The sequence below is a fragment of the Crinia signifera genome, chromosome 5 (assembly GCF_055691185.1).
Source record: "Crinia signifera chromosome 5, ASM5569118v1, whole genome shotgun sequence".
Taxonomy (NCBI): domain Eukaryota; kingdom Metazoa; phylum Chordata; class Amphibia; order Anura; family Myobatrachidae; genus Crinia; species Crinia signifera.
Genome location: NC_139221.1, coordinates 203,129,004 through 203,273,182, shown reverse-complemented (window position 1 = coordinate 203,273,182; position 144,179 = coordinate 203,129,004). Strand labels below are relative to the sequence as shown.

The 144,179-nt window shown below is 44.5% G+C and overlaps 1 protein-coding gene and 1 long non-coding RNA gene across 4 annotated transcripts; one reads left to right on the top strand and one right to left on the bottom strand.

The window, feature by feature from the left end:
- Positions 1–53,199: 53,199 nt before the first annotated feature.
- On the bottom strand, positions 53,200–69,705 carry LOC146080792 (uncharacterized). 2 transcript variants are annotated; one of them, XR_014474980.1, is made up of 6 exons: positions 68,985–69,705; positions 65,391–65,571; positions 63,185–63,398; positions 62,076–62,283; positions 61,107–61,288; positions 53,200–55,785 (listed from the first exon to the last, which is right to left on the bottom strand). It is a non-coding gene; the product is annotated as an uncharacterized LOC146080792 (long non-coding RNA). The 2 variants fall into 2 exon arrangements; XR_014474979.1 differs by having other exon boundaries at positions 53,201–55,785; positions 65,391–65,576; positions 68,985–69,700.
- NT5C3A (5'-nucleotidase, cytosolic IIIA) lies at positions 69,312–128,366 on the top strand. Of its 2 annotated transcripts, none has more exons than XM_083188449.1 (9): positions 69,312–70,221; positions 103,951–104,049; positions 105,568–105,637; positions 105,921–105,967; positions 106,589–106,674; positions 121,463–121,552; positions 122,332–122,494; positions 126,135–126,335; positions 127,770–128,366. In XM_083188449.1, the coding sequence occupies exons 1-9, from the start codon at positions 70,084–70,086 to the stop codon at positions 127,869–127,871; spliced, it is 996 nt and encodes a 331-aa protein (XP_083044575.1). In that variant the 5' UTR covers positions 69,312–70,083; the 3' UTR covers positions 127,872–128,366. The 2 variants fall into 2 exon arrangements, with proteins under 2 accessions (XP_083044575.1, XP_083044576.1); XM_083188450.1 differs by lacking the exon at positions 69,312–70,221 and adding an exon at positions 95,510–95,570.
- The last annotated feature ends 15,813 nt before the right edge of the window (positions 128,367–144,179 follow it).

Below are 144,179 nucleotides of genomic sequence, written 5' to 3'. Positions count from 1 at the left end.
TCTTCCTCCCTGCCTCATTAGTCTACCTATCTGCCTCATGTCGTCTAGCCCACAGAACACTGTTTTTTGGGGAAAAATGAAATAAGAGATAGATACAGATTCATCAGCACCATTTCCCAGCACTTTCCCAAGTATAGTATCTCTTACTCAAGCTGCGGGCACTTGTGAGGGGATGTGTCTTTGTATCACATCCCCTTGCATGGTTGCAAGGGGATGTGGTGGCGATTCAGCAGGGCAGGCCCTCAAAGACTCGGTAAGCTCCAAGATTGCAGCTTAATGACACAACCAGAACCTGGCCCTAATATACATACATACATACACATACACACACACTATGCCATACCTTGTGCACTGGTTCCTTTCTTCTTGGACGAGCAAGAAGTATGCTTCCATCTTCTTTTCCCAATACTTGTGCAGCTTCTGTACACTCTGTATCTTCCGAATGATGGATCTTCTGCAGTAACGCAACCTTTTCTTGCAGCTCTCTTTGGTGCAGTTGAAAATCCCCTTGCACTTTGTGTGCAATTTCATCCCACGTCGTGTTCTGGAATCTTGATTGAGAATTTCTTGCCTGTGAACCAAATAAATGTGCAGAGTGATGAATTACCTGGTTAATGAGTGTGTCAGTTTCTTCTTCTGTGAAGTTTGATCCCCTGTTGCAGGAGTCTTCTCCGAAGTCAGTTTCGTGGTCTGTCTCTGATGGTTGTTGGACATCTTCAGTCTGTCTCTGCGCTGATTCTTCTTCCTGTGAAGAGAGAGAAAACCTACTTCTTTCTTCTTGGGACATTGGTGAACCCAAAGCTTCAATCTGTCTCGACGCTGATTGTTCTTCCTCTAAGGTTCTCCTTCTTTCTTCCTTGGACATTTCTAAAAGAAAACTGAATAGAGAAATCAAATATGTTATACAATCAAAAAGATACATGAAGATCTACTATTTTACTATAAGTGATAATTTGTCCTTGTGACTGTTTTATATACAAATAAAGCTTACAAGTGCTATTTCACTAATATGCTATGCCATGAATTATATATATATATATATATATATATATATATATATATATATATATATATATATATATATATATATATATATATTTATACCTATATACACAGACACACACAGCCTAGTACAGACACTACTACACCATGTAATGTATAAAAAGTTAAATTTTGTCCTATTGTCTTTCTATAAAAATCCAGATTACAAGCGAAGATAGGGATCTCTTACATACAAGCGTATTGAATACCGGCCGAATCAACTCTAAAAATTTAAATTTAAATTAAATACTGTTCATTTTTAGTTCATAAAAAACACAATTTTCGCTGTACGCTTTTTATGTTCAGCATAACTCCGCAACTACTGCAGAAATGTACACCAATCATAGTACACATATTACTTGCCCTCACAGTGTTTGTTCCCAGATTGTAACACACCACCATCACTGATGTAGCAGCACAGAGTATTACAGCATAACTCTGGAAAGACTGGAGCAATTGACACAAAGCATGGTACACATCAATTACAATCTGAACAAATACTGTAGAGGAAACACCCCGGGCACTCCTAGGGGTGGGGAAGCAGCACAGACTATATCAGGACATTCATGATATTTCAGTGATGCATAGTTGCCTACCCTCCTGCATTCTGCAGGAGACTCCCTTAAATAGCAGCAATCTCCCTCCCTGCCTCATTAGTCTACCAATCTGCCTCATGTCACCTAGCCCACAGAGCACTGTTTTTTTTGGGAAAAAAAGAATAAGAGATAGATACAGATTCATCAGCACCATTTCCCAGCACTTTCCCAAGTATAGTATCTCTTACTCCAGCTGCGGGCACCTGTGAGGGGATGTGTCTTTGTATCACATCCCCTTGCATGGTTGCAAGGGGATGTGGTGGCGATTCAGCAGGGCAGGCCCTCAAAGACTCGGTAAGCTGCAAGATCGCAGCTTAATGACACAACCAGAACCTGGCCCTAAAATACATACATACACATACACACACACTATGCCATACCTTGTGCACTGGTTCCTTTCTTCTTGGACGAGCAAGAAGTACGCTTCCATCTTCTTTTCCCAATATTTGTGCAGCTTCTGTACACTCTGTATCTTCCGAATGGTGGATCTTCTGCAGTAACGCAACCTTTTCTTGCAGCTCTCTTTGGTGCACTTGAAAATCCCCTTGCACTGTGTGTGCAGTTTCATCCCACGTTGTGTTCTGGAATCTTGATTGAGAATTTCTTGCCTGTGAACCAAATAAATGTGCAGAGTGATGAATTACCTGGTTAATGAGTGTGTCGGTTTTTTCATCTGTGAAGTTTGGTCCCCTGTTGCAGGAGTCTTCTCTGGAGTCAGCTTTGTGGTCTGTCTCTGATGGTTGTTGGACATCTTCACTCTGTCTCTGCGCTGATTCTTCTTCCTGTGAAGAGAGAGAAAACCTACTTCTTTCTTCTTGGGACATTGGTGAGCCCAAAGCTTCAATCTGTCTCGACGCTGATTGTTCTTCCTCTGAGGGTCTCCTTCTTTCTTCCTGGGACATTTCTAAAAGAAAACTGAATAGAGAAATTAAATATGTTATACAATCAAAAAGATTCATGAAGATCTACTATTTTACCATAAGTGATAATTTGTCCATGTGACTGTTTTTATATACAAATCCAGCTTACAAGTGATATTTCACTAATATGCTATGCCATGAATTATATATATATATATATATATATATATATATATATATACATATTTACACAGACACACACAGCCTAGTACAGACACTACTACACCATGTAATGTATAAAAAGTTAAATTTTGTCCTATTGTCTTTCTATAAAAATCCAGATTACAAGCGAAGATAGTGATCTTTTACATACAAGCGTATTGAATACCGGCGGAATAACTCTAAAAATTTAAATTTAAATGAATTACTGTTCATTTTTATTTCATTAAAAAACACAATTTTCGCTGTATGCTCATTTATGTTCAGCATAACTCCGCAATTATTACTGCAGATATGTACACCAATCATAGTACACATATTACTTGCCCTAACAGTGTTTGTTCCCAGATTGTAACACACCACTAGCACTGATGTAGCAGCACAGAGTATTACAGCATAACTCTGGAAAGACTGGAGCAACTGACTCAAAGCATGGTACACATCAATTACAATCTGAACAAATACTGTAGAGGAAACACCCCGGGCACTCCTAGGGGTGGGGCAGCAGCACAGACTATTTTAGGACATTTATGATATGTCAGTGATGCATAGTTGCCTACCCTCCTGCATTCTGCAGGAAACTCCCTTAAATAGCAGCAATCTCCCTCCCTGCCTCATTAGTCTACCAATCTGCCTCATGTCGCCTAGCCCACAGAACACTGTTTTTGGGGAAAAATGGAATAAGAGATAGATACAGATTCATCAGCACCATTTCCCAGCACTTTACCAAGTATAGTATCTCTTACTCCAGCTGCGGGCACTTGTGAGGGGATGTGTCTTTGTATCACATCCCCTTGCATGTTTGCAAGGGGATGTAATGGCGATTCAGCAGGGCAGGCCCTCAAAGACTCGGTTAGCTGCAAGATCGCAGCTTAATGACACAACCAGAACCTGGCCCTAATATACATACATATATACACATACACACACACTATGCCATACCTTGTGCACTGGTTCCTTTCTTCTTGGACGAGCAAGAAGTACAGATGGGTCTTGTCCCATCCTTGCTGGCGGGTCGCCAGAACGTACGCGCTGGCGACCCGCCAGCAGCCTCGCCAGCGAGGAGACTGAGACGCGCGTGCGTCTCACGCGCACGCGCGTCTCAGTCTCCGTCGCTAGCGCGACGGAAACCCTGTCCGTCTCCGCCTCAGGGAGACGGACAGGGTTAGGGGGGGTTAGGGGGGGGTGCGGGCAGGCGGCGGGGACCCCGGGTTACCGCCGGCAAGCCGGCGGGGACCCGGGGGAACGGATCGAAGCGCCGTCGGAAGGGGACGCGCGCGCCACTCGTGCGCGCGCGTCCCCTTCTCACCATCGCCATGGCGCTGGCGGGGGATGGCGGCTGGCGACGCCAGCGCCATCCCCTGCAAAGATGGGACAAGACCCATCTGTACGCTTCCATCTTCTTTTCCCAATACTTGTGCAGCTTCTTTGCACTATGTATCTTCCGAATGATGGATCTTCTGCAGTAACGCAACCTTTTCTTGCAGCTCTCTTTGGTGCACTTGAAAATCCCCTTGCACTGTGTGTGCAATTTCATCCCACGTCGTGTTCTGGAATCTTGATTGAGAATTTCTTGCCTGTGAACCAAATAAATGTGCAGAGTGATGAATTACCTGGTTAATGAGTGTGTCGGTTTCTTCATCTTTGAAGTTTGGTCCCTTGTTGCAGGAGTCTTCTCTGGAGTCAGCTTCGTGGTCTGTCTCTGATGGTTGTTGGACATCTTCACTCTGTCTCTGCGCTGATTCTTCTTCCTGTGAAGAGAGAGAAAACCTACTTCTTTCTTCTTAGGACATTGGTGAGCCCAAAGCTTCAATCTGTCTCGACGCTGATTGTTCTTCCTCTGAGGGTCTCCTTCTTTCTTCCTGGGACATTTCTAAAAGAAAACTGAATAGAGAAATTAAATATGTTATACAATCAAAAAGATTCATGAAGATCTACTATTTTACCATAAGTGATAATTTGTCCTTGTGACTGTTTTATATACAAATAAAGCTTACAAGTGATATTTCACTAATATGCTATGCCATGAATTATATATATATATATATATATACATATTTACACAGACACACACAGCCTAGTACAGACACTACTACACCATGTAATGTATAAAAAGTGAAATTTTGTCCTATTGTCTTTCTATAAAAATCCAGATTACAAGCGAAGATAGTGATCTTTTACATACAGGCGTATTGAATACCAACCAAATCAACTCTAAAAATTAAAATTTAAATGAATTACTGTTCATTTTTTTTCATAAAAAAACACAATTTTTGCTGTACGCTCATTTATGTTCCAGCATAACTTCGCAATTACTGCAGAAATGTACACCAATCATAGTACACATATTACTTGCCCCCACAGTGTTTGTTCCCAGATTGTAACACACCACTAGCACTGATTTAGCAGCACAGAGTATTACAGCATAACTCTGGAAAGACTGGAGCAATTGACTCAAAGCATGGTACACATCAATTACAATCTGAACAAATACTGTAGAGGAAACACCCCGGGCACTCCTATGGGTGGGGCAGCAGTACAGACTATATCAGGACATTCATGATATGTCAGTGATGCATAGTTGCCTACCCTCCTGCATTCTGCAGGAGACTCCCTTAAATAGCAGCAATCTTCCTCCCTGCCTCATTAGTCTACCAATCTGCCTCATGTCGTCTAGCCCACAGAACACTGTTTTTTGGGGAAAAATGAAATAAGAGATAGATACAGATTCATCAGCACCATTTCCCAGCACTTTCCCAAGTATAGTATCTCTTACTCAAGCTGCGGGCACTTGTGAGGGGATGTGTCTTTGTATCACATCCCCTTGCATGGTTGCAAGGGGATGTGGTGGCGATTCAGCAGGGCAGGCCCTCAAAGACTCGGTAAGCTCCAAGATCGCAGCTTAATGACACAACCAGAACCTGGCCCTAATATACATACATACATACACACACACACTATGCCATACCTTGTGCACTGGTTCCTTTCTTCTTGGACGAGCAAGAAGTACGCTTCCATCTTCTTTTCCCAATACTTGTGCAGCTTCTGTACACTCTGTATCTTCCGAATGATGGATCTTCTGCAGTAACGCAACCTTTTCTTGCAGCTCTCTTTGGTGCACTTGAAAATCCCCTTGCACTGTGTGTGCAATTTCATCCCACGTCGTGTTCTGGAATCTTGATTGAGAATTTCTTGCCTGTGAACCAAATAAATGTGCAGAGTGATGAATTACCTGGTTAATGAGTGTGTCAGTTTCTTCTTCTGTGAAGTTTGGTCCCCTGTTGCAGGAGTCTTCTCTGGAGTCAGCTTTGTGGTCTGTCTCTGATGGTTGTTGGACATCTTCAGTCTGTCTCTGCGCTGATTCTTCTTCCTGTGAAGAGAGAGAAAACCTACTTCTTTCTTCTTGGGACATTGGTGAACCCAAAGCTTCAATCTGTCTCAACGCTGATTGTTTTTCCTCTGAGGTTCTCCTTCTTTCTTCCTTGGACATTTCTAAAAGAAAACTGAATAGAGAAATCAAATATGTTATACAATCAAAAAGATACATGAAGATCTACTATTTTACTATAAGTGATAATTTGTCCTTGTGACTGTTTTATATACAAATAAAGCTTACAAGTGATATTTCACTAATATGCTATGCCATGAAATATATATATATATATATATATATATATATATACATACATATATACACAGACACACACAGCCTAGTACAAACACTACTACACCATGTAATGTATAAAAAGTGAAATTTTGTCCTATTGTCTTTCTATAAAAATCCAGATTACAAGCGAAGATAGTGATCTCTTACATACAAGCGTATTGAATACCGGCCGAATCATCTAAAAATTTAAATTTAAATTAATTACTGTTCATTTTTATTTCATAAAAAACACAATTTTCGCTGTACGCTCATTTATGTTCAGCATAACTCCGCAATTACTGCAGAAATGTACACCAATCATAGTACACATATTACTTGCCCTCACAGTGTTTGTTCCCAGATTGTAACACACCACTAGCACTGATGTAGCAGCACAGAGTATTACAGCATAACTCTGGAAAGACTGGAGCAATTGACTCAAAGCATGGTACACATCAATTACAATCTGAACAAATACTGTAGAGGAAACACCCCAGGCACTCCTAGGGGTGGGGCAGCAGCACAGACTATATCAGGACATTCATGATATGTCAGTGATGCATAGTTGCCTACCCTCCTGCATTCTACAGGAGACTCCCTTAAATAGCAGCAATCTCCCTCCCTGCCTCATTAGTCTACCAATCTGCCTCATGTCACCTAGCCCACAGAGCACTGTTTTTTTGGGAAAAATGGAATAAGAGATAGATACACAGATTCATCAGCACCATTTCCCAGCACTTTACCAAGTATAGTATCTCTACTCCAGCTGTGGGCACTTGTGAGGGGATGTGTCTTTGTATCACATCCCCTTGCATGGTTGCAAGGGGATGTGGTGGCGATTCAGCAGGGCAGGACCTCAAAGACTCGGTAAGCTGCAAGATCGCAGCTTAATGACACAACCAGAACCTGGCCCTAATATAATACATACATACACATACACACACACTATGCCATACCTTGTGCACTGGTTCCTTTCTTCTTGGACGAGCAAGAAGTACGCTTCCATCTTCTTTTCCCAATACTTGTGCAGCTTCTGTACACTCTGTATCTTCCGATTGATGGATCTTCTGCAGTAACGCAACCTTTTCTTGCAGCTCTCTTTGGTGCACTTGAAAATCCCCTTGCACTGTGTGTGCAATTTCATCCCATGTCATGTTCTGGAATCTTGATTGAGAATTTCTTGCCTGTGAACCAAATAAATGTGCAGAGTGATGAATTACCTGGTTAATGAGTGTGTCGGTTTCTTCATCTGTGAAGTTTGGTCCCCTGTTGCAGGAGTCTTCTCCGGAGTCAGCTTCGTGGTCTGTCTCTGATGGTTGTTGGACATCTTCAGTCTGTCTCTGCGCTGATTCTTCTTCCTGTGAAGAGAGAGAAAACCTACTTCTTTCTTCTTGGGACATTGGTGAACCCAAAGCTTCAACCTGTCTCGACGCTGATTGTTCTTCCTCTGAGGGTCTCCTTTTTTCTTCCTGGGACATTTCTAAAAGAGAACTGCATAGAGAAATCAAATATGTAATACAATCAAAAAGATTCATAAAGATATACTATTTTACTATAAGTGATAATTTGTCCTTGTGACTGTTTTTATATACAAATCCAGTTTACAAGTGATATTTCACTAATATGCTATGCCATATATTATATATATATTATTATTATTATTATTATTATTATTATTATTATAATTTTATTTATAAGGCGCCACAAGTGTTTCGCAGCGCCGTACAAAGGAACAATACAGGGAGACAAAGCTTGGCATAACATTGAATAAATAACTAGAATACAGTACAAATAAAGAGCGCCACAGTTCAATACACATTACAGCTTGGATATAAGTAGTGAGGACTCGATCAACATACAACTAGAGGCTAGAAGCCAATGATGGAGATGAGTATGCGGACAAAGATGGTCACTGAGTGTTGGAGTATAGGAGAGCTGTGAGTGACATGTGAAGAGCAGAGGGCTTTGACAACAGGAGGGAAGAGGGCCCTACTCGGAGGATCTTACAATCTAGTAGGAAGGGGAGACTGACAGATTACAAGAGGTGCAAGCAAGTGGGTGGTGGTTAGATAGCAGGATGTAAACAGGCAAGGGGTCGGAGAACCATCTGGTTTATGCAGTGGAAGGGTATGCTTTGATGAATAGGTGAGTTTTCAGTGCCCGTTTGAAGCTTTGCAAGGTCGGGGAGAGTCTAATGGAGCGAGGGAGTGCGTTCCACTGAAGGGGTGCAGCACGGGCAAAGTCCTGTACTCTAGCATGGGAAGCAGTGATCAGGGTGGAGGAGAGATGATAGTCGTCAGCCGACCGTAGAGGGCGGGAGGGTGTATGAATGGAGATGAGGTTAGAGATATATGGAGCAATGGAATTAGAGATGGCCCTGTATGTGAGTGTGAGGTGTTTGAAGAGGATTCTGTAGGGGAATGGAAGCCAGTACAGATTTTGTTGAAGGGGAGTGGCAGAATTAGAGCGGCGGGAGAGGAAGATAAGCCTGGCTGCAGCATTGAGGACAGATTGGAGAGGAGCCAGTTGGGATTGAGCGAGGCCGGTGAGGAGAACATTGCAGTAGTCGAGCCGTGAGATGACCAATGAGTGGAAGATCAGCTTAGTTGCACTCTGTGAGAGAAAGGGCCTGATGCGAGTAATGTTGCATAACTGGAACCGGCAAGAATGGGCCAGGGCTTGGATGTGACACCCAGGCAGCGGAGTTGGGGAACAGGGGAGATGATGGTGTTGTTAACAGTGATAGAGATATTAGTAGGGGGCATAGCTCTGGGTGGGGGAAAGATAAAGAGTTCGGTTTTGACCATATTCAGCTTCAAAAATCGCTCAGACATCCAGGTGGAGATGGCAGAGAGGCAGTTGGAAACCTGAGAGAAAACAGTGGGGGATAGATCAGGGGAGGAGAGGTAGATTTGGGTCTCATCCGCATAGAGGTGATATTGGAGGCCAAAGGAGTTAATGAGTGCACCCAGAGAGGAGGTGTACAGAGAGAACAGAAGGGGGCCAAGGACGGAACCACCCCGACAGGAAGGATAGAAGGTGGTGAGGTAGAGCCAGAGGCAGAGACTGAGAAGGAATGGTTGGAGAGGTAAGAGGAAAACCAGTTGAAGACTGTGCCAGAGAGGCCAATGTTTTGGAGTGTGTGGAGGAGGAGAGGGTGATCCACAGTGTCAATAGCAGCAGATAGGTCCAAAAGGATAAGCAGGGAGAAGTGACCCTTGGATTTGGCTGACAGCAGGTCATTGGTGACTTTCACTAATGCAGTCTCAGTGGAATGAAGTGGGCGAAAGCCAGATTGAAGGGGATCAAGGATGGAGTGGTCAGACAAGTAGCTGGTAAGACGCCTGTAAACCAGCCATTCTAGTATTTTAGAGGCAAATGGGAGAAGAGAGATAGGGCGGTAGCTTGTGGGAGATAAAGGGTCCAGGTTTGGTTTTTTAAGAAAAGGTGAGACCAGAGCATGTTTGAAGGGTGAGGGAAAGATGCCAGTAGAAAGAGATAGGTTAAAGAGGTAAGCAAGGTGGGAGCAGCAAGTGGGGGAGAGGGAACTGAGGAGACGGGAGGGGAGAGGGTCCAAGGGACAAGTAGAGGGGGGAGAGGATGAGATGAGGGAGCGGACTTCCTCAGCTGTAGTAGGGCAGAAGGATGACAGAGTGGGGTAGTTGGGAGGGGAGGATGATTGGGGTGGGTGGGCAGCAGAGGAGGTATGGGAGGAGATATGATGTCGGATTATCTCGATTTTAGAGAGGAAGAAGGAGGCAAAGTCAGTGGCAGTGAGGGATGAAGGGAGGAGGGGTGGTGCAGGGCGAAGTAGAGTGTTGAAAGTTTCAAAGAGACTTCGGGGATTGGAGGAATGGGAAGAGATGAGAGATTTGAAGAAAGATTGTTTGGCAGAGGAGAGAGCAGCGCTGTTGGAGGAGAGAATAAACTTGAAATGGAGGAAGTCTGCCAGAGAGTGAGATTTCCTCCTGAGGCGTTCAGCAGAGCGTGCACATTTTTGCAAGAATCGTGTTATTTTGTTGTGCCAGGGTTGGGGTTCAGAGCGTCGGAGGGTGACAGTGTGGAGGGGGGCTACAGAGTCTAGAGCAGAGGTGAGAGAAGAGTAATAGAAAGAGGCAGCCTGGTTGGGGCAAGTCATGGTTGAAAGAGGAAAGAGGAAAGTCTCCAGGGAAGACAGGACAGTAGGGTCAAGAGACCCGAGGTTACGTCTGGTGACTGTGGGTCTGGGCAATGAGGGGAGAGGGGAGGATGAGAGGGTGAAAGAGAGCAGATTGTGGTCAGAGAGTGGGAAGGAAGAATTAGAGAAATCAGAGAGATTACAATGGTGGGTGAAGACTAGGTCAAGGGAGTGTCCAAGATTATGAGTGGGGGTGGAGGTCCATTGAGGTGGTAAGGTCAAGCAGATTAGAGGAGGCAGCATTATTGATTTCAATAGGAATGTTAAAGTCACCGAGGATGATAGAGGGGAGGTCAGAGGCAAGAAAGTGTGGAAGCCATGCAGCAAAGTTATCAAGGAAAGGGGAGCAGGGGCCAGGGGGGCGGTAGATTACAGCCACAAGGAGGTGAATAGGGTAGAAGAGGCGGATAGTGGCCCTTATTCTGATTGACGCGTACTTTACCGCATACTTTCGGATCGCGTATTTACGGCGTCTGCGCATGCGTGGAGAACGCCACGCGCATGTGCCACGCCTTGACTCCGTACCAGTTCGGCCAAATCCCGTCCAAAACTGTTCCCCGCAATCAGTCGGGAAATATGGGCGTATTATGGGCGTCATGCGGAATGACACATGGGCGTAGTTTCAAAGTGGGCAAAACGGGGCGGAAACATGGGCGGATACGGGGGAGTACACTTATGTTGGGGGGCGTACATTCGGATAGCACTCCGAATGCACGCGATCAAAAAGGGCAGAAATGTGCGGTGTCCACAAGTGTACTATTGCTTTGCGGACACCACTCGTTCATGCGGTAGGCGAACGGACCGCCTAATGACTACAAGCATTAACACCTGAACCCAATAGAATCTACTCCTTTACTCATTACTCACTAATAGGCCGCTTGTCAGTGCTTTAATTGAAACCATTGCTGCTTCAAGGAAACCTTAGTAATCCCCCACATATGCTGTACTTGTCACACACTTAAAAACTGCTAACAATGGACATGACTGAATCTTAATACTATCAATACACATGTGTATTCGACATGTACTCATGAAACCACACATTTTTGGTAAAGTAAACAAATTTATTTCTATACATGTCACAGTCAATGCCACTGTGATGCAATGACCAAAAAATACAAAATACCAAAAATAAACAACATGGCAGGAATGTCCCAAAATAAATAATAATACAAAACAAATATAATTGCACACAGATGGACTCCAGCACCTCCTATGTGCCACTGCACATGCAGCCAGTGGGAAATGAGGAGGCTGCTGGCCCTTCTACAGCAGGGCAACCTGCACCTGACCATTCTACAGCAGGGCAACCTACACCTGGCCCTTCTGCAGCAGGCCAACCTGCAGCTGGCTCATATGCACCATCAGCAGAATTGTTTGGAACACAACCGGGGACTTCACAAGATAGTACCATGGCCATCACTTCAAGTACAGCTGACAGTAATGGCAGGCAAAAGAGGGCAACAGGGGAACCAAAAAGGACATATGAAGCAAGGGCTCATCTGGTTACCCTCAGCACGTGATTGGACACAAGAAGCTGACACACACAGCACAATGGAAGATTTGGGACCACATAACGGTGGAGATTAATGCAGCCACAAGTTCATTTGCGACCACGTTTGGCCTTGGTAGGCTCCTTGGCCTGTGCAGCAGCTCTTCGGCCACGGCCAGATGCTGGGGCAGGTGGAGCAGATGATGTTGAGGGGTTGGCTGGTCTACCCCTCCTGCCAGCAGGGAGTGTTGCCGGTGGTAATGCACCAGAAACGGATGACATTAGGACCCTGTTGCTGGTAACCAGCTCCACCATAAGCTCATTATGGTGGAGGAGGAGATCATTTTGGCGGGTGGCTTGCTCGGCCAGCACCTGAGCACTTGCAGCCATGGCCTGATGTGACTCAGCCATGGCCTGCATGCTCGCAGCGATGGCCTGCTGGGTGCTGACCAAGCTCGCCAGGATCTCCTCGGTCCTACGCATCCGTTCTGATGCCAAGTCTCCCTGCTGGTTGATGTCCCCAAGCATGTTGGCCAAGGCGGCCAAATCGGCTTGGGCCGATGGCTGCTGCTGCACAGGCCTACCCCTGGGGCCAGGTGGCACGGACTCCTCCACCTCCTGAGCAGAGTCGTCACCAAGCGGTGGGGTGTCTGTGGAAAAAGATAAACACAATTAGGAGACATTCTAAGATAATTACTTGCACAAGTTTATGGCATGACCAATATTTACCTTCCAGAAAAGACGCAAACACTTCAGCTGGGGCCTCGCTATCCATCGTGCTCACCCCCCTGATCTCCTCAACTGATATACAGCTCTCGGCCATCAACTCCAGGGGGGTGAGCTCTAGCCCTGATGGCATGGGCCCGGCCCCAGATGTGTTCCCACCGCTTGGTCATCTTCCTCTTCAGGTTGGTTTTGAAGTCCTGCCACCTGCAATGTAAGTTGACATATTAATACATGTCACTCCAGATGTTAGCTGTTGCAGCCATTGCTCTGTGCTACATATTACGACATGTGATTAATGTCCAAAAGATAATATTACATGCAACTATGATATCAACCGTTACAATACACATTCACAATCACCCTACTATAACTCGCACCAAAATAACATGGCAATAATGTCTGTGTATCGTAACAACCTCACGGGCCATTTGCAAAATCCATCTAAGCATCAATTCAAACATTACTTGGCTATTACTGGGCACATGTATCACAAAACAACTTGCCTCTTCTTCACATGGTCCGTCTCACGAACTTGTGGCGCTACTTCATTAATTTCTGCCGTTATCTGTTCCCAAATCTTCCATCTGCGTGTGTGTGTCAGCTTCTCCGATGGACACTCAATCCAATCACGTGCTCGGGGAACCAGGATGGCAAGCTCCTGTGCTTCATATGCCTTATTTTTTTTTGGTGGTTCCTCTGTTGCCCTGGCTCTCCCCTTGGCACGTCCTTGGCCACGCCCCCTGTCACGTGTCGCTGCACTTGAAGTGCTGGCCATGGTACTACCTTGTGAAGTCCCCGGTTGTGTTCCAAACAATTCTGCTGATGGTGCATATGAGCCAGCTGCAGGTTGGCCTGCTGCAGAAGGGCCAGGTGTAGGTTGCCCTGCTGTAGAATGGTCAGGTGCAGGTTGCCCTGCTGTAGAAGGGCCAGCAGCCTCCTCATTACCCACTGCCTGCATGTGCAGTGGCACATAGGTGGTGCTGGAGTCCATCTGGTCAAATAGTTGCTGCAGATCTGGGTCCACCTCTGGTTGTGATCCAGACATGTTAGCAACAACATGGTCACCTTCTAATACACCTTTATATACTGTTTGTGTATCCTGTTTGGCGGACATCAGCGGCAGCTGCGTTCCGTGCGTGAGCGTACGTTGCTGTTTTTTCGCGCCGCATACGGTGGCGGAAATTCCATTGTGTAAAACCTGGCGAAAGTTCTACATGAAATACTGGTCACCAATGCTAACATTGCATAGAATCTTCTGATACACCTGTGACTATTGCACAATACACATGCTATTTGCTAGCATGACATGACATTTGATTCATGACTACTGTGGTATTGTGGCGTTTGATTGCAAGCTAAAAGTAGCCCAATCCCTTAGATAATCCAGGCCACAAGTCATGCAATACTCATCTCTACTGTTATAGACCACACATGTGAGAGGCCTATAAATAGTGACTTGCTGCTAGAATCATTTGTCTCCAGATCTGGACTTGTCAGGGTCTAAGGTAAGGTCTTCCATGCTCCTTGTAGATATGATATCCATTAACATTTATTTAATATATCCATTATATCTTCATTATTGTAGTTGATTTACATTGAGTACATTGATTTATTCTCTAATGTGTTGGGGATTTTTTCCTGTGTTGATGTATGATTTGATGTATGATTTGTTTGCAGATATATATATATATATATATATATCTATATATATGATATTTGAATTTATCAACATGTTTCAACATTTCAAGGAGCAGGCAGGCAGGCAGGCAGGCAGGCAGGGCTGGTGTATAATGCTGGTCTCAGGATACCTGCAAGTATGTGTATGTGTCTTTTAAACATAAATGTACGCATACACATAGATGCATAGAGTAAGTAATGCTAACTACAGCTATGCGTTGCTAAGCTATAGCACGCGTTGCTTGGCGGAGCGAGGCGTCATTGGATTTGCTAAGTGCATACACACTGTGTTTTATATATATCAGATTTGTTCATTGCCATACATCAGCACTACTGTTTTGAAGGCATGCGAATTTGTCACCATTTGTGTTGGCGCAGAGACGCTGTTCATGTAAAGATGAACAATAAAGTTATTAACACAAATAACTGTGATAAACCAATGCCACCACCTGATTGGTTGATAGATGCCATTGTTAACATGGCGGAGACAAGAAGGGCAGACCCCTTTTCACATGCGGAGCTGAGGGTTCTGGTCTCCGTCATGGAGACAAGGCTGGGCCGTGCGGGGCCCTTTATCAGTAACCGCCATAAGCGGAGGGCCTATGCTGCGGCAGGGCGCCGTATTTACGCCCGCACTCGGGTGCGGAGGTCCATCGGGCAGCTCGAGCGGCGGTGGTCGGACCTCCGCAGGCGCCAGCCCCAGCTGTTACAGCAAATCAGGGGCGAAATTGCTGATTGTGAGTATTTTAGCTATGAAATTTCGCACTTACAACATAGCATATATAAACAATAAAATGTGTCTCATGATAAGTGGGTGTCCATGGGTTTAAAAGTCCATAGACTGTTATGTGTGCTTCTTCCTGGTTAACATGCATTCATGTGGCTTTTATATGTAATGACATAGCATTGAGGATTCTGATGCATACAATGTGCCAGATCTAATATGTGTTACACATTGATAAATGCCAGGGTTGTAATGTTTGAACAAATTACTAACAATCACATAATAATTTAAATGTCACATTTTGGAGTCCATTAACAGTAAGGACCTACTTTCCTGCATCGTTTGCCATCATTATCACCCTTCCATGTATGTCTTGTTATGGATTAATACATGTGCCCCAATGACCCGACATTGACCATGATTTTTTTTTCTACCACACAGCACGAGCCCGAGCCCGACAGGCCCGTGAAGAGGCCGAGGCAGCCCTGGCCCAGGAGGAGGCCCAAGACCCTGAGGAGGAGGTGGCGGCAAGGGTGGAGGAGGAGGACGTGGAGGAGGAGGAAATGTTGGAGGAGCAAGTGGAGGAGATGGTGGAGGAGATGGTGGAGGAGGTGGTGGAGGAGGAGGAGGTGCCTGAGGAGGTGGTGGTGGAGGAGGTGGAAGAGGAGTTGGTGGTAGAGGAGGAGGTGTTGGTGGCGGAGGAGGAGGTGGAGGAGGAGGTGGTGGTGGTGGAGGAGGAGGTGGAGGAGGAGGTGGTGGTGGTGGAGGAGGTGGTTGTGGCGGAGGAGGTGGACGAGGTCATGGTGGCGGAGGAGCTTGCGGAGGAGGGGGCTGAGGAGGCCACGGTTGCCCCAGAGGATTCCGATTCCGAGGGGGAGGAGGCGTGCCAGGCCCCGGAGTCCCATGAGATCGGTATGTTTACATAATGCATCATTCATGAAGTAGTTGTACTGGTATTTGTTATGTAGCACTGGTGATTAAAAATTTTGTTCCAATACTATTCATATAGACCCCAAAGTGGGTAGCTACAGATACAGGTACGGGTTAGATGGGGTGTCCAAGGCATCCCTTTCATCCAGGACACCTCTCAATTACACAGGTTTGTGGGATGGGTTGGAGCTCCATTTTGACTGCCACATAACCGTTGTAGTTAAACAGGATCCTGGAGTAAAGGGATGAGTGGATCATTTGTGGATTAAATTCACCTGCTGCAAGCGTAGATTATGACCCATCAAATAGTGGAATCTATATTGTTGGTGAATGTTATTTATAAACTCTAGGATGTATGCTATAAATGGAGTATGGGCCGGCCTACCTTGGAATGGAGTCACAAGTTGCCAGTGTCCCAGGAGCCTCCTCTACCTAAACACCCCCTGTAGTTCAGATTGTTTTTTTGCCGTCACAGAATTGTAGGGTGGTTTAGACAGAATTATGATTTTGAGGATGTGTACTGTGCATTCCTGACATTTGCATAACTCCCATGCCACGAACCATCACTGAACTTAGACTGAGCAGATTGTGACAAGTTCTTATTGACGGAGGCCATGACATGCTTGTCATTGGTTAGTCATGGGTGGGTTGTGACTGAGAAGAAACACTATGACTGTTATGTCTTCTGCAGAGTAAAGGGTAGAGGGAAAAAAAGACAGTATGTAGTAAATAAGTTTGCATGTATGTATATATGTATGTGTCATATCTATTTATCTATGTGTGTCTCTATCTCTCTACATAGATATATATATATATACACATGTCACCTAGCATTTGTGCAATTTATGTAGCAGTATGTGAAATGTATGCATGAATATCATGACTAATTTTTGCCCCTTTGACATGCCCACAGATGACACCACACCGGCAGATGAGGGAGTTATTGGGGCCCTCCTGCGGGCGGAGCACCATTTGAGGCTCGTACTAGCAGATCTGCAGGACCTTCGCGATCTCCTGATATAATTTATAATTTTATATTTTGTGATTGACATGTTAATTTTGGTTTATAATAAATGTTTTATGCAAGATCACAGTTGTTGGTTTTCTTTGCACATTAAACAGTATATGTGTAGATTGTTTATAATCTTTTACACAGGGTCTAATACAAACCATTGCACTTAAATTGCTGTAAGGGTTAATGTGTGCAATGCATGTGTTAGGCATGCTTGTAAGGATATATTGGCATCTAATTGATTCCAATTCAAAATAAGCAGTTTTTTATGAGGATAGGTAATTGAATAAGTGGGTCATGTGATGTATTGCAGAAGATACATAATAGTGGGTTGTTTGGCGTAAATACTCCGCTTACGGGCGGTAGCACCGCTTGGCTCCCGTTCGGATGCGGTATTTCCGAGCATACTCTGTAATACTCTGTAATACCGTGCAGAATCGGAGTGTTTCTCCCGCACACGCATGGTTTGTATGTCGTCCGTAAACACGCCCTGTTCTTAAAGAGTGAGTCCGTCCGAATGCGGAGGACACGTGGGCGTTTCTACGGACGATGGCCGCACGCGGCAAAACACCGTGGCGTGCGGACCGCTCCGTAAGAATGCGGGAATATCCGCACCGATCAGAATAAGGGCCAGTGTGTACCTCAAAGGTGGAGAATGTAAGGGAGGGCTAAGGTGGGATGGCGCGGAAGGTGCAGTTGGGGGAGAGGAGGATGCCCACTCCTCCACCCTGGTGGCCATCAGGTCTGACCGAGTGTGTGAAGGAGAGGCCTCCATAAGAGAGGGCAGCAGGGGAGGTAGTGTCAGAGGAGGAGAGCCAGGTTTCAGTGATGGCGAGAAGGTAAAAAAAGTGGGAGATAAAGAGGTCGTGGATAGTTGGGAGCTTGTTGCAGACTGATCGAGCATTCCAGAGAGCACAGGAGAAAGGAAGGGAGGGGACAGGTGAGATAGTAATTAGGTTGTGTGGGTTGTGGGTGCGTGTGAGAGGTGTGGAAGTTGAGAGGGGGTGAGACCTGACAGCGAGGATTGGTATGGGACCATATTTCTGTGTAAAGTTGTTCAGAGTAGTGATATAGAATGAGGTTGGAGTGGCCTAGAATGAGTAGTGAGAAGGTGATATACTGGAAGCGTGGAGAGCCTACAGGAAGTATAGGTAATGTATAGTATATATATAATATATATATATATATATATATATATATATATACACACCACCTAAAACAGATAGAGGGGGCGCTTCATGGTGTATTAACGTTTATTAAAAAACGTGGAAATCACTTTATTTAAAATTTCTCCCACGGAGAAGATAATGCCCGTACCGAATATTTCATCCGGTGTGGGCTAAAATACCACAAGATTTGTCACATAATCCACTGGCTCAACAGCATGCCCAGAATGTGCAGTGTACAACTCACGATACCGGGAGGGACACACCAGCAGGCACGATCGTTCCACAACACACCGGCGCCTCAGCGTCTTAGCAGCGGGCTAGAGACCAGCAGGTTCAAGGATGCATCACACAGACCATGCCCCTTCGCGTTTCGTCAATGGACTTCGTCAGTGGGGTGGTCTGTGTGACGCCGCATCACATATTTATACCAGTATACAGGTGTAAGTCATTAGAGCTTCCCTGTTTCTCATGTATGGGGCGTTCACACCTGCAGTTATTCCGTAACCAAGAGCGGCATTAGCAGTGATGATCAGCGGTATTTAATTGACGGACTCATGTTGTTAAAAAATTTTAAACTTTTTTAAACAAACAATATAAAATCGCAATAATATTCTTTAGAATGAATGGAATAGGAGTGAGTGTTTTAAAGTGCTAGTTCACCTAAAATTAATTTTGTATTTATTAGTACCCTCCCGTCTCCGCCAGAAATAGATTGCGGCAGACTGCATAATGAACAATTTATATATTATCAGAGGGGTTATTATCGAGAATTCTTAGTAAGAATATAAGAGAATTATTAGAACAATTAAAATGATAATTATAAAAATAAATAAACGAGTACAGATTCCTTACTAACCAGAAGAGGTATATGTATATATTAGATTTTCTTAACCCCTTCCCGACATTTGACGTATATATACGTCATGGCCGGGATGTACTTCCCGACACATGACGTATATATACGTCATGGCTTTAAACTGTCACCGCGTCTATAGACGCGGTGACAGTTTGGAGATGTCTGCTGTCCCTGACAGCAGACATCCCCCCTCGCCGCCCAGGGGGGGCAGGGATGCCCCCCCCGGTCGGCGATCGCTGCGATTGGCTGTTCAAAAGTGAACAGCCAATTGCAGCGTTTTCTGTGTTACCGGCGGCTAAGCCGCTCGGTAACACAGAGATCGGTGGTGATCGGTGCTGTTAAGTACAGCACCGATCACCACCGATCGGCAGCCCACCCTTCCACCCACCCGCGGCAGCCTCTCTCCCACCCGGCAGCCTCCCTCCCACCCAGCCAGCAGCCGCAGCGCCAGCCCCCCTCCCACCCCCCCGCCAGCCGCAGCACAGCAGCAAACGTTTATAAATTATAAATTAAATGAACTAATATATATATATATATATATGTGTGTATATATATATATATATATATATATACACATATATATATATATATATGTGTGTATATATATATATATATACACACACACATATATATATATATATATATATACAGTGATCGGTGCTGTTAAGTACAGCACCGATCACCACCGATCGCCAGCCCCCCCCCCCCCCCCTCCCACCCGGCAGCCCCCCCTCCCGCCCACCCGGCTGCCGCAGCGCCAGCACCGCTCCCACCCCCCCACCAGCCGCAGCGCCAGCCCCCTCCCAAAGCTGGTGAGCAAAATGGGGTCACATGTGGGGGGGTTCCACTGTATTGGTGCTTCGGGGCTCTTGCTAATGCGACATAGCACCCACCATTCATTCCACCACCAAATATCACTCCTTCCCTTCTGAGTCCTGCCATGCACCCAAATGGTATTTTTTGGTCACATATGAGGCATTGCCGTACTCGGGAGAAATTGGGGCACAGATTTTGGGGTGCTTTGTCTCCTTCATTCCTTGCGAAAATGAAAAATTTTGAGCCAGAACTGCATTTTTGTGTAAAAAATTACATTTTTTTACACAAAAATGCAGATCTGGCTCAAAATTTTTCATTTTCGCAAGGAATGAAGGAGACAAAGCACCCCAAAATCTGTGCCCCAATTTTTCCCGAGTATGGCAATGCCTCACATGTGACCAAAAAATACCAGTTGGGTGCATGGCAGGACTCAGAAGGGAAGGAGTGATATTTTGATTTTGCAGCACAGATTCTGGTTGAATGACCCCTGAAGCACCCATACAGTGGAACCCCCCCACAAGTGACCCCATTTTGCAAACTACACCCTTCAGGGAATTCATCAGGGGGTATAGTGTACATTTCAAACCCCCAGGGGTTTCACCAATTTTGATACAACTGAGCTGTGAAAATGAAAAATTTAATTTTTTCATTTTCACAGCCCAGTTGTATCAAAATTGGTGAAACCCCTGGGGGTTTGAAATGTACACTATACCCCTAGATGAATTCCCTGAGGTGTGTAGTTTGCAAAATGGGGTCACTTGTGGGGGGGTTCCTAACTTTTAGCATCTTATGGTGCCTAGAAACCTACATGGTGCCTAAAAAATAATCTCATAAAAAAGAGGCTCCAAAATCAAGTAGGTGCTCCTTCTATTATGAAGCCTGTGGTTTGGTCAACGTGCACACTAGGGCCACATATAGGATATTTATGAAAACAAAAGAATTGGGGGAATCAATTTTTAGTCACATTTCTCTAGTAAAATGTACTGTGTTCCTTAGAAAAATGTATTAAAATTGCAAATCTGCAAAAAAAATAAATTTTGAAATTTCACCTACACTTTGTTTTAATTCCTGTGAAACACCTAAAGGGTTAACAAACTTCCAAAATGCTGTTTTGAATACTGTGAGGGTCGCAGTTTTTGAAATGGCATCATTTATGGGGGTGTCTCACATACAAGTCCCTCAAAGTCTCATCAGAACTGAACTGGTCCCTAAAAAAATCAGTGTTTGAAATTTTCTTGAAAATTTGAGAATTTGCTATTCATATTTTAAGCCTCCTAGTGTCCAAAAATTTAAAAGGAAGTTGAAATAATGATGGAAACATAAAGTAGACATATGGTCTATGTTAGTTATTAACTATTTTGAGTGGTATGATTATTTGTCTCACAAGCAGAAAATTTAACATTTTGCAAATTGCTAAATTTTCCATTTTTTTGCGACATTTTGGTATTTTTCACAAAAAAACACAGACTGTATCGACCCAAATTTACCACTAACTTGAAGTACAATGTGTCACGAGAAAACAATCTCAAAATCACTGGGATAAGTAAAAGCAAAAAAAAGTTATCCCCATTTAAGTGATACATGTCAGATTTGAAAAAAAGGGCTCTGTCAGGAAGGCAAAAACTGGCTGTGTCAGGAAGGGGTTAAAGGGACTTCACCTTCATCATCGTCTCCCATATTATGAGAAACTGGGATTCTCTTTACATATAAAACATACAATGACAGTAAATACATTGCCACGGATAGAACTCTTACTTGGGATTAGTATTAAATACACAGAGATACATTTGAGAATTGATAATTATTCTGATACATTTTGTAAGTGTTTTAGCCTCTTTGCAAACGTAACTGATGCGGCTCTTAGCAACATGTCATTAGATGTAATCAAATCTCTTCATAAACCTAACAGTTGCGGCCGTTTTTATTTGGCAGCATGTCATCAGCGATAGTGGGCTGAGCAAACATCATTTATAGGATATTTAGCCACTACAAATCAGACAGGTTTAACGGAGCTTTTTCATATATGAATTAATTACAATTATTTACAATTTTTTAGCAGCTTTCCACACACTATGGTATCGGACCACAAACATTTCCAACGATACACTAAAGCAAATCGATTGCAGGGGATACAGGAGAATTCATCGATGGTATTCACAATAATCTTAGATGTTAATTCTCTGCAATCGATTTGCTTTAGTGTATCGTTGGAAATGTTTGTGGTCCGATACCATAGTGTGTGGAAAGCTGCTAAAAAATTGTAAATAATTGTAATTAATTCATATATGAAAAAGCTCCGTTTAACCTGTCTGATTTGTAGTGGCTAAATATCCTATAAATGATGTTTGCTCAGCCCACTATCGCTGATGACATGCTGCCAAATAAAAACGGCCGCAACTGTTAGGTTTATGAAGAGATTTGATTACATCTAATGACATGTTGCTAAGAGCCGCATCAGTTACATTTGCAAAGAGGCTAAAACACTTACAAAATGTATCAGAATAATTATCAATTCTCAAATGTATCTCTGTGTATTTAATACTAATCCCAAGTAAGAGTTCTATCCGTGGCAATGTATTTACTGTCATTGTATGTTTTATATGTAAAGAGAATCCCAGTTTCTCATAATATGGGAGACGATGATGAAGGTGAAGTCCCTTTAAGAAAATCTAATATATACATATACCTCTTCTGGTTAGTAAGGAATCTGTACTCGTTTATTTATTTTTATAATTATCATTTTAATTGTTCTACTAATTCTCTTATATTCTTACTAAGAATTCTCGATAATAACCCCTCTGATAATATATAAATTGTTCATTATGCAGTCTGCCACAATCTATTTCTGGCGGAGACGGGAGGGTACTAATAAATACAAAATTAATTTTAGGTGAACTAGCACTTTAAAACACTCACTCCTATTCCATTCATTCTAAAGAATATTATTGCGATTTTATATTGTTTGTTTAAAAAAGTTTAAAAATTTTTAACAACATGAGTCCGCCAATTAAATACCGCTGGTGATCACTGCTAATGCCGCTCTTGGTTACGGAATAACTGAAGGTGTGAACGCCCCATACATGAGAAACAGGGAAGCTCTAATGACTTACACCTGTATACTGGTATAAATATGTGATGCGGCGTCACACAGACCACCCCACTGACGAAGTCCATTGACGAAACGCGTAGGGGCGTGGTCTGTGTGACGCATCCTTGAACCTGCTGGTCTCTAGCCCGCTGCTAAGACGCTGAGGCGCCGGTGTGTTGTGGAACGATCGTGCCTGCTGGTGTGTCCCTCCCGGTATCGTGAGTTGTACACTGCACATTCTGGGCATGCTGTTGAGCCAGTGGATTATGTGACAAATCTTGTGGTATTTTAGCCCACACCGGATGAAATATTGGGTACGGGCATTATCTTCTCCGTGGGAGAAATTTTAAATAAAGTGATTTCCACGTTTTTTAATAAACGTTAATACACCATGAAGCGCCCCCTCTATCTGTTTTAGGTGGTGTGTACATTGAAGGACCCGTGGGAATCAGGTCATTTGGAGGGGAGCTGCACCTACTACATTTGGATTGGTGTGGATTTTCAAAAGAACTTTATAATTCCTTGAAGGGAACGGACTTTATTAGTGTCAGCGCACCTATATATTTGCACTGTATCTGTGTTATTTTTTCCCATTTATAGGTTGCTGCAGTTAAATTTGCACTAGTGTCCGTGTTTTATATAAGTGGAAAACGTGTTTCGTAATACTGATTATCGTAGGAAAAGGAGTGAGGAGTGTGCTAGAATTTTTAATGAAGATATTAGTGACCCCATAAGGGTAGAGAATCCAATTAGAGGTAATGAGGACCTCATGATAAATTTAGAACGTCTCTTAATTAAAGAAACAAAAACATGGTGGGACATCACTGGTCTAGAGAGCTATATTAAATGTGGGAGGATTCCCAGAGGCCTCAGACTAAGTAAAAATCCCACCATGGGTCATGATAACGAGAAGTTTCTTGCTGACTGGTATAAGATACTTGACCAGTGCTCCCTAGAGCTGATGCAATTATTGGTTAATGAAAAAAGAAAAATTTTAGTTCAGGTTGAGCAGGATCTTGAAAAACTAAACGGAGATTTAAATGAATTTAAAGAGACAGAATCTTTTAAAACCAAAAAACATTATATAGACAGTAAAGTTCTCAAAATTGAGGACAAAGTAATTGAGACTAAGAAAAGCAAATTTAAAAGGGACAGAGAGGATTATCAGAATAATCAAGTCAGAACATGGCATGTAGAGCGCGGGCGTGCTAGAGAAGAACGCCGCACCTACCAAAATAATTATGGGAGGAATGATCAGTGGCAAAATCAGTCATCCCAGAGATATCAAGTGAGAGATAGGTCATCTAATAAATATAGACCAAGAGACAGATCCAATAATAACGATTGGAAGTATCCGAAAAAAACTTCCCATTATAATACTAATAAAAACTACTACCAACCAAGAGGGGTAGCGGTTAATAATCGTTATGAAAGGCTCAGGTCTACAAACACAGAGGTTTTTTTAGACCAACGAGAGAGATTAAATCTGTCTCAAAGAAACCCTCAGTTGCTAGAGGCCCCTCCCCCATCTCCCGGAGGTCGAAAACGAAGGCTCCCAGAAAGAGAGGAAAGAGAGCTTCCAAGAAGGGAGTCCAAAATGAGACACCTGCGGTAAATGATCTCGATTGAGGCATCTATAATCTCTCAAAAAGAGTGTTAAATGATAAAGAGAAAAGAGTGTTACAAAAGGGGTTATCCTTTGCTCCATCAAAAAAAGCCAACAAGTTTGACTTGTATATTGATTTAAATTTGTATGTGAGGAAACTCACATTAAAGAGACACTTTCTTAGGAAGTCCGATGCTACGTTGAGAAATTGGGATGACACCCATAGTCTAAGTAAAAATAACTCAGGGTTGAAATGTAAATCCACCTTTTACCCCCTTGAATCTAGGGGTGCACATATAGAAATGTTTTCCCAATTGGTGAAAAAAGAAATTGACCAGCTTAAAATCACAGAGGGGAGGAGAAACCTCTCACCTGCTGAGTCGAAAGCCCTGAAGGGTTTAGCTGACGACACCAGCATTGTCATTAAAAATGCTGACAGGGGGGGGGGATAGTTATAATGGACCGGGAAATGTATGTTGGGGAGGCTTATAGATTATTGAATGATCAAGATTCCTATAAAAAACTCCCTCGGGATCCTACAGAAATATTCAAAAAAGAACTTGAAACACTGTTAGGTGAAGGTTTGAGATCCAAAAGTATCAATGCAGAGTAGTACAAATATCTATTGAATGAAACCCCCAGAACGGCAACGTTCTACCATATCCCTAAAATACACAAAAATGTCACCTGCCCCCCCGGTCGACCAATTGTGAGTGGGATTGGTTCTCTTTGTTCAAGAATGTCGGAATATGTGGACAAATATATTAAAGGCTATGTTCCGAAAATTTATACATATATTCAAGATACAACTCATGTCTTACAAATACTTAATGAGATGGAGTGGCAGCCAGGGTATAAGTGGTGTACTGTGGACGTGCAGGCTTTGTACACCGCGATACCACACACTAAGGGAATAGAGGTGATTAGAGAAAAACTAAGTGATGACCCTGATTTGGAAAGCACTAAAGTAGATTTTATCTGTAAATGTTTGGAGTATGTTCTAAAATGCAATTACTTTGGCTTCCTAGAAGAATTTTTTGTACAATTATGCGGGACGGCTATGGGCAGCATTTGTGCCCCTAGCCTGGCTAATCTTTACATGAGTCATTGGGAAAAGGGTGTGCTACAGGGGCCATATAGAGATAACCTAAAACTGTTCAAGCGTTATATCGATGACGTCCTGATCGTGTGGGATGGTAGCAGCCTCGAATTTGAAAACTTCATGAGTGCCATAAATATCAATCAATATAACTTGAGCTTCACCCACACGATCAGTGAGTCAGAGATAGAGTTCCTTGATTTGGTTATCAGCACAAAAAATTTCCAAACAAGTGGGAAAATTGAAACCCATACCCATTTTAAAAAAGTGGATAGCAACAGCTACCTCGACTTTTACAGCTGCCATCTACCGAGGTGGAAGCAAAATATACCCTTTTCACAATTCACAAGGTTGCGGAGAAACTGCACCACTTTAGAAGCTTATGATGAGCAAGCTGAGGTATACATTGAGAGGTTTGGTGAAAAGGGGTATCCACATGAAATAATAGAAGATGCCAATATAAAAGCAAGGAATAAAAATAGAACAGAGCTCCTTACATATAAACAGAAAAATAGAGAAACGGATAAAATATTCTGTCCTTTCATCACGAAGTATAATAGCAATGAAAAAGACATAAATAAATTTCTAAAGAAGCATTGGCATGTTTTAAAACTGGACACCGTACTTTCTGAACATTTACCGGATCATCCAGATATTATATACAAAAGGGCTAATAATATCAAAACAATGGTGTCAAATAGTCAACTTGAAAAAATCCCTGTGAATGCTCCTCGAGCGTTGTTTGGGGGCATCCTGGGATCATTTCCCTGTGGAAGTTGTAAAATATGCCCACTAATGGAGCGAGGGGCAAAAATTTTTTATAATTCAGATTAAACTGAACATCATAAAATCAAGAGTTTGATTAATTGCAATGCTTCATTTGTTGTATATATGTTGGAATGTCCGTGTGGGCTCCAGTATATCGGAAAAACCAAAAGAACCTTAAAAATCCGAATACTGGAGCACACACGGAATATAAAAAACAAAGTCCAGAAACATAGCATCCCGCGGCACTTTGCCCAGTGCCATAATGGAGATGCTTCTCTTTTGAAGTTCAAGGCGATCGAACACATCCAAATTGATAAAAGGGGAGGGGAGAGAGAAAATAGGTTGTCCAGGAGGGAAACCTACTGGATAATAACTCTCAATACAGTTATGCCCCGAGGCCTCAATGAGAATTATGAGATAACACCCTTTATCCAGTAAGAATTAACATCTAAGATTATTGTGAATACCATCGATGAATTCTCCTGTATCCCCTGCAATCGATTTGCTTTAGTGTATCGCTGGAAATGTTTGTGGTCCGATACCATAGTGTGTGGAAAGCTGCAAAAAAATTGTAAATAATTGTAATTAATTCATATATGAAAAAGCTCCGTTTAACCTGTCTGATTTGTAGTGGCTAAATATCCTATAAATGATGTTTGCTCAGCCCACTATCGCTGATGACATGCTGCCAAATAAAAACGGCCGCAAATGTTAGGTTTATGAAGAGATTTGATTACATCTAATGAAATGTTGCTAAGAGCCGCATCAGTTACGTTTGCAAAGAGGCTAAAACACTTACAAAATGTATAAGAATAATTATCAATTCTCAAATGTATCTCTGTGTATTTAATACTAATCCCAAGTAAGAGTTCTATCCGTGGCAATGTATTTACTGTCATTGTATGTTTTATATGTAAAGAGAATCCCAGTTTCTCATAATATGGGAGACGATGATGAAGGTGAAGTCCCTTTAAGAAAATCTAATATATACATATACCTCTTCTGGTTAGTAAGGAATCTGTACTCGTTTATTTATTTTTATAATTATCATTTTAATTGTTCTAATAATTCTCTTATATTCTTACTAAGAATTCTCGATAATAACCCCTCTGATAATATATAAATTGTTCATTATGCAGTCTGCCGCAATCTATTTCTGGCGGAGACGGGAGGGTACTAATAAATACAAAATTAATTTTAGGTGAACTAGCACTTTAAAACACTCACTCCTATTTCATTCATTCTAAAGAATATTATTGCGATTTTATATTGTTTGTTTAAAAAAGTTTAACATTTTTTAACAACATGAGTCCGCCAATTAAATACCGCTGGTGATCACTGCTAATGCCGCTCTTGGTTACGGAATAACTGCAGGTGTGAACGCCCCATACATGAGAAACAGGGAAGCTCTAATGACTTACACCTGTATACTGGTATAAATATGTGATGCGGCGTCACACAGACCACCCCACTGACGAAGTCCATTGACGAAACGCGTAGGGGCGTGGTCTGTGTGACGCATCCTTGAACCTGCTGGTCTCTAGCCCGCTGCTAAGACGCTGAGGCGCCGGTGTGTTGTGGAACGATCGTGCCTGCTGGTGTGTCCCTCCCGGTATCGTGAGTTGTACACTGCACATTCTGGGCATGCTGTTGAGCCAGTGGATTATGTGACAAATCTTGTGGTATTTTAGCCCACACCGGATGAAATATTGGGTACGGGCATTATCTTCTCCGTGGGAGAAATTTTAAATAAAGTGATTTCCACATTTTTTAATAAACGTTAATACACCATGAAGCGCCCCCTCTATCTGTTTTAGGTGGTGTGTACATTGAAGGTCCCGTGGGAATCGGGTCATTTGGAGGGGAGCTGCACCTACTACATTTGGATTGGTGTGGATTTTCAAAAGAACTTTATAGTTCCTTGAAGGGAACGGACTTTATTAGTGTCAGCGCACCTATATATTTGCACTATATATATATATATATATATATATATATATACACACAGACACACACAGCCTAGTACAGACACTACTACACCATGTAATGTATAAAAGGTGAAATTTTGTCCTATTGTCTTTCTATAAAAATCCAGATTACAAGCGAAGATAGTGATCTTTTACATACAAGCGTATTGAATAACGGCCGAATCAACTCTAAAAATTATAATGTAAATGAATTATTGTTAATTTTTCTGTCATAAAAAAACACAATTTTCGCTGTACGCTCATTTATGTTCAGCATAACTCCGCAATTACTGCAGAAATGTACACCAATCATAGTACACATATTACTTGCCCCTACAGTGTTTGTTCCCAGATTGTAACACACCACTAGCACTGATGTAGCAGCACAGAGTATTACAGCATAACTCTGGAAAGACTGGAGCAATTGACTCAAAGCATGGTACACATCAATTACAATCTGAACAAACTCTGTAGAGGAAACACCCCGGGCACTCCTAGGGGTGGGGCAGCAGCACAGACTATATCAGGACATTCATGATATGTCAGTGATGCATAGTTGCCTACCCTCCTGCATTCTGCAGGAGACTCCCTTAAATAGCAGCAATCTCCCTCCCTGCCTCATTAGTCTACCAATCTGCCTCATGTCACCAAGCCCACAGAACACTGTTTTTGGGGGAAAAATGGAATAAGAGATAGATACAGATTCATCAGCACCATTTCCCAGCACTTTACCAAGTATAGTATCTCTTACTCCAGCTGCGGGCACTTGTGAGGGGATGTGTCTTTGTATCACATCCCCTTGCATGGTTGCAAGGGGATGTGGTGGCGATTCAGCAGGGCAGGCCCTCAAAGACTCGTTAAGCTGCAAGATCACAGCTTAATGACACAACCAGAACCTGGCCCTAATATACATACATAAATACACATACACACACACTATGCCATACCTTGTGCACCTGTTCCTTTCTTCTTGGACGAGCAAGAAGTACGCTTCCATCTTCTTTTCCCAATACTTGTGCTGCTTCTGTGCACTCTGTATCTTCCGATTGATGGATCTTTTGCAGTAACGCAACCTTTTCTTGCAGCTCTCTTTGGTGCACTTGAAAATCCCCTTGCACTGTGTGTGCAATTTCATCCCACGTCGTGTTCTGGAATCTTGATTGAGAATTTCTTGCCTGTGAACCAAATAAATGTGCAGAGTGATGAATTACCTGGTTAATGAGTGTGTCAGTTTCTTCATCTGTGAAGTTTGGTCCCCTGTTGCACGAGTCTTCTCCGGAGTCAGCATCGTGGTCTGTCTCTGATGGTTGTTGGACATCTTCAGTCTGTCTCTGCGCTGATTCTTCTTCCTGTGAAGAGAGAGAAAACCTACTTCTTTCTTCTTGGGACATTGGTGAACCCAAAGCTTCAATCTGTCTCGACGCTGATTGTTCTTCCTCTGAGGGTCTCCTTCTTTCTTCCTGGGACATTTCTAAAAGAAAACTGAATAGAGAAATCAAATATGTTATACAATCAAAAAGATTCATGAAGATCTACTATTTTAATATAAGTGATAATTTGTCCTTGTGACTGTTTTTATATACAAATCCAGTTTACAAGTGATATTTCACTAATATGCTATGTCATATATAATATATATATATATATATATATATATATATATATATATATATATATATATATATATAGAGCAATGTAATGTCCGGCACTCCCCGCTTTCTGGAGCTCCTGTGCCCGGGTGCCTTCCCCTGTGATGAACTCACCACCAATACAGTATAGCAATAATGGGCGTCACTCCGGGGCTTGCGTGAAAAAACTCAGTGGAAGTTTATTATTCCTTACGGTCTACGCCGTTTCGGGATAAACCCTTCATCAGGACCAAAGTATGGAACAAGTGCAAACAACAATGTGATACAAAAAAATCAACTTACATATAGGGGACCCGCCGTGTAGCATCCTCCTCCATCTGGGACTCCCGCTGACGACTTCCGGGTACTCCCGGAAGTGACCTGGCCGTCCTGGCAGCGGAGGAGGCCACACTGTGGGAAAAGCGAACAGTGCCAACAGTTTAAAATTCATGATAAAGTGCTTTGTGCTTACAGTAATAATAATAATCGTTATACAGTGCTGTTATATACGTGTAAAAAATACAAAACAACATACATTACATGTAATACAATTTAAAACGCTGCACTTTCCCTGAACCTCTTTTTATCCGCCACAAGATGTCACTGTGGCACAACATTTTCCTGTCTCATGTGTGTATAGGTATAGCTGCTGGTTACATACATAATGTTTCAGCTATCCTTTCAGCTTTAATGAGTGCGCTGAGTTATAAGGAGTCCTTGCATCCTTAATGTCTGCAAAACTCCCCTCCAATTTCATAGCAGGGAGCTTTATTGCTCCTAACTGGAATCTGTCCAATAGGATATTACATTGAGTATTCTACACAAGATACATGATTTTTATAAGAAACTACCCAAATTCATTGTTTTATTGAGGCCTCCTGGTTTGAGGGTCCCCAAGGTGTGGATCCACCTACTCTCAATTTGTAAGAGGTGTTTACCCCTATCTCCCCCTCTGGCGGATTCTGGTGCTTGATCTATTAATTGAAATCTTAAGCTGGCCACCCCATGCTTGGCCTCCAAAAAATGTCTGGCCACAGTCTGTTCGCTGTGGCCCTTTTCGATTGCCATGCGGATGGCAGTCCTGTGATTTGCCATCCGTTCTTTGATGGTACCAATCGTTTTGCCAACGTAATTTAACCCACACGGGCACATCAAAAGGTAAATAACAAATTTGGACGTACATAATAACACTGGCTTGATGTTAAAGCTTTTGCCCGTGTGGGGATGGCGAAACGTGGACCCGGAACTCATATAGCTACAGGTGACACAACCGGTACACCTGTAACAGCCCCCTTTACGTGACAGAAAATGTTTCACTTCTGTTTTTAATGTTGAGATGTCAGTTTTAACGACTCTATCCCCTATGCTCCTCCCCCTAATGAACCCTGTTTGTAGTCTGGTATTTTTTAGACTGGGTATGTGGGGGTCAGTGGCTACTAAAGGCCACAATGTTTTGGCCTGTTTGACTAATCCTGGGCTCTTGTCGGAGTAGTGTTTAACCCAGGTGAAAGTCTCATCACTCTGATTGCTTTTTTTGGGGTTACTTTTTAGAAGTTCAGCTCTTGCGATGTTAATAGCTTTTTTCTGTGCTTCTTTTAACAGTTGATAGGGGTACCCCCTTTCCAAAAACCTGTTGAACATGTTTTCCAGTTGAGCATTTCTGATGTTGTCATCACTATTGACCCTACAGACTCTTATAAATTGCGAGTAGGGCAAACTCGCTGTAGTGGCCTTTGGGTGAAAGCTCTGGAATTGCAACATCATGTTGCGATCGGTCGGCTTAGTGAAAAGGCGGGTACTGAGTTTGTTCCCTTCTTTGATTATACGGACATCTAGGAAGTCTAGCTGGGTGGGACTTATTGAATATGTCAGTTTGACTGGACTATCTGACTGGTTGTGTTGTTCAAGCATTTTAACCAGGGTCTCTTGGGGACCAGTCCAGAGAAGAATCAGGTCATCTATATATCTATAGTAAAACCTGGCAAACTGCATAAACACTGGATTCTGCAAGAAGATCTTGTTTTCTACATGGTACATGTAAGCATTCGCGTACACTGGAGCGGACGGAGAACCCATGGCACACCCTGATAATTGATTGTAATATTTCTTATCATGCATGAACATATTATGTGTCAGAGTAAACTTCAAAAGTTGTAATATGAAGCTGACATCTGGACCTGTGTAATGAGGATTGTGGGCCATGAGTTCTCCTACCGCTTGCAGCCCCTGCAGGTGGGGGATGCAGGTATAAAGGCTGGTTACATCAATACCCACCAACAATGTATTGGTGGGGATTTCACCCAGCTCCTGCAGTTTAATTAACAATGAGGTGGTGTCCTTGAGATATGTGCTGGTGTTCTGCACACAATTTTGTAGGAGCGCATCCACATATCTCGCCACCGGTTCGCACAGAGACCCCCCGGCCGAGATGATAGGTCTACCAGGAGGCCTCTGTGCGTTCTTGTGTAGCTTCGGTATGATGTAAAATACCGGGGTTATCGGGTGCAGGCGTAACAGACTCTTTTTCACATCAGGTAAAGCTAGGTTTTCTCGAATGGCATTGTCCAGAATGGCTTCTAATTCTTGCCGATGAATCGGTGTTGGATCCATGGAGAGTCTTTCATCTGTCAAGCCATCGGACAGGAGGCAGTCGCATTCCTCTTTGTAATAGGACAAGTTCATCACCACTACCGCTCCCCCTTTGTCCGCGGAGCGGATAACGATGTCCGTTCTGTCCCCCAAACTCTTCAAAGCCAGGTGCTCCTCTTTTGTGAGATTGTTGGATTTGGTGCCAGGCACCGTGTTACTGCTGTTCTCCAATACTCTGGAAAATGTTTTAAGGGACGGGTTGTTGGACAGGGGGTCAAATGTGCTAGTTGGTTTTAGTTGTTGTAACATCTTGTCTTCTAGGGAAGGAATCACTTGTGGGGTTGCATTCTTGTTTTTGTCAAAATGTTCTTTTAGGCGGAGTTTTCTCTGGAGGCGGTAATTATCGACTTTCCATTTAAAGTCGTCGTGTATGACTGTGGGCACGAAATTTAAGCCCTTGTTTAAAACAGATAGCTCTGCTGGAGTCAGTACCGCACTCGACCCCTTCTTGGCTGTCGCCTTCCTCTCCCTCTCACCTTGGCCACCTCGTCTCGATCGCTTCTGATTGTATCGGCATCCCTGGCCCTGGTGCCTACGGCTAAAGGGATCTGTGTTCGCTGTCGTCCCTGCCGTGGCTGCTGGGGTTGTTCCCCCTCGCTGGCCGAGGTGCTTGTATCACGCGAGCTGAAGGCAGGTTGATTTCTCCAGCTCCTCCGAGGTGCCCTGGTGTTGTGTTGTGGGACTGCTCCCCCTTGTAGCCATCGATACATCCGATGATTGGTGTAGTCATTACGAACCTTCACCAGTTTATCTTTCTTTTTTTTTTTTTTTTTCAAGTTCAAAAGCAGTAACAAACAATTGTAAGGTTTCGTTAGAACTTGCATACATTTTCCATTTTTCTTTTGTTTAAATTCGGTATCAACATAAGGTTACAAGTGTATAAGAGAGATCATGTAACATTAGTTTTATGTTAGAGTTTTCTTTGCTTACTAACAGTATAAAAATTCTAAAGTTTCTATGTCAGTCATGTAACAAGATAAACATTTCTCATATATATTATCTTTCCATTTATATTAATTTCAATAAACATATTTAATTATTAGTATTGTAGCGTTTTTCATTCTTCATGTGAACCACAGTAATGAATTTTTCCGAGAAAACATATGTTATTTTATGCTAAATGTGATCAAGAGTAGAAAGGAAATAAGATCAAAGGTTATAGGAGGTGGGATTAGGAAGGAAAGGAAGGAGGTGGAGGGGGGGGGGAGAGAACATGCGTGTCCTAGACAATCAGCTCCAGTTGTTATTGGATGATTGGCGGATCTTGTAGGAGTATTCTGGTTTCATACCAGAGGGTTGTGTGAAAACATTTGTGTATTTGTTGTTTAATTTCTATTTGAAGTGTATCTATATAACTTTCCCATATTTCAAAGAAACCCTTAGTTTGGGATTCTTTGTGTAAAGTTGTTTCGGTCCATTCAAGTTTCAATATTTGAAACAGTTTTTCTTCAAACATTGAGATCGAGGGAGGTGAAGTAGATATCCATTGTTGCAATATGCATTTCCTTGCCACTGAGGATACATATAGCAGCAATTTTTTACAGCCAACTGTAATTTTAGGGGTAGCTGGTAGGAATCCCAAAATGGCCCACTCTGGTGTTAATGCTAGATAATTTACTAAGTGATCCACTGCGAATTGTCTTATCAACATCCAGAATCTTTGGATTTTTGTGCATTCCCACAAGCAGTGGTATAAATTTGCGTCAGAGTGGTTACATTTTGGGCATGACGAAGAGTTAGTGAGATTTATTAAGTTGGAGCGATAAGGAGATAAGTAACCTCTGTAGAATATTTTAAAAAACATATCCTTGTAGGATGTGGCGGAAATTGTTTTGGTAGAGTATAGAAGAGTATTTAGGATAGTTTTTTCATCTAGGTTGGGGAAGTGTCCCTGCCATTTAGTGATGCCTGTTTGGAATTGGCCAGTATAGTATGGTTCTCTTAGTATCTGATAGAAATATGTTATTGCTTTTCTGGTGTAGCTTACATTCAAGAGCGCCTTGTCAAACTGGTAATCCCAGTCGGCTTCCCCCAGGAATTTTATTACCTTGTTGGCGTAGTGTTGGATTTGAAAAAAGGCTAAATTGCAGGGTGGTAAGAAATCGTGTAAGGCTTTTGCTTGTATGTATGTTAGTATTTTTTTGGTTTCTCTGTTTGCGAGTTGTCTTATAGAGCGTATCCCCTGAGAGTGCCATGATCGAAATGGTTGTGTTGTTGAGCCATGTTGAAAATTATTATTGCCTATGAAGGGAAGATGTAATGAATATTGAGTATGTAATTTATTCTTGTTGCGTATTGAATGCCATGTGGACCATGTTGACATAAGGAGGGGATTTTCCAATATTTGTGTGGATAATTCGTGTTTAGGTAAATGTAGGAGGCTCGTTAAGTTAAGGGTGGGAAGGAATTGTTGTTCCATTGTGTAGTTGGCATATTGGTCTCTTTGGTGTATCCAATCTTTTATGTATCGACATATGGCTGCTTGGTTATATAATTTAATGTTGGGAAAATTGATTCCTCCCTCCTGTCTTGTTTTCTGTAGTATCTTTAGGCTAATTCTTGGCTTTTTTTTGACCATATAAAGTTTCTAAAAAGGTTAGTAATTTTCCTTTCGTCAGATAGGGTAAGGATAATCGGGAGAACTTGAAGCGGATATAGAAGTTTTGGGAATGTAATCAGTTTGATTAAATTAGCTCTACCTAGATATGATAATTGTAAATGTTGCCAACCCTCTAGTTCCGCTTCAATCTGTGTAATGAGTGGTGTTATGTTTGCATAGTAGAGGTTGTGAATGTTTTTGGTTAATTTTATTCCTAAGTATTGTATGTGAGAAGAGGCCCACTGTAGTTCCCCAATAGGAGTGTTTGGCTTGTATGGGCGGTTGCCTAGTGCTAGAGCCTTTGACTTTGAGAGATTTATCCGGAACCCCGAAAGTAAACCATATTGATGAAGTGTGTTAAACAAGGGTTCTAGGCTTGTTTCCGGGTTGGAGATAAATATCATCAAATCATCTGCAAAAGCTTGTAATTTCAGCTCTTGGGATCCAATTTTTGCTCCTTGTAGATCTGTCCATTGTTGTAAGTGGCGTAATAGGGGGTCTAGCGCTAAGTTAAATAATAAAGGGGAAAGTGGGCAGCCCTGTCGCGTCCCCCGTTGTAGTGTTAAAGAGTTACCTAGGAGGCCATTCACTAATAGTTTGGTAGAGGGTTTACAGTATATATATTTGATTAGGTTTATGAAGGGAAGGCCAAAACCTCTGTGTTCCAAGACTCCAAAGAGGTATTTCCATAAAATTTTATCAAAAGCTTTCTCTGCGTCTAAGCTCAACAACACTGTTGAGGTATTAGTATTGTTAGACGAGGAAGCCACAACTGCTAATGCCGAGCGGATTCCCAGAACCGAATGTCGGTCTGTTGTAAACCCTAATTGGTGTGTGGTCAAGAGGTCTGGCATCATTCCCTTTAGTCTGTTTGAGAAGACTTTTGTTAGTATTTTGTAGTCTTGGTTCAATAACGCAATCGGTCTATATGAGTCCATCTGAGAAGTGTCTTTGTGTGGTTTTGGTATTAAGATTGTTATTGCTTCATTGAAAGATGGGTAAGGTATTTTATTGCTAAATATTTCTTGGTATAGTGAGGTAAGTGTTGGGATGATGTCAGTTTTTAGAATTTTGTAATAATTGGCATTTAACCCGTCGGGCCCAGGTGCTTTATTTAATTTAAGAGAGTCTATGGCTATGAGTAGTTCTTGTTCAGTGAGTTTGTCATTTAGTCTTTCAGTTTGTGCTGTCGTCAATCTAGGAAGGCCTATGTTTTCTAAGAAGTCATCTATATCTTTCGGGTTGGGGTCATTGGATTTGTATAGGTCTGTAAAGTATGATTCTAATAATTTTAAGATGTCAGGGTGGGAAGTGAGGGTTGATCCATTTTTTGGGTCATGTAATTTAGTGATGTAGCATTTTTTTTTTTTTTTTTTTTTTGCCATAAATGCCAATAGTTTTCCTGACTTGCCACCCCAACGGTAATATTGATTTCTCATGTAATCAGTTTTTAGTTTTGCTTCTCGTAGTAAAAAAGCTTCTAGTAAGCCCTTATTCTGTAAGTATATCTTTTTATTGTCCTCAGTCATGGCATTTAGGTAGTGTTGGTGTGATATGCGGAGCTTGCTTGTTAGGGAATGCAGTTGTTCTTTTTTTTCCTTGTTGCGTTTAGCTACATATGAGATTATGTGGCCACGCATGACTGCTTTTGATGTTTCCCAAAATAGGACTATGTCGTCCCAATGTTGGATATTATCGTCTGCATATAACTGCCATTGATTATTAAGATATTTTTGAAAGTCTTCGTTGTGTGTTAAATATGTTGGGAAGCGCCATATTTTTGAAGTTTTGTGTGTATTTTGTCGGTTTATGTCACAAAATATGGGGGCATGGTCAGAGATTATGATATTGTCTATATAAGTGTGGGAGATACGAGGAAAAAATGACTCTTCCAGTAGAAAATAGTCTAATCTTGTAAAGGTATCATGGACTCGTGAATGGTATGTGTATTCTCTACTGGAGCCATTTTGTAGTCTCCATGCATCTAGCAATGCATGTTGGGAACATAAAAAGGATATGCCTTCTTTATTGTTGGGAGGGGAGCTCATTGGGGTTTTGGAGTGGTCTAGTTGTGTATCATGTAATGAGTTCATATCGCCTCCTATTATTAAGTTAGGTGTGTTATGTTGCATTAACAGATTTGATATTGTCTGGTAAAATGTGAAGTTTGGGGTGTTAGGTGCGTATAGGTTAAGTAGTGTGAAGGGCTCTCCATGTATTGTGACATTTAACAATAAGTACCTGCCTTCTGGGTCTGCTATTTTGTGGGTTATCTCGTAGTCTAAGTTTCTCTTAAATACTATAGCCACACCTCGTTTTTTCTTTGTATATGAAGCAGGGACACACTCCCCAATCCAGGGGCTTTTTAAAGTTGAGTTTGAGGTTTTAAGCCAATGGGTTTCTTGTAGAAACATTATATCTGAGTTGGATCTTTTTAAGTATGTAAGAACTTTACGTCTTTTGATAGTGGTGTTTAGACCAGCCACGTTCCATGATAAGAATCTAAATGAGTTGGATGAAATTTGTGGGATTTTTAAAGGTGATGAGTGGTTTGTCGTCATCCTATACCATCCCTGGAGAAAACAGTGTGCATGTAGGTATAAACATGTATCTCACCTGCTCTGTCCCAGCCAGCAGAGCACGTGGTGGAGTTCAAGATGGCAGGTAGTCGTCGTCCGGACACGCATGTTCTAGAATTGGAGGTGGGTAAGGAAGGAGAAAAGGAGGGGGGGAAGAGGAAAAAGAAGGGTATGCATAGAAAATAGTACAACCAAATTTTAAACATTTTTAACATTAATTAGTATAGTTTAATTGAGTCACTTGTCGCAATATGCGTTCCACTGCGCTCCAGCTATCTCAGAGTGGGCTGGTAACCTATAGTACCTATAATAAGGACATTAACAAACTTTGAGGAAAATAGCAAACTGATAAACTACATATTGGGAGGAACCCAGTATGTGTACAAAGCAACTGGTTGTAAATAAAGGTGCAATACACCGGACTGGTAAATAACATGTCATTTAATACTGGAATGCATCAGGAACGATGTTCCATTGATGCCATGCATAGGGTTAGGGATAGTACGAAGGTCAGCCTGGCCGGCAGCACTATTGTTGACCCCAAATAAACATATATGTAAAAAAAACAAAAATTATATGCAAAAAACTACATAAGTGTTGTGCAAACACAAATATATAATAATAATAATCAAACTCCCATAGTGTCACTCGAACTGATTGACAGCTTGGTAGCATACCCAAACACCATAAAAAAATCATAGAAATAGTGCCTAACTTAACATAGACAAAGTATTAGAAAGAAATATTGCAAAAACAAAACTTCTATAGAAATATGACTAGGCACATATACCAAATGTTGCTAGAACCATACTTAACATCGGTTATCTGCACCATGTAAATTATGAGATCGAATGCCAATTAACAATGGGCATTCAATAATGGAAATACTCTACAGCTTAAATTGAGCTATTATCTATAGCTCCATGGTTAAATAACATCATAGCTTTATGAGTATATCTCAATACACAGATATATATACAATATAATACAAAACAAAAAGATACAAAAAACAATAAAAAATGGAAGGAACAGCCCAGAGACAACCACCCTAGCTTCAAAAAGGAAAAAAACCCAAACGGAAACAATGCAAAAATTAATCATAAAACGCAAGAAACAGGAAAAAGGGAATTGACATCATCTTTTAGACCTCAAGTCTTATCTCAAGAAGATCGAGAAGGGATTGTACTGGGATGAGTCCCCTAAGGGACAATGTATCTAGGTCGAAAATCCACCGTGAATCCACAAAACACTTATAAACCCATTAGAAACCAAAACCTCAAGGTAATCAGAACCCAAAATGTGGCCGGTGCACATCCCTAATATATATATATATATATATATATATATATATATATATATATATATATATATATATATATATATATATATATATATATATATATGTAATGTACTACACCATATACACAAAGAATGATGCATAATACCCACGGAATGAGACAAAATTCCCATTATGCCACACAATATGAGCCAAAATTCAGGGACAGAGTGACCGCAGGGACATACGGATAAAGGGTTTTATTTTGGTTCATTCTTTCTGACAAAATCCTTCTTAGATGGACAAAACCATGTGCACTGCAGGGGGGCAGATGTTACTTGTGCAGAGAGAATTAGATGTGGGTGGGGTTTTACTTCAAAGTGAGATCTATATTGCAGTGTAAAAATAAAGCAGTCAGTATTTTCCCTGCACAGAAACAAAATTACTCACCCAAATCTAATTCTCTCTGCACATGTTACATCTGCACCCCCTGCAGTGCACATGGTTTTGTCCATCTAAGAAGGATTTTGTCAGAAAGAATGAACCAAAATAAGGCCCAAAGAGAGGGAGAGTGATAGCAGAGGGAGAGTGACAGCAGGGACAGAGAGTGACAGAGAGACAGGGAGAGTGAGGGATGGCAGGGAGAGTAAGGGATGGCAGGGAGGGAGGCAGAGTGAGGGACGGCAGGGAGAGGGAGGCAGAGAGAGTCCTCCGCAGGGAGTGCGAGGGATGGCAGGGAGCGTGAGGCAGAGTGAGATTGAGGGACGGCAGGGAGAGGGAGGCAGAGTGAGGGACGGCAGAGTGAGGGACGGCAGAGTGAGGGACGGCAGAGTGAGGGACGGCAGAGTGAGGGACGACAGGGAGAGGGAGGGGGATTGAGGGACGGCAGGTAGAGGGAGGGATGACAGGGAGACTGAGGGATGACAGGGAGAGTGAGGGATGACAAGGAGAGTAAGGAATGACAGGGAGAGTGAGGGATGACAGGGAGCATGAGGCAGAGTGAGGGAGATTGAGGGATGGCAGGGAGAGTGAGGGAGATTGAAGGATGGCAGGGAGAGTGGGGAAGAGTGAGGGAAGGCAGGGAGAGTGAGGGAAGGCAGGGAGAGTGAGGGAAGGCAGGGAGAGTGAGGGACGGCAGGGAGAGTGAGGAACAGCAGGGAGAGGGGCAGCAGAGTGAGGGACGACAGGGAGAGGGAGGGGGATTGAGGGATGGCAGGAAGAGGGAGGGATGAAAGGGAGAGGGAGGGGGATTGAGGGAGGGCAGGTAGAGGGAGGGATGACAGGGAAAGTGAGGGATGACAGGGAGAGTGAGGGATGGCAGGGAGCATGAGGCAGAGTGAGGGAGATTGATGGATGGCAGGGAGAGTGAGGGAGCTTGAGGGATGGCAGGGAGAGTGGTGAAGAGTGAGGGACAACAGGGAGAGTGAGGGACGGCAGGGAGAGGGAGGCAGAGTGAGGGACAGCAGGGAGAGGGAGGCAGAGTGATGGACGGTAGGGAGAGTGAGTGATGGCAGGGAGAGGGAGGCAGAGTGGGGGACGGCAAGGAGAGGGAGGCAGAGTGAGGGATGGCAGGCAGAGTGAGGGACGGCAGGCAGAGTGAGGGATGGCAGGAAGAGTGAGGGACGGCAGGGAGAGGGAGGCAGAGAGAGTCCTCCGCAGGGAGAGCGAGGGATGACAGGGAGCGTGAGGCAGAGTGAGATTGAGGGACAGCAGGGAGAGTGAAGGATGGCAGGGAGAGGGAGGCAGAGTGAATGACGGCAGGGAGAGTGAGGGACGGCAGGGAGAGTGAGGGACAGCAGGGAGAGTGAGGGACGGCAAGGAGAGTGAGGGACGGCAGGGAGAGTGAGGGACGGCAGGGAGAGGGAGGCAAAGAGAGTCCTCCACAGGGAGCATGAGGGATGGCAGGGAGCGTGAAGCAGAGTGAGATTGAGGGACAGCAGGGAGAGTGAGGGACGGCAGGGAGAGGGAGGCAGAGTGAGGGACGGCAGGGAGAGGGAGGCAAAGTGAGGGATGGCATGGAGAGGGAGGCAAAGTGAGGGACGGCAGGGAGAGGGACGGCAGGGAGAGGGACGGCAGGGAGAGTCCTCCGCACGGAGCACGAGGGATGGCAAGGAGCGTGAAGCAGAGTGAGATTGAGGGACAGCAGGGAGAGTGAGGGACGGCAGTGAGAGTGAATGACGGCAGGGAGAGTGAGGGATGGCAGGGAGAGTGAATGACGGCAGGGAGAGTGAATGACGGCAGGGAGAGGGGCAGCAGAGTGAGGGACGAGAGGGAGGGGGATTGAGGGACGGCAGGTAGAGGGAGGGATGACAGGGAGAGTGAAGGATGACAGGGAGAGTGAGGCAGAGTGAGGGAGATTGAGGGACGGCAGGGAGAGTGAGGGAGATTGAGGGACGGCAGGGAGAGTGGGGAAGAGTGAGGGATAGCAGGGAGAGTGAGGGACGGCAGGGAGAGGGAGGCAGAGTGAGGGACGGCAAGGAGAGGGAGACAGAGTGAGGGATGGCAGGCAGAGTGAGGGACGGCGGGCAGAGTGATGGATGGCAGGCAGAGTGAGGGACGGCAGGCAGAGTGAGGGACGGCAGGCAGAGTGAGGGACGGCAGGCAGAGTGAGGGACGGCATGGAGAGTGAGGGACGGCATGGAGAGGGAGGCAGAGAGAGTCCTCCACCGTGAGAGCGAGGTATGGCAGGGAGCATGAGGCAGAGTGAGATTGAGGGACAGCAGGGAGAGTGAGGGACGGCAGGGAGAGGGAGGCAGAGTGAGGGACAGCAGGGAGAGGGAGGCAGAGTGATGTACGGTAGGGAGAGTGAGTGATGGCAGGAAGAGGGAGGCAGAGTGAGGGACGGCAAGGAGAGGGAGGCAGAGTGAGGGATGGCAGGCAGAGTGAGGGACGGCAGGCAGAGTGAGGTACGGCAGGCAGAGTGAGGTACGGCAGGCAGAGTGAGGGACAGCAGGGAGAGGGAGGCAGAGAGAGTCCTCCGCAGGGAGAGCGAGGGATGGCAGGGAGCGTGAGGCAGAGTGAGATTGAGGGACAGCAGGGAGAGTGAGGGATGGCAAGGAGAGGGAGGCAGAGTGAATGACGGCAGGGAGAGTGAGGGACGGCAGGGAGTGGGAGGCAGAGAGTCCTCCACAGGGAGCGCGAGGGATGGCAGAGAGCGTGAAGCAGAGTGAGATTGAGGGACAGCAGGGAGAGCGAGGGACGGCAGGGAGAGCGAGGGACGGCAGGGAGAGTGAGGCAAAGTGAGGGACGGCAGGGAGAGGGAGGCAGAGTGAGGGACGGCAGGGAGAGGGAGGGATGGCAGGGAGAGTGAGGGACGGCAGGGAGAGTGAAGGACGGCAGGGAGAGGGAGGCAGAGTGAGGGACGGCAGGCAGAGTGAGGGACGGCAGGCAGAGTGAGGGACAGCAGGCAGAGTGAGGGACGGCAGGCAGAGTGAGGGACAGCAGGGAGAGGGAGGCAGAGAGAGTCCTCCGCAGGGAGAGCGAGGGATGGCAGGGAGCGTGAGGCAGAGTGAGATTGAGGGACAGCAGGGAGAGTGAGGGATGGCAAGGAGAGGGAGGCAGAGTGAATGACGGCAGGGAGAGTGAGGGATGGCAGGGAGTGGGAGGCAGAGAGAGTCCTCCACAGGGAGCGCGAGGGATGGCAGGGAGCGTGAAGCAGAGTGAGATTGAGGGACAGCAGGGAGAGCGAGGGACGGCAGGGAGAGTGAGGGACGGCAGGGAGAGGGAGGCAAAGTGAGGGACGGCAGGGAGAGGGAGGCAGAGTGAGGGACGGCAGGGAGAGGGAGGGACGGCAGGGAGAGTGAGGGATGGCAGGGAGAGTGAGGGACGGCAGGGAGAGTGAGGGACGGCAGGGAGAGTGAAGGACGGCAGGGAGAGTGAGGGACGGCAGGGAGAGTGAGGGACGGCAGGGAGAGTGAAGGACGGCAGGGAGAGGGAGGCAGAGTGAATGATGGCAGGGAGAGTGAGGGATGGCAGGGAGAGGGAGGCAGAGAGAGTCCTCCGCAGGAAGCATGAGGGATGGCAGGGAGTGTGAAGCAGAGTGAGATTGAGGGACAGCAGGGAGAGTGAGGGATGGCATGGAGAGTGAATGATGGCAGGGAGAGTGAGGGATGGCAGGGAGAGGGGCAGCAGAGTGAAGGACGACAGGGAGAGGGAGGTGGATTGAGGGACGGCAGGTAGAGGGAGGGATGACAGGGAGCATGAAGCAGAGTGAGGGAGATAGAGGGACGGCAGGGAGAGTGAGGGAGGTGGCGTCACCCAGGAGACGGAGAAGAGACGAGCGGCTTTACAAACCAACCGCAAAGACCTCCACCCCGCTCCCTGGTACTTAGAGGTAGGGACAGCGCAGCAGCCCCACGGACATTATTTTTTTTTTTATTAAATCTTTATTGAATTTTTTTTTTTTTACAAATACATCACGTTACAAGACAACACGTTTGACATACAATACAATTATAGGTTTTAATCAAGCGGCATATTAGGAACTCCATCTGTACAAGAATAGGATGTTCCGTGAGCCAGAATAATAAGCGAATACGAAGCCTGTATTAATTAAAGCAAAATCTCCAGTGCTATAGTGTCGTGCTCAGTTGATAGACGGTATATAACAGTGCAACTAAAACAGAGTCAAGTGTTACAAATAACAGAAGGCTCCTAGTGTCGAATCGAAAGTGATTAGGATTCTTAATGTCATTTCGGGCAAAATTGGGAGCAGCAATCATTTAAATATTAAGTGGTTTTGTCAGATCTAACTTCGACCAGACAGTGTAATAGAAATTATATCTGTGCAAAGCAAAGTGTTACGTTAACCACAGTAGTGGACATATAGAAAAACTATACAAGTTAAAAGTGCATTTACTGGTGCAGTGATAGCATTTTATGGATAGTGGACAGTATAACGGAATGCGAAAAAATAAAAATAAAAAAAACAGACTCAGACAAGAATAAAGACTATTATTTGTTGATAGTGTAATATTTTGAATAATACCACTTCTCCCATATAATTAAAAATGTATCTATAGAGTTCCTGGAAGAATGCACATACCGCTCGTGTACCATATTCATATTAACCAAAGCAATCCATTCCTGAATCCCTGGACCTTTTTTGGCCATCCAACCGTAGGCTATAATGACCTTAGCAATAGCACATAGATTTAACAGTAACTGTCGGAATCCCGGTGGCACATTTCTAGGCCATACCCCAAGGATGATTGCCAGAGGAAGAAAATCATCATTTGCCAGCCCAATGTCTGTCAATATCTTCCCAATCTCCTGCCAAAACTTCTGTACAACACAGCATTCCCACATTAAATGCCAAAAACCACAGCCTATTACATGACACTTTGGGCATCGACTGCAGTAATCCTGTGAGAACCTAGAGATCCTATCCGGAGTTAGATAAGTACGGTATAAGATATTTAATTGCACCTGCTGGATTCTTAAAAAATTGGTAGCCAGACAGGGAGCGTCAAGCACTAGTCTCCAGTTTTCGGCACTAATCTCTGGGATATTGATCGACCACTTATGAATCAACCCCTCCAAATCATCTGTTTGAATGTTTATCAGAAGGAATTTATAACATTTTGATAGGCATTTACTATTGCCCATAGTTTTAATAAGTTTTTTCATAGGGGATTCCGCCAGGAAAATTAGCTTCGACCGGTTCAGTTGTATTGAAGCACTCCTCAGCTGCAGGTATCTGTAAAACATATGTTTGGGAAGTGCAAATTCCGACTGCAGCTGAGAAAAGTGCTTCAACTCATTGCCATTAAAAATCTGCCCGATGGAAAAAATCTGCCCCCATATTCTTCCTCCTTGAATTGCATTCAAACTGGAAAACTGGGCCATAGAAAAGATGTATGTATCGGGATCAATACTATCAAACTCCATTTTTCTACATGCCCACTGCCAAATATATCGAAGCTGTTTAATAAATGGGGGAAGATTGTGATGACCCCCCTATTATAGAATGGCCTGTAAAGGAGAATGGCTAGGAAATACACATCTAATGTAGCTTGCCAACTCCGCAGAGTATTCATCACCATTTATCCAAGTTACAAGATGAGTCAGTTTGGCCGCGTAATAATATATTTTAAAATTGGGCATGGCAAAGCCTCCATTGCTACGTTCTCTCTACACATAGAAGACATTTTAATTCAGGGAGTTTTATTCTTCCATACATAAGATGAGATCACATGGTGAATTTTATGGAACGTCGCTTCTTTTATTAAAATGGGAGAGTGCTTGAATATATATAGAAGCTTAGGCAAAATCACCATTTTTACTAAATTAACCCGGCCTATAACAGTTAATGGGAGGTTCTGCCAATTTTTACATCTTGTTTTGATGTCTTCTATAGTGGGATCTAGGTTGTACTTAACATAATCCACTGGCTTACTTGAAACCACTATTCCCAGGTATTTAAACTTATCGACCAAGGGAAGACAAAGATCACAATCAAAGCTACTGTCATCTGTTGTCTTGGTTATTAAGAGTTGCGATTTACCATAGTTTATGGTCAACCCGGAGTAACACCCAAACTCCCGCATATTTTCAATAACCAAAGGCAACTGATTAGTATGGTCGATCATTACAACCAGTAAATCATCCGCATATAGCGATATAATGTTACTCAGCGGAGTTCGCCTCTCGCCCATTAGGCCCAATAGCGACCGTAACTTGCACGCGATCGGCTCTATGGCAAGCGCGAATAGCAAGGGTGAAAGGGGACACCCTTGACGAGTGCCCCTAAAGAGCGGAAATGGCTCGGACATATGACCGTTAACTAAGATTCTAGCTCTCGGGGATTGATATAGCAGAAAAATCCACTTTAGGAATCTAGGGCCTATCCCAAAGGCAGATAGAACTTGTCTTAAGTATGGCCATTCCACTGAATCGAAAGCTTTATTGGCATCAAATGATGTAATGGCAATACAATTCCCAAATGTATCTGCCATTTGTAAATACGTAAATAGTCTGCGCAAGTTTATAGCTGTGGATTTTCCACTCATAAACCCAACTTGATCCGGATGTATTATCTTCCTGATCACGGCGTTCAGTCTAGCCACAAGTATCTTGGCAAAAATGTTGGCATCTGTCATGATCAGGGAGATAGGTCGGAATGAATCCACTAGCGATGGTCTTTGCCGTTTTTTGGAATAACAGTAATGATGGCCTCTGTCATAGAACTGGAGAGTCGACCCTCCTGGTCCATTTCCTGAAAGAAATGTAATAATTTGGGGGCAAAAATTCCCTCGAACTTTTTATAAAATTCAGCGGGCAGTCCATCCACCCCTGAGGCTTTTCCAGTTGGAAGGGACTTAATTGCTGCTGCCACCTCTTCGATGGATACAGGAGCATCCAAGGAGCCCCTATCTTCATCATAGAGGACTGGAAGACTAATACCAAGATAATTTTTTATATCATTACTCCCATGTGTAAGTTTGGTGTTATAAACCTTGCTGAAATGTTCACAAAATACTTTAGCGATATCTGGTGCAGTAGTGACAGATTCCCCCGTATCTAGGCGTGTTTTCGTGACTATACATGATGGTCTGTCTAGCTTCGAGAGATATGCCATGTATTTGCTAGCTTTGTCAATATTCATATGAAATTTATGGGAATCAGTTAATAACTTATGGGTCATCATGGTCTGTAAATGTTCCACCCAGGCACGTTGGGCGTTAAACCACTCAGTTCTTATAGCCTCAGTGTGCTCACTCAGATACTTTTGCTCTTTAACTATCATTTGATTCTCTAACAACAAGGCAGCTTCGCAGTACTTCCGTTTGGCTTGCGCAATTTTTTTCATACATATCCCACGTATATAGGCCTTGGATGTGTCCCAAATTATTGAGGGCTTAGCAGAGCCTTTGTTCTCCCCAAAGAAACCATCAACCATTGAGCGTACTTCCTTAACATCATTAAACTGCGAAAGCCAAGAAGGATGAAGTTTCAATAGTCTAATCCCCATACTGGCCGCTGGGTTAATTTGCATCAGTACTGGTGAGTGGTCTGATATTCCATGGGCCATATACTCAACCGAAGCAATATGCATGAGGACATTTCTAGATACAAAGATGTTGTCAATTCTTGAAAATGTGTTATGCGGGGGCGAGTAAAATGAATATTGTTTCATGTTAGGGTGCATCTCACGCCACACATCCAACCAATCAAATTCCGTTGTAAATTCAGCCAGTTTTGTTTGTCTATTGTCGCTGCTTCCCTTGCTATTCCACCTATCAATGTTGACAGTCATCACAGCATTAAAATCTCCTAAACAGATAATATGGCTTTCAGGGCAAGCAGCAGCAAAATTAACCGCCAACCGCAACATCTCAAGCGAAAAGGGGGGAGGAATATATATGGCCAGGATGCAATATCTAATTGACTCGACCAGCCCATCTAAAAACACATACCGACCCCTCGGATCAATGTTAGACACTAAGCTCAAAGGCAATATTTTTCTTAATGATGACAGTAACACCCCGGGCTGATGAGGAGAACTGCGAGTGGAAAGTTCTACCAATCCAGGGCCGCCTCGAAGATAATACTTTATCTACACAAATGTGGGTTTCTTGAAGGCAGATGATATCTGCTGGGGCTACCCTGCATTGATTAAGGACCAACGAGTGCTTAATTTTCTCGTTCAAACTCCTCACATTCCATGTCATGAACCCTACCATACCTGGAAGTGTATAATTTCTACCGACTGGTCATAGTAATCTTTCCAAGAATTGCAATACTTGTCCCTATTTATCTGAAGTTGTTTGATGACAAATAGTTCCTGAGCTCCCAAGACATATTCAGCTTCTGCCGGATGTTCATAGTATTTACCGTCCAGAGATGTAATATGCATATCCATATTTAACAAAGTTTGCCTGTTTACATATACGCACTGGAAATAGCGGGCTTTGGTGAGATACACCATTTTCTTTCGCCTCAATTGTAGCACTAACTTTCCCACATTATGCACTGTACATACAGATGAACAACACATAACATAGACCCCTCCCCCCAACACAAACCCCACCCCCCTCCCCCACCCTGTATCGCCTATCCCTCTAGGCATACCTTTTCCGCACCCACCCAACCTAACAGCACTACACTGCTAGTTTTCCACCTATTAAGGGCAATTTACTGTCGGCCACCCCACCTAAGGTGTGCCCAGCTCTCTGGTGTCTCATATCATCTATAGCAGGGGTGGCCAACCGGTCAGAGGTAAAGAGCCGAAAAATATCGGTAGTCAAGCTAAAGAGCCGACATCATGCGCGTGCCGAAGGGGCGTGGTCTATTTTGACCCCTTGGGTGGGTGTGATACAAATATGCCTCCAATAGTGCAGTGCCATATATACATATGCCCCCAATAGTGCCAGATACACATATGCCCCCCACGGTGCCAGGTATGCACCACACGGTGCCGGGTATGCCCCCACAGTGCCAAAAACTGCTATGCCCCCACAGTGCCACAAACTGCTATGCCCCCACAGTGCCACAAACTGCTATGCCCCTACAGTGCCACAAACTGCTATGCCCCTACAGTGCCACAAACTGCTATGCCCCCACAGTGCCACAAACTGCTATGCCCCCACAGTGCCACAAACTGCTATGCCCCCACAGTGCAAATTTCCCAGCAGCAGCACTCACCGTTGTTGCTGCTGCTGCCAGGCGGGGAGAGGACAGTCTGGTGTCCCCCTGCAGTCCTCCTGTCATGTCACCGATGAGAGGAGAGCACAGCACACCGCGCGCCTCCTTCCCCCTCACTTCCCTGTGACTGGGCCGATCACCAATTTAAGCTCGCTGGCCGGCTCCTGATTGGCTGCTGGCCCACGAGCTCTGATTGGCAGACAGCCCAGTCACAAGGATGCACAGTAAGGGGTAGGAGAGATGCGCGATGCGCGCTCTCCTCCCCTCAGAAGGAGAAGGGATTCAGGGAACCGGCAGCAGGGGGGACTGGGACAGACAGTGGACGGCGGGCAGCAGTGGGAGCAGGAGCCGCACTTTACAAGGGGGAGAGCCGCATGAGGCTCAAGAGCCACAGGTTGGCCACCACTGATCTATAGTATCAATACCGCCCCCCACCCCACCCTCCTATGTTACCTGACCATTTTTTTTAAACACAAGCAATAATTCAAAGACATTAAGGTCAATCAGATCATCATATGTTAGCCCCACGGACTTTTAAAAGTTACAAAAGAGCTGTTTACATTTAATCTTTTATTGTTAAGGTGTTTTTTCCTACTTTAAATCTTTCGCTATTTCTTTAACCTATCCCTGCTTTTAGCGCTCATTACTCTTTTATTCTAGGGACAGGGAGGGCAAGAAGAGGGACAGTGGAGACATAGTGACAGGGATGGCAGAGGCAGGGACTGAGAGGGACACAGAGAAGGGCAGCGCGGACGGGAGGGGGAGCGGCAGCGCGGACGGGAGGGGGAGCAGCAGCATGAACGGGAGGGAATCCTGTGCTGCCTATGCCTAGAGGGCAGGGGATCCACAGCCCACAGCAGAGCTTGGAAGTGCAGCAGGATAGCCACTCCCCCTGCTGCACATGGCACCTTCTGAAGGCTGAAAATTGTAAAAAAAAACACACACTTCTGTATCAGTGGAGGAAAAGTGCCGGTATGCTATACCGCCGCATACCGACTCACTTCGACCACTGTATGTATGTGTATATATATTATATATATATATATATATACACACACACGCACACAGACTAGTACAGACACTACTACACCATGTAATGTATAAAACTGAAATTTTGCGTACTTGTTTTCTAGCAGGACATTTTATGTGGATGGAGAGTTATAGAAAGACAAGGAGTTCAGCTCTTACTTTTTTAAGAAGAGAAAAAGAAATGGATCCCTTTCCAGATGGGTCTCCTTCCCAGCGTCGGCAGAACTCTCCTCCCGGTCACTTGAATCCAAAAGCTCTGATATGCTAATCACCAGCAAAGAGCGAATACCAAGAAACCAACCAAAACTTACACAGCCAGGTAGCAATCTCAGGGTAATGGCACCTAAGCTAGGGAGGGTCAGGGTTTTTATTGTCTCTGTAAAATAGCAGGAAAATAGCTCCTCCTTCACCCAAAAATGTATGTTATTTCATCGGAAAGCTTAGTGGCATCACAATACATCAGGCCTTTCTGAATAGTTAATTTAAATCATGCAGTGGTGGCGGATATTAATTAAGATGTACAGTATCTTGGTGCCAAGGGAATAGAGTATGTATTCATATATAATATTATTATTTTTCATATATATAATAAGGCTTCTTTGGTTATGAGCAGCCAACTAGTAAATTTGTTCCAATAAACACAATGAAATGAGGAACAGAACATTATGTCATTAAATAAATGGTTGAGAATTGTTTGGCTGCGTGCGTATGGTTGGAGTTGCGAATGAATTCACCCACAGAGGATGTTCGCCTGCACGCAGTGTCTGATATTGTAAACATGTGTGCTTGCGAGCATGCAAGTGTGTGTGTGTGTGTGTGTGTATAGTTTGTGGTCACTGAATAGCGTTGCAAATACTAAAGTTCGCATGTGGTGTGGGCATTGCTTCGTAGAATGCGTGCGTGTGATAAAAAAAATGGCATGTGGGTCCCCTCCATTGCATTTACCAACACCGGACTCAAAGAATGTTTCATAGTTTTATTTTGGGGTGCCTTTGGGAACAGGAGTAAAACCCCCCCAAAAAAAGAATCTATTTCTGAAACACTGCCATCTTTTGGCAGTGAGTGAACTTACATCTCTCTCACAGAGGCAGCTAGCTTTCAAAACTTTTGCTTTGAGCAGGCTTACATGCGTGTAAGTCGCAGGGAGCCAATTCGGGCGAATACGGTGGATGTGGTAATAATTCATAGCACAATTTTACCCGATTGGGCAAGGTGTCGAAATTGGTCCAAAATCGCATAGTGTATGGGCACCTTAATATAACATAGCCACCAGGATAAATAAGGATTTGGCTATTCAGCCAATACATTGTAGTGATAGGGGGATAGCGCCTCGACTGAGCAGCTGTGACTGTGAGCGCATAGTGTCGGAGCAAGAGGCTGCATGGAAATAGGCTGGGGAGAGGGTGATCTGTTGTGACCTGTGTACTTCATCACCTGTACAGAGCGGATTCGCTGAGACAGCCGCCTAGCCTGATGACGGATGTCACTGGGAATCCGCTCTGTACCAGAGATGATGTACGGAATTCTCCAGGAACCCGCTATGCAAATGATGGGGGAATCTGCAATGGGTAGCAAAAAAAAAAAACCCAAAACATATAAACCCAGGGCTGGTGCTAGTGACCACAACGCCCCAGGCGGGGGGAGCGCTCCAACGCTAACCCGCCCCCCACCGGCTGGGGGGGGTGATGAGTCCACCCCCGCTGCCGGGTCACTCCAGGGGGGGGAGATTCCCCCTGGGCGGAAATTGACAGCGGGGGCTCAGGAAGCGCTGCTGTGCTATGATGGTGAGACAGCGCAAGTTCAGTGTCCCCACGCGCTGTGTGTCCGATGGCACCATCATAGCACAGCAGCGCTTCCTGAGCCCCCGCTGTCAATCACCGCCGGAGAGTTCCTGCACAAAGCCGCCGGTCATAACCACCGCTCACCTGCTGTATGGTAGGGGTGGGGTAGTGGTGCGGGCGCTGCTGCAGCTCACCTCACCTGGGTCCAGGGTGGGAAGGGGGGGTGCACTGTGACCTGCTCCGTCCCAAGTGCCGCCCTCCAGTGGCCGGCGCCCTAGGCAAATGCCTAGAGCTGCCTAGTGGTGGCGCCGGCCCTGTATAAACCAGCCACAATATACTTACTGCGCTGGCGGCTCATTATGGTTTGAAATGGCTGCCTCCTCTCCTGCTGTGTGGGCGATACAGATCAGCAAGTCACTCCCAGGAGGGCGGGCGATAAATTGCACGCTGGAAAAAATGTCCCCTGATGCGTGCATTATGGACCCGATTAGATTGATTCTATGTGCAGGATTCATCTCTTGGGTCAGACCCGATGCGCATGGTAAAGCGCATTGGGTCGGAGTGTATGCCAATCATGTGAGATTTGGTTTGATTGAATGATCCAATCTCACAAGTGAATGAGGGCCTGATAATTTAGGAGGTTGTAGGGGCCGCTATGCCATATTTTACATGTTATGCCCACACTATGAATGTACTCATTGGATATCTGGTGTTAATACACCAGAAACTTAAACCATGCAATCTTGATTAATAAATATTATATACTTTATGTTTTTCAGCCCACACTGATATCTAGACACCATCTTTAGTATGGGCAAAGATAAAACATGTTTTTTTCAAATGTTTAATCCATGAATAATTCATTTTAAAGTCTCTTATATTAAATGACTCTACCCAGAAATATGTTATAGATTTTCAGAAATATAATATTGTTTTTAACTTGTGTAACGGAACAGGAAGTGGGTTAGACTTCCTTTTTCTATCAGTATGTGGAAATAAAATACACCAGCATGTACAATCCTCTGCATTCCTTGAAACAGTACCATTTCGGTTCGTAAAGCGTTGGTCCAAGCAGAGGAGTTCCCCTACTTTTAGTCAATTCCATCATCAGGAACAACTTGAAGATTTCCCCAAACACCTGGAACCTATGGGAAATCTGGCACTCCATATTCATGTTCGAACTTTCTGTTAGTGTCACTTCATTTTTTTCTTGTACCCATCAATAGGGTGACATGCCCATCTGTTTTTTGGAGGTGTGCTCCAATAAAAGCCTGTTTTTAAGAAAACCTGATTCGTCCATCTGAAATATACCTTTAAGGAAGTCTCCTTCGCAATGACTGAGTTTCGGGTTATGCATAATTCTTGGTCGTAACTTGTGCAAAGATACCTTTACAGGCTTTATTACAGGTATTCCCAACCACGGTCCTCAAGGCACACCAACAGTGCAGGTGTTAGTGATATCCAGGCTTCAGCACAGATGGTTTAATCAGAATCCCTCAGATACTAATTAAGTCACCTGTGCTCAAGCCTGGATATCTAGAAAACCTGCACTGTTGGTGTGCCTTGAGGACCGTGGTTGGGAATGCCTGCTTTATTATATGCTATATCTTGTGAGTAATGGTACGATATTTTCATTATAAACATGCCTTTATGGGAACAGGTGCTGGACGGGGTCCCGACAGTCAGGATCCCGATTGTCAAAACACCGACAGCTGGGTTCCCGACGGCCACCTGCTATTTTCCCTCGTACGGGTCCACGAACCCCATAGAGGGAGAATAGAATAGTTGGCGAGCGTACCGAACCACCGTGCCCACAAGGGGCTTTGTTACACTCACCATACTGTCTGAGTCCGGCCAGTCGAGATCCCTTGTCGGGCTAATGACTGTCGGACCCCTATACCACACCCTATGGCAGGGCTGGGCAATTGCAGCCCTCCAGATGTTGATGAACTACACATCCCAGGATGCTTTGCATTAGTTTTGCTATGTGGACATGCTGAAACTGATGCAAGGCATGCTGGGATGTGTAGTTCATCAACATCTGCAATGGCCCAGCCCTATGGGAACTAAATGATACGTAGCAAAGACACTGCCATCTTACATTCACCATACCAGGGGAATTCCTTACATTATTTACTATATACATCATAGCACCAGTGTGTATCCTACTATCTTCTGTTTTATATTGCAATTTTTGAAGGTGGTGACCTTCATTAGTGATAGATGCGGTCAGGCTGCTGTGCTTGAAAGTAACACACCCCTACCCATTTTTTGCTGGTTAAATGCCCGCTTGCAGGGTCTCATCCCTAGCTTAATACTAGTGTTCCATCTCCATTGCTGGTTAAATGCCCACCTGCAGTGCTCTCTCCCTATTATAATTGTCAGTAGGATGCCGCCCCCTCTGTGCTCATCCAATGCCCACCTGAAGTGCCCCATCCCTGGCTTAATACTGGCACCCCATCTCGAGCGCTGGCTAAATGTCTCCTTGAAGTGTCTCATCCCTAGTTTACTTTTGGCACCCTGTATCCAGCGCTGGTTAAATGCGCACTTGCAGTGGCCTCTCCCTATTTTAATTGCTGGGAGGGAGCCGCCACCTCTGCGCTCGTCCAATGCCTGCCTGAAGTGCCCCCATTCAGAGTGGTCTGTGAATCAAACATTGCAGATATTATGAAATCCATGTGATATCAATCCCCAGTTAGTTTTGTTTTCACTTGTTTACTTATTCATCGAGGGGTTTTAGTATCTTCTGTATCTGCTGCAGTTGGGAAGGTTAGGTGGAAATAGAATTGTATAAGCATAAAACTTTGGACAGTCTGTCGGACAGGCCTTAAGACTAGTCATAAATAAAGAGGTCAAATATAGTGTAACTTCATAATTAAAATATATTTTCCACATTGAATCACTACCCTAATTCAAACCATGTCATTCTGTGTTTAACCAAAACATGAAAAAAAATTACCACAAAAGTGTACACAAAAAGAAAACATAATATAAACCAGTGGTTCCCAACCTTTTTTTCTGTCCCGTACCCCTTGATTAGGCTTTTCATTGATGAGTACCCCTCCTCTCAATTTAAGATATAGACAGTACTTATGAGTGGAATGGACATGAGCGGTATGCGTATCGTTATGCATTTCCTTATATTAAGGGGTAGCGGACAGGAATCGTGCCCTTCCGTGTCTGCCCGCTGGTTGTGTATTATCTCCAGGGTTCCCACTAACACCTGTAGGATTAATGCTGCTGCTTCTTCCATCCGTGTCAGTGCAGGGCAGATGATCACTGATGTCTGATGGCAGCACGGGTAGCTCCCATTGGATTGTTGGTCAGGCAAAAGCACAATGAGATGCTGAAGACAGAACCATAAGTGACACAACATGGTTCTTCTCCATAGCAATGGATCGTCTTCTGCCATCAAAATACTTTTTTTCATCTTCCACCCTTACCAATATTAAATTTCAAATACCCCCAACTGGTCTGCAGAGTATATCAGTAGTTCCCAACCTGGAGTAAATAATCGTTTTATGTGAACTGTTAAAACATATATGGTGTGTGCACACAGTCAGATGTGCCTTCAGATACTATCCACGATCAGATCGTGGATAGTATCTGAAGGCACATCCGATTTGCATACAACCTTGACTATATAGTGCAGATCTGCATTATATAGTTAAGGCTTTGTCTTGCGATATGTGAACGCGCATCAGATCGGGATCTGAAGGGTTAAAACCCTTGCGATCTGCATCCGATTCCAATCCGATGTTGACTATATCATCAACATCGGAAGGCAAAAAGTACCGTGTGTACACACCATTAGATACTGCTTGCATAAAATATTTAGCTGAATGCCAGTAGAAGGCAATGTAAAAAAACCTGGGGTGGAACATGTGCTTAAAATTAAGCAGTGTATTTTTCGTTTTGTTATAGACACAAAAGCAAATACTATTTTTTTTTTTTAGACTTCCATCTACTATTTTTTTTTTTTAGACTTCCATCTTCAAAAACTTTTCTCCCATGGCACACCATCTCTCTTCGCTCAGATAAAGAGATTGTTTGCTTGTTAGTTGGTCCATAAATCAATCACTCCAGTCACAAGCCATAAGGCTGCTAGGTACAGGAATTTCAAGATTCCGCTGGAAAGAAAATAGACATACAGTATTAATATTTCAAACTATCTGGTATTTATAATTTACAATTAAATCTGTGATGAAGCTAGATGGGTTGGGGTCATTTAGTCTACAGCATGATGGTCGACAGTCATTAGGTGGACACCATTAGGTCGACATGGGAAAAGGTCATTAGTTCGACAGTGTCTACTTTTACTGTTTTTTTTGACCCGAATGTCAACACAGTCGACATGAACAGAGTTTAAAGTGCACCGCATCTGCTCGCAATGCTTCGGACACGGTGCCTTGTTATGCTTGGCACACTATTTTATTCTCAAACCACACCCTAGTGCATGGGTCCTCAAACTGCGGCCCTCCAGATGTGGTGAAACTACAAATCCCAGCATGCCTTGCCACAGTTTTCCTATAAGGGAGTGTTAAAACTGTGGCAAGGCATGCTGGGAATTGTAGTTTCACCACATCTGGAGGGCCGCAGTTTGAGGACCCATGCCCTAGTGGATGGTGGGGCATGAAATACCGCCTGTCGGCACCTTGGCTCAAAAAAAACCCATGTTGACCTTTTGACTGTCAAACTCACCATGTGACCTTCAAATGTAATCCACAAAGCGCACTGTTAATCGTTTTGTACATAATGCGTTATACAATTAAATACAATCTCTTTGGTATAAGTGTCAGTTTCATTTGAGGTGCCTTTGGGAACAGGAGTAAAACAAAAAAAATCCTGAAAATTGTAAAATAAAATAATCTCTCTCTCTGAAACACTGCCATCTCTTGGCAGTGAGTGAACTTACATTTCTCTCAGAGGCAGCTAGCTTTCAAAGCTTTTGCTTTGAGCAGGCTTACATGCGTGTAAGAATGAAGTCGCAGGAAGCCAAGTCGGGCGAATACGGCGGATGTGGCAATAATTCATTGCGCAATATATGCAAATTGGACGCAACAATTCCAGATGAGGGAGCTGGTGCATTGTTGTGATGGATAACAACCCACTAACCTATAAATTTATGCAGTACTCCCACAAGCTCACTAAACAGCAGGTTATGGATTTTTTGCATAGCAGGCAGATGTACCAACATTTCAAGAGCCATCGGTCTCTTTATCAAGAAGCACAGTTTAGGAACAGTTTGATTAAAGAGACCGTTGGGTCTTGAATGTTGGTACATCTGCCTGCTGTGAGAAAGAAAATATCTATATATCTATTTAGGTAGATATATAGCTATATCTATCTAAACATCTATACCTATATCTATCTATATATGGGCAGTGATCCCCAGCACTCCAGATAGATAACTTGCCTGGTGCCTTCCGTGGGGCACACTGTGCACAGGGGCCAAAATTATGTGGCGCGGTGACGGCAGCACTCAGGGCTTAGTACAAGTACCAACAGCCTCCTTGCATCAGGATAGCACTTGCATCAAAAAACATGCAGCCACTGGGGTGTCATCCAGAACCAAAATAGTCCATAAATATAGAAAATATTATGAAGCACTCACCAGCTTAGTACTGCAAATGAAACATTGCTGCAATTGTTAATCAAACTTGCATCATAGTACAGGTAAATTCATAGTCAACGTGTAGGATGCTCTCATCTGTCTTCTGCCTTCTCCGCTTCCTGCTATTGGCTGGCTAACAAAACTGAGGAGCTGAGCATAAAGGCAGGGTTGTAGGGGAGAAAAGCCGTGCATCCTGGGAAACCTTAAAGGTTTTGCTGATTGGTGCCATGGTCCTCTGGATCCACCTACAACCCCAATGTCACCCTCTGGGTCCCATGAACCTCAAAGAAAGGTAACCTAAGGCAGGTCTACCATAACTAGTTTCTTCTTCGGGTTTCATGGTCCCCACAGGATGACATTGGGGATGTCCAAAAGCAGTACTCAAGGGAGGGTACCCGTCTGAGGTGTCAGAAGAACAAGACAACCAAAAGGAAGCATCCTGGAAGGTTAACGTATCAAATGCATAGAACTTTGTGAATGTATAAACAATTGACCATCTTGCAGCCTTGGACTACCGATCTGGTGGAATGTGCATTAATCGTCAATGTCAGTGGAAGATCAGCTTGCTGAATTAACATGTGTATCCTGTGAGCCAATTGTGCCTGGAGGAGAGCTACTGTCATGATCAAGTGCGTCCAGAGGACTTCCTTGGATTGTGATAGGAGAAGGTCGTCACTCCCTGCTGATGAAGAAGAGCCGCCATCACCGTCATGGTTTTTGTAAAAACTCGGGGAGCAGTTGAAAGGCCGAACGGCAGGGCCTGAAATTGAAAGTGGCGTTCCAGGACTGCAAAGCGAAGGAAACGCTGATGTGTCGATCTTATGGGGATGTGGAGATATGCGTCCTGGATATCCAGGGACGCCATGAGATCTCCTGGTTCTATTGAGTGGAGAATGGATCTGAGTGATTCCATGCGGAACTTCGGCACCCAAAGGAACTGGTTAAGCCTTTTGAGATTGAGAATCGGGCGGAAGGATCTGTCCGGTTTGCTGACTAAAAAGAGATTCAAGTAAAATCCCAGTCCCCTCTGAGCAGGGGGAACCGCTGTCATCACCTGTTGGTGTAAAAGTGCAGAGATTGCTGTCTCGAGGGCGGTGGCCGTCAACAGGTCTGCAGGAAGACCTGTGGTAAAGAACTGGGTAGGTGGTCTGGACCGAAAGGTGAGGGAGTAACCCTGCGATACGACGTCCAACACCCAAGAGTCTGTTGAGTTTACCCAGTTTCCTGCGAACAGAAGGTAACCCTCAACTGCCATTTCTGGCAAATTGGGGCCTCTGGCGTCAGGCTGCAGGTTTATCGGCCTGTTTAAGAACCTGTCTGCGACCTGTCCATCCCTGGCGTTGCTTGAGCTTTTATTTCTTAGGGAGGGTGGACTGAAATCTTGCAGATGTATGACCTCTGGCCTAAAGAAACGAAAGGACTGCTTAGGCTTTGAAACCCCCAAAGGGAGAAAAGCTGTCTTTGAGGCAGCAAGGGAAGTAACAATCTTATCCCATTCTGGACCAAACAGTACTGTCCCTGTAAAAGGCCTCTAAGGCCTTTTTAGAAACATTGCCTGCCTTCCATGATCTCAGCCAAAGTGCCCTCTTCGCGGCTACTGAGGGCCGACACTTTTGAAGCGAACACCCCACCATCCAGAACACCTTCGCTAAGATAGGTGTTTGCCTCCCTGATGTTGTCTACAAGGGCTAGTAGTTCAGATCTGAGAGTGCCAGATTGAAGGCCCTCTAGTAATTCATCTGCCTAGTGACCGATGGCCATTGTAGTCCAGGCCCCTGCAAAAGATGGGCGAACTGCCGCCACTGCATTGGAGTAGATAGACTTATGAAATTGATCCAACTTCTTATCTACTGGAACTTTGTGTGACGTAACACCTGGAATAGGCAGTGTAGTGGACTTTACTAGTCTAGTAACATGAGCGTCCACTTGAGGTGGTGCCTCCCATTTGGTGTAATACTCAGGGATAGGATAAAAGTTTGAAATCCGCTTAGAGAGCAGGAATTTCTTATTTGGGTGTTTCCAAGCCTCTTGGAAAATCTTATCCAACTGAGAGGACTGTGGAAAAACTGCCGGGTCCTTTTTTTTCCTTTTAAAGATAGGACCTTCTGAAGGAGGTAGGGACTCTTATTCCTTCACATTTAATGACAGTCTAATAGATTTAATCAGGCTGTCGGCCCTGGCCTGGGTCACATGATCCTCATCAGGTTTGGGATCATCCTCATCAGCAGGATCTGGATCATCGTCAGTGTCTGTGCCCTGCGTAAGCAAGGGTTGTAACCTGCTGGGTCTTGCAGGCGCGTGTGCACCAGCCGTGCCTAGAGCACTGATAGCATCCAACGCTTGTTGTAAAGAACTAGACACCTGTACTAAGCCCTGGACAGACTGACAGGCCCTATACCCACCCAGGTTCCTCTGGCTGTGGTGCAATTTGTGGCACAGGAGGGGTTACCGCTGTACGCGAGGCTGAGACACCAGTTCCCTCATTGCAGAGGACAAGACATTAGCCCAGTCAGGCTCGCAGGGAACTACCGCAGTTGCCCGCGGACTGGGTCCCGGCAGAGTGCAACGTTCCCATACACCAGTATGGTCCTGCTCAGCACATGCAAAGTTTTCATTACATGCAGTACATGTATATGCCCGCAGCGCTGAAGCGTTACCCTTGCCCCTAGAAGACATTGTAAAAGAGGTGGCTGATAATGTAAGTTATTCACACAATAGTGAGAATAACTTAAGGTGGAAGTACTGTACACAGGCACTAATAAAGGAATCAGTGACTAATACTGCAACCTGTTAGCCAGCACTGGGGATGACTGAGCGAACTACTCACATCCAGTAACATAATAAACTGCAGAAAATAAATAACACACAGTATTACAGTCAGTATCTGTACAGAAAACTTTCACACAAAAAGAAAGGTATATGCACTATCACCCTGCACCCGCACCAAAGAGTGGGGTGAGGGTGTTAAACCTGAGCACTGAAAACAGTGGAGGCACAGGGGGACGATTTCGGGGCTCCTCTCCTCAGAACAGTCAGCTGCCGACAGAAGCAGAATTCTTAAGATGGACACCACGCTCAGAGAGGGGGAGGAGAGGAGCTCCCTCGTTGGGAAGCTCCGGAGCAAGTCACAGCCGAGGGGCCGGGGTGGAGAACTCAGTGACTCCGTCCCATCCTGGAACCACACAGGACTACATAGATATAGAAAAAACCCTGGTGGTCTAGTGGTATCCACAGCATAAGCTGGGTGCCGCTGCCAGGACCCGCCAGTGACGTCACCCTGCACCGGCGGTGTGAGCCGCGTATCTGGCTTCCCGCGAACGGGAATCTCTTACCTGCCTGCTACACTCGGCCACGGCTCCCTCCTAGTGCAGAGAGGTGACTGAACAACGCTAGCCGAAAGGTCAGCGTGTCAGTCACCGGAATGAAGCGTTGTGTTTCAGAGGCAGCGCTCGTTATGCTGCTGTTACTCTGACGGAAAAAGAAAACAGAATAAAATAAATTTTAGGGGCTGAAAGCCCCTCTCCTTGAAAATTGCGCCCTGTTCCTCAGAGCACCAAGGAAAAAATTGGTCTCTGAGGACAGTAAGGGGTATTAGGGGGAGGAGTTACAGGCTGCACTCTCAAAGACATAGTACTCCTTGGTGCCTGGTCCTCCCAGACCTGGAATACCCAAGTTTCCCAGCATCCACCTGTGCCGTTAGAAAAAGTAAGCTGGATGTGGAACAACCAACCACAGTTTGAGAGATTACATTCTGAAATACAAACAAGATTTGAAATGAAACCAAGCTGTAAATGGGACAGATTACGATATGAAGATGGTTATGTGAAATATATTTACCTGTGCATTGCAGTAAACTTTTTGTACAGCATCAGAAAATTAATCTGCAGCTCTGAATCCTTAAACACACTAGTAATGTCCACCACCATGACATCCATGATATCCATAGAGATTTAAAACGTTGGCTCTTGCAGCATTGCCAATAGATGAAGCAAACCCTTTTCTTTCAGGCACCCAAAACCCTAAAATATACAAGAGTAGTAAGTAAGAAGAGCTAACAATATTAAAATCTAAACATAAAATGGTACTTGTGTATTATCACGGCGCCCAAGTTTCCTGCGTACGGCACCATAGGAAAATCGCATCGGCCATTTTAAGTGATTTTTTAATGTAATTTATTCACTGCTCTGTATGCCCCGGGGGATCGCATTGCACCTCCTGCAAAATCGGATGCAATTTTATAGGGTGTACGATGCCATGACAATACCTATACCCTAATATCATTGTATTACATACAAAGTTTTACATACCCCCTCACTATCCACGCCACCCCGAAGCGTTGCGCGTCCTTCGACGTTTTCATTCCCACGTCGGCGTGGAGTTGATTTTATATAGTGTGGGGAGCGCAGCGAGCCACCGTGCTCGAAGTGTGACGAGTGCACGCAGATTACTTTACATGTATTCCGCTGCGCTCGCCACGCTTCGGGCTTGATGGCTCATTGCGCTCACCAAACTATATAGAATGAATTCCACTGCGAACTCTAGAAAGGTAGCTTACAGCACATCACCACATATCAGGATGCCATACTTGTAGGTTTTTTACTTTAATATTCATAGAAAACTTTGTATATTAAGTACAAATAAGCTAGACATAGGACTGAAACTGTCAGGAAGGTAGCTTAGAGCATATGCCATACTTCTGGTTTTATGATCCAAATAGTCATAGAAACCTTTGCATATTAAGTACATACAAGCAGGATATTTAATATGAAAAGCTAGTTATGTGAACTTAATACAGGATATATTTACCTGTGCATTCAAACCCATAACTTATTGTCTGGCAGCTTCAGAAACTCATTAGGCAACACTGTCTCCTGGTGCCTGCTTGTAATGTCCATAAGAGCTGTCCATAACATTCAGTGTTTGAAGGCATTGGCTTCCCTTTGCAACATTTCCAATGGATGAAGCTCTGAATTATCTTTCAGGTAACTCAATATAACAATATTCAATAGCGTAGCTGTGAGAAGTGGAAAAGAAACATTTAATCTCAGAACAATGGTAAACTACAAATTGTAAATAAATGGCACAACTTTACAGGAAGTCTACGCATTATGTAAGGCAACGCTCAGAACTGGGTCTACTGAAAACTTGGACCATTAGGCATATTGGAAATGCTTTATTAGGATAGGATATTTTAAGTAAAAGCAAGCTGGATATGGGAGTGGAAACTTCAGATAGTTTTACATTTCATTGTGCATTGTGGTGCCTATTAGGATTTTAAATTAAAGCAAGCTGCTGCTAAGAATAAAATGTTAGGATAGGTACCGGTAAGAGGGGCACAGCATAATGCTCTACAGATGGATGTGGGGTGGCAGAAATCTGGTTTAACTGAGAATTTCAAATTATTAGGGATTTAATTAAATTACAGATGAAATTGAGGCGGAACATTAGGAATGGGAACCATACAGCATAATGCAATGTCGCACAGCACCATACGACACAACATAATGCTCTACTGATGGTTGTGGGGAGGCAGAAATCTGGTTTAACCCAGAATTTCAAAATGTTAGGGAATTAAATAAACGGTAGATGAAAATGAGGTGGAACTTTAGGAATGGGATCATACAGCAAAACATAATGCTCTACTGATGGTTGTCGGGAGACAGAACTCTGGTGTAACCCAGAATTTCAAATGATTAGGGATTTAAATAAAGGATAGATGAAAATGAGGTGGAACTTTAGGAATGGGATCATAGAGCAAAACATAATGCTCTACTGATGGTTGTGGGGAGGGAGAAATCTGGTTTAACCCAGAATTTCAAATTATTAGGCATTTAAATGACAGCAAATGAAAAAAAAAAAGGATCAATTACAAAGAAAGTTAATCTAAATACGCAAAATGTAGAAAGGATATTTACCTGTGTATTGAAGTCCATAAACATCTCTTCCATCAGCTTCAGAGTCTTAATTGTCTGCAGCAATGTACCCCGATGCCTGTTTAATATCCACCACAAAGCCATCTATAATATCTTCAGGGTTGGTAGACATTGCCATCCTCTTGGAACTTTGCCAGTTGATAAAGACATTTTCTTTCAGGTACCCAAAAACGTAAAATATTCAATATAGTAGCTGCTGTAGTGAGAAGAGGAGAGAAGAGTTATACGGTTTACAGAGTTTGCTAGTACTGAAAATCTCGATTGGCAAACCACCATGTCTAAAGGACACCAGGAGAGCACCATAGGGGGTGCTCAAGGGGGTATTCAATGTTGGGTCACGGCTGTCGAGCTGGCCCGACAGCAGTGACACTGTCCTGTTCTCTGTCTGCTTACCCGAGAATTTGCATGCGTAATTCAATGCCCCGCCTGCAGCGATATGAGAAGGGGGCGTGGCCGCGAGAATCAGCCGGGATCTCATCTTCCTGGCCATCCTCGGCAGAATGAGCCAGACTACTTGTTAAGTCTTGCTCGTGCTGCCGGGGAAGAGCCCCTGTGCAGTGCTGCCGGGGAAGAGCCCCTGTGCAGTGCTGCCGGGGAAGAGCCCCTGTGCAGTGCTGCCGGGGAAGAGCCCCTGTGCAGTGCTGCCGGGGAAGAGCCCCTGTGCAGTGCTGCCGGGGAAGAGCCCCTGTGCAGTGCTGCCGGGGAAGAGCCCCTGTGCAGTGCTGCCGGGGAAGAGCCCCTGTGCAGTGCTGCCGGGGAAGAGCCCCTGTGCAGTGCTGCCGGGGAAGAGCCCCTGTGCAGTGCTGCCGGGGAAGAGCCCCTGTGCAGTGCTGCCGGGGAAGAGCCCCTGTGCAGTGCTGCCGGGGAAGAGCCCCTGTGCAGTGCTGCCGGGGAAGAGCCCCTGTGCAGTGCTGCCGGGGAAGAGCCCCTGTTCTGAAAATAGCTTACTGATAAGAGGCTGATAATAGATTACTCCAAAAATTAGAAACTATTTGCATATTAAATAGCTGATAACAGGACCCAAACTGCCAGAGGCAGCTTACAGTATTACACCATAATTCAATACTTTTGGTTTTATGATCAAAATAATCACACAACCCTTTGGATATTAAGAAAAACCGAGCTGGACATAGGACTGAAACCACCAAGGAGGCAGCTTAAAGCATAACACCATAATGCATGATGTCATACTTTTGGTTCCATTATCAAAATAATCATACAACCCTTTGGATATTAAGCAAAACCGAGCTGGACATAGGACTGAAACCACTAGGACAACACAGCACAATGCTGCACCTTACGGAGCTGCATGATGCCATATTGATGGTTTTTAGGGGATTCAGTACTGAATCCCGGCGGTCGGGATCCCGGCGTTCAGAATCCCGACGCCGGAATCCCGACAAGGGGGGGACGTGGATCGCCCCCCCTTGCGGGCTCGCTGCGCTCGCCACGCAGCGGGCCCGCCACTAATTTATTCTCCCTCCAGGGGTGTCGTGGACACCCCCGAAGGGAGAAAGTGTCGGGATTTCGGAGGTCAGGATTCCGGCGTCGGGATTCTGAACGCCGGGATCCCGACCGCCGGGATCTTAACTGCATCCCTTTTTAGGGACACTGAAAATAGATTGTATTGCTGGGTGTTATCCATTAGGAGATCAACAGAATGTTAACAGGATCTGGGGACCAACATCATCAGTAAAGCACAAAACTGCATAATGCCAAGTCGTAGGTGCCGTACGCCAAAGCATCACACAGTATGCCACCATACCAACGGAATTAGAGATGCTGATAATAGATTACACCCAAAATTAGAAACAATTTGCATATTAAATAATAGCTGATAACAGGACCCAAAACTGCCAGCTTACAGTATTACACCATAATGCAATACTTTTGGTTTTATGATCAAAATAATCATACAACCCTTTGGATATTCTGAAAAACCGAGCTGGACATAGGCCTGAAACTACCAAGGAGGCAGTCATACTTTTGGTTCCATGATCAAAAAAAAAAATCATACAACCCTATCGATATTAAGTAAAACCTAGCTTGACATAGGACTGAAAATGCTTACAAAAGCAGCTTCCTGCACAATGACATACCTTTAAAAAGTAAACTTATTAAATTAAAGCAACCTGGAAATGGGATGATTACGATATGAATGGAAGGTAGTTATGTGAAATATATTTACCTGTGCATTGAAATCCATTCATTTCTTGTCCAACATCTTTAAGGACTCAATAGTGTGCAGCACTGTATCCTGCTGTCCGCCTCTTATGTTCTTTGTTCAAAGACATTGGCTTCTTTTGCCAAGGATAGACGCAAACCATTTTCTTTCAAGTACTCAACGACCTAAATATTCAATTGAGTAGCTGCCCTAGTGAGAAGAGGAAACAATTCATATAAGTAACATTTGGAAAAAAATTTAAACCAACCAATTTTAAATGCAAAACACCCTACAGGAAGTGAACATACCACATTATAGAAGGTCCCATAAAGAAATGAATGTTCCGAAAACCTTAATCCTTTTTTCCATACTTGATAATGTATCTACTGTATCTCTACACAGTGTGACTGGCCCATAGGGGTACAGTTGAAAATACTGCATGATAGCTCACCACTTCCTCTGAGAACCAAGTTACAAAATGTACATCAGAATTTTATATCATTTGTTAGGGCTATTTCACACACACTGGCTCCTGCCGGGCGGCAAAAACCCACACGGCTATGAAGCCGTCACGCACTCAGTAGTTTAGAATGGTGGAGATGGCCATAGCCCGGCAGCTTTCCCTTTCAGTGGTGGGATCCGGCTGAAACCAGGCGGCCGGGCCGTGTGAATGGACACAATAGTGTCTATTAACTACCGTGCACCGTGGCCGTGCAGGATTTCGCCGCCCGGCAGGCGCCGAAGCGTGTGAAATAGCCCTTACATTATACTGCACAGACCTATAGTGTATTTACTGCTCTGCATTGAAGCTCTTAGAAGGCTGCTAGGTCTGTCCGGCTTCCTACAGGAATCCAGCCCTGCACACCCCAGCCTAGACTGTCAGTCCTAGATGAAGGAAGCACATGCCAATAGGACTGCCTGTACTGTAGGTAACTAGGAGATAGGACTTCCAATCACTGCCAGGCTCAGTGAAGCCAGTGCAGTCTCATGTACTGCATCTGGCTCCATTAAGGCTGAACAAGGCAGCAGATTATACTTGGCTACAGTCCCATAGGTAAACCCCGCCTCTGAACAGAACCTATCTACACAGGAGAAAAATACAGTGTTGAAGCCTATGTGGTTAAATATCTGCCCTGGGAGTCCGACAAATTATTTTCTAAATATGGAAATAATTCTACATGGCTGGCCTGTGAATATTAAAAGACGGGCACCATCCTGTGACAGTAACAGAGGAGGAAAATTGACACACATAAGCAGTGATGTGGATGGCTTGACCCTGTCCAGTAGGAGAATGAAATATTGGATGAGTCACCCCAGAGGCAGAAGTGTGAGTGGTCCTTCTTGCTCCTTTCTCCTTTTTTTCTGCTTTTCCTCAGTTTTTTCGGGGGTGGGGTTAATGCCCTGAAAACTGAGTTTAAAGGCCAAGAGACTTGCTGGTAATATTGCAAACATATATTGGGCTTATTTGTTGTATGGAAAAATTCTTCTCACCAGCCATACCATCAAAAGTCCAGAGGGACCGTGCTGAACGCACACGCCAGACAGCAAATGTGGCCACCGTTACCCCAAATCCTAGCAAGCCAGCAAGGAAATCAGACTCCTCTGGTAATAGCATCAGCCAGGAAGAGGGTGTACTACCCCCCTCAATGCAGGATAGGAGAGGTGAAGACTACAAAGCAATGATACAAGCTATTAAACTATAGAGCTCCTACTGGGCAGCACGGATGGTGCAATGGTTAGCCTTACTGCCTCACAGCGATGAGGTCATGGGTTCAATACCCACCATGGTCCTAACTGTGTAGAGTTTGTATATTCTCCCCGTGCTTGCGTGGGTTTCCTCAGGCTACCTCGGTTTCCTCCCACAATCCAAAAATATATTGGAAGGTTAATTGGCTTCCAATAAAATTAACCCTAGAATATCTGCGTGTGCATGTGGTAGGGAATATAGATTGTAAGCTCCACTGGGGAAGGGACTGATGTGAATGTTGAAATATTCTTCAACGGCCTATTTCATGACCTCAGCCTGGGTCTTATATAGCGCACATATTCCGCAGTAAAGCGCTGCAGAATATGTGTGCTATATAAGAAACTGTTAATGAATAAATAATAATACTACAGACCCAGGCTGAGGTCATGAAATAGGCTGTTGAAGAACTAAAAAGCCAGATAAAAACAGATTTCTGATCGGGTCCAAGAGACAGAACAAAAAGTAAATGTTCCAGGACAATAGATATGGTTAAAATTGGACGAGATTGATAACAGGTCTAGAAGAATGCTATAAATGCTATATAGTCAAAATTACTTGCAGATCGCTCAGGTTATTTACCTTGAGATCCCCGACGCATGCTCCCGGGACAGCAAAAATCAAAACCCATATAGAAAGGGCAGCAATGACTATAGTGCAAATCGAATGTAGATTGCATGAATCGTATGTAAATAATAGAGTTAGCAAAGATTGCATAGCAATCAAATCTCACCATGTGTACACACCATGAGAATGATAGGTCTACCTGAGTCTCTAATGCCCCTTTCAGACCGCACTTTGTAAACTACAACTTTAAGTCCTCGCACCGAGCAAGGGCTGCTGGGAATTGTAGTTTATTAAATGCAGTGCGCCCGGCTGCAGCAGCTGTGTTTTGTTAGAAGGCTTGCAGGAATAACAGTAGTGTCTAGATCCCCTTCAGTTTTGACAATTTTCCCCATCATGCCCTGGCTCACCGCATACCATAAATCTGTCAGTAATAACTGTATAAATCAGGGCCTGCATACAGGTTCGCTAGCTCAAAGAACTAAATTCTGAGACTTAATATACACAACTGAAAAGGGGATTAAAATATGGGTATGGGTGAAAACCGGACCAGGACAAAACCCCCGGACCGCACATTAAACTCTGCATTTTGGAGCTTGTATCGTCCGGTCCGGGCGGTGTCCAGTCGGGGGGGGGGGGGGGGGGCTGCCTGTCACCAGGGAGAGGAGGAGGGCTAGAATAAAGTCTCACTGAATGATCTGGGCATGTAGCAAAAACCGGACGGTCTGGACCACACGGGGAGGCTGTAATCTCCCCTCCCCCATGTCCCTGGTGATAGCTATCACAGGACACCCCCTCGGACAGGACACCCCCTCGGACAGGACACCCCCTCGGACAGGACACCCCCTCGGACAGGACACCCCCTCGGACAGGACACCCCCTCGGACAGGACACCCCCTCGGACAGGACCCTATAAGCTCCGGACTGCAGATTTTGATGTCCTGTCCGGCGGTCCGGAGTCTAGTCCGGTCCGGTTTTTACATAGTCCCTTAAAATATGGCTGCATGAAAAAGGAACACGAGACCTACACCACCACAAGCAGCATAATGCGGGCCCAGTGCGAGCACTAGGGAAATACCAGGAGAGAACAGGACACACACTCGGATCGACCATAAATCACGGAGTGAATGTGACATGCAGCGCTGCTGTCCGCAACACACGGGAAGGAGCCGCGCTCACACTACCCACCCGGGGTGCGGCACACGTACACCTGCACTCTGGTGAGTGGGACAGAGTCCGGACTCAGTGACAGTAGCCACCTTCCCCAACCAAGCCTGGGCCCATCTCATCCAACACCATCCACCGCTTACCGCTTAGTCTCCCCCGCCGCCAGCTCTGGCTAGGGGCCAGTGTGATTTCCACGGCTCCCCTCCGTAAGTCTTCCGAGGAAACCATCGTTGTCTTGGAAAGAGAGCTGCTTACTCGGCCCGGTAGTCCCCGTCATCTTCCTCTGTCTTCCGCAGCGGCGCTGACACTTCCCGCCTCAAGACAAAATTTAAATGAAGAAGCCGAGCATACCGGAAGCAGCGTGATTATATCCTCATACTGTACATCACGTGATGAACCTCTGACGACCTCATCATGGGGAGGAGAGTCTGAAGATCAGTACAGGCGCCTGTGCTGGCTGGAGGTTTGGAAGTGCCGCGCTAACACATCACCAGTGGCTTCCGGAAATTGGGGGGCGTGGCTTCACGGCGTGTGGCAGGCCCCCCAGCGCCTGAGAGCGGAACGCACTACATTTCCCAGAATCCCCCGCAGCCCCGTCCTGACGCGTGTTCCTTTTTTTGCCAGGGCAAGACCGTCAGCTAGCGTCCGGCAGACTGACTGGCGCCTGCAAAGCCCGCGGCGCGCAGTATCGCGCAGTATGTTGTAGCATGGGCAGACTGAACTGCGTCTGAAAAGCCCGCTGCAGTATAGTGGTCACATGGGGTGATCACGTGATGGTCACGTGGGATGTGACGTAATGTGTTGGTACGCCTGGAGAGAAGGAACTAGACACTACCTTGGCACAGGAGTCAGGACCCGGCTTCTGGACAGTGAGTGGGGAGGTCAGGTGCCTAACGTAACGGCCGCTGCCTACTTTGTAGCACCACGCACAGCGCTGCCGGCCACAGACAGGCTATCAGCACACAGCTGCTGCTCTGACTGACTTGCCTGAAGTGCACCTCCTTACATTGGCAGCGTCACCTGGGTTACCGGAGTGCATATTCTGCATATGTTTAACACTATAATACTATCTCACGGGTATAGGTATATCTGCAGAACTAGATTTGCACGGTGTTCATTGGTTAAACTGCACTCATGCGTATATGCTTATGTATATATATAATTTGAACATCAGGGCATATAAATACAGTCACCCACCTACCCAAATATTAGGTGAGTGCGACTTTGTTGACTTCATCAGACATGGACAGAACGTCTGTCGCTAAAATGGGCGCAGTGGCCAGTGCAGGCATGTGTGCTGCAGTTGCAGGAGTGGTGTTGGCACAATATATCTTCACCGTCAAGAAGAAAACTGGCAAGAAGACAAAAATCATAGAGATGGCAAGTATTTTTTTTTACTTCTGTGTTGAACATACATTCAATTATTTGGTATCCGGTTGATAGGGTGACCGCGTCTAGGTCAACATGGCAATGGCTGACACATGAAAAGGTTACCATTTTTAAATATATTTTTAAATACTTCGCCATCCACATGCTGAAAACTACATATGCAATTCTGATTACTCATGGCCACCAGCTGTATGATGGATTGACAGGGCCGCTAGCTTTCACAGAAATGAGCTCCACAGTGCTTATTGTATTGCTCTATAGTCTAAAATTCAAGTTTTATTGGGCGACTTGGCATCAGTGGGGCAGATGTAATAAGCCTGATAAAGTGGATGGGGATAAGTAAATTATCACATCATAAAGTGGGTATGGGTCATAGGGTCGACAGTAAGAAGGCCAACAATCAATAGGTTGACCACTATTGGTCAACACATGAAAAAGGTCGTCCTGGTTTAGGTTGAAAGGTCAACAGAGGCAATAGGTCAACATGAAAATGTTGACATGAGATTTTCATGTTTTTGTGTCTGTGTTGACTTATGTCAACATGGACAAGGTATAAGTGTACCGCTTCCCGTCGCATGGCTTGCCATGCTCTGGAACAAAATATTATAGTGTCCACTTGGATAGTCAAGTATGAAAAACCACCTGTTTTGGGAAATAAATAAATCAAGTCAACCTTTTTCATGTTGACTTTTCCCATGTCAACATAATGCAGTGGTGCTGACCTTTTGACCATGTCGACATTTCCCATGTGTCGATCTATGGTCTGTTGGCCTATTGACTGTCGACTTGCCGACCTCATCCCAAGAAGAGAATATAGTGGGAAAGAGATCTGAGATCAAATTTCAGCAGCTGTTTTAACTTTTTACTCTATTTATCAAGATAAGTGGCATCTATGTAGATTGACTGCATTAAGCCCCATAAACACTACCCGATGCCCATTGATATCGGGGAGGGGGGAGGCATTGGCAAGTGCATACACAGTTGCCAATGCCGGGGGATGCTAGGGAGTGATGGCGGTGCGATCGACGGTCATTCTGCAGCATGACTGTCATTAACGAGGATTGTAATAACTCGCTTTGGAACCACTTCCAAACCCTCCGTGGCAGCTGCCACTATTCTCAGACCAACCTGCATGCTGGCGCTGGCTCACTGGCATATTCAGAGGACCTCTTGGGGTGATACAGCAAGATAGTGCTGTCCCACTCCCGTGTTGTTTTGAATTTATAGATGAATCTTTGCAAATAATGGGTTTACTCCTGCCTCGTATAACTGATCATAGGAAGAGTGACTTAATTGTTAGTTATATAGGGGGGTATTCAGTCTCCGCCACTATTTCCAGCAGGGGAAATAGCAGCAGATGCCTATTCAATGCTGTAGTTTCCAACCGCAGTGAAGACGCAGCTCGGCAGAACGGATCTGACTTTAAAACCAGCCAAATCTGTTTTGACAAAAACTGCCGTGGATTGTCTAACTCACAGCTGGATCTTGACAATCCACGGCCGCAAACTCTTACACCACTTGACAGGTGGAACATTGAATTCCACCTGTCGATAAACTGTCGAGCAGGGCGAAAAGGGGTCGGGATTTCTACTGTTGGAACGTTCCGCCAGTCGAAATATGTTACTACTAATATGTTACTACTCCACCAGTATCAGTCTGCATCTGCCCTATGTATTAATCTGACAGCACAGCATATCTCTGGGCAGGATTTGCAGGTGTTTGCCATGTTTTCGGTATAGACTAATCCGACATTGTCATTTGAATTTCATGTACCTGTCCTCAAGATGGCACTCAGGACAGAACCTTTGTGTTACTTTGTTTGCTATATACTTATCTTCTGATTTTCTCATCAACACTAAACTGTCACCTTTCACATGTTGTTTACCTATTGGGACAGCCTCAAGGTACAGTTACATTTTTTATTGTTTTCTAGTTCATATAGGTTTTGCCTGTTCCCTGTGTAATTGGAAATTCCGCTTGAGTTTTTAGTGAATTGCTCCTTGCCACATACTGTAAGTAAACCCCTCATTTGTCCATGCATCACTGTGGTCCCTACACATGGAGCGATGTAGGGGCATTTTTTAAGCAATTTAGTGAGATCACTTAGAAAATGCCTGCATATCACTGTGTGTAGGCTCCATTACCCTTCCTCCATGCACTATAGGTGGTGTAGGCTGGTTTTGTGAATATAAGCACAACTGCGGTAACCACATTGGTAATAAAGGTAGATCTGTTGCAGCCCAATGTAGACAAAAAATTCAATGGGATTAGTTTACTAAAGTTTATTGTATGCTAGAAAATTATAGAAGTTGATTGGTTTCTATGGGCAACATCACCTCTTTTCTTTTTAGAAGCGTTAGTAAATTTACCCCAATGTCTTGAGTTCATAACTTAGGAAATAAAATAGAAATCCTTTTAGACCCTCTCAAGTTTCGAAATCTGTACCTGTTACCATTATGCCCATACGTATTGATGAGGTTCTTATGTCTTCTCCTTACCCCAGTATAATATCTAGTTTCTACAAAGGCTGGTCTGCTGTAATGCTGGGTACATACGATAGTGATGTGTCCCCTGACTACCCGTTGTGCCATTTGAATTCGCCCTCCCAGCTACGATGTCACTCCCTGTAGCAAGTGTCTACATAACCGTCTACACATAGCCATATTTTCCAATAGATCTGCAGATATATTGGGCATTGGCTGTGCAGCAGAGCCACCGTTAAATCTATGAATGCCATCGTTTACGGTCATATCGTTTGTATACATCCGCCAATCGGACAATATATCGCCCATTGTGGTCCCAGCAGTGTTCGCGAAAACCACCCAAAAAAGTGGGTCCCGGGGACCCTTCACTTCTAAAAATTGGGGTCCTACCTGACCTTTTCTGGGTCCCAACGGAATAAAGCCTCCTCTCGCCTTCTCCCCAGCATGGCACATGTGGGTCGGGGGGGGGGGGGGGGTGGAGTATCAATTGGCCCACTCGCATAAAGATACATACAGTATACACTAGAAACTATATAAACCTGAAAAAAGGGACAGTGCGCTACATGCACACACCGTTATGCCCAGTACACATAACAGTACACACCGTTATGCCCAGTACACATTACAGTACACGCCGTTATGCCCAGTACACATTACAGTACACGCCGTTATGCCCAGTACACACCGTTATGCCCAGTACACATTACAGTACACGCCGTTATGCCCAGTACACATTACAGTACACGCCGTTATGCCCAGTACACATTACAGTACACGCCGTTATGCCCAGTACACATTACAGTACACGCCGTTATGCCCAGTACACATTACAGTACACGCCGTTATGCCTAGTACGCATTACAGTACACGCCGTTATGCCCAGTACACACCGTTATGCCCAGTACACATTACAGTACACGCCGTTATGCCCAGTACACATTACCGTACACACCGTTATGCCCAGTACACACTACAGTACACACCGTTATGCCCAGTACACTTTACAGTACACACCGATATGCCCAGTACACATTATAGAACACACCGATATGCCCAGTACACATTATAGAACACACCGATATGCCCAGTACACATTATAGAACACACCAATATGCCCAGTACACATTATAGAACACACCGATATGCCCAGTACACATTATAGAACACACTTTTATGACAAGTATATATTATAGCACATAAGTGCTGCTTACCTACATGCTTGTTGCTAGGGGTTATATGCTCCTTGCAGGGGTTACATGCTGGGGGGCATTTTATGCTGGTTGCCACAGGGTAGAGGGTGTTTTATGCTGGTTGCCATGAGGTGGGAAGGGGGTTGGCATATTAGGTTCGTTGCCACAGTGGAGGGGGGGGGGGGGGCATTTTTTGCTTTTTGCCACGGAGGGGGGGGGGGGGGGGGTCATTGCCCAAGGGCTGGAAAAGCGACATGCTGCTCCGCAGAGTAGGTGAGCATGCTATCAGCGCGGCGGGGGACTGGATGTGGCTGGAATAGCTGACACACTGCTCTGAGTTGTTTTAGCCACATCCAGTCCCCCTTATCCTGACAGCCCGCTCACCGACACCTACTCTGCTGAGAGCGGCTGTTACAGCCGCATCCCATCCTGTCGTCCCCCCGCGCTTTCAGCAGCGTATTGGACTTACATGGCGGGGGCGGCCCGGGGGACGCACAGTGACTCTCAAATTGCAGGGCGCGCGGCTTTAGGGTGCGTAGCAGCAGCAACCTGTAAAATGTACAGTGATTGGCTGCCAGGCGGCCACTGTACAATGATTGGGTCCCGGCGGCCGCTGCAGTGATTGGCTCGCAGCGGCTCACGCCGGCGTCTCAGTCACAGGTACAGAATCTGCACAGCGCGTCCTCGGGGACCCCTTTAGTTTTGACAGCTGAGTCCCCGGAGACTGTTTTGGGGTAAAATACGCGCTATAGCGCGTTTTTGCGAACCCTGCCCAGCATATGACTCAGGATATGTAAAGTTTGTTAGTTGATGATGCCTTTTATATGCCCTAGAGCAGACATGTCCAAGCTATGGATCTCCATCTGTTGTGAAACTACACATCCCAGAATACCTTGCCATAGTTTTAGCATTCCATTCTAGCAAAACTGTGGCAAGGCATGATGGGACTTGTAGTTTCACAACAGCTGGAGGTCCATAGTTAGGACATGCCCACCCTAGAGGAATACACATTTATCACAGGCCCTGCTTTCTTAAGCTGACCATACACCTTAAAGCTGGTTACACATTAAACAATGCGACCGGACATGGCAGGGTGCCACCATAGGCAAGTGCATACACGTGACAAGTGATGTCAGGAGGGAGCGGGGTGCCATGCTGCATTCTGCTTTCGCTAGCGCAATCCTAAGTAGTGCTACATGTATAGAAGTGGATGCCGCTGATGACGTGGGAACTTGGACAGCGACATTGTTATTATATGATATTTACTGATTCCAAACTGTTTGATTTGGCTGTCGTCCAGTGTGCATCCAGCTTATTATTTTCTGTCCAATCAACCAATTTTGTAGTTGGAACAAAAGTTTGGTAATATATGGGAGCAAATGGCAATCGATCATTTGCTGTCAAAAATTCAAAAACCCTGGAAAAATATGCTGTGTGGGTTTATCCTCAGTCTCAGCATCATGACACACCTTCAGGAAGAATGTACGAGTGATAGGAATGTCTGTGTCCAAATTGCAATTGTTTCCTTGTGCTGTAATATTTAGTGTCCATCCCTGCACCTAATCACTGAGAGGGCGGAGGCATATTTTCATTTATTTATTGCTACTGTAGCCCTTAATTTTGGCTTTAAAATGAAATTATGCCCTCCTCACTGATTAGGTGTAGTTTGCTACATAAACCTAGAAATCCATAGTCTTAGTGGTCTATTTAAGAAATGTATGTAATCGAATATACATTTTAACTTTTTCAATACAGTATCTATCTAACAGCAGTATACAGGGGCGGCACACAAGAATTTCATCCACTCAAAGAAAAACTCAAGTGGAGATCACCACTGATCTGAAGGTTAAGCTGATGACCGATTCTCACGCAGATCCACTGATGCATCTTGAGATGTAACAGCAGATCACAGAAGCAGTCAGGAAGCATCTACTTACAGCAAATGTCTCCTGATCTTTCGCATACTTGCTGCGGCTGTGCAATATCATACAATTCTGATTCAAGTACCAAAGGCCAGGGTCTTTCTCACCAAATTGAAACCTAGTCCTAGCATTGACTTTCACATTGCGGAACAATGCCGTAGATGTTATTTTCCTCCGGCCGCAAACTCTTCACTCACTTTATAATTCTCCAAGGCTTAGTAAATAGACCCCCCTGTACTGTTAGGCCGGCTTCACATTAGAACAAAGGCCAATTGTTCTGATGGTCAAGCTAAATGTTCTTCGGCATTGGACTATGCAAGATTGGCCGAATACACTACATGATGTAATAAATGACAGTACGATTCCTCACTCCGTCCCTTTGTAACACTGAACGGCCAAGCATGTAATGTCGTCCAATTGGCAACTAGTCTGTCTCTTGCGACCTGTAGGAGAGCTCAATTGTGTGTACATAACCCAAGTGATGCAAAATGGCAATTCATCCCAATATGGCTCTAGTGTGTACGTGCCCTTAAGGTATCTTACAGACTGGGTTTTAAGGGGACGGGTGCAGACTGTTAGAGGTTAGACCCATTGGCAAATTTTACATATGAATGTAACTAAATAGATCAAGGGTAACTAGACAATATGCTAAACATAAATAGATGTTAGCCAAGCACAATGGAGCACTTATGGAAAGGTGCACTGTTTTCTAGTGTTAATAATCTAGTAATAGCAACCAAAAGCATAGAGCAGTGGTTCCCAACCCTGGTCCTCAAGTACCCCCAACAGTGCATGTTTTGCAGGTCTCCACACAGAATCACAAGTGCTATAATTAGCTCCACCTGTGGATCTTTTCAAATGTGCCTGAATAATGAGTGCACCTGCCGGGTGACCTGGAAAACGTGTACTGTTAGGGGTACTTGAGGACCAGGGTTGGGGACCACTGGCGTAGAAAATTAATATCACTGGTTTTCTAGTGTAGAACATTACGGAATACCTGCGTGAGGGGACAATTAAGGTTCAGGTTGCTAAATGGGTGGGGTAGTGTTTAACTTCTTTGACAATTTTGACCATCATGATACAGTATGCTGAGATGTCGTACCCTTCCCCCGAACATACATTAAAAGAATTACAAGCATACTTGCTTCCCAGATTGTACAGCATGTTCATTCTTGTGATATCCTAAAGAAAATGTGTAATATTCAAGGGAATCTTCATTGGTGCCAAATGATAAATTGGTTGTATGCTGAGCTGGACCTAGACATAGGTAAGATAGTCACTTGCCTAGGTTGTATCCGCTTCTAGCTTCCGGGGTGAACTGAGCAGAGGACACTACAGTAATTGAGCAAGAGCAAAACCATGGTACCAGGCAGGTCAGAGCCTGTGAGGAAATACAATTGTTTTTCTTGCTTGCTTCTGACTGTGGCCTATCTCCCCTGTTTTCGCACTATGCACCATGCTGTCTCATTGACTATACATGATACACCCATGTGACCAGTTTTGAAGTTCTTACTAGTCCAAGATGATGGAATAGTTAGTGAAAGATGTAATGGGTGTCGGTGGCCACAAGCTGGAACCAGTCAGTGAGGAGGAGGTGTTTGAAGATTAACAGGATGAGATGGAGCTTCTGCAGTGGGAGTGAAGGAGATCCATGCTGTTGCTTAGTGCCTGCAGGATTGATCTAGCACCATGGTTCCTAACCACATTCCATAAGTACCCCTAACAGTTCTGGTTTTCCAGGTCACCCAGACGGTGCACTGCGTATCACCAACTGTCACGTTTTAAAAATCCACAGGTGACCTGGAAAATGAGAACTGTTGGGGGAACTTGACGACCGAGGTTAGGAACCACTGATCTAGCACTTGGCAACTTTTTAGCAGGATCCCTAGTGCACAAAATTTGGTCAAGGCTGACCCTGGCTGCACGCTACCTGTTGTTAGATTGTATCTCTTGTCTGTAATATGTATTCTGAATGCAGTGGGGTTTATGCTTGTGTTTTGGGTAAAAAAAAGTCTTTATATAATATGTTTTAGTTTGCGCTCACCTTCTTTTTTTACCAGTAATTATTCCTTCATTACATAGCACTACAACAAGCAATTACTTGTATCTCCTGTTATGCCAAGCAATACCACATGTTGTTACAAATTAATATCAAGCTCATGATACTGAATAGTCACTGACTTCTACTTACTCATTAAGAGGTGATGAATGGTTGACGAGTTTGGATGTTTTGTAGTGTGCTGAAATGATTTACCACATTGTATCATAAACAAATGACGTCCTGTAATCCAAATACTCTATACTATAAAGAAACTGGAATTATATAACCAGTTGTACTGGTGTATCTAGTGTATCACTGAATTTGTCAGAGGGTGATTGCATAAAAAGATATAAAGAGGTTTGTTTCTAAATACATATATGACAACTGCACGTGACGTGCTGTACATATCAAATACCAGAGATGAGACATGAAACAGACCTTAATATTTACATTTTTGTGTGTTTAAAAGGCACCACAAATTTTGAAAGCGTGATGCAGTAAATAATATAGGAATACAATGTGCAGTAGGCATGCTAGAAGTAAAATGACTAATTAGCTATAAAACTGGCATCACATTAAGGCACACCTGTGTAACTTATCTGCACAGGGTATGTGCACCCATGGCAAACTTTGGTGCACCGGATGTCACCTGCCCTCCCATTTCCGTTTCAGCGTGCATGAATATGTAAGTGACTTGACTGTCACTTTTCACTATCATTCATTTGGTATACTGGGTTCTCAATACATTGGGGAAGAGGTCCGCCGCAGGAGACAGGAACATAGAACTTTTTACAGTGGGTGTACTGGCTCCTCCCCTCTACTTCTTCCTTCTCCGCATCTGCCATTTAGAAAAATGTGCCCTCGGAGAGGCTGCACTTACAGAACTCCTGAAGAGTTTTTCTTCATTTAATTTTGTTTGTTATTTTTGGGGTGCCTATTTGGACTAAACAGCTCCCAGTACTTATGTAGTATCTGAGCGCCCGATTTTAAAATCGGGTCGGAAAAATCACATTGAATCGCATCCGATATCGCATGCGATCCAATTCGATTTTCCATAGGATTCAATGTTCACATAGTCCTGTTCATTTCCCCACTATCAAAGTGGGCATAGAGTTGATTTTATAAAGCATGGCGAGCGCAGCGAGCCACCGAGTCTGAAGCGTGGCGAGCGGCCGCAGATTCCTTAAAATGTTTTCCGCGTCCCCTTGCGGGGCTCGGTGGCTCACTGCGCTCGCCACGCTATATAAAATCAACTCTATGCCCACTTGGATACCTTAAGGTAAGGCATACAATCACAAAATCGGGCGCCCAGATACTACATAAGTACCCAGCTCCCTGCTTCGTGGGAAGCCAGGGGAGGGTTACAGTTGCTGGCCTCTCTACCGAACTGTCCCTGCTGCAGGACCACTGTCCTGTGTGGGTGATTGTTGTGAGGTTATCAGACTCACTGTATATCTGTAATTACTATATTTTATTAGGTGTAGTAATTAATGTACTATTTTAGTCCGTCGGTACCCTCTTGTTCTCCATATATGTCTATATTTCCCCTATATGTGTGTGTAGTTCCAGATCATATATTATTAGGCTGTATAATCCCACCAGAAATGTAATGTCTGTATTTCCCAGGACTTTATTCATGTAAGCATTATACCATTGATACCAATTACCCTGCTATTGTGCTGCTATTTACAGGAAAGAGATAGCAGAGGAACCATCTCCACAGGGGGGTTTACAATTCTTTGTAAACCTCTGGGCTCTAGCAGACTTTGTGGAACCGGGCACCACAGGGGGTGATCAAATGCCCCTGCTATCAACAGGAAGGTTGTCCACAGGGGGTGACCACCACATAATGTAATCAGACTGTGTTTTGTATCTTGTGTTGACACTGCATCTGCATATCCTGGCCACTTCCAGACTTACTGGAACCGACCCAGCAGGGGGGCTGCAGCAGATGGCCAGCTGGATAAAAATAAACCATATTTTGGTTTCATCTGCTCGGTGTCTGAGTGATTGAAGAACCCCGTATCTTCACATTTGGCGGCAGCGACAGTGGGATCATTCAGACACCAACCGTCGAGCACAGAAAGCACAGAGAACAGAGGATCAGACCATATGTAAGGAAACGGAAAATGCAATAAGGTGATGTTCAGCAAGTGAGCAGGTGTCATTCCTGTGGAAAGGGAAAATGTTTCCAAGGAAAGAAAATCGATGCCTCAAGACCCCTGCAGCAGAGGAGCTCAGGGACGGAGGTTCTTCAGTGTATCGGCAGGCTGGGAAGCCGGATCTGTTATTTATTGTCAGAAAAATGCAGTATATCTGGGAGTACTGGGAAGAAGCTCAGCAGATGATCAGCGGGTGGAGAGTATCCAGCATACAGGACAAGTTGTGTTACCTGGGGGATGCATTCCTGCACTGTAAAGGTCAGGCCACCTCGTGGAATCTGCTGGGGGAGCCAGAGTTTGTAGAATTTACAGAGGAAGTGATTGCTACAGTTACCCAGATGCTACAAAGAGGACAATATTCTGAGGCTGAAGGACAAGTCCAGAATAAATTGATGCCCCAGATAGAACCAGAGGAAAGGTCTAGAAGGGGGCTACTGCAATCTGGGCAGACAACCGAGGGGTCTGCCACAGAATTAATGGTTACCGCAAGAGAAGGGTCGTTGTCAGGGGGGCCCCTAACTGCCCTTGAAGAAATGAGTATGGAGGAGCTGATAGCAGAATGTCAGCTGCGAGGTATACCCATCCAATCCTGCACTCGCGGGGAAATCCTTCAGCAGATCCTTCGCGATCAGGGAGATCCTACAAAAGCATTTACCGATTATCGGGCATGTATTCTCCATTTCGGTGCACAGCTGAGTGTGTGGGAACAATTGGAGTGTCTGGAGGAGTGCTTTATTGTGGCAGAGGAAGAGGCGATTGATCGCGGGCTCCTGGATACCCCAGCATGGCAAGATCAGTGTCGCAGGGGGCGTGATGAAAGGCACCGCCTGCAACAGCTTCTCCCACAGCCTAGGGGAGAAGCTGCTCAGTGTTCTATACAGGGGAAGGTTATCCCCAAAATGAAGGAAGTGAGGCCTCTGAGCCAGGCACCCCGGGAGGAGCTGCACTACTGCTTCCCTTTTGCTGAGGTGGGAGATGCAGAATTATTAACCTTCTGCCAGGGGATCTATGAGGACTGCGTCCAGGAGGAGATCACCGTGGTTAGAGGAGTATCCGACAACATCCAGGCCACCAGCACACCAGTCACAGATGACGTCGTGTTTCGGGCTGCCCAGCATACTCAGCTGGGGAAGGAGGCTATCGCGGAGAAGGAGGTGTGCGCAGAAGTAGCTGCAGGTGAGCATCTGGCTTTTAAGGGGACAGAGCTGACACCGCCTGTCCTGCAGCCACCAACGGAATTGTTTGTGATGGAGAGTCCCTCCACAGCCCTGGACATTGAGACCAAATGCTGGACTGAAATTTGCCATGCCCCTAGTTTGGGTTTGGGGGAGGAAGGACATGACGGGGTGGTGGAAGTGCCAGGGCCAGAGCCCCTATATTGGCCTGCTGTTTGGCCCCTGTTCCTTGGGCAAGAGGGGGAGGTGGAAGGTGGTCCCCGCCCCATTGTGCCCGAGGCAAAAGTATTAGTAGGTTACAATGTTGCAGAGGGGGGGTACCCAGAATCCGAAGAAGAGGAATCGCTACATCCCTTGTTAGTTCCAATGTATGACTTAGACTGTAATCATGCCCTTGCTGGTTCTGCAAACCAGCCGCCTTTTACAAGATGGGTTTGGTATGATGTCACTCTGTGGGACTCAGGTGGTAGATCCAAACCTCAGATTCTCTGCTCGGAATCACACTACAGGTTGTTATTGGTTCCAGAACAACTTGGGACTAAAATAGTAGGGGAAGGAATGTGAGGTTATCAGACTCACTGTATATCTGTAATTACTATATTTTATTAGGTGTAGTAATTAATGTACTATTTTAGTCCGTCGGTACCCTCTTGTTCTCCATATATGTCTATATTCCCCCTATATGTGTGTGTAGTTCCAGATCATATATTATTAGGCTGTATAATCCCACCAGAAATGTAATGTCTGTATTTCCCAGGACTTTATTCATGTAAGCATTATACCATTGATACCAATTACCCTGCTATTGTGCTGCTATGTACAGGAAAGAGATAGCAGAGGAACCATCTCCACAGGGGGGTTTACAATTCTTTGTAAACCTCTGGGCTCTAGCAGACTTTGTGGAACCGGGCACCACAGGGGGTGATCAAATGCCCCTGCTATCAACAGGAAGGTTGTCCACAGGGGGTGACCACCACATAATGTAATCAGACTGTGTTTTGTATCTTGTGTTGACACTGCATCTGCATATCCTGGCCACTTCCAGACTTACTGGAACCGACCCAGCAGGGGGGCTGCAGCAGATGGCCAGCTGGATATTACCTGGGGGGGATGTGTCTGACTCTTGAATCCACCAATCAAGATCCACTGCCAGCCCACTTTTGGTTTGTGCCCCGTGGGAAATTGGAAGTTTTCAAAATGACTTGTACACCTGCCAGCTCCTCATGTTAGTCGCAATCCTGGCTAGAGGTGATACTCTGCCACTGGACCTTGTGAGCGCATCGTTTGCCCGGGGGGGGGCATCCTACATAAGCTCTGGTGTGGAGCGTCCGGTGCTGTGTGGATTCGCACAGGTTTCTGCTGTCACTGCTGTGTGGAATAAGTGATAGTTTCGTTATTTGGACTGTGATGCTAAAAGGACTTTGCTACCCGGATGTTTTTATGCTACCATTTGAATCTTTTTCCTGTCTTCATCTACATGTGTGTGCTGTGATAAAAATAAACCATATTTTGGTTTCATCTGCTCGGTGTCTGAGTGATTGAAGAACCCCGTATCTTCACAATTGTCATGGCGGGCATTGCGCTGTAGCGCTTTACACCCCCAGCTTGCCGCACACCCCTGGGTCAGTCCGAAGACATCTGCAGTGAGTGTTACCCGGGGTCCCCTCTAGTGGGGTACCCCGGTTGAGGTGCGGCATGATGGCGGCAAAGGCAGTGTCCCTGCACGGGAACCGCACAGCCCCCTGTCCACACTGGATGCTTTACACTGCCTCTGGACCATCAGGGCAGGTGTTAATGTGTTTGCTAGGAATAGCAACAGCGCCAGTATAAAGATTAGTAAAGGCACAAGCTCCATTGTGAGGGGCAGGGCTTAAATCAGAGCCGGGACACCGCTCTCTGGCGCCAATTTTCCTGCTTTTCTCTGCATGCTTTGAGTGCCATTATACAGCAGCAGACACTCCTCAGCGGTGTTGGCAGATCCAGACTGGGTGGAAGAGAACTTCAGCAGAGACAGCAAGTGAAATTGAGCTTATAAAACGCTCATTACAGTGTTTATAGCCTTGCGATTTCCTGCCTATCCAAGTCAACCCGAAGCGTGACCTCATAACCTGTTCATACCCCCAGTATCCACATCGGCGTGGAATATATTTTATAAAGTGTGGTGAGTGCAGCGAGCGGACGTGGAATACACGCCAAGCATTCTAAAATCAACTCCGCCGACGTGGATAGTGGGGGTATGAACAGGTCGGGCGGACGTGTACCGCATCCCCTCGCACTCGCCACGCTTCGGGCTGACTTGGACAGTGGGGGTGTGCAAGGATGTAATAGCATGCAAAATGTTGGAAAATCAGCCGCTAAATCGCATCCAATTTTTTTGCATGCGATTTGCGGCCGATTTCGCTGGCGCCGTGATAATACACAAGTACCGAATATTGTGTTCAAATATTGTCACGACCACCATGGCTGCTACCCATGCCTTTAATACTATGGTTACCTCTGAGGCTCCATGATGCTCTGTGCCTGTTTGGGCCTTGCTGGACACACAGCCTGGAGTTTGCTGCACATGCTTCCTGCAGGCTGGGAACTGTCGCCGCCCCTAGGCGGCGGCCATCTGGTTTCTCCAATGGGACTGCACTGCCAATCAGCTCTAACCAATTGCAGTGCAGCCCTCCTGATAAATACTGACTGACTAGGTCTAGGAGTCAGTCAGTACAATGATGTCCTTCCCTAGACATCTGACTCCCTCCTGCTGACAGCGCTGCTGCCTGCCAGGTATCTCCAAGAGGAATTCTTCTGCTTGCCTGCTGTACTCGACCATCCACCTGCAGGACCCTGCTGCCGCCTCTACGGTCCGGACAAAGTTAGCCCCCCAAAGGGGATCACCCTTTTCCTCACCTGACGGTCACTTCACTTGCAACCCTCCTGGTCACAGCCATTTAGGCCTGCTATTATTCCTTCTGGATTCCAATCGTCCAACCATCCAATCGTCCAATCTTTCATTCAATTCTTCAATCATCTTTCCAAGTATATTCTTCAGTTTGATTATTCAAGTTTACGTTTATTATCCAATCTACACTTCAAGCCATCTTCAGATATCAACCTCGTGCTCCACCCACTACGAACTTTACAATAACTTTTATATATCATTGACTTTGGTTATCTCATATCTTCAGTATTACCTTTTGTGCCACTATTCATCTCCTGTATTACAGTATCTTTATTAAAACTGGTTTGCTTTTATCCAATTGCATCACTCCCTTCTGTCGTTTATGCAAAACCCTTACATCAAGGCACCTAGCCTCTGTTACACTCCAGCTGGTGCCACTGCTAGCGTGACAGTTTGTACTGACTCCATGGATCCAGCATCAGGTCAGGAGAAAGGAACTGCTTCTGTTCAACAACTTGCGGGCCGCCTGGATCACCAGGAAATTGCCCAGGAGCAGGTCTTTCATGCCCTCCAGGACCTGTCTAAAAAACTGGACAACATACAAACCACTTGGAATCAAGAGTCAACTCCTACATTGGCGCCATCGCCTAGACCCACAGTTTTGACGACAGGAGTCACAGCTCATCTCCAGTTACCTACCCCAACGGATAACCCCAAGAACTGTAGGGGTTTTATAAATCAATGCGAAATTCATTTTGAACTCCAGTCTTCGTATTTCCCTACAGACTGGACCAAAGTTGCCTATGTAATATCGCTACTTACCGGCTCAGCCCTCAACTGGGTATCTCCTCTATGGGAAAAAGCAGACCTCTTGCTGTCAGACTATGCTCGATTCATCAGTACTTTCAAAATTATCTTCGATGAGCCAGGTCGAATTAGCTCTGCTGCCACTGAGATATTGCACCTACGTCAAGGTTCCAGGACAGTGGGTCAATACCTTATCCAGTTTAAAATCCTGGCAGCTGAGTTGGCATGGAATGAGAAGGCTTTCCTCGCAGCCTTCCTGAACGGCCTTGCCGACAAAATTAAAGACAAACTAGCGGTTAGAGACCTGCCCGCCAAGTTGGAGGATCTAATCTCCTTGTGTACTAAGATCGACCTAAGGTTCAGAGAGAGACATCAAGAGAGAAGCCGTGCATCTTCCAGTCTGCATCTGCCTATACCCAAAAATCCGCCACTGCCGACGGAAGAACCTATGCAGGTTAACCGTTTCAAATTGTCCTTAGCCGAAAGAAGACGTCGGCATGATGAACACCTATGTCTTTATTGTGCTGATCCACAGCATTCCGTGGATTCTTGTCCCAAGAGACCGGGAAACGCCAGAACCTAACCTGTAAGAGAGAGGGCAGGTTAGGAGTTGTTACCACCTCTCCAAATACTAAAGACTGTATTTTTCAAGTATCCCTACAAATCAAACAACAGCTCCGACATTTACCAGCACTCCTGGACTCAGGAGCGTCGGAAAGCTTCATCACAGCTGATGTTGGCAATTACCAACTGTTCCCCTTCAGCCTCCAGTATACCTAACAGCTGTGGATGGGAGCCGTATATTAGGTGAGACTGTCACTTTACAAACCCGGCCTTTGATTCTACAGATCAGTATGTTGCATGTAGAAAAAATACAGTTTCTCGTCATTCCCAAGTCAACATACCCAATTGTTTTGGGCCTTCCCTGGTTACGTACCCATAACCCTCGTATCGACTGGGCCTCATCCCAGGTCTTGGCGTGGGGTGCTGCCTGCATCAAGTCTTGCCTCAAAACAGTGACACCATCCCGAAATCCTGGGATTGGAAGATCCAATCCCGGGATTCAAATCCCGGCATTTTTTAGGCCAAATCCCTGGATCCCGCTGATCCCGATCCTGGGATTGGCCACCCTAGACCTAGATCTCCCTCTGGCTGCACCTGTTGAAGGTGATCCCTTTTTTGAGGTATTCCCTGAACAGGCTGATTTGGAAGATGCTTTCAAATCGGCTTGGAAAAAAATCCTGAAAAGAGATTTCAAGTGTCCAAACGCTTCAAGTCCACTTTCCCCTTTGATGCCGCCCGTACCCTTTTTAAGGTTGTTCAAGTTCAGGATGGAGTCTGAGGTTGGTTGTGGCTGGCCTCGAAGAAGGGGAGTTTCTAGTGTCCTTGGACGTGAAAACGCATACCTTCACATTCCTATATGGGAACCGCACCAGGCTTACTTCAGGGTCGCAATCGGAAACGAGCATTTCCAGTTACAAGCCTTGCCTTTCGGCCAGTCCACGGCTCCGCGCATCTTTACTAAGGTTATGGCGGAAATTATGTCCTTGCTAAGGGCTCATGGGGTAAATGTTATCCCATACCTGGACGATCTGCTGATAAAGGTGAGAACAGAGGAACTGTTGAGAGCGGATATCACCACCACAATGCAGGTACTGTCTTCACACGGGTGGATTTTGATCCTGCAAAAGTCCTCACTGACCCATACCTCCCAACATGACCCTCTCCAGGAGGGACACAGTGCTCTGCTTCTGGACTTTCCTCTTAATGCATGATTCTCTTCATCTGTGTTGAACAGGTTAATTGATAAGAAAGGTGCTTCAACACAGGTGATGGCAATCATACATTACCAGGGAAGTCCAGTAGCAGAGCATTGTGTCCCTCCTGGAGAGGGTCATGTTGGGAGGTATGCTGACCCCATCCAGGTCGTCTCCAGTTCTTTGGGATGATTCTGGATACAGTGGAACAGAAAGCGTTCCTGCAGGATGAAAAGATGGTAGCCATTCAACTGCTGGTAGTGGCAGTCCTTACACCGGTTCTGGTGCCAGTCCATCAGTGCATCCAACTACTGGGAAAAATGGTGGCATCCTTCGAGGCGCTCCAGTTCGGGAGGTTCCACTCTCGGACTTTCCAGTTGGATCTTTTGGCCAAATGGTCGGGTTCTCACCTGCAGATGAACAGGCGGATATGTCTGTTGGCCCGGGCAAGGCTGTCCTTGCAATGATGGCTTCACCCCCAAAACCTCTTGGCGGGCAGATGTTTTGGGATCCGGATTGGGTCCTTCTGATGACAGATGCCATTCTCCTCGACTGGGGAGCAGTGACACAGGGAAGGCGTTTTCAGGGAAAATGGTCTCTGTGGCAGTCCAAACTTCACATCAACGGTTTGGAACTCCGAGCTGTCTATTATGCGCTCCTGCAGGCAGCCCCCTTGTTGCAGAGCCTGGCAATCCAGGTTCAGTCGGACAACGATAGTTGCGTACATCAACCGGCAGGGGGGGGACAAAGAGCAAGTCCTGCATGAGGGAGGTATCCAAGATCTTGGTTTGGGCAGAGACTCACACCATGGCCTTGTCGGCCATATTCATTCTGGGTGTGGACAACTGGAAGGCGGACTTCCTCAGTTGTCACGAATTGCACCCAGGAGAGTGGAGTCTCAGTCCCCAGGTGTTTGCGCAGATTGTGCATCGGTGGGGATTACCACAGATCGACCTGATGGCATCCAGGATCAACAAAAAGGTGGACAAGTATTGCACCAGGCCCAGGGACCCTCAGGCAGTGGCAGTCGATGCACCAACGATGATTTGGTCATTCAACCTGGTTTACCAGTTTCCTCCCAGTCCCTTGATAAGTCGCAAAACTAAAAAGAATTCAAAGCCAAGGAGTGGTTGCAATTCTGGTGGCCCCGGACTGGCCTCAAAGGGCGTGGTACGCAGAACTTCAGGCTATGGTTGTGGAGACCCTGTGGCATCTACCTCTAGTAGTCGACTTGCTCACTCAGGGGCCCTTCGTTTACCAGGCAATTCAGGTGGCTTCGTTTGACGGCCTGGATGTTGAGAGGCAGATTTTAGCCAGCAAAGGCCTTCATGCTTCTGTCATTTCCACCATGACCCAGGCTAGGAAACCGGTGACGGCTTCCCATTACCATAAGATCTGGAGAAAGTATGTAGCCTGGTGTAAAACTAATTTGTTTCCACCTGTGGATTTTCAATTGGATCTTTTTCTACGATTTCTGCAGTCAGGCTTGGACCTGGGCCTACAGCTAGGTTCCTTGAAGGTACAGATTTCGGCTCTTTTCATTTTCTATTCCGGAAGTACAGACATTTCTCCAGGGGGTTTTGAGGATTCAACCCCCCTTTGTGCCACCTACGGCTCCCTGGGACCTTGATGTGGTCTTAAAATTCCTACAGGCATCTTGGTTTGAACCACTGGTGTCAACTGATTTGAAGACTGTGCTGCTTCTGGCTCTGGCGTGGGCTAGATGCGTGTCAGTTAGGTGCTTTATCTTGCAGGAGTCCTTATCTGGTGTTTCACGCAGATAGGGCAGAACTGAGAACAAAACAGCAGTTCTTGCCGAAAGTTGTTTTGGCTTTCCATCTGAACCAGGCTATTGTGGTTCCATCTAGTGTGGGTCACTTTAGGATTCCGGAATCCCTGGATGTGGTTTGAGCGCTTAAGGCCTATGTTGGTAGAATGGCCAGGCTACGCAAGACTGATTGTCTTTTTGTGCTTTATGATGCCCAGAAAAAGGGTTTGCCGGCTTTATGATGCCCAGAAAAAGGGTTTGCCGGCCTCAAAACAATCTATTGCACGTCGGATTTGTGCTACCATTCGTCAGGCTTATGGAGAGGTTGACTTACCGGTTTCACCTTCTGTGATGGCTCATTGCACGAGAGGGGTGGGTGCATCCTGGGTGGCTGATCGGGGTGTGTTGGCTCTGCAGTTATGCTGAGCTGCTACTTGGTCGGCTCAACACACTTTTGTGAAGTTTTACAAATTTGACTCCCTGGCCAAAGAGGATACCCAGTTTGGGCAGCTGGTGCTGCAGCAGTCTACGCACATACCCCCCCCCCCCCTTTCTGGAAGCTTTGGGACATCCCTAATGTATTGAGAACCCAGTATACCATATGAATGATAGTGAAAATAGGATTTTAATACCTACCGGTAATTCCTTTTCACAAAGTTCATATGGTATACTGGGAACCCGCCTCTGTGCGGAGTTCTACTGCATCTGGTTGTCCCTTCAAGGTCGGCCATATTCATTCACGCGAAACACGCGTTTCGCTGGGGAGGTCCCCATCTTTTTCAAAGCTTTGATAAAGCTAGGAGCCCCCCAGCGAAACGCGTCAGCCTTCAGCACCCCCACTTCCTTTTTCCATTGTGGACTGTGGATTACAAATATTTGGGTAAAAAAAAAAAACTAAACCTGGGACTCAAAAGCGGACATTACCACCAACTGGGGATATCCAAAGGAGATCAGAGGACAGCATGACAACTACACGGGGACCACCTCAAGTGCAGCTTGGAGTAGTGGGAGCCATCCCAGATATGTGAGTGACAGTGACTGTTTCCCTCCCCTTTTTATTAACATTGTCCGTGGAGTCCAATAAGAACAGGATCCACACACAAAAAGGATCAGTGGGGTGCATTATAAAAAAAAGACTTAATCAAAGTGGAGATTTTATTCACCTATATTTTCACCAATTGCTTGCCATTTAGTGGCATTTTAGTGCTATTTTTATGAATGTATAGTATGTACACATAAATCATGCTCATGATAATTTTATTTTGATTGTTTATTAATTAATAAATTGTAAAAATAATTGTTTAATTTTTTTCCTCAAATAGCGCAGTTACAAAACTTTTTTTTTCTCTTGTATCTATCAGGGACTGACTATCCCTAATTTTAACTGCTGCTTGATTTAAAAAAAGAACCCTGTGCAGTGCCTGGTAACTACCCTAATGGTATTACACAACTGTAGACATCCATTTGCGGGCAAACCCGTGCTGCGAGGGGGGGGGGGGGCGGGCGGCCGGGCATTCGCAAGCTAGGGGTCACGCAGGTGAGACACATGTACTGCCATTCCACCCTTCTCCGGGAGCCTCCAAACAGGCACTGCTCTCTGCTGCAGGATTACCGCTGTGGCTGCCATGTTCTGACACCACTGTTTCAACAAGCGACTATCTCCATCACGTCACGGGGCTAGACCCCACACAGAAAGTGTCATATGTTTACCGCAAAAGTGCATCTTTCAAGCCACACTTGTGGGAGCATTCCAATCGACAAATATAGCTGGATAAAGGACTTAAGTGCAAGTAAATTGAAATCAGTGCTTTTATTTCAAAAAGTGACCATTAGAGACTCTTAGTATATTTCTATTTAATTTATTTTATCTCAATTGATATATGCGTTATTCAATTTATTTATACATGTATATCTTATCCTTATCATTCATAGGTGGCTGCCTAAACAATTTATTTAATTGTGTAATGAATATATTTTTATATTATATGAATTATATCTATTAGCGCAGTGTTTTTTCCTATTTTTGTCAGTTCATTTTTTATTATAGTGCAGGTTTTGGTTATTTGCCACAAACACATAGGCCAGTATTCAATGCCGGTGCGAGCGGCCGGCGAGGGGGTTAAACTGCGAGGATCACAGAAAACCAGCGATCCTCACAGTTTAACCCCCGCGCCGGCCGCTCGCACTATGCAACATTCCGGGGGAATCCTCGCAGTCACAAAACTGCGAGGATTCCCCTAAACTGCGAGAGCCGCGGCTAGTGCAGCAAACTCGCTGTAATTAGCCTCGGCTCTCGCAGCTTTTGGAGGCACATTCGCAAATTCCCCCTCGCTCAAAAAACGGAGCGAGGGGGAATTTGCGAATGAGGGGGGGGGGTCAGTTGAATACTGACAGGGTGAGCGGTGACTGCGAGCAAAAAGTCCTGCTCGCTGTCACCGCTCGCCCACGGCATTGAATATATGCCATATATTCTGCACTATGTATATAGCCTGTTGTACATCATATAATGCGAGTGTCTGCAGTCACGTCCTTTAGCTACTTGACATTGAACGAGACTTGCAACTGCTACCCATAAATATCTCTCATAACCAGTTCTGTATTTAGAACTTCCAGACTGAAAGTCTAAATGCCATGCTTTGCTTTGCTATGCTATGCTATTTAATAAAGGGGGCTGTTCTTCACCTGTATACACCCAATAAGTTGATATGGTAATCTTAGACAAATTAAACGGTCAATGTGAGTTCTCTCACTAGTTTTTCATACTTTACCATCCACGTGGACTCTGACTGTGAATGGTGACAAGTTCAGCAGTACACTAATTGGAGGTCCACGTGCTTAGGTGTTGAAAAATTAACAAAAATAAACAATGCATTTTTACCTTTTCCTATGTTGACCTTGTGCACGTGGACCTGCTATACCACACCCAAATATTTCCAACCATCCATCTAATTGACTGGTTGGAACTTAAGTTTTTTATTCACCATGCCACAGCATCACTATCTAAAAAAATTAATTCATTATCAAATTAGCAGGTAGAATCCCCTTGCACATTTGTCCTAGTGCTTACCATTACTGTATTTGTTACAGAGTTACTTTGTCACAAAGATATACAGATGTAGCGCCGCTCATCCAGCGCTGGAGCTCACCAGACTACCCCCACTTGCGAGTGGATGCTATATCTGACTGGGACGCGCAAGTGTCCCAGTTTCCCGTCGGTGGGGGATGGGAACACTGCCCGTCTCCGCTTCAGGGTGACTGGCAGTGTTAGGGGGCAGCGGGGAGGTGGGGGAGGGCGGCGGGGACCCGGGGGAGCTCCATTTGAAGGGGATGTGTGTGCGTTTCATGCGCACGCATCCCCTTCCGGTAGCTGGCGGGGGCTGGCGAATCTACCGCCAGCCCCTGCTTGAATGAGAGGGGCTCCATCTGTATGGTCTGCTGCAGTTTGCTATACCTGTGGCACACACTTACATGTAAACTTACACGTAATCTCATCTCGGACTAAAGGTTTGTACCCTTGGTCATAAAACTAAGGGTACGCACTTGCACCGACTGTAGAAAAACCATTCGATGCCCATTCAATTTTTTTTTTTCGATTTTAAGCAATATTGAATAAAAAAAATAGTGCATATCTCACCGTGTGTATCCTCTATTACAGTAATACATTATCAACAAGAAACAATAGTTGCTGCACACCAGTGTCATATTACATAACACAATCAGCGTTGACCATGTACACTTACACCATTTAGAATGGTGATTTTCAGTCTTTTTACCTTGCGGCACACTAAATAAGACTTTAAAATTGCCAAGGCACACCATGAGATCCCCATAGGGCAAAAAACATTGGCCCCCACAGGAAAACACCAAACCTATTGGCCCCATATAAAAAACAATCACTGGTCCCCACAGGTAACAAAAATATAATACATTGGTCCTTTACATGAAAAGAAGAGACCAGTATATAACAGTTGAATTGGTGGTGGCTGTAAACTGGTTTGGGCATCTCTAGATCTGGAGGCACACTTGAGAACAGCTCAAGGCACACTAGTGTGCCACGGCACAGTGGTGGAAAAATGCTGATTTAGCAATGTATAATACAGGTTTAGTATCCCTTATCCAAAATGCTCGGGAAGTGATCTTATTATTAATTTGCAATATTACCTATATCAGTAATTTGCTGTGCCTCAGACAAAGAGGCTTTTATTGTTCTAATACGCATACCAAACTCTTTGGGAGCACTGCCAGGCACTTGTGTTCACTGTTTATAAACTCACAGATTGAGTGTCTGCATTTGTTATAACTTTGGTCTTACATCCTGGCATTAAAATGATCTAGCTTGTGAACATAATCCTAAATCTCTCTCCTACAATTACATCATGCGCAACTCCATCACTACCAATTTTGTCTTTATTTTTATCTTTAGTGATCCTCACTATATAGATATCATCATCATCATTTTTTATATATATATATATATATATATATATATATATATATATATATATATATATATATATATATATATAATTTATTTAACCAGCTGACCACCCAAGCGAATGGTGATACTTAAATGTGTATTTCTGACAAATATTGTTACTCACAAAAACATATTAAATATACGTAACTGGATTGTGAGTACAACCACAGCAACTGACTTGCAAGTACCACCACATAATTTGCCTGCGAAATGCTTTTTTTTCTATTTCTGATTTTATAGCACTGAAAAATATTTGGGGTATATTACTAAAAACAGAATTCAAGGATCCAAAAGAGCATAATTGATCCTATTATACATATACAGTATATGTTGGTTTGTTTATTTATTCCTTTCTTTTCTGCAAGTCAACAAAGCTTGTATCTGTGAAAGCCATTATCCTTGTTTACCAAATACTGGTAGTGATATATTTTAAGCACATACTAAATATAGAACATGTCTGTACAGCCAAGGGTGACACGTGTTACAGGATACTAACAACACTGAGTATATAACATGGAAGGTTTTTTATACTTGTAGAGGTGGTCAGGCCACTTTATTGGCTTGTATGTATGTGCTAGTGACAATCATTTGTAGATGGTACTAGTTTGCCATTTGTTCATACCTTGTGATCCTTCCTAGCTGCACTGAAAAGCTTTTTGACCCCACCTATTGAAAGCTCATTGTTGAGCTGTGGATGATACTAGAGAGAACTTGCAGGCCCAGACTTGGTACCACTTTCAGTAACCAAGCGGTCTGGTCCCCTGGGAGACCTACAACCTGTACAATGGTCAATTGGAGACTAGAAGGACCCTTGTTCTTAAATTGCTGGAAACCCACCCAGGTGACCAAAGGTGCTGGATGAGGAGGGAACTTCAACAATGCAAGAACTGTGGAGTTTTGTATTCACACACTGCAAGGTGGTAAGGAGCCTACAGTAGCTGCTTGTTTAATATAATGGGGTGTATTCAATGGGGTGTATTCAGCGCCGTGGGCGAGTGGCGACAGCGAGCAGGGCTTCCTGCTTGCTGTCACCTCTCACCCTGTCAGTATTCAACACCCCCCCCCCCCTCATACGGCAATTCCCCCTCGCTCCATTTTTTGACCGAGGGGGAATTGGCGTATGCGGCTCCAGAAGCAGTGAGACTCACGGCTAAATACAGTGAGTTTTCTGCATTAGCCGCAGGCCTCGCTGTTTTCGGGAATTCTCGCCGTCCTGTGACGGCGAGGATTTCCCTGGAACGTTGAATAGGGCGAGCGGCTGGCAAGGGGGTTAAACAGCGAGGATCGCTGGATTTCTGCAATCCTCGCTGTTTAACCCCCCTTGCCGGCCGCATTGAATACTACCCAAAGTGTGACATAGTGAGGTTATGGGGACTATGGAGTTTACTTACAAATGGTTGATTCGCATAGATTTTTAGAGATTTCAAATTGATTAAAATTGATCTAAATGTTGAACTTCCAGGGCTTAAACCCGTATTTACTAACCTTTTAAAGTAATTTGTTTTTATCATTTAGTAAAAGTGTGATTTCAGTGTTTCAGCCCCTGTAACCAGCATGATTTGAAATCGATAAAAGATGACTTTAAGGAAATAATCCCCTTGTCTTCTTCAAAAAAAGGTGTGTGTGTGCGCGCGTGTGTATACAGTATGTGTGTGGTGTTGTGTGTTATGGTTTTGTCTTTCTCTTGGATGTGCCTCAGAGGCTATTGCGTTGGATGTAATAGTGTGTACACACAGTTAGATTTGGCTTCCAATGTTCCCGATATAGGGAACATCGGAAGCCAAATCGCATGCTTTTTTAGGGTTTCAGAGCCCGATGCGCACTCCCGTGTGAGCGCATATCGGCAGCCAGATAGAGAGGGCAGGCAACACTATATAGTGCAGATCTGCACTATATAATGTAAATTGTGCCCCTCTGTAATGCCGTGAGATGCGAGTCCCGATGCGATCTGATCGCGCTGGGACTCGAATCTTACGGCAGAATCTGCCATGTGTACACACCATAATTCTATTCATAGAACAACTCTGAACATGAAAATAAACATGTTCTTGTTTAAAATTGTATTTTCACAATATTTCTGATAAACACCACTTTAAATTCCAAAAAGTACAGTATATTGTTACAGAACTTTTTGTTTACATACTATATGTCCAGTTATGTAGTGAACATCTTCTTTCTAGATGATCTACTTGGCTTTGTTTTGCTTCTGCTGCTCTACGTGTTGCTGTGGATCTAGAGCTAGTCACACGGTAACCTCTTCATGACAACAGTAGCTATGCTGAATCAGGTGCTAAACATGCAAAACAAACACAGCTGATAATCTTTCTGTTTTTTCGCATGCTCCTGTTCCGAGAATGCTTGGTCAAAAAAATGTTTTGTTTCAATCAGTGTGTGTACATCTGTAGGACATACACTGCACTAATTATTACAGGAAAAAACAGAAGATATTACTTGTGCTGCAGCTAAAGGTTTTCATGCATCATGCCCTTTGACCTCTCCTGTCAGGTTTTCAGTCATGGCACTGGGCCCAGTTATTTGGCTGTACGTCAGAAGTACAGCCTGCTGGGCTGGATTACTGGCTCTATTTGTGGAGACGCCTTGAGCTATATAAGCGCATTGCAGACAAGCAGAATTTTCTTTTCTCTTGTGAACTGCTGCAGTCAGTCCCGTGGTAAGAATGTAAACAAGTAACCCCATGTAAACAAGCGAGCTGCTCGGAACCAACTCTGCCCATAGCATGCTTAATAGGGGCTCTAACTAGCTAGGCGTACTGTCAAAGAAATGTAAAAAGTAATGGCTAATCTGTATATTCAGGAACATTATGAACCCATCTAAGTATAAGTGCTGTATGTGCATGTGCTTTTTAAATGTATGTCTTTTCTGTAGCCAAATCTATTGAGTTTAACAGAATTCTTTTTTTTTTTTTCTCAGTTTTGTACAGTACAAAGGGTTAAAGTATTTCTTGGAATAACAACAAATTATTATTCTAGTGTTTTCATTAGGTAAAGATGGTTTATCTTCTGTCATTTGCAAATAATTGAAATGTAACTAAATTCCTATGTTTTGGGGATTTACTGATTTATATATGGCTTTTCTTTATGAATTGTGTGCATGGTATTGTATTTTTTTTTTTTTTGTCGGTTATAGTCAAATAATATTGTAATTAATTGATTGTTTGCAAACGGTCGATTGCTGCCGTTATGAGTATGTTGCTATAAGTTTTATTTCTTTACTTGATTCTTTTGGACACGTCAGTGCTTTAGAACACGGTTGACTAAATGAATTAATATGCATAACAAAAGCAAATACTCTGTTTTATGATGGCTATATTGTGTCTGGTTCCTAGATCCATATGGAAATGTAAGAGCCACTTAATGGCTGCTAGGGTGTATTTATGTTTAGACAAAGTGTACAGCAGCTATGGTGAGCTGAATATTGTTACCACCTCTTTCGTTATCGAACTGTGCAGATGTCTCAATCTGTATACTTCCCTTATCTCAGGAAAAGAAACCACAGAGGTACTGATAGGAATTGACTTGAGCTTGCATGTGAAACAGAAACGAAAGTAAGAAAAAAAAAATGCAGGACACTTAGATAAGAGACCCTTTAGGAATGTACTTTAGCTTTGCTGAATACTGCCAATTGCATCAGAAATGTTATTTATAAGGCACAACTACGTTTTTTTTAAGACGCAAATAGTGCATGATGTGTAGAAGCGCAGTATAGATTAAAATGCTAATTAGAAGAACACAGAAATTGATTGTGAATAGAACTGATCTTTCTATCTAGTAGTCTGTGTAGCATCTTCTGAAGGTAATTTGATTATTAATACAAAGTTTTGTTTCAGGATTCTAAATTGTAAAGCACATTGGCACATGCTATTTTATTAGGTCTAGTTGTTGTTTCTCCCTATGTTCTATGCATTGGTGGATCCAGAGGTGGTGAGTTTTCGATTGACCAAGTTCCTCCTGCTTTATGATTGGTAGCCACTGCTATCCTCCAGTGTGTGTGCCACTGTGACTGCACGCTGTTTGTGCCGAGAAGCAGGCAGCGAATGTTGCCAGGCAGTTCCACCTTTCAGATGCCAGGTGTTAGTGTGACCACAGGCAATCTGCCCCAGCTGTACTCCCCCTTCCTGGATCTGTCTCAATGGGTTGGGATCATTTAGTCTACATCATGATGGTCGACAGTCATTAGGTCATCACCATTAGGTCGACGTGGGAAAAGGTCGACATGCTTATAGGTCAAAAGGTCATTAGTTTGACAGGTCATTATTTCGACAATGTCTAGGTTGACACTCAAAAGGTCGACATGGGGTTTTTCACAGTTTTTTTTACCTGAATGTCAACACAGTTGACATGGACACAGTTTGAAGTGCACCGCATCGCTCACTGCGCACCAATGCGTCGGGCACGGTGCCTCGCTGCACACTATTTTATTCTCCCACCATGCCCTAGTGGATGGTAGGGCATGAAATTTCACCTGTGGGCACGTCGGCTCAAAAAACAGTGAAAAACCCCATGTCAACTTTTTGACTGTCGAACTAATGACCTTTCAACCTTTTCCCATGTCGACCTAATGACTGTCACAACCATGCAGTTCCCCCCCCCTTTGCTCCGGCGATCGGAGCTCCCCTGACCTGCCCGCCAGCCGTCGCTCATTTTACAGTGACGTCAGCGGCAGGCTCGGGTATGGTCGGCGTGGCTCGGGGGGGACTCGGGAGCGCTCAGGCATCAGAGTTCTCCCGAGCCCCCGCAAACTTCCCCCAGCCTGCCGCCGACGTCACTGCTGAATGTGACAGGCGGTCGGCTAAGGCAGCGGTGGCAGGGAAGCTCCGAGGTACTAATACCGGAGCAGAGGTGAGGGAGGGGGGCTTACAACTTCCTATGGTGGTTTTGCTATGGCAGAACAAACCTGCCCTGGTAGGTTTGTCCTGCCCCAGCAAAACCCACCACTCAAGGGGTCTTGGGTTAACACTTCTTAATACTTGTTTCAGTGAATATGATTTCTCTGCTTTGTAACTGTTGCTTTTATTGCTTTCATCTTCATCACACAAAAAATACCTTGGTTACTTGGCTCATTTTAATATTCTTCGTTTGTTTGGGAGTAATGTAGAAATATGGTATTTGGTTAAGCCCTCAAGTAATAGAGATCCTGTAGAATAGGAAATACTATAAGATTAACCCCTTCCTGACAGAGCCAGTTTTTGCGTTCCTGACAGAGCCATTTTTTTCAAATCTGACATGTTTCACTTAAGTGGGGATAACTTTTTTTTGCTTTTACTTATCCCAGTGATTTTGAGATTGTTTTTTCGTGACACATTGTACTTCAAATTAGTGGTAAATTTGGGTCGATACAGTCTGTGTTTTTTTGTGAAAAATACCAAAATGTTGTGAAAAAATGGAAAATTTAGCAATTTACAAAATGTCACATTTTCTGCTTGTGAGACAAATAAACATACCACTCAAAATAGTTAATAACTAACAAAGACCATATGTCTACTTTATGTTGCAATCATTATTTCAACCTCCTTTTCATTTTTTTGGACACTAGGAGGCTTCAAATATGAATAGCAAATTCTCAAATTTTCAAGAAAATTTCAAACACTGATTTTTTTTAGGGACCAGTTCAGTTCTGATGTGACTTTGAGGGACTTGTATGTGAGACACCCCCATAAATGATGCCATTTCAAAAACTGCACCCCTCACAGTATTCAAAACAGCATTTTGGAAGTTTGTTAACCCTTTATGTGTTTCACAGGAATTAAAACAAAGTGTCGGTGAAATTTCAAAATTTCTTTTTTTTTTGCAGAGTTTCAATTTTAATACATTTTTCTAATGAATACAGTAGATTTTACTAGAGAAATGTGACTAAAAATTGATTCCCCCAATTCTTTTGTTTTCATAAATATCCTATATGTGGCCCTAGTGTGCACGGTGACCAAACCACAGGCTTCATAATAGGAGCACCTACTTGATTTTGGAGCCTCCTTTTTATGAGATTTTTTTTTAGGCACCATGTAGGTTTCTAGGCACCATAAGTGCTAAAAGTTAGGAACCTCCCCCACAAGTCACCCCATTTTGCAAACTACACCCTTCAGGGAATTCATTTAGGGGTATAGTGTACATTTCAAACCCCCAGGGGTTTCACCAATTTTGATACAACTGGGCTGTGAAAATGAAAAAATTTAATTTTTCATTTTCACAGCTCAGTTGTATCAAAATTGGTGAAACCCCTGGGGGTTTGAAATGTACACTATACCCCCTGATGAATTCCCTGAAGGGTGTAGTTTGCAAAATGGGGTCACTTGTGGGGGGGTTCCACTGTATGGGTGCTTCAGGGGTCATTCAACCAGAATCTGTGCTGCAAAATCCAAAAATCACTCCTTCCCTTCTGAGTCCTGCCATGCACCCAACTGGTATTTTTTGGTCACATGTGAGGCATTGCCATACTCGGGAGAAATTGGGGCACAGATTTTGGGGTGCTTTGTCTCCTTCATTCCTTGTGAAAATGAAAAATTTTGAGCCAGATCTGCATTTTTGTGGAAAATTGTCTCCTTCATTCCTTGTGAAAATGAAAAATTTTGAGCCAGATCTGCATTTTTGTGTAAAAAAATGTAATTTTTTCCACAAAAATGCAGATCTGGCTCAAAATTTTTCATTTTCACAAGGAATGAAGGAGACAAAGCACCCCAAAATCTGTGCCCCAATTTCTCCCGAGTATGGCAATGCCTCACATGTGACCGAAAAATACCAGTTGGGTGCATGGCAGGAGTGATATTTGGTGGTGGAATGAATGGTGGGTGCTATGTCGCATTAGCAAGACCCCCGAAGCACCAATACAGTGGAACCCCCCCACATGTGACCCCATTTTGGTCACCAGCTTTGGGAGGGGGGCTGGTGCTGCGGCTGGTGGGGGGTTGGGAGGGGTGCTGGCGCTGCGGCAGCCGGGTGGGTGGGAGGGAGGGGGGGCTGCCGGGTGGGATGGGGGGGCTGGCGATCGGTGGTGATCGGTGCTGTACTTAACAGCACCGATCACCACCGATCACTGTGTTACCGAGCGGCTTAGCCGCCGGTAACACAGAAAACGCTGCAATTGGCTGTTCACATTTGAACAGCCAATCGCAGCGATCGCCGCGAGGGGGGATGTCTGCTGTCAGGGACAGCAGACATCTCCAAACTGTCACCGCGTCTATAGACGCGGTGACAGTTTAAAACCATGACGTATATATACGTCTTCGGTCGGGAAGTACCTCCCGACCATGACGTATATATACGTCATATGTCGGGAATATCTTTCTATATATATATATATATGTGTGTGTATATATATATATATATACACACACACACACACACACACACACACACACACACACACACACACACACACACACACACACACACACACACACACACACACACACACACACACACACACACACACACACACACACACACACACATATATATATATGTGTGTGTGTATATATATATATATATATATATATATATATATATATATATATATATATATATATATATTATATATATATATATTCAGTACATATATTTATTTTTACTGTGCAGCTTGATGCTGCTGCGGGGGGGAGGAGGGCTGAGCTGCCTGCTGCCGGGGGAGCCGGGGGAGCTGCTGCTGCTGCCGGGTGAGTACCCGGCGGGTGCGAGGGGGGGGGCTGCACATCGGTGGTGATCGGTGCTGTACTTGACAGCACCGATCACCACCGATCCCTGTGTTACCGAGCGGCTTAGCCGCCGGTAACACAGGAAACGCTGTGAATGGCTGTTCAGATTTGAACAGCCAATCACAGCGATCGCCGACCGGGGGGGGCACCCCTGCCCCCCCTGGGCGGCGAGGGGGGATGTCTGCGGCCAGGGACAGCAGACATCACCTAACTGTCACTGCGTCTATAGACGCAGTGACAGTTAGAAGCCATGACGTACATTTACGCCATGTGTCGGGAAGTACTTCCCGACCATGACGTAAATGTACGTCAAATGTCGGGAAGGGGTTAAACTACTTGCAGTTAGATGGGCATTAGTAAGGCATTGGCAGTATCAGCATATCCAGATGAAATACAGGTCGAGTATCCCATTTTGGATAACGTATTCCGTATTTCGGAATATTTTTATATTTCAATTAGGTATTTTTAGGTATTTTGCATTTATGTTTTATAAACACATCAAACACATGGTATACACACAATTATATTTTACTTGTGCATGAAACAAGGTTTTGAAACATGGAACAAATTGTGTGTACTATCTCAGATACTGAATTTAAAAGCCAAAGAATCATTTTCTTGCTAGTTTACATATCATATGTATCATATAAAGAAAGAAAGTTTTGTGATATATTACAGAGGGAGTGCATCCATAGTATTCACCATTCACCACCAGAGATTATACGAACCTCACCAATGTTACAATTTAATGTTAACTTGTCATGTGCTTACAATTATTGACATCCACACACAAGGATTCCTGCCATATATGATATTCGTTTGTCATCAAAACAATTGATTTAGCCAATCACACTATGTGATTGGAGCAGCTGACTTTGGCGATAGGTATTTGACAGAATTAACAGGAAAGCGGCACCTAGAGCAGTTGCGTTGAGCTCATGTTTCACATGCAGCAAAGTACAGATGTTCAGTACTTGTATGACATTGGTCGCACTATGCCCTCATATTGCCAGTGATTGACAGCCACACAATGGTTAGATGTTTATATAGTTAAGATCCGGCCAGAACACACAGGGGTTAATGTATGAAGAGTCGTTATGAGGGAGAAGCAATATCCATTATTTGTACTGATACCAATTCTCCCCCATGTATGACAGGAGTAGACGCGTGTTCAATTACAGGAGCACTATGCATCCCCTTTTGTTATGGCTGCTGTTTATCAGGATATAAATAGATATGTGTAGGTGCCTATGGGGGAGTGCTGCAGCCCACTGTGGGGCTGATGCAAACCCCATCGCTGGCCTTCAGATTCACAGCCCTGCCAAGTCTTGGAGGGTCGCGCATGGTCTGCAGTGTGCAAGCCTTCTGTGCGGCCACAGCCAGCATCTACCCGTGATAGTAGGCTGTATACTGTCTGATTAACAGCCATCCGGCATTTGTGGGCTGCACCTCAGCATTTTCTGGCAGTGCCGTAAAAAAACACAGGTGGGCCGGCCATTGGGAGGGAGGGCCGCTGATGTCATCAGCCGACCTGATTTCCCCATGGCCATTGCAGCACTGTGTAAATAATGACTTATGCAGTGCTGTACATGGGGGTGAGGAAGGGTGGGGGATTCCTTTAGCTGGTAAGTGATTATGACAGGAATTACCCCTCTTTGCATGTCTGTGATGCCATATGCAACTGTGTGCAGGAGAGGGATTGTACTCTGGTGAAGTGACGGGATAACTGATCACAGGGCTTCAAAAAGTTGCAGCCCTGGGATCAGGTCTGAATCGGCACTCCAACTGTAGGTTTCAAATTCACACAAGGTACCAGTGGGGTATGAAAAAGTATGGGCAGAATAGTCAGTAATTCTACAAGATTTATTTTTAGTTTTCTGATTGAACACATCCCACCTACTTCTAAATTTCTACACATGTTACATCTGCCCCACCTGCAGTGCAACATGTTTTTACCTACTTTCTTGCTGTTTTGCTTTACATACATACCTGTATGGTGAGTTACAGCAATAGACCGGTAAACAATTAGCTAGTACCGCAGCTAATGTATTTGGCCTAGTGCTATCCAATTATTCCTGATATGCTTCTAGTGCCCAAGGCATCTGAAGCATAATATTGGATAAGCAGCAGTTGGAGCTGCAATAACATGTGGGATCGGGAACTTATCCAGTATCCCATGATGTTAATAGCCTTTGAGTTCAGTGGCTATGCGGGATGCCAACCAAACTTGGGCAGATTTTTAAAGGGGAAATCATTTACAATACATTGTTTTGTCCTGTAAATAACAGGCTATGCAATATATAGAACAGCTTATGGGTCTAATAGGATACCGGCCATAGTCTTGTATATGTTACTGAAGAAAATTATGTTTTCTTAGACCTGTTTTTCTCCAACAGAGAAGTAGCTGGTTAAGACTTCAAGTTATTTGGAAAGAACACCATGGTTTTTGAATAGCTATTTTTTAAACATATTTTTTTTAACGCGGTGCTTTACAGGTTTTATTTTCTTAGGATGAAATTGGTTTTGTTAACATTCTACTTACACACTACAGAAGGTATTTTGAGGACACCATTATGATGGATGGGGGAGGGAGATGACCGTGAACATTCTGTTCTTTAATTTTCTAGTACTTCCCACAGTATTCAAGCATGCAAAACCTATCATGGTTAATTATTGCGACCTACTGATTACTTCCAAAATAAGTGTACTTCAGATTAAGACACTAAAGTCATTTCAGGCCTTCATGAGACCTTTGAGTTGCACACATATACTTGGTGGTAGGTATGCATGGAACATACTTTCTATTGTTTTATATACTACTGTTAAGTGATTTTTGTGTTTTTATTTTGCTATGGATATATACAGCTTATTACATTTTCACTTGCACCATGTTATGTAACTTAGTTGGCACCTCTTGTTAATGATTCTATATATTTAATGTAGTGATCCTTCTAGGGTGAGTAAAGGGCAGGACAAAGAGGTACAGGGGCAGCATGAGTGGGGCGGTATCTACAACGGCGACAGACGGGCAGGCTGTTCCAGCAGGGCACTGGTAGAGGGGCCGGGTGCATTTTTCTATTTAAAAAATGGGCAGGGCACAGCACTCTGCTAAAACGGCCTAAAGTGAACACAATGATGTGTGTTACAACAAGACAACTCCGAGCTTCTTGCTTCATTTTCAAACCACATATACAGTAGGGTGCTGACTTAAAGTTAAATACTTCCTTGTTCTTTACTAGAGTAGTGGTTCCAAAAATCTTTTAAATCATTTGAAATTTATATACGGATGTTATAATCTACTTTTTTGTGTAGTGAGTAACACTTTTTAATATTCTTATCGTTTCAGATGCCAGAATTTCAAAAGAAAACCGTCCACATAAAGGACCCGGCAAGAGTAGAAGAAATAATATGTGGGCTGATAAAAGGGGGTGCAGCCAGACTGCAGGTGTGTACTGATAAGGCTGTGTAAGTTAGGGGTTTTGGACACTAAACCTTTCACTAAAAGAGGGGGAGGTATAGCTCATAGACATGGTCTATGATGACATGGGAAAGGTCGACATGAGTTTTTCCTTTTTTTTTTCTGGTGCTAATGTCGACACCTGAGTGTGTGAACCCCCAATTAGTGTACCGAGTTCCCTCACATTGACCAGGTACCTCGCTGCACTTGGCACACTTTACCAAACCCAATCAGAGTCCACGTGGATACTGAAGTATGAAAAAGTAAAAAAAAAAGATTCCCCAAAACCTTGTGCATGTTGACCTAGACCTTGTATGTCAGCCATCCGCTTACCACTAAGACAGGGTAGTTTTAGATGATCATTATTTGCTTGCTGGAATGTATGTTATTCCAAAAGAGCATAATTTAAGAGTTGACCATGTCCACATCCCGATAATTACTGACCCGTAAGCAGGCCATAATAAGGATTGTATGGAGATCACTGGTTTTGGTTTACAGACCAGCATCTCAAGTATAAATAATAAGAATAATGTTGGAGCAAGGAAAGGGAAAAAGTGACTTATTCCCTGCGGTGCTTTGTTGGTGTCCTATAAATGGCATCTTATAAAAAAAACTATCTGCCTTCTCCAAAAAGAAGATAATACGATTACCAGACATGCACAGCATCCTAAAGGGGCATATACATGGTTTAATATTGGCTATGATCGGTTTGGGCTATGCGATTTCCCTTGAACTTCCCAGTGCCCAGCACCACATATATTGACTACACGCTTTGTGACTGTGGCAGATTTAGACTAGAAATAAATTGCATGAATTGAGCTGCCTGCCTATTTCTTCTTGTGATACCGTCACCGTGGTGGTGCGCAGGGTGCAAAATATATTTTATGTTCTCTACCGATATGGACTATATAGTCCATATCGCACTGTCTGTATGTCCCTTAAGGGTCAATTCGTGCAGTGTTTATGTTGCCTTTTTGTTTTCTTTAAAACCTATATTAAAAAAAAAAGGCAGCAAAGTACTGGTGAGATATTACAAGCCTTTTCTACACAGTATTTATAGTGATGTGTGGGCCTTAACAATTGCACTATAAAATAATGCTATGAAAACAAGATCGCACAGTTGCCAAATGCTAAGTTTAGTGCCAAGGATAGCATTACATTACAGAGCTTTTTTGAAAAAGAGTGCAATAATTCCAATCCGTTACATGCAACATTTGCAGCGATAACTTTAGCTTTTTATGTAGCTTTTCCTACTTGTTAATGTTGTGTCCTGATAATTTGATAATTGGTGTAATCCGCTGGCTAATGCCAGATCTGTGCCATGGCTGGTAAACACACGAACGATGACTATTTATTAGAAAGATCCTGACCTCTGTTTACTATTTTGTTCACCTTGAGGACTGTTATAAAAAACATTATTAAGAAGCAATTGTTGACCACCATGTTTCATTCTATGCTTCTCGCTATGAAAATTTGCAGTAATACGTATAATATTTTCTCATTAAGGTTATAACAGATTTTGATATGACTTTAAGCAGATTTTCTCACAATGGAAAGAGATGTCCCACCTGTCACAGTAAGTGTATTGTATATATTAATATTCATATTGCATGTTTCTTTTGTTCTCTCAGTGTCTAGTGCTTAGTGCTTGCTCTATACAATCTGTCCCTGGTCTGGACCCCAACATGTGTACTCAACATTTGTGTTCCCTTTCTGTAAAAGTAAATAACGTGTTTTCTGATATAAAACTAAAGGACGATAGACAATTGTGATTTTGTACACATCTGATGGATAGTGAAGTAAAAACCATTACCATATGAAAAAAAAAATCAGCTAAACTTTTACTTTTTTATCCACAGATGTTATTGATAACTGCAAATATGTAACTGATGAATGTCGAAAAAAGGTTTGTAGTTCTTTTGTGCACTGTTCCCTTCTGTGAGTAGGTGTGGCACTCTTATTTACTCTTAGGAGAAATATATGATGATTAGATAAAATAAGAAAACAGAACCTTTGCTTGCCTGTGGTTTTCCTGTATCCCTGAGCTGGCGTTCCATTGTTTTGGATGTTCAGGATCTATGCTTTTAGTTTGGTTCATTTGCAATATACAGTACTTGTTATATGTAGGGAACCAAGCATGGATTTATAGAGCAGCTCTCCGATGTATTCTTCCCTGTAATTCTAGACAAGAAAAAGTTATCTAGATAATTTAGATACAGAGCTTCCCGGAATGGCCAATGAACTCGGACACTATTACATCCAACCAAGGGTAAAAGAGGATGAAAATCTACTTTTTGCTATCGGTGCTTAATCATGTGCTTTCTGAAACAGGTGTATTTGAGCATCACCTCTGCGCGGTTTACCTGTCAAAAGACGCACCTGCGTGCATGTATCAAACTAAGGCAGTTAACAGGCAGATTTTTATTTTTGCAGTAATATCTTACATATATTATTTTATGCGTTTGTCTATGACTAAATATAATGTTGTTCTGTATGATGTGCAGTAAACTCCTTCTATTTCTTTTAGTTATATGCACTGAAAGAAAAATACTATGCAATTGAAATTGATCCAAACCTTACAATCAAAGAAAAGTACCCATACATGATTGAATGGTAAGTTCTGACAGATACACCACTAACTTGTTACTCTGTCAGCATTTATTTATGAATTTATTCCAGATTTCATGCAAAAGAAAACTGGAAGGGGGTTTGGGTGTGTACAGTTTTATTCCCGCAGGGTGCCCGAATGTATCACGCCTTATCAAAAAATATAGGGAACTATAATCTGCACTAGTAAATGATATTGGTTAATATATTTGTAAATCATAAATACCTTCTATTTATAAGATTTATTGGGAACTCTGTACAACCTTGCAATGGATAGACATTAGGAGAACACTGGACGGAGTTCCGATTGGGGGACACACCTCAGCATAACAAAGCCCCTGATCTTGGCAGCGCCATCATTTTGTCGGGCTGGTGACTAGCTACTATATAATACAGTGTCTAACCTCATGTTTAGTGTTTGTCAAACACTTTACTACAGAGATCGGTCCTGTAAACCCCATGCATATTCTTTTACAAAAGGTTTAGTTCACCACAAAAACAGTTAACTTTGTTTACTAAATGATTAACAACTGTTAATGTTATTGATGGCTATGGTAAAAGTTGTTCTTTACCACTAAAGAAATGTGTTGATTTTAATAATGCCAGGTCCTTTTTCAGGACATCAAGATACTGAGTTCAATACACTGTCAGTCAATCAATCAATAATTCTGTCACTGCTGTAATAAGTCAATTTATCCACCAAATATAACGCCAGATGTCAACCACAATGGGAGGCAACCTGTCCTATTCAGGGATAGGGAACATGATAGGAATATTACATACACTAACTATAACATTACGTCATATTTTTACTTACATATATGCACGTCACTTATTTTTTAGCCCAATCTTTATCCACAAATGAGCATTGTCCACTGTGCATGTGCACGTATTTACCTACAATCCAACCACGGCACCTGACCCATTATAACTTAGCTTCTTATCACTGTAATGTATTTACAGCAATATACATGTAGCGATCACCACAGATACTCACCTTACACTTGCATATTTCACATTATCCTTTTTTCACACTTCTGCACTCACATTATTATATATTATATTTTTTCACGTATTTTTTGAGTATCTCTCCATATTTTACTTAGACAATTACTTCACATCCATGCACTAATACAACCAACCTAGATTAGGCACAAATACCCCCTTTGTAATATATAACACTATCCGAGATTCGAACCACAAGCGCATACATATAGCCACTAATTTTCTTGTATACAACCTGGCATTAGGGAAATACCCCATTTATGCATGATACATATACGTTATGGACATTATTGGGGAGCAAAATAGAAGAGCATATATACAGCCCTCCATTTTGCTGCGTCTATCCCAGCTACGGAGACCTACTAACTCTGTATAAAGTACACACCCGAATAGGACATGTAGGAAATTGCATGAAATAAACTACAAGCAGTATATCATAAGGCACATACTTATAACACTCAACTTGGTTTTATTACTAATGAATTTGCCTGCATCTATATCGATGCAGATAAGAGGGGGAACCTACAATGACAGGATAACTATTATTATCAGTATGGACATTTGTACACAATCAGCACTTGCTGGTCATAAGGGAACCAATCACAGGACTCAATGCCTTTTGAAAAATACAAATAAAGATTTGGATTGGCTCCAAAAAATAACGCCCATGGGAGCGTGGATCCCATAAATATAGCCCGAGGAGGGCTGGTCTGATACCTAGGTTATGCTTGAAAAAGCCTGTAGGGCGAAATGCGCATTGGCAATCTCTCTCTGTAATCCATTTTTAGACTTAGCCAATGTGAAATACTTGTATGTGTATTGTTGTGATCATTAACTTACTGTGCAGCGATAGTGGAGAGCCTACAGTGCCAAGCGCATACAGACGCGCTGGAACACGATATCTGAGAGGGAAAAGATCACTGACAGCGTGCTGATGAGACCGGAGGGCGCTGTGTAATGCCCCGGCAGGGACTTGCTCTATCACCTTGAGCATATATCACTTAAAGTGTATGCTACTTTAGAAGGGAATAGATCCCTGCTTAAAAAATATAAATCCTTGCATGTGTGCCTGTGAGACCGGAGAGCGTTGATCAATGCCCCGGCACAGACTTGCTCTATTGTCACGCTAATAGATCGCTCAATGTGTATGATGCCTCAGAAGGAATAAATCCCTGACAGCGTGCCCGTGAGACCGGAGAGCGCTTATCAATGCCCCCGCACAGACTTGCTCTATTATCACGCCAACATATTGCAAAATGTGTATGCTACAGTGGTTTTGAGAGACCGGAGAGGGCTGATCAATGCCTTGGCACAGACCTGCTCTATCACCACGATAATATGTCGCATAGTGTGTACGCTATCTGAGAGGGAAGGGATCCCTGACAGCGGGTTTGGGAGACCGGAGAGCACTGTTTGATGCCCTGACTTTTACCTGCACTACTATAACATTAACAGACCACTTAGGGTATACGCTACCCGAGAAGAACCAGTCCACGGACAGTGTGCTCCTAGAGTCTGGGGAGCGCTTATTGATGTCCCGGTGCTTACCTACTATATCATTACGCCAATAGATTGCCTAGTGCATAGGTTCCCAAACATGATCCTCAAGGCACCCCAACGCTCCAGGTATTAAGTATATCCATGCTTGGCCACAGGTGACTTAATTAATAACTCAGTCAGTCTGATTAAACCATCTGTGCTAAGCCATGGATATACCTAAAACCTGGACTGTTGGGGTGCCTTGAGGACCGCGTTTGGGAACCTCTGGCCTAGTGTGTACGCAGTGCGCAATACATTGTGCACTAGATAAGATCGGACACAGAGGGGAGGGTGCCAGGCTTCGCGGCAGGCACTCCGTCCATCTGCGCCCCGGCCAATGTATGCTAACATAGCATAGTCTATATCCAATTTACGGAGAGGAATCAATACTCACGTTGTGGTCTATCATTAAACTTAGGGGTACTCTTTACCTAGAAGGGCGCCCGTCGCGGGCATCGCGGGTACATTTATGTATGGACGCGACCGACGCGATGCCCGCGATTTCCCATTGAAACCAATGTTAAACATGAAAATCGTGTCGGTCGCGTCGCGGCCGGCCATAAATGTACCCGCGATGCCCGCGACGCGATGCTCCCGATTTCCCATAGGAATCAATGTTAAAAGGCGCGATGGACCCGATTTTACTGTTAAATGCCTCAATCCACCCGATTTGGCCATAGGAATCAATGTTAAATGGGCCACAGAGCCCATTAACCCTTAAATGTCCCCCCAAATTTTTAACGCCACCCCACGATCCACGCCAACCCGAAGCGTGGCGAGCGCAGCGAGCCCGCGAGGGGCGGCGGTACGCGTCCTCCGACCTTTTCATGCCCTACTATCCACTAGGGCGTGGTGTGAGAATATAATAGTGTGGCGAGCCACCGAGCCCGAAGCGTGGCGAGCGGACGCGGATACCTTCACAGTTATGCGCGTCCCCTCGCGGGCTTCACAGGTGTCCGTGGCGAGGCGGACACCTGTGAAGCCCGCGAGGGGACGCGTCTACCTGTGAAGGTATCCGCGTCCCCTCGCGGGGCTCGCCACGCTTCGGGCTCGGTGGCTCGCTGCGCTCGCCACACTATTATATTCTCACACCACGCCCTAGTGGATAAAAGGGCATGAAAAGGTCGGAGGACGCATACCGCCGCCCCTCGCGGGCTCGCTGCGCTCGCCACGCTTCGGGTTGGCGTGGATCGTGGGGTGGCGTTAAAAATTTGGGGGGACATTTAAGGGTTAATTTGGCCTTTTTGGCCCCAAATCGGGTCCATTGAGGCATTTAACAGTAAAATCGCGGTCAATCTGCCGTTTTAACATTGTTCCCTATGGGAAAATCGCGGGCATCGCGGTCATCCCGATTTACCCGCGATGACCGCGATTTTTACCCCCGACGACCGCGATTTCAATCGCTGGCGCCGTTCTAGGTAAAGAGTACCAACTTAGGAGACATAGGGGGAAATTTTACTAAAGGAAATTTGTAAAATATAGGTGTATTTGTATCCAGAAATACACTTATTTTTGACATTTACTATCCTGAAAATACGGAAATTCGTAGTCTTATTGATAGCACATCAATACGGGTCCGATATCTCCAAAACCGATCTTGTGGGGTGTTCCTGGCATGCAGTGGTTTGTACCTACCAAAGTGCTCTAAGGAAGGACAGTTAGTGAACCATTGACACAGAGAGAGATTAGCTTGCCTGGTCGTATCCTACAGAAGAGCTACTGTAGCTCACAGTTACTGAAAAATGAATGCTGAAGACCGGTCAGATAGTCCATGCTTGACCCCTGTCTCCAGCCCTGAAAGCAGCTGCAATGGGCATGTGAGTATCAGTATTAGACCATGGAGTAATGGAAGGTGGGGGCCTGGTCTGATGAAAAGCTTTTTTTTCTTTTACATCCTGTAGATGGCTGGTTGCATGTGTCATTTAACTAAAGAAGAGATGGCACCAGGGTGCACTATGGGCAAGCATGATGCTCTGGGTAACCTTTGGTCCTGGCATTCATGTGGATGTTACTTAAGGAGCCCATACACGGTCCGTTGTGGACCGGCTCCGTTCTGTACTATGCGATGCGCGCTCCCGCGCATCACATAGTACGGTACAAAAAGTATGTGCAGCCTATACTTTTTGTACTAGGTACACATCGTATCGGATCGCAGTGCATGCACAAGGGATGCGATCCGATACGATGTGTGCTGTTTAAGCACAGAACGGATCCGATGAACGGATCGTGTATGGGGGGCTTTAGACACATATTAAATATTCAGACCAAGTAAACCACTTCATGGAAAATTTATTCTCTGATGGCAGTGATAATGTACACTGCCACACTGCAAACCTTGTTCATGTGTGGTTTGAGGAACACGACTGGCTTCAAGGTTTTTGACAAATTCCCCAGATCTAATTCCGATCAAGCATCTGTAGGATGTACTGGAAAGACATATCCAAGCCATGGAGTCCCAAACTCGCAACATACAGGATTTAAAAGATCTGCTGATATTGTGTCCAGATACCACAGGAAGCTTTCGGACTTATTATTGAGTCCATGATCAATGGTCAGAGCTGTTTTGGCTAGATTTAATGCAGCAATTTTAAAAAGTGTGGTATTAAATCTAGCAGCTTACATCACCTACATTTTGTGGCTGCATGTAACGTATAGGTTATTATAGACCCGCACTGTCTGTTGTAATATTATTATTTATTATTATTATTATTCTTTGTTAATTTACATATCTAAAGAATTGCAAAGTATTTGCTATACAATGATTTGACAAATTATGACCTCCAGGTTAGTATTTATTTATTTAATTTTTTTTTGCCTTTTAATATGGCTTGAAGTCCTCCATGGATCCTACTAACTGGCCCTTATTCACGTTGACACGTTCGCATGCACAAACGCACGCATCAACCAACTACTGTCATTGCGCATGTGCAGTGTACGCACAGCGCATGTGCAAACTGCTACATTCCTATTCGCAAGCAACCTTCCAAGCGGTTTCTGCCGTCCGAGCGAAAGATTACCCAGTAGGCGTGATGTAGGCGTTTGTATGGGCGCGTCCAGTATAATGAGCAAAACTGGGCGTACACCTGGGCGTTCACTTGTAGTGGTGGGTTTGGTTTCGCATTACTGCAACACGGATTGTTCCCACACAAGCTCACAAACTTTCGTAAGCTTAAAGCAGGTTTTCAGTTTCGCATAGCATACTTCTTGTGAACTGCTCATTCGTACGCTTAAAACACAGTTGCGAAATGTGGAAGTTATTAGCACCTGACCCCCATTGTGCGCAATTATTGATTGTTTGTTCCAATTAGTTAACTCAGCTCCACTTCACGTTGCATCACCAAACCAAACATGAGCTAACAGACACATTAAAATTATGATGTTTGGGTGAATTGTAAGGCACAAATGCAAATGCACTTAACACATGTATTAATTGCCCTTATCTAACACACCTTTATGTACATTTTCACTCTGCCATGTGTAGCATGTTAGCACTGTCAACATGAGTCGACATGTGTCAACTCACATATACAACATATATCTAATATATCTGCGTAAAATCACAAGACAACGCATGCTCAATGTGAGTACAGGGTGAGTATCCCGTATCCAAAATGCTCGGGACCAGGAGAATTTTGGATAACGGATTATTCCGTATTTCGGAATATTTTAATATTTCAATGATGTATTTTGAAGTATCTTGCATTTATGCTGTATAAACACTTAATATACACACAAATATATTTTATTACCACATAAAATACACACAAATATATTTTAATTGTTCAAAAAACAAGGTTTCAAAACGTGAAACAAAATGTGTGTACTATCTCAGCACTGAATTTGAATGCCAAGCAATCATTGTCTTGCACATATATAGTGCCAGTTACATATCATGTCCCCAGTGATGCTGTTACAAATGTCCCCAGTGAGTTTTTAGCAAAAAAAAAATTTTTTTTCACTTTCTGGAATGTCCATATTTCGGAATAATTCGGATAACGGATATTCGGATACGGGATACTCGACCTGTATATTTTTATTTGCATATACTACAGCATTAAACAAAAATTAAAAGGAACAGAATTTGTACCCACAAAAAGGGAAACATAAAAAAATGGAAAGAAAAAAAAATATATAAAATACTAATAAATAACAAAATACAATATTTTATTTTCGCGGTCGCTTCTGGACTCCCCCTTTGGTGGGTCTACCACACCTGCGTGTACGCAAAAGTGGGGGTGCATTCTGACCTACACCCTGTGAGGTCGAAGCTGCTGGTGTGGGCCGAGTGGAGGATACTTCACTGGCCATATGGTCATTGAAGCGTCTGGCTTCATGGTGGAGGCCCTCGAGACTGTGTGCCATTTTCACAACCACCTGCAGCATTTGATCCTGGCATTCCATAGTGGTGCGGCCCTGCTCACGTATGTCCTGCAGTACATGTGCAAGGGAAATGTTCTCAGCTGCTGTTTTTGCTTGACCACCATTGCTTTCAGTTGTTGATGGTGGTGGTGGAGGAGCAGAAGCGTCAGCCTCAGTGTTGTCATCTGTGAAGAAACAACAGACAAGAAAATATCAGATGTTGCACATACACCTGTCAATCTATAGTGTGCCACTTCAATTTCACATTTACCGGCAGTATCTGCGCCAAACTCATCTGGCCCCAATTCACTGTCCATGCTGGAGACACCTTTAATCTCCTCCTGGGAAATACAGTCCTGGGCCAGTTCCTCCAGTGACGTAAGCTGGAGGTGGTCAGGGAGATTTCCACCACCTGTTTTTTGGCTTGCTGTCCATCTGTTGGACAGTTTCCTTTTAAGGCGTGATTTGAAATCTTGCCACCTGCATAAATGTTTGCAAAATAATAATCAAAAATGATACATATATGTCTGCATTTAACATGTCTATATATGTCCACCGGGTTATGATGCACATGGTTCAATTTCTGCCCATATAAATGTCATACCTTCTTCCAAGCATTACACTACATTAGCATTGTAACACTGACACATTAACTTTATTTACACATGCACTACATGCCATTACACATAAGAAACACCTTGTCATCTTCACCCCTGAAAGTGTAACCATTACCACTATTTTGCACACATTCCACATGTGGTGATACTACCTCTCTTTTCAGCTGCACATACATCCACATACCCATGCCTTCTACATTTGTTATTGTTTAAAAAAACACCCATACACACTTAACAACACACACACACACACAGACACACACAGACACACACACACACACCATATCACACTTGCCTGCGCTTCACATGTTGCCAATCACGGGCCTGAGGAGAGATGGCATTGATGTCGTCGGTGATTTTTTGCCACACCTTATCCTTGGCATTGGTGCTCATTTTTTTTGGCCCAAATTCGATGAGGTCTCTGGCTTTAGGCACTAAAATGCCCAATTCAATTTTAGTGAAAGGGGTGTTGCGGCTTCGGTTAGCCACATCTGTAGGACCCCCAGCACTTTGACCTGCCACTGCAGCACCCACGGACTGATGTGCAGAGTGTGTTGGAATGGCTAGCTGTGAGGATGAGGATGAGCCTTCCCCTTCTTCTCCTCTTCTCCTCTCCATGAGGGCTTCAGTGATGGCAGTGAGTCTTTCAATGATAGCCTCGTGGTCTGAGGTAACGTCTCCCTCTGAATCAGAACTCATTGAGCTGCCAAATGTGCTATGCACTCATGTGTCCATTTGTAGGCTGGCTCGTGTGCTAATTGTTTTTTTCGGACGCCAGCTAATTTTCACAAACGCGCGAGCACGCGTGCGTCAGCAGTGAAAACCTGGCAACATGGCTCTTTAGGTTTGCTAACGTCCATCACTTTATTTGGGTGCGTTCCCACATGTCTAACTTATCCACCACTATCTTTTGGGGCGTCCTCACATGTGTAAGTTATTAAGCGCATGGCACCCGTATTTTTTTTTGTTGTAATGTGCACTGTGGATTCATTAAATTGGAATGTGTCATTCTCAATCCATGCCAGTGTTTAGTGCGTGTTTGCTTGCGCATCATTTGTGTGGTTATCCGCAATCATGGTGTGTGCCTATAAATATGGCGATTGTTGCGTTTGCTTGCGCCTGATGTATAGTTCAACGGTATTCGCGTATGTTTCAGGAGCACACTGTGTAAGTATTGTTGCTATTTTTATAGAGTACCAAATATTGCCATGTGTTATGTTGTCAATCTTTCTATTGCATGACACATTTTGCCTTAAAGGTGTGCCATGCATACTGAACATTCCATCTGTAATGTTACTATGCATCTCTGCACTGATGGTTTATAGTGGTGTCATTGTTAATGGGGCACATTGTAATGCTATTTGTATTGTCTATTTTTGCTTTAGGATTGGATTAGTGGTCAAGTACTGTGCCCAATTCTTGCTTTCCTCAGTAGTATATTAAGGTAAATCACAGCTCACCGGACATTGGTGTGTGGTGTTTACAGTTGCAGCTGTTTATTTTTTGGTGTGGGAGTATGTTTTGGGTGTGTAGCCACACATCATAGTACAGTGCTCTGTCATTATCATACAAAATGTCTAGGGGGTACGTCATGCAATCATACCTAACTTGGGTGGATTGTTACTTAAGGAGATGGTAATGTTATGTGATGCTTGTGTGGTAATGGTCATCTTACAATACATGCCCTTTTTTGTTGGACTAGGATTGAGTATGGATCTCTACAGGCATCCTCTGCCCGTATGTATTTGATGTGTTGTTGGTGGGGTGAGTCTGTGTGTCTGTGTGTGTTTTGGTCATTTAGTCAACAATACCTTTTTACTTCCAGATGCAAATGGTGGCCATTGAGGTGGGTGTGCAGCAACAGGCAGAACGTGTGCCTCCACCTGTTCGAGGAAGGAGGCTGGGGCGTGGCCAAATCTTCCGCACACGTGTAACCCTCTTTGGGATGCCGGATGATGAGGTACAAACAAGGTACCGGTTACCACCGCATGTGATCCTAGACACTCTCTCATTAATAGAGAGTGATCTTGAAAGCAGTCACCGGCTCCCAACAGCAATTCCGCCTCTCACACAGTGGTTGGCGGTGTTGCATTTTTGTGCCTCAGGGTCATTCCAGCAAGTGGTGGCAGTGCTTGCAGGAGTTTCCCAACCTACTTTCAGTAGGATCCTGAGGCGTATCATGTTGGCCATGTTTCGACGCAAGGGGCACTTCATGGCCATGCCATTAGACCGGGATTGCCTGGATAGGGTCAAGCTGCAATTTCAACACATTGCGGATTTCCCTAATGTGATAGGTGTTGTGGATGGGACACATGTACCATTTGTGCCACCATCACGTACTGAGCACATCTTCCGTAATCGTAAGATGTTCCATTCCCTCAACGTGATGGTGGTGTGTGGCCCATCCATGCAGATCCTGGCCTTTAACTCCAACTTTCCTGGAAGTGCCCATGACTCCTATGTCATTAGGCAAACCAGGATATGGCAAAGATTGAAAGAGTTGGAAGGACGTGATGCGTGGATTTTGGGTGACTCCGGTTACCCATGCACACCCTGGCTGCTAACTCCTTACAGCTCACCAACACCAGGCCCACAGGAGACATACAATGCGGCCCATGTCGGCACCAGGCAAGTCGTGGAGCGCACCATTGGCCTCTTGAAGGGCCGATTTCGTGTGCTCCATCGCACTGGTGGTGACCTCCAGTATGCGCCAGCCATGGTGGCAAAGATCGTGGGGTTGTGTTGTTTGTTACACAACATAGCTGTAACGAGGTCTGTACCCTTCCCCGAGGAGGAAGTCCATCCACCTGAGGCACACGACACTGCCCCCTGCCGCTACAGACACCCTGAAAATGTCCGTGGACACACCCTCCGAGACTCTGTGGTGGGCCGCTTTTTCAGGTAGGTGTAGTGTCATTAATTTACAACATATTGTCAACTACTAACCATCTTCCATTGGCAGATTGATGTGTCACCATATAACATAGATTGAAATACATTATCACAACTTGTGCGTATTTACTTGCACCAATATATATGTGATGCTTAGCATTAGTTTGCATGTGATGATTGGTTTCTAGTATGTATTTCTAAATGATTTGCCTTTTCCTATCCTTGTAGATGAACTCATGAAGGTGTTGTGGTGCGAGGTCAATGCTCACCTACGGGATGCTGCTTGGTGTGTGTACACATGTATGATGGCGACTGCACACTAATGGAGCTGCTCGGCCTTTTATGGAGCAATTAGACCTTTTCACATAAATTTTGACAGCAAAATAAATATTTATCATATCACATACATTGGTGTGCCTCACTATCTCTGTATTCACAATGGTTATGGGGGACTAAGCACCATTACACTGATGTGGTTGTGAAAAGGTGAATGGCATATGTTGTAAAAATAACACACACAACTTATAACATTAGCCTAATTTTTTAATAACAAGTCAAACACAAATTTAAGAATGATGCAGAAGAGCCTGCAGTTGAGCAACAAGTGTGGCCAGGTAGAGGAGGGTGAGGTGTATGAAGGCCACAAGAAGTTCTGCATCTGGCTGCTTCTCTTCAGTTTCTGGCTAGAATGAAAAATATTATTGTGTAAATGTACTGTAATAAATGCAGTTCTGCTGTATATTTGGCAAAACTAAGAAGTTGCAATTTAACTGTGAAGACCACACCAATTGCACAAATACATTGTACATGGGCCTACAGCTGTTTGAGTCATGCATGCCTCAGCATTGCCTAACACACTATTAAAAGAACACTGTGAAAATGTATGTGGTTCTTCATGCTGGGAACTACACTTATATAACAGCTTTGCCCACAAGTCTCCAACACCACTACTGTAGGATATGTTATGACCTGCCCCTATAGATTGTAAGCTTCTGAGCAGGGCCCTCCAGCCTTTTAACTGTCTGTAAGTACCATGTTTGTTGTATCACTGTCTCCTTTGTAAACTGGCACAGATTATGGTTTGCTATAGGAGACACTGTTCTAAAATAAAGGAAAAGATGATTTCTAAGTTTGTAACTTGTAATTTCTGCCATGGTGAGGCATGGCCACACACCACAATTCAAATCCGACAGTGCTGTTTAAACCTGGAGGACAAGACCCCACAGGTTAGCCTAGGACTGCAGTGTATATGTGGGACAAAGAATGATGTGGCCATCACATATGTGTATGTTGTGTTTGGTAATGTGTTGCATTTGGGGTGTCACCATTATGCACATTCTTTACTTACGGGTGCCATTGTCATCCTGCTCTCTGGTGGTGGTTGGCCTGTAGCTGGGGGATGGAGCCAAAAGGAGGGATGCTGGAGGGATGGGTGTCATGTCCAAGGTGTTGGGGTCGGTGGGGTTTGGGAGGGGTTTGGGGAGGGTGGTGGGGAGTAATAGGGTGGTTCAAAAGGGGGTAGTGGTGGGTTGAAGGGGGGAGGGGTGGTGGAGGGGGAGGAGGTGTGGCTGGTGGAGGTGGATGGGGATAAGGTGTGCTGTCCAGGGGGTGGCACGGTCTCTGACCACACAGACTGGGAGGAGGAAGGGGAGGGGGAGGAGGTGTGGCTGGTGGAGGTGGATGGGGATAAGGTGTGCTGTCCAGGGGGTGGCACGGTCTCTGACCACACAGACTGGGAGGGGGAAGGGGAGGGGGAGGAGGTGTGGCTGGTGGAGGTGGATGGGGATAAGGTGTGCTGTCCAGGGGGTGGCACGGTCTCTGACCACACAGACTGGGAGGGGGAAGGGGAGGGGGAGGAGGTGTGGGAGTGGGAGGTGGATGGGGATAAGGTGTGCTGTCCAGGGGGTGGCACGGTCTCTGAGCACTCAGACTGGGAGGGGGAAGGGGAGGGGGAGGAAGTGTGGGAGTGGGAGGTGGATGGGCTTGCGGCTGGTGACATGGCTCGTGCAGCTCTGGCCTGCTCCATGGCCTCCCTCGCAGCCTCCTCCTGACGGGCCCTGATGCGTGCCCTGGCCTGAGCTGAAATGTCCATGATGGTTCAGGAGTCAGGGATGGTGGCAGAATATGAAAGGAAAAAGGAAAGAATAATTTAGTATAGATTACAACATAGAAAGTTGATTTATATGGGAAAGTTGACATTTTTTAATTGGACATAATTTATATCAAAATAATGCACACTAATGTACATCCATATATGGACATATACACACTACCCATATATACCACTACACAACCATATATTAACCTAGCAGACCATATATAGGCCGACATAGCATAGACATAATATACCCATAGACTAATGCACAACGAAATATTAATTACAAAAGTGCTATATAAACACTATAATATTTCGCATTTTTAAAGCAATGACAAAATACTCACATCGGCTAATGTAGCGGCGAATAGAACATAGCAGCTCCGGCTGCCTTCGGCGGAGGTCGGACCACCGGCGCTCAACCTGGCCTAAGGTCCTCCTGACGCCCGTCCGAAAGAAGATTCGCCGGCGGGCTGCATTATACGCCCACCGCTTCTCTGCATTGGACACACAGGAGCCCCTGCCACCCAGCCGATGGTCCATAACCCGAACCAGGGCCACAAGCTCCCTCAGGGAAAAAGATGGTGCCCTTCCAGAAGACATCTTGGCAATGGCGCAGTTATTAATTGCAGGCACATATATAAGTTTGCCTGGTGTCTGATTGGTCACAAAAATTGTAATGTAATAACTTTATTAGTCCATCTTCACAGAACAATATGTTTGCGAAAATTAACATACGCAGACCGTACACATAACCACTTCAATACATACAATATGCATTACATGGAGACGTCCTGTATATACAGTATGCGCGTGTATTGATGCTACGGCTCAGACAAGCTGAGGAGCTGTGGCAAAGGCAAAAGCAGGCTGACCCACCACCAACACAAGCACAGGCAGGGACCAGCACACAGCCTACTCCTGACCCTACTTTGGCCAATGGTGGCCAAACTATCAACCAGCCTTCTCAAATATTGCCGAGTCGGTATTGGATCATGAAGTGCGAAAATTTAAATAGCATATCTGCGTCATTTTACGCGAATTGTGATACAACATAAAGGTGTATGAGTGTGTGTCTGTACATTTGTGACGAATGACATGTGTCACCATATTGTTAGTGTGTGATATGCGTATCTAACATGTGTTCATTCTAGACATCGCTACACAATCAACCATATTGGCGAAAAAGGTAATGAGAAACCAACACATCGAACATTAGACACTTTATTGAGGTAGAAATATGCGTTAATGGAAAACAACAACGAGGTTAAGGGGTTGTCTGCGTGAGTAATGAGGTTTGCAGATTGAATCAAGTCTACATCCATCCCACTTAATTGAGGAGCGTGAAATCATTGATTGATGTGGTGAGTGCATGTGTCTTGCGTGCTTTAAAGTGTATACTGCAAAACATTACGCACACAAAACATGTTCGGACGCACAATGTGGTGCGTGTGCGTGTGGAAATGTGGTGGGGCGTGCGAGCATTTCTGATTGCACGCCGTGGTAGACCACACCTTTTTTGGGGATATGTGTGCGTACGTATGAGTTGGCAAGTTTATAGGCGTGACTGCAAGATGCGTGCTAGCGGTTTTGCAGTGTAGCACTGCGTGCGTATGTGCATGCGAACGAATGAACCTGAATAAGGGCCTAACTGTCAGTCTGTATTTTGGGAAAACTGTCAGTCTGTATTTTGGGAAATAGCCCAATTCAATGTATTACATCTGTGAAACATTGCCTTCGCCAGCCTAAAAAGTTATTGGGCCAGATGTATCAAGCTTCAAATAGTGATAAAGTGGAGAGTAATAAACAACCAGTCAATCAGCAACTACCTGTCATTTCACCTGAACTGGTCTCTGATTTGTATTACCTGTAACTGATGCGCTGTTGCCCTCCTGTGAGACTGAAGTCTGTATGCTCTGTTATGCCCAGCATGCAGTAGCCATTTGCTACCACAGGCCTTGCACTCCGATACGGTTTTTGGTCTGCTGGTTTACTACCTACAGTTTACAAACTTCTCTCCTCAAAGAAATTCACCAGTGCTGCCATATTTTGCTGATGCCCATACCGCTGTTGTGAGTGCCAATAATTATTCCATGATCAATGTTTGTCAGAATGTGTCATTTACACATGAGTGATACACTTCATTAGTCTCTGCATACCTTTGCTTGCATAAAATCACGCGGTGGTCATATTAATTTTGGCTGCTCAGTATATAAATGTTCATGGTATAAAATAAAGTGTTGAAGTTTAGTGAACAACATCTAAACTTTTATTTTTGTTACCTCAGGTACACAAAGTCACACACGTTATTAATTGACCAGCATTTGCGGAAAGATCAAATGGCAGAGGTCGTAAGGGACTCTGACATCATGCTCAAGTAAGTCTTTTCATTGTATGTAATTATAAGGGATGTGGTCAATGTGTCGACCGTCATTAGGTCAACATACTGGAAGGTCGACACATGCGTTAGGTCGACATGGTTTTTTTGAGCCGACATGTGCCGACAGGTGGGAGAATAAAATAGTGTGCCGAGCATAGTGAGGCACCGTGCCTTAAGCATCACGATCGATGCAAGGGGACGCGGTTCACTTAAAACTGTGTCCATGTCGACTGTGATGACATTCGGGTAAAAATAAAATAAACCCATGTTGACCTTTTTACTGTCGACTTAACGCATGTATCGACTGAGATCCCTGTTGACCATGTCCCTTGTCGACCTAGATCCCTGTCAACCTTCCATTATGTCAACCTAATGACTGTTGACCATCTTATGGTCGACCAACCCATCCACACCCAATTATAGTAGCATATGGGAGCTGTCATTTCACGGGTCTAGAGGTCTCTCTCTCCTCTCCCAATCCCTTACCCCAATTGCTCCATCTTCTAGCTAATCTGGGTTTATGGTTTCCCTACTCCCACTCTCCCTGCTGTCCCTTCCATTAGAGTGGGACCGGCCAAGGGGCCATACTCTAACATAACGGATTGTTGTATAGATTTAAATGGGTAAAACAAATGATTGAAACCGTATTTTGCATGTTTGTTATTTAAATTAGATCTAGTCATTACTAGTGGTGTGTTATGTAGTTGCATTTATAAAGTGTTTGGAAACCGCAATAAGTAACACAGATGAAACAATATATATCTTTTATCTTGCAGGGATGGATATGAAACGTTCTTTGATAAGCTAAATGAGCACAATATACCAGTGTTCATATTTTCAGCAGGGCTGGGTGATGTACTAGAAGAAGCCATACGTCAATGTGGGGTCTACCACCCCAATGTTAAAGTTGTCTCCAACTTTATGGATTTTGATGAAAATGTAAGTTATGAATCATTTTGTGATCAGAGTGCCACGCTGGTTTCACAATGACTTAATAGCAGTATAAAGAGGGAACAGTGTAATGCAGAAAGCTGGAGCCATGCAATGGAATCTAGGAATTGGCAGGATGTTTATAACAGCAAGGGATTAGAAATGGCTCCTACTGTATTAGTTGAGAAACAGCTGTCATTTATTATGTGCATTGGCTACGTAGTTTCTGTAAATTGGAAAGCCCTGCTAAGCAGAGAATAATGACAATAACATATTTCATGGGCTGGGTACAAAGATTTTGCTTCTCAAATAGACAAGTCATTGTAATATATTTGTTTAGTAAGTAAAGGTTTCCAAAAACACACAGGTCTAATAAAGCTCATGTCCCCCTTCTTTAATTGGGTCGCTAAGTTGACATACATTGAGTCGACATAGATATATATATATATATCTATCTCAGGACACACCAGCACTGGGTGGGCGAGCGGAGTGCGGCAGGCCTGCAGACAAATACTCGGGAGATGATGACATCATCATCTCGCGAGTGTGTCTGCCGGGCAGCTCCACGGCACCATGACCGCTGCACTGGGGATAGGTAATGTAGAGGGCAGTGGGCTGGAGGCTTTTTCAGACACCCGGATTCCGGCAGATTTCCGGAATCCGGGAGACTGGAAAAGCCTCCTGGAGGGTTGCCCTCTAAAATGGGAGAATCACGGTAATCCGGGAGAGGTGGCAACCCTACAATACCCCTTGTGTAATTAACCCATATGTTTTTTGTATATCTGTCCCGGCATTCAAAATCCCGACGCCGGAATCTCGACCACCGAAATCTCGACAAGGGGGGGGGACGTGGATCCCCCCCCAGAGGGCTCGCTGCATTCCCGCGCAGCAGGCCCGGTGCCTCGCTACGCTTGGTACACTAATTTATTCTCCCTCTATGGGTGTCGTGGACACCCACTGAGGGAGATAGTGTCGGGATTCAGGCGTCGGGATTTTGAACGCCAAGATTCCGACCGCCGGGATTGTAACTGCATTCCGTCCCAATTGTCACTTTCCAGACCAGACTTTGAACAGCATTTAGAAAAGTTTTATGTTAAAATCCCATTTACAGGGTGTTTTAGGAATCTCTTTTATACAAGTACTTTACAAGCAAAAAAAGTATACTTTTCTATGTACTTGGCAATTATATAGACCAGTGGTTCCCAAACGGTGCGCCTAGGCTCCCTGGAGTGCCTCGGAGCACTTGCAGGGGTGCCTCGGTTTGGTTGTTCAGAAACGATTCAAATTATTTATGGTCAATGTAATAGGCAAAATCAGTGCTTGTGGCTTCCAGTCTTTAAATATGTGGATAAACAGAAGTGAATTCTGTCCCTCACCACATAACTGGACCTAAGGATGACATATAAGCACAACTTATTTAATTTAATATTGTTTTCTGAAATTCTCGGTAGCAAACTTTGCACCTAGGGGTGCCTTGACAAATATTCTGATAATCTAGGGTGCCGTGATTCAAAAAAGTTTGGGAACCACTGATATAGACTCATTTGGGTTTTTATATAGAACATATGGACACAATGACCTGCAGTTCAGATCATAAAAAACCCTGTGTGGTAAACAGACCAAATTGGGTAAGATGTTTATGGAATACATGTACTATTGCTGAAGTTTAATTTCCACCTCAAAATATATTTTTATTTATGTAAAAGATATTAAGGTACCAGCATAGACCAGTAATCTTTACCCTTTTTTGTAACTCGTGACACACCAAACATGATAAAAAAAAATAGCCAAGGCTATTGGCTATAGGCATCAAGCCCCCCACAGGGAAAAATAGCCAAGGCTATTGGCTATAGGCATCAAGCCCCCCACAGGGAAAAATATAGCCTTCACAAGAAAACAATCGGGTACTCTTTACCTAGAAGGGCGCCCATTGTGGCCATCTCGGGCATTGAATGCACAAAAAAATCGAGTGCGATACGACCGACGCGATGCCCGCGATTTCCCCTAGGCAACAATGTTAAATGTCTCAATTGACCCGATTTTCCTGTTCAATGCCTCAATTGACCCGATTTTTCCATAGGAAACAATGTTAAATGGGCCACAGAGGCCAAATAGGCACCCTGAAGTGTGAAATGGCAACCCCAATTGTTAACGCCACCCCACGATCAACGTCAACCCGAAGCGTGGCGAACGCAGCGGTACGCGTCCTACGACCTTTTCATACCCCCACTATCCACGTCAGCGTGGAGTTGAGAATAGAAAGTGTGGCGAGCCCGAAGCGTGGCGAGCGGACGCGGATACCTTCACAGGTATCCGCGTCCCCTTGCGGGCTTCACAGCTGTCCGCGTCCCCTCGCGGGGCTCGCCACGCTTCGGGCTCGGTGGCTCCCTATGAAAAGGTCGTAGGACGCGTACCGACGCCCCTCGCCACGCTTCGCGTTCACGTTGATCGTGGGGTGGCGTTAACAATTGTGGGGGCCATTTCACACTTCAGGGTGCCTATTTGGCCTCTGTGGGCCATTTAACATTGTTTCCTATGGAAAAATCGGGTCAATTGAGGCATTGAACAGGAAAATCGGGTCAATTGAGACATTTAACATTGTTCCCTATGGGAAATCACGGGCATCGCGTCGGTCGCATCGCACCCGATGTTTTAGTGCATTCAATGCCCGCGATGCCTGCGATTTTTTTACTAACGATGCCCACGATCAAAATCGTGGGCGCCGTTCTAAGTAAAGAGTACCAACAATCGCACTGGTCCTCACAGGTAACAAAGTAAATTGGCCCTCACATGAAAACAAATATCACGTTGGTTGCCACTTACAAAAAGCAATAAATCGCATTGTCCCCCAGGGGATGCCTGTGCCAGGCTCGTCTCCTTGCAGAACACAGGCAAGACCTTATGCTAATGCCAGTGGTTTTCAGTGTGTAGTGCCCAAAGAGAGTAGGGTTAATATTGGTCTCATGTGAGCACCCTGCGAGTCACTGTCTAGCTGCCACTATGTTCTCCTGAACAGCTCCTCACCTAGCTCCCTATGACCTGTCTTCTCAAAATCCAACCCACTGACTTCAAAAATGGGTGCTATCATATGCCCAGAATACAGAGAGTGGATTGGAACAGGGAGAGATCAGCGAATAACAGTTGAACACTGTCCTGGCTGTAAACTGTTGTGGACATCTGTGTGAGAACAGCTCAGATACACTAGTGTGCCATGGCAAAGTGGTTAAAAACCCACGGTCTGCTGTAGACCATTTTGATGTAGCAGGCTACATCACTGCAGACTGTTGACTACTGTATCTCTACAGCATGCATTGGGGTAAGGATGGACCTATATTGTAACATCCTTTGTATAGCTGATGGTCATCTATACAGTAGATATGCTGTCTTCAGAAGAGTTTAATTTAGAAGTCAGTGACTTGATGCAAGTGTAAGGAGAAGGGGGGGGGGTCCTTTCTCTGTATCAGACACCATGATGAGCACAACATGTGTTTCCTTCTGGTAAACTATACTACAACTACTACTACAAAGCTAGGTAGCGCTTATCTACCCCTTTCACATATCACCTTGGAGCTGGGTAATTACTAAGGTGTATATATATATTTAAATCTTAATACTGTATTTTGCCTGTTTTTTTTTTTATTTTTTTTAGGGTGTAATGAAGAGTTTCAAGGGAGAATTAATACATGTTTTTAACAAACATGATGGTGCCTTGAGAAGTTCAGAGTATTTCACCCATTTGAAGGATAACAGTAACATCATTTTGTTGGGCGATTCATTCGGAGACTTAACTATGGCAGACGGAGTGCCAAATGTGGAAAATATCCTCAAAATAGGATTCCTTAATGATAAGGTAAATAAATGTGACAGCATGTTCCCCTCAGCGAAGCCTGCATTGTATGGTAAATCTTGCAAAATGTTACAGAAATGTAGTTTTACATCTTGAAAATGCAGCATAAATGAAGTTGATGTTTGTGATCACAGGCACGATTAATAGTATACGTCTGTGGCTAGATATTCTCGTCTTTCATGCTGTGGGTTCTTCCAGCACAAAGATGATGTACAATGACATTGGGTGAAAATCTCCTCCATAGCTTCAAGGAAAAGAGATGGAAATATACTGTAACTGGCCCCTATCTTCTGTGCTGTCCCCAGATAACTGGTGGAAACTGCATAATTCATTCCACAAATGCGTACTTAAAAATAAGGAAAAAATAAATACATGATACAAAAAAAGTTTTTAAAATGAAAACATTTAGTAAAAAATACGGATAGTCGTCTTTTGAAGTAAAACATTTAAACATAACTTATTATGGGCAAAGAAATGTATTTTGTGAAACTGCATTGCTTGTTCAGCTAAATTACATTGATGCCAAGAAACAAAAGGAGCAAATTTAAATTCATACGGGCTGCAAGGTGCCTCCTGCATTTTCGGGTGAAGGCACTTTGTGACCAGTAACAGATTATTTTCCCTTGTACCTTTGTGAGCTGTTAGGAAATAATAATAAATATTTCTTATGGCAATAGATGGCAATGAATGCAGCCATACATAAGTATTGCGCGGTGGCACATCCATAGCGTACTAAGCAGTATTATTGATTCTTATATGTGAACACATTTGGCAGCGTTTGTAGACTATAAAATAAGGCATTTTTACAATACAATGTCTTAAACTGTACACGAACATGAAGAGCTTTTAAAGGGCATACACACAGAGTGATTCCAGGGCTATTTCTAAGCCATCTTACTAAATTGCTTAGAAGTTATACATGGATCAGTCTGTGTGTGTATACCTCCAGAGATGCGCGGTCCAGCGTGCCGCAATCACCTGACTAGATTTTGACTGCATGCCGTCAAAATCTAGTCAGATTGCCAGTGTTCCCACCAGAGAACACTGGTCTGCACAGATTGCTGGTGCATAGCATGTGTGGCAGCGATTTGTGCTGAGGGATCTGTGCTTGAATGGAACACTTAGCATGGCGCTCCCATCCCCCATGTATCTGTGGGCTTAAGGCGCAGATGCCTGCTGAAGTGTTAAAGTGGAAGGTGATAATGTAACAGCCAATTGGCTCATAACTCATCTTTCCAGCCTGTAACTTGTCAGGAGCTGATTGGCCGTGTTGTAGGCTGCATTTGAAAAAATTACAGTTAAGCTGATTTGTGTTTTTATCTCTCTCCACATTATCTCACACCTTTGTAAAGCTACCCTTTTGATTTGTCTGTCTTTTCACACAAACAGTTTCAGGTATGACTTATGAATCCTTTGCAATTGTTTTTCCTTCTACAGGTAGAAGAATTATTAGAAAAGTACATGGACTCTTATGATATAGTTCTAGTAAAAGATGAAACTCTGGATGTGGCTAATTCCATTCTACAGAAGATCCTGTAATTTGCCCTGAAGCAGGAACCCTCACTTTCCATTGGACGATGGGGAAGACAAATGGCAGCTGTTTTCTCCAGTGGGATACGATTTCTTTTTAAAGCTTCATTTTCTGAATGAAGTTCATTTATTTTATTTAAATATATTTAATAGAAACATTTTGGAATTTCAGAGCACCTTACTCTTCTGCACAGTGCTGCTATGTTATACCTCCACATTTTTCTATTTTTGCAATATATCCACTACCTTCAGCCTACATGGAAAACTGAATGCATTTAAATGACATCAGCCACCATTATATAATAAATTTCATCCTACATGTGAAAAATGTAAAGATTTAAAATTGTATCTATATTTTCATATTTACTTTTAGATGTTGTTTTGTACTAGCTTGTTTGTTTATTGAAGGCCAAATAATGTGCATGTTTAAAAGTGCTGTTTCTGTAGTGTTTTTATGTATTAAAAGTTCTCCAAGGATGCGCTGTAAAATTATCTTTCAATGTGTTAGTTTTGGGCTGTTTTTTTATTATACAAAATCAATATTTGTATTTTTACATGACAAAGATTTACAATATACTTCATGCAGCACATCTTAAGGTGTGTATGCACACACTGTACAATTTTTTTGACCAATTTTGTTCATTTTGGCCCCTCTTAACGATATTGGTCAAAATATCTTTCGGTGTGTGTATGCAATGAAAGACAAATGATGATGCGCATACCTGCCAGTTGTTCATCAAGGTTGTTCGTAAACACTGCATGCAGCTCAATTAGGATATCTTTAAAACACAAAAGCCAGAAAAATTGTAGCTAGATCTTTTCTTCTGTCAACCTCTTTCTTCAACATCTTTCTTCCAGGACACTGGGTTCAAGGGAAATTGGTCATCGATGTCTTTCAGTGTACACACAAAGATATTTTGACCAATATCATTCAGAAGGGCCAAAATGAACAAAATTGGTCTACAAAAATGTACTGTGTGTATGCAGCTTCAAAGTGCATATTTGTATTACGTACACAGTACATATTGCTACTTTAGTTTATACTAAGGCAGAAGCCACTTCTTTACATGTTTTTGAAAAAGAATTGTATATATTTTATTAAATAATTGCCTTTTTCTGCCTGCCACTATTAGATTTACAGCAATGTATACTGAGGATTACTGCACTTTCATAACGTAGCTCTGTGTACTAATCCAATGGTTCCCAAAGATTTTTGAGCAGTGCTGCCCTAGAGAATCAGTTTCTTTCAGGGCACCCTAGGCCAAAAGTTTCTTAATGAGAAATTCAGTAAAAAAATAAAAAAAAAATAAGGAAATTGTGCTTCTATATCCATAGACTAAGTTAATGGGGTAAGGGACAGGATTTGTGTCTGTGTTTCCACATATTTAATGATTGTAAGCCACAAGCACTGGTTTTGCCTGCTACATTGACCATAAATAATGTGAGTTGGTCTTGGATTTCCAACTGGAGGCACCCCAGAAAGTATCCCAATGTACCCCACCGCGCCTAGGCACAATGGAGCATTAGCCCGAATCCTGTTAATGGTTTTCTGCCATAAGGTTATTAAGGAAAATTGCTGTACTGTGGCTAGTACCCTGGTGCAGCATCCAGAGCAAAATCTAATGATATCATGGTTGAAATATAACACTACCCCCAGTGCAAACTGGGTCAAGGTTTGGTGGTTAAGGCTCAGATAAAGATTACCTTGGTCACATTACCTCTGAATCGGACCCTGGGACCAGCAGAGCTAGATTAAAGGCCTCTCTGACCTAGAGGAGGTAGGAACATCATTGGGTACTTGTGTAGTTTCACTGTGGCACTGGGATCGCATCACACTACACACGATTTGCATGCGATACGATGGTACTTGTGCAGTTTTCACAGCGAGGGGAAGCAGTACGCGTTCTCCTGACCTGTTCATACCCCCACTATTCACGTCGGCGTGTAGTTGATTTTATAAAGTGTGGAAAGCGCAGCAAGGACAGGGGATGTGGAATACACGTCAAGTAATCCGCGTCCCCTCGGGGGGCTTGGTGGTTCCCTTCGCTCACCACACTTTGTAAAATCAACTCGACGTGGATAGTGGTAGTATAAACAGGTCGGGAGGATGTGTACTGCGTCCCCGAGCGGGGCTCGCCACGCTTCAGGGTGACGTGGATAGTGGGGGTGTGCTAAATCGCATTGAATCCCATGGCACGCGATCAAATCACATCGCATGCGATTTGCGTTTGATGTGATCCGCGGTCAGGGGCGCCATGAAACTGCACAAGTACCATCGCATGTGTACTGTTACAGCCTTACTGCATAACGTATAAAGCAAGACTGCTAGCTCCTGAGTTTCGTATTTGCAAGCGTATGCACATCCCTGCGATCAGTTCGCTTCTATGAGAAAGCTGCAGCTGCAAATGAATCGAAGCATCATGTGGCATCATCGCAAGCATGGTATGGGGGTGTGGGTTGCACCCTGGTGTCACTCAACAATTATTTATACAAATGTTCTGACCCCTGTTCATTGACTGGAACTGAGGGTTGCACTGTTACATTACAGGCAGCACTCTGCTCCTGTCACCCTGCAGACAAGGCAGTCTCTGAACGTAGCCCACATCTCCCAGACTCACAGAGTGTTGGAAATGGGGGCCAGTATGCTTAGCCACACCCCTCCCACAAAGCCATGCCCCAATTTGGTGAAGCCATACTCCCTTTTTAGCGGCTACCACATAGGGTGTGGAAGAGTAAGTGACGCCACTGCACATCTGTAATAAAGGCACGGTGTTTCAAACATAAGTTGTATGGTATTGTTTGACTTTCATAATATGCACAATTTCTTAAACTGACATTTTTAAAACCTATAAAACATGGACTGGAAAAAAAAACTAATTCTAGTTTGAGATTCTAAAAATCCAGGGCTTACTGATAAACAAACTTGACCATAAAAATGTTTTTACTTTTTACTTGTCCTGCCTTATTTTATTGATTTAAACACCTCTGTGCCAACAGCTCAGGGTGGGGCTATCAAGTAAGGGCCAAGCACAGGCCCATACACACTAGAAGATTTTCATGTCAAAAGACTTTGCCAAAATCTGTTGAGAGATTTTCAGGAGGCGAAAGACTTTGCTGAAAATCTTTCATTATTAGGCTGGTTTCACACACTTCGGCTCCTGCCGGACGGTGAAATCCTGCACGGCCAGGGAGCCGTGCTGTACACAGTAGTTTATCATGGAGGGGATGGCCACAGCCCGGCAGCCGTCCCTTCCAGTGCCGGGGTCTGGCTGCAGCCGTGCGGCCGGGCCGTGGCCGTCCCGTGTGAATGGACACAATAGTGTCCATTCACAGCTAATGTGTGCAGCACGGCTCCCTGGCCGTGCAGGATTTCACCGTCCGGCAGGAGCAGGATTGTGTGTGAAACCGGCCTAAGGCTATTTACAAAATGGAGAAAGATAGAGTGAAGAGGTATAGATTGCGCTTAAAGCAGCTCATTATTAAAGTTACAGTGGGAAGGGTAACAACACCCTTTGAATGGAAATGTGAGAAAGGTAACTGTGACTTAGATGGTGAGCGCTATGATTGAAATGGTAGTACTCCCCTGTTTTGATGATTCTTTATGGTGCTCCTCAGTAGTATTGAAGGAGCCGTATATGTAAAAAAAGAATTTATAGGGACAATTCGTGTAATACCGATAGGTTAATTTCAATGTTATACATTCAGTCAGGAGTATCCCCTTATTCTAACACATATAGGTTTAATAGAACTGAATACGGGGAGTTATCCCCTTTCTAATAACTCACAGGTGTCAGAGTTAATCAGGCGTGTCTCAAGGTTCTTGCTTTATCCGGGTTATGAATATAAATGATTCTTCAAAAAGTAATTTAAGGAAAGAACCAGCGCAGAGTCCAAATGAAACTTGCTTGTGAGCAGGAGGGATCGGAGTAGGGTGCTTGCGCTTTAGTGGGCTATATGAACCACACTTACTTAAAATTCCCCACTCACGTTCACATAGGAGTTTCTTTGCACTCCAAAAAATAGGGCCACAAACTTCTTGGTATAAGCAGGTAAATGAGAACTTACATTAGCGTACTGTCACGCGTTCACGTAACAGTATCTTTGAGGATCCAATCCACAGACTCCAGGGTAGGGGCACACGAAAAATTTATTCACAAAGATGGATCCACACACAGATAAAAACAGCAAATGACAGCAGGTATCTCCGCAGCACTTCAAGTCGGCTGGGATGTTAAACGCCCCCGGCGCTGCAGACGCTGAAGGGGAAGCCTTCTCTCCGGACACGCTCCGATACCTGTTCAAATAGACTTCTGACGACGGGTGACGTCAGGCCAAACACGTTGACGTGTTTGGCCTGACGTCACCCGCCGTCAGAAGTCTATTTGAACAGGTATCGGAGCGTGTCCGGAGAGAAGGCTTCCCCTTCAGCGTCTGCAGCGCCGGGGGCGTTTAACATCCCAGCCGACTTGAAGTGCCGCGGAGATACCTGCTGTCGTTTGCTGTTTTTATCTGTGTGTGGATCCATCTTTGTGAATAAATTTTTCGTGTGCCCCTTCCCTGGAGTCTGTGGATTGGATCCTCAAAGATACTGTTACGTGAACGCGTGACAGTACGCTAATGTAAGTTCTCATTTACCTGCTTATACCAAGAAGTTTGTGGCCCTATTTTTGGAGTGCAAAGAAACTGCTATGTGAACGCGAGTGGGGAATTTTAAGTAAGTGTGGTTCATATAGCCCACTAAAGCGCAAGCACCCTACTCAGATCCCTCCTGCTCACAAGCAAGTTTCATTTGGACTCTGCGCTGGTTCTTTCCTTAAATTACTTTTTGTATATTCGTGTTTATCAGGAGGATTGATGGCCTCCTAAGGATTGGAGAACCTAGCTGCCCATTTCCTAGCACCAGTTACTTATTACCCATTTCCAGATAAATGATTCTTCAGTCACAACTAGGATAAAATAGTTTGACTTTTATTATTGACATTATGTAATAAAAGTCAAACTATTTTATCCTAGTTGTGACTGAAGAATCATTTATATTCATAACCCGGATAAAGCAAGAACCTTGAGACACGCCTGATTAACTCTGACACCTGTGAGTTGTTAGAAAGGGGATAACTCCCCGTATTCAGTTCTATTAAACCTATATGTGTTAGAATAAGGGGATACTCCCGACTGAATGTATAACATTGAAATTAACCTATCGGTATTACACGAAGTGTCCCTATAAATTCTTTTTTTACATATACGGCTCCTTCAATACTACTGAGGAGCACCATAAAGAATCATCAAAACAGGGGAGTACTACCATTTCAATCATAGCGCTCACCATCGAAGTCACAGTTACCTTTCTCATATTTACAAAATGGGCTGGGTTTGAATTCCAAGGATGGGAGCAGGGGCCATTTTATTCCTGTTCTTGGTGCCTGATTCAGAACGAATTGCTGGGCTGCATATATATAGAGCGCAGCACAAGTAAACTTTACCCTATGCCACCCTGACCGGGCAAAATCCCACCCATGTGCACGGCAAACATTTAATTTCAATGAACATTTCAATGATGCGCCAGTTAACAACTAGCTAGTCAATCGGAACTCACGGCCCGGCAGCTAATCAGGCATCAGTGGCTCTTGATTGGCTGCTGGGCCCCAAGCTCCGATTGGCTCATGAGTCGCAAGCCGGCACATCATTTGAAGTAGCCACGCCACAGACGAATGGACCTGCTCTAAGATAGCCGGTTTTCCCAACATTCTGCCTGGCTGTCTCCTTTAACGATGTAGGCAGGGCCAGACAACGGGGCAAAGTGAGCTGACGGAATGCAGTTCTACCCCATTCCAGCTCACTTTAACCCCTGGTGGCAGTGGTGTAACTAGGGCTCATCAGCGCTAGCAGTGGCATGGCGGGTAGCAGGCGCCACAGCGGCTGTCAGGAGCACTGTGTGAGGAAAGCTCTGCATCTTCAGTATCCAATAAGGATTATTACTTCTATCTCCGGCTGTCTGTGTGAGGACACTCAGTGACCCGCCCCATGAACCGCACATGGGGCGGGTCACTAACCGTCCTCACACAGACAGCCGGAGAACTCCCCCTTCTACCCTGCCCACCGCTCGCTCTTACACACTGGCCGCTGCTTCCCTGTCCTCACTCCCGGGCCCTGATGGCTCAAAGCAGCGCAGGTACTGTTCTGTTTGGTGGCGACAGCTAGGGGGGCTGTTTGAAGGTGGAAGAATTTTTATGGCGGGGGGGTTATTATTGTAGTTGCACTTCTGCCTGGTGGGCAGTGGTGCCAGTAATATATACATTGCTGACCTGTGCCAGCAATGTATATATTGGTGGCCAGCGGTGTGCTCCGTTTTGAGCAGGGCAAGGCCAGCAGCGCTTTGTGTTGTGGGGATGGGAGAGCCGGGGGAGCAGCGGGGGAGCAGGGCTCTGCAGCAGCAGCCAGCCAGAGATGATGAGCTGGGCGGCGCGGTGTGGAGTCGGACCACAGCAGGGTGAGTATATGAAACTATCCATCATCACCACATCTGCTGGTAAAACCAGCAGATGAACCACTTTACTAGCGATGATGCGGGAGTGCGCATCATCGCTAGTCTGCAATCTCTGGGGCATACACACTGGGCGATTTTCATCTGAAAATCGTTAAGTGTATGGGCCTTTACTTCTAACCTCCTTCAAACGGACTGCTATCAACATTCAACAATGAGTTAACTAATTCACCACCTTCTTTAGAATGTAAGCTCTCACGAGCAAGGACCTCTTATCTCATGTTCTTATCCTTTCTTACTTCAGCAGTCTTCTACTGCACCAAAGCACGCTGTTTGCTGCCACCTGGATACTTATGTTGCAGCAATAGGCTGATGTTCCTATAATCATTTACCCTGTATTTGTCCTGTATTGTCTTCAACTGTAAGCTACTGTTTTTTTTTCTCTCCAGGAAACCATTATTGCTCTCCAAGAAACACACTTTCTAACCTCCGCTCCCCCTAAATTTCATGATTCCCGCTACCCTGTAGGTTACTTTTAAAATGGCCCAGCCAAGAGAAATGGGGTAGCGATACTTTTCCATAGATCTGTCCAGTTCGAAGTAATCTCCCAACATCCAGATAAAGAGGGAAGATATTTGATTTTGGTGGGGAAATTAGATGACATCGATATTACCCTAGTTTCACTTTATGCACCATATACTAATCAAACTAGGTAATTCATCGCACCCTACGGGCGCTCTTCACACCGGCGTAAGGGGCTGCGCCCCCTTAATTTGTGAACTTTTGTATTGTGAGAAATATGGTTAGAATTGTATGAAATATGCCCTGTATTGCAACTTGAGTTATAGGTGAAATGCATAGGCGAATCTAGAAATATGGTAATGGGTGGTCCCAGGCTGAACTATTCAGCATGTGGGACCATTGCGCGGTGAAAAGGGGGCGTGGTCTCATGAAAGGAGGCGTGACATCGCAAAAAGGGGTGTGATATTACACGACTGATATGGGACATATGGGGGCACCCATAGAATTACACGGCACACGTGCGGGCCCCTGGACTGATATTGCACATATGCGGGCAACCCTGGACTGATAAGGGACAAATCATACCAACCAATGGCACCTGCTACCTAACCTTTTGGTGACAAAACTAAAAGTGCTATGTAAAACCCCATTCCCTGGGACAGTGCACCCTCAGGGCTGCTGCCTGTCCCCCCCCCCCCCCCCCCCCCCTTCAAATAACAGCAGAGTAACCATTTTTAAAAATATGGGGACCATAAAATAATGACCAAGATTCCTTGTTCTCCCCCAACACAACACTCCACCCCTATCCCATACCACCATAAATGCAAAAGGGCACCGTAGGAAAAAAAGGCCTCTTCCTTACATTTTTTTATATGCTGGCTCACTTCAGCTACTCTGCCGCTCCACAATCCAGTCCAGCCGCCCTGCCCGGGGAGGAGTATGGGGAAGACGAAGACTGCAGCATGCAGCCAGGGGCGGGAGGAGGTTAGGATTTGCGCTGAGTAGTGTATCAGCTCAGGCTGTGAGCCGAGTGGAGCCATGCTGGGATGATGCCGCCACGGTGGGACTGCAGTGCTTTATGTGCGACTCTGAGCTGGCAGCGCCGCTCCACGCTGAAGCTGCACTGCCTGCTCTGCAGCCATGGCGCTTACAGCTCCCGCAGCCTGCCTTTGCTCCTTCCCTTCTGATTCAGCTTCTCAGCCCTGCACTGCGCCGTTGCGCGGTGACGTCACCCGTGCACCCACGCAGTGCACTACTGGGAACGCTGAAGCCCTGAGAGGCTTCAGAATAAAATGGACTGTTAACTAAAATTTAAAGTTTAAATTGTGTTTGGCGGTCTAATGGGTGGTCCGGTGCACCCCCGGACCACCCCCTAGATTCGCCTATGGTGAAATGTGTTAAATAGAGAGCATATCATTTGGAAGGGGGTGTGTATTGTTTTGTTTCATTAAAAAGCAGTTACAGAGTAAGATGTACATTGATAGTGTGGAGGGTACAGTGACATTTGTGTGTGTGTGTGGGGGGGGCTGTGTGCATGTTGTTTAGGTGTGTGTGTGTGCAATAGTGTGTTTTTGAGTCAGCGGCTCCCCACTGGCGGTGGTCATGACACAGGAAAACAGGAGGCTGGGTAGTGATAGTGGTGTGTGGGCATAAGGGGGACTGAAGAGGAGGGTGGGGGACACTGTGCAGCTCCAGCCAGTGGGTGAGCATCCAGCATGCCAGCGCAGGAGTACAGGACAGTGCCCCTGAGTCAGTGTCTCCTCCTACTGGGTGGGAGTTAGGGTGCATGAGAGCAGGAGGCTGGGTGGTAAAGCATGAAAGGGGAATGTTGGCAACACAGTGAGCGGGTCCCTACTGGCGGAAGTTAGTGGGCAGGAGAACAGGAGGCAGGGCAGTGATAGGGGTGTGTGGGCATGAGGGGTAGTAAAGGTTTTTGGCTGTTGCAGAGTAGGGATGGCCTTTGGTGCAGACGCCATCGATGGTTGGCATTGATGGCAATTTTGCACCCTGCCATCGATAGTAGTAAAATATTACTTGGATAACCATCGATTGTTGTAGCTATCGATGGTCATCCATTATATCTGACTGAATAGGCTGTGGGTCAATCAGAACTCGGTGGCGGGTCTTCCGGGTGTGGGGGGGCGGAGCTATACTCAGTGTCCCGGCACCTTAAAAAAATGTGAAACTTGATAGATTCTCCTTTGCCATCGATGTAGGGAAACCATTTGGTCCTACCACATCAATGGCAAAAGTATTCAACATCGGCCATAAACCATTGATGATTTGAAATCATTGATGGTCGATGGGCATCCCTAGAACTGGAGGAGGGTGGGGGACAGTATGCAGCTCCCGGAAGTGGGTGAGCATCTCCTCCCACTGGGAGGGAGTGAGGGTGCATGAGAGCAGGAGGCTGTGTAGTAGTGGTATGTGGGCAAGACATTGATAAAAGTTGTGGTGCTAGTACAGAGGACCGTGGGGACACTTCTGGCAGTGGGGGAACCTGCAGTGCGGCAGCCAGGGCCGTATTTCCCACCTAGGGGTGGCACCTGCTAGTGGCGGTACAGGATTCCTTATTCTCACAGGGGTCCGTGAAATGTGCGGGTCCGCGGGGGGGGATTGCGGGAGGGGGGCTCGGGGGCCCGCGAATCATGGCAGCGGGTGGCGGGCATCGCGGGGGTCTGCGAATCACGGCAGGGGGGGGCGGGGGCTCGGTGTGGGTCGGGAATCGCGGGAAGGCGGTCCACAAATTCCGGGGGGGGGGGGGTTGTGGGGTGCCGTGAATCGTGGGAGGGGGGGGCGCAGGGGCGCTGTGAATCGTGGGAAGGGGGTGCGAATCACGGGAGGGGGGCGCAGGGTGTGCTGTAAATCGCGCAGGGGTGCCGTAAATTGTGGGAGGGGGGCGCGGGGTGTGTGTGTGCCGTCAATCGTGGGAGGGGGGCGTGAACTGCTGGAGGGGGGATGCGCTCACCTACACCATGGTGGATGGTGGGCGTGTACTGTAGCCCTGGCTGGGCGGGGGGAGCTGATGTCAAGGGGGTGGTGGTGTGTATAACACTGGTCTTTTCCCTATGGGGGACGGGTTTGTGTATAACGCTGGGCAGGAACGTTATACACACAGGGGATGAATGACAGATCTGGCTAAATATATAAGAGATTACATTTCTACGCAAACTTCTGGAGACGATCCACCGGGTCCAGAAAGGCAGAGTAGTTATTATGGGTGATTTCAATCTTATTCTAGATGAGAAAACTTGACAAATCCTATGCCCAGCCCAGATCACTCCCGAACACGCACCCTTCCCCTCCCCTAAGTCGTTTCTTAACAGAATTCGGCCTGTATGATGTGTGACGCACTCACTCACCGTCAGTTAGAGACTACAAGTTTTTCTCACATGCCCACAACTCATACTCGCGTATTGATTTAAAATTGGCAGATAAATGGTCGTTACAACACACTTCCAAATCAACTATTGTGCCCATGTCATGGTCTGACCATGCGGCAGTGACCTGGACGTGGCGCTCTAACCAATCCCACGGTTTCTCCAAAACTTGGAGACTCAAAGATTATATCCTAGACTCTCCCGAAGCCTCAACGGCTATCTCAAAAATGATCTCTTCATACCTAGAATTTTACTCCCCGTCTGATATATCAATCCCTACCCACTGGTGTGCCCTGAAAGCAGTTCTTAGGGGTGTTGTTATCCAAATGGGAGCCGGACTGAAGAAGCAACGGTTAGAAATGCACGAGGACCTGGAGCTGAAGTTATTCCAAGCAGAGTCCCTCAATAGATCCCTCCCCACCCATGCACTGAAGCGAGAAATAGTATCCATTCAGAATCAACTTCAAAAACTATTTTTAGAACGACTGAAATATGCATACTCGAAACTCCAACAGAAATTTTAATCCCTGGGTAACAAAGCGGGCAAATTTCTAGCCCGTAAACTCCGGCTCCACCAAACGAGAAAAATAATCAAACTTTTTCAGACCCAAGACGGGAAAAGACTTTTAACCCCCCCCCCCCCCCCGCTTTCTATAGCTGCAGCATTTGCTAAATTTTACAAAAACCTGTACAACCTCCAATCAGATACAGACACCCTCCCACCTGCCCCCGCATTAATAATTTCCTTTCTGGAAACCTTACCCTTTCCTAAAGTATCTACAGAAGAACTAGATGCACTCAATGCAATATGGACAGAAAAGGAAATTCTACAGGTAATAAAATCTCTACCCCGAGCAAAAGCCCCTGGGCCAGATGGCATCACTAACGCATTTTACAAAAAATTTAACAATGAACTTGTCCCCTCCCTATCTTCCCTGTTCAACTATGCTACTGAAACCGTCTCCCTCCCAGATGAAATGCTACAAGCCCGCATTATCACGGTCCACAAACAAGGAAAGGACCCCTCATTTTTCCCAAACTATAGGCCCATAGCCCTCCTTAACACCAATCTCAAACTTTTCTCAAAATTAATCGCTAATAGGTTAGCCCCCTCATCCCCAACCTAGTCCATCTAGATCAGGTCGGCTTTGTACAAGGGCGCCAAGCATCTGATGATACCAGAAGAGTATTTAACCTTGCAGAATATGTTTCTCAGATGGGAGAGGAAGCTATTTTCTTGTCTCTAGATGCCAAAAAAGGCATTTGACAGGCTACACTGGGGCTTTCTTACTGACACCTTGACAAGGTTTGGCCTTTGTGGGCCAATCCTTACTTCCATATTAGCTCTCTATAGCTCCCCCAACGCAGTAGTGTTTAGTAACAGCTTTACATCATCCCCCCTTTAAAATATCTAATGGGACAAGACAGGGCTGTCTCCTATCCCCTATTATGTATGTATTAGCTATAGAACCCCTAGCTATGGCAATACGCCTTTCCAGGTATTAGAGTTGGCTCGTCTCTCCATAAGATCAGCATGTTTTGCCGATGACATTCTTCTCTAAGCAACTAAGCCTGAGTCATCCCTACCCGCCCTCCATGAGATACTTTATCGCTTTAGTGCAGCATCTTTCTATAAACTTAATACAACTAAGACAGAAGCTTTGCTGTTTAACATGAGTGCAAAGAAAATCACTTTTAAACTGCATTACAAATATAACTGGAAGAGAGATTACATATTATACCTTGGAGTTAACCTTAACCACAGTTTCTGAAATTAATTATAACCCCCTGATATCCCAAATAGAAGCATTATTGAAAGCCTGGTTCAGCCTAGAAATATCTTGGCTGGGGCGAATCGCAGCTTTTAAAATGTCAATACTACCGAGACTGATGTATCTCTTCCGAGCAATCCCATACTTAGTCCCACAGAAAATCATTAATCAAATCCACTCAATAATCCTGAAATATATTTGGAAGAAAAAACCTACGTATAGCACATAAGAAATTGATGATAATTTGTAAATGGTGTTTGCACAGCGCTCGGAATGGGGAGAAGGCTAACCCTTAGCAGCTCGCACCTGTAGGGGGGAGTCCTGTTACCCCCTAAAATGAGAACAAGTGAAGGATTTGGGTGGTGCTGGCGCTCTGGGGTTGCTGTGAGAGGTGGAAATGGTTAAAAGTTAAGAGACACTGATGGTGTACTTTAGCAGGTGGGCAAAAACTGTAGGCTGGGTGTTGAGAGGAGATATTGATGAGACTACGAAAACAGGCTGGCCTAGCGGTACCAGACTCAAAGAAATGCCAACTGGCATGTTTAGTGGCCCAAATAAACAACTGGTCCTTACCTAAAGGCAAAAAACAGTGGGTGGATTTGGAGAGCCAACTGGCTTCCTGGATACCCTTATTAGATCTACTATGGACCCCCACCCAACAGAGACCCCCAATAAACACTACCACACGGGCTATATCTGACTCCCTATTTGCATGGGACACTTTAGTTTTATCGTCCAAAATAGTCTCTCTCCCCTCTCGCAACCTCTCTGTACATGCCCTATCAACATTATTTCCTAATATGAACCTCTCTACCTGGATAACATGCAGCATTGATTTCATCACAGCTTTGATAGATGGTGTCTCAATAACCCCAGGATCAATTTTCCCTACCAGATAAGGAACTCTTCACTTATGGCAGGATTGTATCATAGCCACACAGGCAGCAATAGCCCAAGAATGGAAAAAAACCATCCCTCCCGCCTATTAGTAAAACTATAAGGAAACTTCAACATTAGTTCCAAATGGAAACTATGGGGTTAACCTCCTCATCTAAACCATCTTCTCCACTATTGTCATGGTCCGAATATGTTGCCACTCCAGAAGGGGCAACACTAATATACGACATGGCCTAATGTATTGCTAAACCTATTTAACCTACTCCACTCTATTGCCAAACAATTCTCGGTATTGCATTATTCTTATTTGTAATCTCATTGTATATTTTGTAAGTACTGGTACTCATGTATGCAATTGTATAAACAGTTGTATGTTGGATTGTACACCCCCCCCCCCCTTTATTCTGTACCCTTCTCCCCTTCCGTGTGAAACGGAACAAAACCCTTAAATAAAATTAAATAGAAAAAAATAAAAACATATACTGTAGCATGCTAAAACTGTCAGACAGTGCTGGGATGTGTAGTTTCACAGCAGCTGGAGGGCTGCATGTTGAATATCCCAGGTCTAAAGTAAATTATTTCAGTGTTGTGCTTAAAAGTAACTATGCGGTGAGGAAGCCTGTAAAAGTAGAACTATCATGTATAATATGGTTATAAAAACAAAAATATGGTAACACTGAGACATTTTGACAGCTGCAATGTGTTGGGACCAGTGGGTGCACGGACGAATGAATATCTGGCGACCGCAGGGGTCCCCCGGTGTCCAGTACCTGCTGGCTGTGGTGGGTCCCCCGGGGAGAACAGGCAGGGTTGATCTCTGGCAGTGTCAGCCGTGACCAGCTGGACATCGTGTTGGGTCCCGGTTGTTACTAGGCAAATGGCTCGGCACGTCAATTCTGCAGCTGGGTCTCCTGTCCAATGGGTTGCCTAGCAACCAGAGATGCAGGGTGGCTTGGCTTTGAGTCCTGGCTGTTACTAAGCGTCTTTTTAAGGAAGCCAGGCCAGCCTGAGGATGCTGGGGATAGCAGCTGTTCCTAGCTGCTGGTTTGTACCACCTTGTGCTACTGCCTGACAATAATTCGCCTTTTCCACACCATCTTTTGATTCCCCCACCCACTGGTGACTTCACTCACTGACTTGTTCTTCAGTCCATGAGTTACCCGTCTTCTGCAGGTTGTTGCCATATCGTTTGTGTTGTGTTTTATTTGTGTATATTGTGTGGTGTATTTATCCTATGTATATATCCCTTGAGCTTAGGGTTACCACCTCATGCCTTTAATTCCGGACACATATTAATAAAATAGGGTGAAATGGAGTCTTGAAGTGTGGCAGTTTAAAACCAGTTGAATTGAAGTCAGCCAGCCACAGAACCTGTGTAATTAATATGTGTCCGGTATTAAAGTTATGAGCTGCTAACCCTACTTGGAGCTTGTGCGGCACAACTTCTTGTGGTTGCAACGAGGTCGCTGATCTTTCTGTTGTTTGCGATGAGGTCACAGGTTATTCTGGTGTTTGCAATGAGGTTACTGGTCATTTAGTCGTTTAAATGGGTTAAATCAGCTCATTTAACCCTTTGAGCTGATTTAACCCTTTGCTGATACCATCCTGGAACTGTTGTGACATGTCCACCCTCCCAAAGACACCCCTCATACAAGATAAGGATCCAAACCTTTGGGATAACTGCATGATCCCTAATTATTCCAGCATTCAAGAGGAGGATTATTCAAGTGGGAAGCCTGAGCCCTAAAATCATAGGGCAACCTAGGACTCTTGTGTCACCTGATTGTGATATATATTTTAAAATTGTGCACATGGACTATATGTCTAACGATTCATTATAATTTATATGTATTTTATTTATTTTTATTATTAAATTTGTTATATATTTTTGAGAACCGTCTGGTCTGAACATTGGTACAGCCAGCGCTGGCACATAACACAAGTTTCCCGGGGTTGTTTAACAGACCAAGACACCCAAGTGACAGAGTTTGTGAAGTCCGTTAATGCTACTTTTTTAGGCATCAAATACAATCAAATTGGTTCCAATTGTATTCACAGAGGTTTCTCACAGGAGTCTGTACTCTGTAAAAATCCTCCTCCTGAATGATAAGATCTCCTAGAACAATGCCACGCAACAAAATGAGACTCTCTTCCAAACCTACAAGCATTCCCTGAAACCTCTTCAGGCAGGCATATAAAGTTCCAGAACCAGTCACAGAACCTTCATATCCTATCCAATCACATCCCCACTGTACAGGCCACACATATCCTCTGTTTCTTTTTCACACTTTCCATCCTCCTGACCTCTGGCCAAACCGTATTATACAGCACACCAGGAACCTATGGATTCTAGTGGACTTTATGCAATAAAGAATATATCCTGGAACTATGCCTGTCTCCTATTGTAAAGTACAACGGAATATGCTGCGCTTTATAAGAAACTGTTAATAAATAAATATTAGACTTTATTAACTTATTTTTATACCTTTAGTTTAGTAAGTAAGTAAGTTTTATTTATATAGCGCACTTTCTCCAACAGGACTCAAGGCGCTTTACAGACATTAAAAATAATGCACATACTGTAATACAAAGGGTTGTCAAAACGGGCAACAATGGCAGTACAGATATACATCACACATACAGATATGCACTAGATGCATTCTAATGAGGGACATGGACAACATATTTACTGAGCTGTACAGCACCCAGGCAGCCATTCGTCGGCGCCACATGGTGATTGCACCAGCCAGAAGGGTAGACAGGTAAGACAGTACAGATATAGGACACATACAGACATATACTAGATGTACTCTATTGAGCGACACGGACACGGGAACATATATTTACTGAGCTATGCAGCACCCAGGCAGCCAATCAGCGGCGCCACATGGTGATTGCACCAGCCAGATAGGTAGCCAGTAACAGTACTGATATATATATACTAGATGTATCCTGATGGGGAACACGGGGACAGGGAACATATATTTACTGAGCTATGCAGCACCCAGGCAGCCATTCAGCGGCGCCACGTGGTGATTGCACCAGCCAGATAGGTAGCCAGTAACAATACTGATATATATATACTAGATGTATCCTGATGGGGAACATGGACATGGGGAACATATATTTACTGAGCTATGCAGCACCCAGGCAGCCATTCAGCGGCGCCACATGGTGATTGCACCAGCCAGATGGGTAGACAGGTAAACAGGTAGTTTAGATAAAAATCTACATCCAATTTGCATTAATATATATCAATTGG

What these genes read in the sequence shown, in the direction of transcription:
- NT5C3A (XM_083188449.1), top strand. Translation starts at nt 70,084, where the DNA reads ATGGACAGAACGTCTGTCGCTAAAATGGGCGCAGTGGCCAGTGCAGGC. An exon ending in GAGATGTCCCACCTGTCACA is followed by an intron (nt 105,638 to 105,920) that starts GTAAGTGTATTG and finishes TTTTATCCACAG; the next exon opens with ATGTTATTGATAACTGCAAA. An exon ending in GACTCTGACATCATGCTCAA is followed by an intron (nt 121,553 to 122,331) that starts GTAAGTCTTTTC and finishes TTTATCTTGCAG; the next exon opens with GGATGGATATGAAACGTTCT.